This window comes from Diadema antillarum, unplaced genomic scaffold (assembly GCF_040938485.1).
Source record: "Diadema antillarum isolate AM-2024a unplaced genomic scaffold, OU_Dant_1.0 seq00000053_RagTag, whole genome shotgun sequence".
NCBI classification, from domain to species: Eukaryota; Metazoa; Echinodermata; class Echinoidea; order Diadematoida; family Diadematidae; genus Diadema; species Diadema antillarum.
The window spans coordinates 830,408-966,211 of NW_027271161.1; the positions used below are offsets into that span (position 1 = coordinate 830,408).

The 135,804-nt window shown below is 38.6% G+C and overlaps 3 protein-coding genes across 3 annotated transcripts; all 3 read left to right on the forward strand.

The window, feature by feature from the left end:
• Positions 1 to 16,460: 16,460 nt before the first annotated feature.
• Positions 16,461 to 40,007, forward strand: LOC139725623 (organic cation transporter protein-like). The gene is made up of 11 exons (XM_071636713.1): positions 16,461 to 16,610; positions 28,833 to 29,087; positions 29,998 to 30,101; positions 31,017 to 31,171; positions 31,542 to 31,710; positions 32,926 to 33,064; positions 35,000 to 35,091; positions 36,134 to 36,342; positions 37,592 to 37,700; positions 38,160 to 38,369; positions 39,556 to 40,007. Exons 1-11 carry the CDS (start codon positions 16,461 to 16,463, stop codon positions 39,677 to 39,679), a joined length of 1,716 nt encoding a protein of 571 aa, XP_071492814.1. The 3' UTR covers positions 39,680 to 40,007.
• An 18,909-nt stretch (positions 40,008 to 58,916) lies between these two features.
• LOC139725624 (organic cation transporter protein-like) lies at positions 58,917 to 95,520 on the forward strand. The gene is made up of 11 exons (XM_071636714.1): positions 58,917 to 59,334; positions 68,534 to 68,833; positions 77,762 to 77,865; positions 78,593 to 78,747; positions 79,226 to 79,394; positions 79,893 to 80,031; positions 85,256 to 85,347; positions 90,919 to 91,127; positions 93,374 to 93,482; positions 94,488 to 94,694; positions 95,294 to 95,520. The coding sequence occupies exons 1-11, from the start codon at positions 59,185 to 59,187 to the stop codon at positions 95,412 to 95,414; spliced, it is 1,755 nt and encodes a 584-aa protein (XP_071492815.1). The 5' UTR covers positions 58,917 to 59,184; the 3' UTR covers positions 95,415 to 95,520.
• Positions 95,521 to 105,327: 9,807 nt separating this feature from the next.
• LOC139725660 (organic cation transporter protein-like) lies at positions 105,328 to 125,893 on the forward strand. Its single transcript, XM_071636750.1, has 11 exons — positions 105,328 to 105,477; positions 109,822 to 110,124; positions 110,973 to 111,076; positions 111,647 to 111,801; positions 112,311 to 112,479; positions 113,014 to 113,152; positions 115,814 to 115,905; positions 117,301 to 117,509; positions 120,732 to 120,840; positions 122,611 to 122,840; positions 125,856 to 125,893. Exons 1-11 carry the CDS (start codon positions 105,328 to 105,330, stop codon positions 125,891 to 125,893), a joined length of 1,698 nt encoding a protein of 565 aa, XP_071492851.1.
• Positions 125,894 to 135,804: the final 9,911 nt, after the last annotated feature.

Genomic DNA, 135,804 nt, shown 5'->3' on the forward strand with positions numbered 1-135,804 from the left:
CATATTTACAATAATTTGCGGCAAAGAAAAAATAACAAAAGAAAAAGGAAAATCGCTTTGTTTCAAAGTTTTTTTTTTCTTTCAAATCTAACACACTGATTTCCCATCACTACACCGGTATTCTTCATTCTTTTTTCTATTACGACGTCGTACTATATAGAATCCATTTTTAGATCTTCAAACAAACAAACAAAGGTAAAAAAGTCTCCACAATCAAGTGAGCTGTTTTATTTACGAGTGGAATAAAAATGTGAGCTTCTGGAACCAACCTATGTGAAAAAAAGAAAAATAAAACAGAAAGATCTTGTGCGTAAAAATTGCGCTTGATCATATTCTAAAACTTTGCAACTTTGACAACAACTGAAAAATACGTATTATCTGACTTGATGCAGCTAAAGCCGTTTGTTAGATTTCCTGAGGTATTCAACAAAATGGAGACATTGAAAGAATATATCTCATTTCGTGCTGTGCGTTCATGATTTGTACCAATCCCATTTCCCATGTTTTAGTGGCATTATATACGTTTCCTTTTTTTTGTAACACTTGGTGCTACTTATAACTTATAGATAAGCATAATTTGCATATGACTGTGATGATATGTGAATCCTTAGAGTACCAAAGTGGTTCTATACCAGACCCGGTCTACGAACACTTCATTGTTGCTAACCATGCTTGCACCTGGTTCCATAAGCTATAACAAAAGACAGTGACATCCTTACTTCGGTACTCTTTTAAAGCCAATTGGCTTAACATCTGATATCAACTTTTTAAAGAAAGATATTTTATTGAGAAGTGTTTATAAAATTTCTACAATATCACTGTGTCGTCCACAGTATCTAAAGGTTCCCTGAAATACAAATGCATATTGGTTTGCTAAAAACGTAGTGGAATGTTTCTAGATATTCCTTTCACCGCAAATGTGATGTTGAGGGTATCATAACTCCACTCAAATCAACATGCATTTATACTTCAGGGAATCTTTAACGATCATAGAGCTAATTACCGGTGTGTTAAATGCATCACAAACCCCTTGCAATCTATACTCGTAATATTTAGAAACATATTTTGAGAGGGAGTAAGCGAAACCTCCCTGGTCATTATGTTAATTTCCCTTGACACTCTTTACCGTTAAGTGGAACAGTTGTGATGGCATTTATTTCACTCAACCGTGTATTCATAAGAGAGAGATTTGTATTAAATAGCTGTGATATTTTCAAAATGTCTTTTTGGCCTTAAAAAAGAATCGTTTTTCAAGTTATATTACATGAGAGAAGCTGCTTACAAGTACAAATGAACATGTATGAATACATGTAAGTATGATTGTTATGTGCTTATACATGTTCATTTGAATATAATCATACAATAGTGTATAACAGTTTATTATATTCTTCTGTGCAAACAACTCACGAATATTCACGTGATATATCTTGATATTTCATGTTCTGTATAACGAATGCATGGAATTGATGAAAAAAAAAACACACACACACACTCATACAAACATATTTTGTTGTTCAGCATTCTTTATTATATCAATAAACAATGTAACATGAAAGGCCTAGGTTGTCTCCTGGATTGAACAGGAGGCACAAGGCAAAGACAAAGGACAATACATGTAAATACATCATACATTGTAAAAATCGCACTCAGTTATTATATGCATATATATATATATATATATATATATGTACATATAATATATTAAGTACAGTATAGATATGTGTGTCACATGTATACGTCAAACAGAACGACACAATCTTTCACTATCGTTTCACATGGTTTCCTTATATATAGAAAAGACAGAACAGAATAAAAAAGTCAAATTATGTAATCATCATTGAGACCATTCTATGCTAAAGGAATTATCAACCCAGTAATAGAATGACAAAGTGAACCTATGCTTGCCTCCTGCAACCGACATGCTCAAATTACCAATTTACCTACTAAGTAACTTGGCCAACTAGATAAGATAAAGGACTCCCGTTTCTTGTCCTCGTATAGAACGTGGCGTTGTGCGATAGCCTTTTATGACATGTCAACTACACTATCTCTCACAACAAGAAACTTGGAGTAGTCAGGATTGTGCTGTGTACTCGCTTTTATCAATAGGTCGCGACGATAGTGGGGATAATGTGGATATACCAACATCTTCATGCGTAGGGTAATGATTGGAAGAGTAAGATTCGTGAGAAATTCTTTGGGATATAGGTCGATTTTGATGGGACCAATGCCTAAATGCTTGTACAACTGAAAGGTTTATGATTTAAAAAAAAAGAGTAAATGCTGCTATAACCGTGATAACGCTATAGTCTAGTCTGAATGATCATCTGCCTGCAAAAAGCGACAGCATCCACCATAACGACCAACCTGATATGCAAACTAGCATTGATAACAAATCATCGGACTTTACTCTCAGTAAATGATGATTAATACAAAGCTATTTTTAATGTTTTCCAAACTTAAAAAAATGACATAATGATACAAATGAAGGAAAGGCGACCTTCACATCACGTTAAACTATCGGATGACTTTATATGACCTTTAATTCCTCATCACCCTATTCTTCAGTTTATATTCTATAAACACATCCGATCATCCATAATTTCTTTTGTTCCAAGTAGAGGCCTGTACACATCCTTCCTTCTTTCAGTTAAGTGTTTCTGAATACCGCATTGCATTTCTTTGTTCTAAGTAATTTTCTTTCTTTCATCATTTTTTAGAAGTCTTCATCTATAACTTATAACTAGATAAACATAATTTTATCCTCCTGAAAAGATTCGCTAAACTTTTATCAATTGTTTCCTTAAAAAGATAAACTGAGCAAAGCGTTCCTCAGAGGTTCACCGTTAAAGGGAGCACGGATAAGATTGACTTTTTGTAAGATCTTCTTACAGTTTTAATCATTGACGAGCATCACGTTTCGTTGTCACGTTGTCAACACCATTAGCAGCAGAGAAAATCAACAGTTCTTACACTCAATGGTAATAAACGATTGAAAAAAAAAGTATTGTCCTTCGAACGAGGGGCGTTGACTTCTTTGGTCTTTAGTTTTGAGCAGGGTGGACAGAGTTACACTTGTTATCGGCCAAGAACAAGCTCCGATACAAAGGTCGTTAATAATTATTCTTTTCTCCAGGCTTTGCTCATTTTCTTTATGAATTTTCCTTTTTAATACGGTTTTCATCTTTATTAGTTCCCTAACAAGGGGAGCATGATATTGAACCTTTTCATTGTCATCATCCGTGAAAATGTATGCATTTGTTGTCTCCAATGAATTTATTGTCTTGAGAATCAACAGGAGAATAGATACTATTAGTATCTCATTCATTGTAGATTTGTGTTATGTCCTGTACACACGTCGCCTTGAACGCAGAATGCAGACTACGGTTATCTACCTGAAATTGTCTTAGTCCCTGTATTAATTTATTGCATGCAAGATATGACGTAAGGGGCTAGAAGCTAAGAGCCGCAAATAAGGACCACATTTGGTAGTCAACCCTTCGATTACACATATCGAAAACATTCAGAAGGATCGAACGTGTTTTATTGATAACATCTTGAATGTGACCACGGAATAATGGGATTTGACGAGATTTCGGGACAGCTTGGAGAGTTTGGGCGGTACCAACGATGGATCTATTTTACCCTCTGTGTAATTGCTATCCCCGTTTCCATGCATCAAATGGCTCAGGTGTTCCTGGCCGGGGAATCTGATCACTGGTGTCAGGTAAGACAAACAGAAATGTCACAACCAGTATGGAATCAAAATATGATAGCAGCATTCATTGTCATGACAACATACTTTCCATTGACCGGTTTTCACAGCATGCATGCTTTCACTATAGATGGATCATTATCAAAATCTTTTAAGGGAGAAATTAGTGAGGATATCAGGGGTTGCAAATGGACATAGTTCACGATATATATATATATATATATATATATATATATATATATATATATATAATTATATGTATATTGGGGTGGGCTTGGTTGGGGTGGAAGTAGATGAAAATGCGGTAATTTTTGACGGCAAATATTCTAGCGTATTTTGCTAATACATGCTATATATAGGATTTCTCTTAACTATTGCTAACCTACAATTGTAGCAAGTTTAATTGTATCATATAAAATTCAAAATGATATATTGTTGCGGAATAAAAGTAACGGCTTCATTATCAAGGCCTACACTCGGTTTTCTCATTTTTAAATTATTTTGTCTATTTTTTGTCCTTTGTTTTATATCTAAGGACAAAGTTTCCAAACATTTCTGGAATCGAAATTGAAATACAAACTGGGATTATGTTAAATGTTAATCCGAAAATGGAAAAAAAAGAAAGTACGTACTAGCAAACCTTTGAAATTACAAACCTTATTTCATTTTGAAATTGATGAAGCTTAGAATGAACAAATCTTATGCATTTTCGGATTAACGAATTTTTTGAATAACAAACCTTGTGAATCACGAACTGCAACCGAAGTACGGAGAATTACAATCGACATTGGATCGTTTTATTTTGTTTTTTTATTGGTTTCTACCTGAATGCATTATTCGCAGTCTTATGCATTTTCTGATGGTCCCACATCGTACAAGCTTTGCTTTTTAGAGGGACCCTCCATTTCCATTCCCATCCTTATTTAACTTGTACTATATGCATATGTAAATATTAAAGCAAAAATAATACAATCGTGTTTCTTTTTTGTGTTACTCATTTTCACATGTTCTTTGTTAATTCACGTGTTTTTTTTCCAATTATTACAAATATGTTCTGCTTATACATTGTATACAATTTCTCTGTTTATTAGATGAAAATGAAAATATTTCGATCTGTTTCATTATTATGAATTTGGGGTAACGTACTAATATAATCATATAATGATAATAACACAGTCTTTCCCAAGGGTATAGACTCATCAGTGTTAGTACTGTTCTCTCAGAAGGCTCTGCAATTATCATTACCTTAGGAGTGGTACAAATTTCCACACCTGGGTCGAAAGCGACATCGTAGTTAAAACATCTCGTCCTATGACTTAAGCAATCGGCAAGACTCGACATTGGGGCCTCCGTTTCAATGTCAAGAATCTTATCCAATCACTGGCGTAGCCAGGGGGGGGGGGGGGGCGGCGATGGGGGCGGTCGCCCCCCCCCCCCCCTAAGATTTGGACCGGGGATTTGGGAGGCGGAAAAAAAATGCGTGTATACTGCATGCATGCACATGAAGCGGGTCTCCTTTGCAACCTTTCATCAAATAAGATATTTTTTTGAATATTTCTCTCAAAGTGTGCACCAGATCGTTGAATTTCAATTCAAAATATGCAAAATCTCTCGTGCTTGGGAGGGGGTATCCCCCTCCCAAACCCTCCCCCTCTGTGCCTCTTTCCCTAGCTTAGTACACTTTTTAGATTTACAAAAAAATTATGAATAATTCTGAGTGCACAAGACTTATCACATACCTTCCAAAAACTCAAGGTTCCCTCATGTATAAGGGGAATTTCCCCTTTTAATCGACCCTTTCCTCCCTCAGTCCCCTCCCCCCATCAGTTTTTTTTTTTTTTTTTGATTTCCCAAATGTTGATTCCATCAAATATGCGTATACGAGATATCTCAATTTCAACCTTAAAAAGGCAAAAGCTCCATCGGAAGGGAAAGGTGGAGATAACACTCGCCGACGCCTTCTCCCTGCTCACCCGCCTCTCCTCCCCCCCCCCCCCTCCGCCATGCATATAAGTAGACTGTGGCTATACCCAGATTGCTTTATTTCAATTCTAAAAACGCAAAAGCTCCGCGAGCGGGAGGCGGAATTCCCCTTCCCCTAAGCTGTACCTCACTAGACTTTATACACTGACACACAGATGGTGCACATTCGGAATAAGAGCTAAATTCCGTGATTTAACACTTCGATGAAAAAGTATTGCACCAAAAATTTGCACCAGATCGCTGAATTTCAGGTCTGAAAACGCAAAATACCCTTCGTGTGGGAGGGGATATGCCCCTATCTACAACCTCGTGTGCATGCTTTTTCTGTTTGATTGCTGAACAGACAGCGTTCATGATATTCAGTGTAAGAATTAATACAAGAAGTGTATTTAAATATAGGCAAATTGTTCAATAATAATCTACACTAAAATATACTGCAACCTCAAACAAGTGGGACTGCTTCAACTCGTTAAAACACGCAAAAACATGCATCAAATTGCACCATTTTGCAACATCAATATGCAAAAAGTTCTCACCGTGGGAGGGGGGACACCCCCTCCCACACACTCCCCCTCCCCCTTCGCTCGCTCCGCTCGCTCGGGTTCAGTCGCTTTCATGATATTCAGTGAAAAGAATTAATACAAGAAGATTATTCAAAATGATACCATTTTATAGGCAAATTGTTCAATAATAATCTACATCAAAATATACTGCTACCTTACACTAATGTTACTGTTTCACGTCGATAAAACGCGCAAAAACATGTATCAAACTGCATCATTTGCAACATCAAAATGCAAAAAGTTCTCACCGTGGGAGGGGGGACACCCCCTCCCACACCTTTCCCTCTCCCTTCGCTCGCTCCGCTTGCTCGGGTTCAGTCGCGTTCATGGTATTCAGTGAAAAGAATTAATACAAGAAGTGTATTTAAATCATACCATATTATAGGCAAATTGTTCAATGATAATCTACATCAAAATATACTGCAATCTTAAACAAGTGGGACTGTTTCAACTCGTTAAAACACGCAAAAACATGCATCAAGTTGCACCATTTGCAACATCAAAATGCAAAAAGTTCTCACCGTGGGAGGGGGTACACCCCCTCCCACACCCTCCCCCTCCTCCTTCGCTCGCTCCGCTCGCTCGGGTTCAGTCGCGTTCATGATATTCAGTGAAAAGAATTAATACAAGAAGATTATTTTAATGATACCATTTTATAGGCAAATTGTTCAATAATGATCTACATCAAAATATACTGCTACCTTACACTAATGTTACCGTTTCACGTCGATAAAACGCGCAAAAACATACATGAAATTGCACCATTTGCAACATCAAAATGCAAAAAGTTCTCACCATGGGAGGGGGGACACCCCCTCCCACACCCTCCCCTCCCCCCTCGCTCGCTCCGCTTGCTCGGGTTCAGTCGCGTTCATGATATTCAGTGAAGAGAATTAATACAAGAAGTGTATTTAAATTATACCATTTTATAGGCAAATTGTTCAATAATAATCTACATCAAAATAAACTGCTACCTTAAACAAGTGGGACTGTTTCACGTCGATAAAACGCGCAAAAGCATGCATCAAATTGCACCATTTACAACATCAAAATGCAAAAAGTTCTTACCGTGGGAGGGGGGACACCCCCCTCCCACACCCTCCCCCCCTCGCTCGCTCCGCTCGCTCGGGCTCGGTCGCTTCGCTCCCTCGCAGACTAACCGCCTCCCCTAAGATGAAATCCTGGCTACGCCGTTGTATCCAATACACCATAGCGCTCCGTATTAACCCCTGTTGATTTGTTTTATAGGGTGCATACTGAACGTGCGTACTCAATCCATGAATATTTCATATACTGCAGTTATCAATCCATAGACATGTGAATTCATAAATTCACAGATTTATTGATTGATAAATTCATAGAAATATGAATTCCCAAATTCATAGATTTATAAATCCATAAGTTCATAAATAGGTCCTTATTCATAAAACGCAATTCTGATAATTTGAAAGTCCTTTTATAAGTATTCTTTATCAATACGTCAAAACAATTATCAATTTCTTCTTTCATTGATCCGTATTCTCTATAAAGCATTTAGAGATGAAGTATCTTTCATACATGATTTAAGAGAATCTATTACTCAACTATTTCACTTCTATAGTGAATCCTAATCGTTAATGGCGTCATATCTGCACAAATCATCGAACTTATGGGACTTACAAAGAGACTCTATGAGGTCTTTCAAAGCAACCTATGCTGACAACAAGCTATTCTATACGTTTTATCACAGTATAGGATGACATAGAACAGGCGTTGTTTTGATCAAAACACACAATAATACCTAATAACAACTAAATAGAAGAAAACAGATATTTTTCAAATCAGAAATGACAAGTCGTTCATCTGTAAGAAGAGAGCATGTTTTTTATTCATTTTTAAATGACACAGTGATGCTGTCCTATATATAATGAATCGGCAACAGCTATAATTAACCTGTAAAACATTAACCTATGACCTCCAATCGTATTTCATCACACATGGAAAAAGAGGACTATTTTTTGTAACATTCGCTTGAGTTGGGTAAATGTGAGTATTTGTTTTACCTCGTTTGGCTATAGCTGAGATAACATCATGGTATGAATATTTGACACTTACCAAGGGCCCGGCTGCCCCCTTCGATTGGAGGTACGGTCCTATTCACACGTACTATCAGACTATGACATGCCGTCACCATGGTCATTATATACCTACAGGATCTACTCCAGGGTCCAGTTTCAACACACCCACCGGGTCTGGTATGGTCGAAGCGATGAATAACTGTAGGCATACTTCTTGTTTGTTTGGGTTTTTTTCTTTCTACACCCCTAAATAGAAAGAGAAATACCCAAACAAACAAATATTCAAATTTCACACCCACAGAGGTACATCAAGTGAGCCCTGTCACATCTTTCCGGGCAAGCGCGGGGCCTATACTAGTTTTGTGCCTTACGAGTTTTGAGCATGCTCAAGGCCTTGTCACGCCGTGTCTTGGGAAGCCTTGCGGGCAAGTGACACACTGGGAAAGATTTTTACTACCCGGACCTCCCAGCAGTTGGTCCGCACTTGAAAATACGTAGCGTGTATCTTGCGAAACATTCAATAATTTTGGTCATATTGTCACTCCTTGTTTTGTTCCTCAGAACTAACAAATTTGCAATACTAAGAAAAGAAAAAAAAAATGAAAATTCGACAAATCATCCATACTCCTATTTTCTCAACTTTGATAATGATATAATGTCTATTTCTTAATTGACTGTAATTAAACATATTTTGATAACCATTGACTCCCAAAAACAAATCTGTTCATCTTACGGTACAGGAAAGTGTGCTGAATGTCTTCCCTACAAACACAAACATCCACAAACATTACTTAATAATAATGATGATAATAATAATAATAATAATAATAATAATAATAATAATAATAATTATAATAATAATAATAATAATAATAATAATAATAATAATAATAATAATAATGTTAATAATAATCTACATACTCTATATCAAAATGTACCTCGTGTATAACTCCTGAGCCCCCCTTTTTTTTACACTTATAAGTAGGGCCTATCTATTTTCAGCTCGTCGGATGATCTCGCCAGTTTAGTACTGGCCATCTTTATTTTAAGTTAATGATAATTGTTGACAACACTGTGTCGGTGACAACAGAATTATTGATTTCAGTGATAAATATAATGGGTGGTATGACATTCAAAGATGGTTGCGGTAATCAAGATCTTTCAACGAATGTATTGACAAGAAAGGACAACGACATGAAAACGACAATGACAATGAGTAAGACCTATAATGTATTTTAAACGGCTCATATTGGGCATGGAAGAGACTTAGAAAATATAATTATGATACAGGCATCGCAGAAATCAAAACAACCGAGGCTGGCCGTGATAGCTAGCAGCAGACAAGGGAAAGATAAACATATAGGTTTAGAATGAAAATAAACTAGAGTCAACCGACACCTTCGGGTATACATTCATAACAAATTGGTGTCATTTGAAGCCTGTAATTAAAATGTACTTTGTCATAGTACACTGAACTCACCATGTTACCCTTTACGTCTCCTTCAACGTCTCCAAATCTGAAAATATATCATCAAAGCAAAATCGATTTCTGTCAGCATTTACATACCCACCAACATCACGGTCTCCATTTATAACGCATTGTGTTTCTTTAGTTTCTTTAGGTGAAAGGGGATGGTGGTGGTGGGAGGGGAAAGATGGGGTACGTAGGGTACATTTTTTAAGTTCTTATTTTCTTTTCTTTTTTAATGAAAAGGTTTGCTACAGATAAATCATGACAAGCATGATGAGGCTCCTGATCTAAAATATTCAGGGAGCTTTCATTTTTTCATTTATTTATACACTCCTTTTCTAAAAGTTCTTCCTGAAGACCAAAGAGCTAGCCAGATGCGTGAATAACGCAACAAAAACAACTACCAATGACTAATGCCTGTATACAATATAATATGTATATATATATATATATATATATATATATATATATATATATATATATATATATATCGAAGTATTAAACAGCTCTGTTAAGTTCAGTACAATCCTATATGAACATGAGAAGCCCCTCATGTGTATAGAAACAATCTATTATAATAGTTTTCACTTTACATATGTATAACACTGAAGATGTACTATCCGTCATGATTATACGAAATATCACGTACGCGTGGCCAAGGCAACTTCACATACCATATACATTTCAGTGCTATGTGTTTTCTGCATTATCCTAAACAAGAATATGTTTTTCTTTCAAAGTACAAACATACAGCAGGTGCTTTGTTGAAAGAATTAAGAGTTCAAAAAAGTGAACTTGCAAGCAAGATAGGTGTTAAGGTGAAAAAAGTGTGTTGGTATCAACAAAAGTATATGACTTGTCCTTTTTTTTTAAAATAAATCGAGAAGTCTGAGTCCTTTAGAATGCGACTTAACCCAAACGTACTTCGGTACAATGAACATCAGTGATAGTGCGGTCATCTTATCTATAACTGTTATAAAACGATTATCAGGAATCACCTATTCATTACAAAAACTGTAACTTACCATGGTTGTGGGAGGTATGTGTGTCACCAATCACCCGTTTGTTTGTTTGTTGGCATGCTTGTCGTTTCACTTTTGCTTTTTTAATCAAGATTATTATACGATTTCAGATAAATGCCACTCTATTTCATTGTTCATGAGAAGATTTTATGGTGAATTTGGCTTCAAAACGCAAGGGAGCAATGAATCACCAGCCTGTATCCTGTCGATTGCTTTGTTTTGAGATTCAAAGTTTATGGAAACAGGTCAAGACTCGGAACAAAGCTGTGATAAATTGAACGGATACCGTGATTGTATTGGTGAACACCGGAAGTGTTTAGTAGTGACCACTAGACAAGGGCAGCTTGATAGCCCAAAGTAATATCTATGATTCTGGTCAAGGTGGTCATCTCTTGAGAGACATTCATCCACACACGCTCGCGCACACAACACAAACAAATGTGCACACACAGTTGTATGTATACCAATGGACATGATTATTAGGCCCTGCACCTTCGGATGTTTAATATGGCATTTCTCTCAGTGGCCAGAAATACCGTAAAGACACGGGTCCTTTGGATAATATAGATAATTTATGTTCGAAGCATTTATATCGAAATCGTTATTTTGCCATCAATAAAATCCAAAAGTGGCATAGAATCTTGTTATGTTGGGCCTGCATTAAAGAAGAATGGTACTAGTAATGTTGCTCCGCTGACTTTTTTTTTGGTTTTGTTTTTGTTTTCAGGTATCATTAATTAGTACGCCGTAGGCCGATACTGCTCCACTGAAAGCCCTCGCATCAAAGACCGAACGAAAGGCCTATAAAGGTCTCTCAGAAATCAGAGGAAGTTTTGAGCGTGTACGCACACACGCACACTTACACTCCCCCTTTTTTCAATGGTACACTGCAAAAAGTCCGGTGTTAAATAGTGAACACCGAGCTGGTGTTAAATTTTCAGTGCTCATTTATGGTGTTAAATTAACACCTCCTGGTGTCATTTCCAAATTTTAAACTGTTTTTTGAAGAGTTTCTTAGTAACTGCACTTCTTGCTGATTTTTGATTTAAACAAGACGATCAAGAATTTTACATTAAAATACTAGATTTTTGAAAAAATGTGAAAATAAATTTACACCACAGTAACACCAGCTGGTGTGGTCTCTTATTGAAGCTGGACGGGTGTTAAACCATTGATATCAACACCAACAAATATCAAATCAACACCATGTGGTGTCATTTTTTGATTAACACCAGTACAGTGTCAAAATAACACCAGGTACAGTGTCAAATTAACACCACGAAGTGTCAGGTGAACACTTTTCAACACCATCACAGTGCATTTTCAACACCTGTGGGTGTGGTCCTTTATTGAAGTTTGACCGGTGTTAGATTTAACACCCGTGGTGTTAAATCTAACACCGATGTTTTTACAGTGTATGATTCATTTTCATTTAAACGGGGCAAAGAAGATATCATAAACTGGTATTGCCGTATAAAGTAATGTGATATTCACAAAATACATTGAATTCGTTCTGCATATTTAAAACTTGATAATATTAAAGGAACCCTAACATCTCATTTGTCAGATTGATAACAATGTAAATGTGAAAATACATTGGTGAAAAATGAAACAGAGAGGAATCATGTACATTGATGTAGGTAATGTAGGCCCTTATACCAAACAAGCCACCCTACACACACATTATGTGCGTGAGTGTTTACAGTGGTATTTAAAACGGATGCAAGCACAGTAACGATATACACACCCTCAATCGGTAACAATGTAAATGTGAAAATACATTGGTGAAAAATGAAACAGAGAGGAATCATGTACATTGATGTAGGTAATGTAGGCCCTTATACCAAACAAGCCACCCTACACACACATTATGTGCGTGAGTGTTTACAGTGGTATTTAAAACGGATGCAAGACACAGTAACGATATACACACCCTCAATGTGTCAATGGCTTCATAATTTATAATGTACGCATGTGAAGACACACAGTATTTTAGATGTATAAACGTCTTATCATACATTCGCTGCTCACCAGTCTTTAACGTTAGCAGCAAGCTATCCTTCCTGAAAATAATTATGTGGAAGTGTGTGAGTGCGTGTGTGTGTGTTGTTTGCGTGCGTGCGCGTTTTTTTTTCAACAACGGTGGGATGACTTCACGTATGATTTCATCGGCCAAGATACTATTTCCTTATCTCAGTCGATAGTTTGTCATATTTCTATAATAAATAAATAATGTGTATTTTTCGTTGACTATTGTAATTAAGCGATTTCCCCCAGGGGCGAACATCGTTCAAGTATCGGTCATTAACCACTGTTTTCCCCTTACAGTTCGTCTTATTTACAGAATAAAGACAAACGCCATGGCGTGCATGATTTGCTGACTTTTGCATGCAAGTTCACGACTGTCCTGGACTGCAGGCAGTCTGGCAGGAGAAGTGGGAAATGGGTTTCAGTGCCTGGTTGTAGAAGGACCAGCTGTACTCTTGACCTGTCTGTTAGATGTATGAGTGTCGTGACAAACGGATGAGTAGACCCACACCTGTTAACGTTTAAATGGTACGATCCCACAGGATATCAATGTGTAAAAACATTATGTATTCAACCATGAGAACCAGAGTCCGTCGCTCAGAACAGTGGGTGAGGTGAATAATCGCTGGAGCCAGCTTGAAACCAGCTAGCTGCGAATGTGGCAAGCACTTAAATGGGATGGCTAGTAACTGATCAGTGGGAATCTGAAGCAAATAATTTTCACACAACAATAGATATGTAATGTACTCTTAAATGAATCCCACAAGGATTGGAACAATCATCCTCCGGCATTCCCACTGAATCCCACAGATCAGATACTAGCCATCCCCTTTAAATACTAATACGCGTGAGTGACTGCACCATCAAAAGCAAATGCAGGCACAATGTATTACCGTTTACGCTTCTCTACTATACACCTTAGTATCTCAAGTATCGTTTATGATTCATTTAGGCCTCTTGTGCATCACTGTATAGAAAGGTCATTTCTTCAAACTATGTTTCACCATCTTCACTCTCTACCTGTCATACATTGTATCGAGTGTTTCCTCATGATACAAGATTAGCTTAACCCTTTTAACAACTGAAGATTCCGTACAAAATGACACATTGTTCCCTGGAAGGTGCAGCAACGTTTCTCTCATATCGACAATGTGGAAATAGATCACTGCATGTTTATTTTTGTCTGCTATCAATTATGTAACATTTGAAAGCCTATTAAGACTTTACCGAGAAACTTGTGTGTCACAGAAATAATTCTGATATCGTTTTGTTGACCTTTGACCTCTTCCAAATTACATAATTATATATTCTATATAAAATATTTGAAATAGTAAAGCATAAAATTATAAAAAAGCGGACGGGCACGTTCTCGAGCTGTTCAGCTACTAATGGATTAAGTCTGTTTATCTTTCGTTTTGTTGTTGTTTTTTGTCATTGTTTGTCATTTCTGGATTTCATTACATTTTTCTCCTTCTGCTGTTGATGAATGTTACGCAAATATTTTGTTGGAAAAAATATCAATCATCCCTTACCGGAAAGTGCTGATATTATAAAGTTCTTCCTGAAATAAGAGAGTAAACGATCAGCTACCACCGTCATCCATACTACCACTTGAGTACGATTATATCATTTCCCGTGTAAATGAAAGGTTTGCTTCACCATCCGATCCTGATTTCACAATTCAAGACGCGATCCACGGTGGCTTTCTATGTGCACCCACCCCCACCTCCTGGCAGGACTTATGGTCCTCTATCTAAATGACTTCTCTGCGTTATGTAATTTCCAGCGGATATCGTCGCCGTTTTGAAAGACCTTACTTTCCCATAGAGGGTCAAGAAAAACTTCAAGAGACGATTGCGCTGCGGTATCCCTTAATTGCAACGGTTCCCTACAAATTTACCAAGTGCATGATCATTCTTCATCATTAGGGGCTGATGCGTTTTCCTTCGTCAGACATTTGCACATAATTTTGAGAAATTGGCATTACTGTAATGTGTCACTAGCTATTCACGATTTCTTCCTTACATTGAGTTCTCTTAGAAAGAGCTCTGGTGATTTTTCTTTTTTTATATTTCCCTCTTTACCCAGTATCATCCATTAATCAAGTTCTAGATCATCAACTCATGATGTCATTGTTATCTTATACACAGTAAATTTCCAGTGGTACAGACAGGGTAAGGGGATTAAAAAAAAAAAAAAAAAAATTTACACAAGATTACTGTCGACCTCTCATTCTGGTATACTTGTATACCGTGTTTTCTCAAGTTCTTCTTTACACCCCGGTCATGCCGTGTGATGCCTACTTTGTTCTACAAAATGATTTCATAAAGGTCTCACAATTAATTTATCAATGCTAAAGGACCGGGAGCCCTGTGAATGTTTTTATGATTTGGGGGCCAGCAGTTCCAGAAAAGCGCACCTGTCTGAATACAAACAACAAAATACAAACACAAAACAGAGCCCCCTAACCCCCCCCCCCCCAAAAAAAAAAAAAAAAAAAAAAAAAACAACCCCCTGTGAATGTTTTTATGATTTAGTTCCCCACCCCCCAAAATACAAACAAAAAAAACAACAAAAAAAAAACAACACCCCAAAAACACACACACAAACCCCCCCACACACAAACACACCATTCCCCCCCCCCCAAAAAAAGGAACGATTTCATGGAACTGAATTTTAAAACACATCACACGTCCCAAACTGATATTCTAAACGTTTTGTTAACTCGTAGAGTGCGTGCCAAGGCCAGTGTCATATAGGCGCCACAATGCCAAGGGACGCATCCTGATTCTACGCCGACTCTATGTTGTGATTATAAAGCCACTAAGTATGACACTGTTATTATTCAGATATACTAGTATTGTCTGCATTTTACCTTATATCCGCTGGCTGATTTTCGCAACCTAATTCCTGACATTGCACAAATTATGAACAGGAAAAAGACAATTGAAAACCGTCCCAGTTTTGAAGCAAACTTTGATTGAATAATGTAATTAACCCTCCCATACCCAAATACCTTAACCAACTAACGGTATTGTGCATTAAGAGACTAAAAGAGTAAAAGCGTGTATAAATTTGGTTGAAATCAGTAATAAGTTAGATTCGCTTTTACAAACTGTGTCAATGACATGTTTAAAACCACAATGGTGTGCAAGGGGGGGGGGGGGGGGGGGGGGGGAGTTGAACACTCACCAGACAGAACCGGAGAAACAAAAACGAAAGAAAAAACAACAACCCACATCCAAGAACCAAAAAAACAAAAACAAAAACAGACAAACCTAAAAAACATTCTCGGTGTTGGACAATGGCACCACGTAACTGCGCACCAACAATCCGCGCAAGGCTCCTTTACATTACTGGGTACTTTCTGCTATTTCCCCGCGAACACTAGCAGACTTCATATCACATCATGTTCCTGCCAGTTCTTGTGTAATTGATACATGTAGACAAGGTATTGCAACAAGTGGATCTATCCGGTGCCTTCTCTTTTGGATACCAGAGTGTTACCAATGGTTTCTGTTAATCGGCACAGACCAGGCTCGAAACTGAAGAGGTAATCATATCCTACCACAGCATCTTCGTGTGAATTAGACTTGGAGGGAAAGACAGAAATAGATCAAGATGAGATTCGACGATATTTTGATCCACATCAGCGAGTTTGGTCGATACCAGAAAATCATCTACTTTCTGGTGTGCGTTAATGGGATGATGTGTGCTATGCAGATGTTGGCCCAGGTTTTCATGGCAGGCAGATCTGACCATTGGTGTAATGTGAGTTTGCCCAACTGTTTTTTTTTTCGCTTTTATAACATTAACCCCTCCAATTTGTCCTTATACGTTTATCCTTGTAAAGGAAGCATATGGCTGTTCAAACAAATTGTGTCATTGTCAATGTCAGAACGACAGAAATCAGAATTGATCTCCGTTTAATAGCGATCTCGACGAAAGTTCTCCCTCAAATGGTGTCATAACTGTGTAAACGTCATAACGTCATAAACGATGTTGCAGTCCAGACTAACAGAGAGTAGAGAGTGCTCTAGGAGCTCAACACCACGGATTCCCATCTCCTTGTTCAGAATATGCCACTTTACCAGGATGTAAGAATGGGTTAATGCTGAGGTAACACCAGAATTATTAGGATCCTCTTGGAGACCACTCATATCATTCATATAGGAGGCCTTATCAGGTAAAATCTATTAATAGCGATTACAATGATAAAAATAAGACATCTACTGTTTACAATGGCGAGTATCATCAAAGCCTCTAACTGCCAAATAGGTTTTTGTTGTGACTGAAGAAAGGAGAAGGAATCAAAGATATTTTTGTGACACTGAGAGGAATTATCACATTGCTGTGCATCATACTTCAAGAGGGAAAAGCCCAAAATAAACAAATAATCAAACATATTATTCCGTAAAGGGTACCATGCGTTGCACACCTTTTGATAAATTATTATCATTGTCGTTTAAGTTTTGTTTTATCAATCAAATCAAACAGCCATTCTGAAGGAGCAATTTGACATGAATGGGAATACTGGGCATGGACATGAACAACTTACGGTGTAGAATTGGTGAATTTTACTTGGTTTAATGTGTGTGTGTGTGTGTGTGTGTGTGTGTGTGTGTGTGTATCGGGAAGAAGGGATACAAAAGGCTTAATGACTATTAATTAGAGGAGATTGCATCATTGGGTATGGCAAATCCTTAAAGGGAAACGTAGCCAGGATTAAAGATGGCGCTGTTCCATGAACCCATCTGCAATGTTCAGAAGGTCCGAGTAAATCCGATTCATGTATACGGTGTGTCGAAAATGGTCGCAGTAATGTTAATCTCAGTTCGTGTCTTGATTCGGTCGTTATAGTTCGTGGCTGCTTCCGCTGACTACATGCAGATTCTTCATGAGTTTGTTAGCTGGCTTGCCTTGCCTGTAAGTATTTGAACAGGCATGTAGTAGTCAATGTTATACAACACCTCAGAATGATGTCGAATTGTGATTGGCCAAGAACATGTCACATGACATTCAATAGAAAATACCTATCAAACTCATTGAGAGTGACAGCCATACAATAGGCCCCTGGCATGGGCCTATTGCACGGCTCGAAGGTACTATAGCACGGCTTCGCGGGGGGCTACTAATGCATGGCCGCTCACAGCTAGAGTTCTGTGGCTCACACCCGTAGCAAAGCGCCACCAAACTACATTGTACGTGCTGGCCGGCTGCGCTGCGCTGCCGGTAAGTCTCACAGACCAGGCGTGGCGGAGTACTGCAACGTTAACGTGTACGTGTGTACGCGCAGCTACTTTACCTAGCTAGTTGCATGTATCGCGCGGCCTTTTATACCTACTGCTAAGCTGTGTTTTTACTTTTGACTCTGATCTGCTACGTGGACCACAGTGATCCCAAAATCAAGACTTCATTTCAAGTTGAGAAACCGTAATTTGATTATTTTTCTGTGTTTTTATACAAAATCATTTTCGGAAATAGACAAAGTCTAGACCTACTATAGATCTACCGACATCTCAGATCGGCCTAACAGTCAGGCCTAACTCGATCTAACGTTAGCGTAGAATGGGTATAGACCCTGCGGAGTTTGTGATTCCTGTGACTGTGTGGTCGAATCATGACGAGTGTTTGAAAGCAGTACACAGGGTGGTTTACAATTCTCTGCCTAATTGTTACATTTATTTTTGGGCCTTCCTGAGTTGGCGGTCACTAATTTAGTATTGTGATTGTGGACAAGGTGTTGTATAAAACGAATAATTTATGATTTTGTTCGTGCATTGGGGCACGTAATACCGCACTCGGCGTGAGATTTGCCACTGGTCTATTCAACGCGGCGCTACGCGCCTTGTTGAATAGACCAGTGGCTTATCTCGCGCCTCGTGCGATATTCGTGCCCTATGCACTCACAACTCATAAATTATTCGTATAATAGTTTATGATTGCACTGTGAAAAGTGTAAAACTAGAAATTCGATCTACATAAGATTGATATGGTCGGTACATGCCCTCCCTCGCATTCTCTCTCTCTCTCTTCTTGTGTACACTTTTCCAAAGGACTTTTTTTTTTGTCAGAAATCGTAATATTCCTTAAGCAAGGAAGATTCTCACTTCTCCCTTCCTATACCACAATAACGAAAGAGTAAAGAGTAAAGAAATACCCAAATACTTTAAACAAAAGGAAATTCAAGGATCTTTGTTTATGGTCACTTGGGCTGAGGAAATCAGCATTTCCACGAGTTGCGCAGTGGATCCCTGTGGACATGTACAACTGTATTATGTAAGGTTGGGGTTGGTGTTAAGGATATAACTCTCTTCCAGGTTCCATCAGGGACGTGAGTCACCTCCCTGATTCCATCTAGGTGTCCCGTGATAAATATCAGAAGAGTTATTTATTTCCTTTGCAGGAAATGGTCTGGCACGAGAACCTGTCCCCCAAAATGTGCTGAGTTTACAGTTTCTTTTTATTCCGGACCAGTTTCGGGACTACAGACCTCTAGGTAATCAGCAAAGTTGGATCAAAGAACAAAAGATCAATAAAGGGAATGGATTGTTAAGGTAAAAAAAAAAACACTTAAAGATCAGGATCTTAGAAGACCAAGGTCGACGATCGATAAAAGTCTTTGGAAAATCAAGACCTGGAAATATCAAGATCTGAGGAAAGGACTATATGGGAAAAAATCTAATCATAAACAGTGCGTATCAAAAAAAAAAAAGGAAGGCCTAATCCAACTTTGGAGGGCTATCATTTCATATTTGTCCTCTACAGAGAGCAAAATGTTAATTGTGAGGATAGAAGAACTCTTCCTCTTTGCATTCTTGCCTAATTATGTTGACAAATGTCATGCATGACTGAGCACATGAACTTTAAAGACAACAATGGAAAATTGCGCTTTTTCCAAGATTGAGTGTCAAATGAAGGAACAGTAAATGTCTCACTGAATGGATGAGATCTGTCAATGAAAATGACCAAATGAACATCTAGGCCAGCCTATACGAATGCAGGTTTCTGTTTACGCTTTCTCCTAACATTTTATCGTCCATAACCTTTACCATGGCCACCTATCCGATAACGTGGTCACTCGACAACAAGTGCCATGTTGAAGGTTATGGACCATAAAAGGTTAGAAGAAAGTGGGAGTTCCAAGGTCTGGCGAGGTTATGGTCTTAGAAAAAACAAAACAAAACAAGATCCAGTGAGCTAAGATCCGGAAAGATCAAGGTGTCTTAGAAAGATTAGATTACCTGCACCTATCATCCGCTTCTACACAACTAATTGATCACTGAATGTCTGATATTCAGGGCTTAATATATTTTGTAGTTTCGAATCCTGCTTTGATTGTAAAGTTGACTGGCACGATATCAGTATTTATCAAGCGACATCATGAACAGACTTTGCGAAATAAATCCCGACAATAACATAAAAGAGTTGGCCAATCTCAAGGAATTAATTCCCAGAGCATTCGTCTCTAATGGAGTGCCTCCAGAGGAAAGACACGTCTTCAACGTTAACTATGAAACATTGATTACTATTAAGTCTATCACATGACGGACAGGTATATCGTATACTCTGTCTTTCTGGTCCTATGTTATGAAGACAACAATGACGTGACCAAACCCAATTAGAAAGAACACATTTTTACACAGTGTATTCACAATGTGCTCACATAGTTGACTTTGTGAAAATGCTCAAATTTAACAGTGTGAAGATGATTCACATTGTGGTGTGGTTTTCACAGACTGTTCACATTGTAATGCTTTGTTTCTCATTGTAGATGGATGACTCACCTTGTGTTCACACTGTTAAAACTCTCGAATTTAACAGTGTGAAGAGATTTCACACTTTGTTCACACTGTGTTCAGACTGTTTTCACATTGTGGTTTCTCACACTGTGGGACACTGTGTGACACTGTGTTCTCTCCAGAAGGAAATTTTTCCTGAGATAGACGTCCAGGAGAAGTTGTTTGCGACGAACCTAAGGGTGTGTAATACCAGGGAGGTTTTATACGTGGAGTTCCAACTGGCTGTAATTATTCAGACAGTTGTCAGAATTCTATTGATGGACAAAAGAATTCCAGAGGTGCACTTGTGCCTTTTATGATCGATGTTCGACGCCGCCGTCTTGCTGAGCAATCTGAAGATTCATTTTGAACGTTATTATAATGTTGGCCATATTTCGCTTATCTGTTTATTAAATGAAATGAAATATCACTTAATGATAAAGCATATAAAACAAAAGTCAATCCCGTCCAGAAATTTGTACAAAAGTGTGAATCAGAGCTGTATCATGTGAAAATGTTTAAAACTGTACCATCCTTGAAAGGCGGTTGTATCACTTTTCCGCTTAATTTCCACAAATGAAAATGATATGGAATAATCTTCAAGTATAATTCTTTATTTATAGATATATCAGATTAGTGCCCCGGGTATGCCTAGTCGAGTAATTTTCATTTTTATTTCAGCATTTTTTTTTTTGGCTCAGTTTCTATTCGCGCATCCTCGTGTCTATGCCATCTACCTTTTATGAGGAGGGATAGCGAAAAGTGATTACCATCACAAAGACATATCTCCTTTGAAAGTGCCTGGTGATTATGCAATGAGACACGAGTCAATTGTCTTCGTATCTGCGCGGCAGATCCCGTCCGACATATGCTTCAAAAATTCTTGGGCGGCAGCTTCGAACATCTAGCAAAGGAAATAAGACGGTTGTGACTCCATTCTCTAGAACCTCCTTGTTAATACATTACAGTACAACATCAAACTGCCTGGACATGCTGGATCGGAGCTGCAAAGCGTTGTGATAACTCCGTACACAATGTTATTGTTTAAAAATGCAAACAGTCCCAGCGTTTGTGATAATGGTTCACTGTCGGTCATACATTATGTTCGTTATCTGTGTTTTCATGTCTGACGGATATACCTTGTATTATAAACGACCTACTTTAGTACTATGGACGGTTATTCGGTGCAGATAAAAACATTAAAGTTCAGCTGTAACATCACTGTTTGCCTACATGGCACCTAATTATAGATTGTAGATTCGATACGTGGTCTAGTTTGTCTTGACCTGTCTTAAAGTTGTTATCTTTCCCACGATTTTTGCCTTTGTCTTTCGTTTCCTTTCCCAGCATGCATTATACATGACTGAGCAATATCAAAATAAAGTCTTATTTTCCAACATACATTCTGAACATATGCATACAAAATATGCAATGCGTTTCATGACCTGCAGACCTGAGGTATCTTTTCACTTGCGTACACGTGTCAGAATGTGAATTCAGTACAAATCATAAACATCGTACAAGTCATACGTATGAATAGTAAACCTTATATTCCTGCTTCCAGTGTACTTTTTCTAATCCAAATTTCTAGTACACATGAAACAGGCAGCTGAATTTCATTTCATTTTCATTGCATTTCATTTCATTTTATTTCATTTCATTTCATTTCCGACGAAAGTATACAATATGACGATTGCATATTTTACCTTTACATAATTATCCAAATGAGATTTAAATGCACGTCATTTGTTTACAATGAAACTTGTCAAATTGCCACCAGGATCAGGTTATATACTTTAGGATACACGAGATAAGAGTGCCTCCATCACTCATACATTACTTGGGGTTTGAAAGGCTCATAGGACTTAACCCCAGACTGAGTGTATAGATGTCGGAGTGAAGTTTATAAATTCTGTTGAATCTACCCCCTAGAAATTTAAGTGCAAGAAAAAATTATGCTGCGAAACATTCAATGCTGTCATAATGGTCACGTAAAACAAAATCTATTCTGTACAATTCTATTCAACAATGATGCTCAAACTCTGGTTGATACTTTCAGAACAACAACGCTTGTTCAACGCTTGTTCAATCAATCAACCCTCTCAACCTTCAGAACACACGATTCACCTTCAGATAGATCTTAGTATAAGTCTACGGTGTGTAGATCTGCAATTAGAAACGTTTCAATCGAAATTCCTTTTTTTGAAGTTTTACATCAACAATTGTGTTAGTTTTTTATCTAAATCAATGAAAGATCTTTTTGACAACCTTAAAGATTAAAACTACTATCTTCGCTTTTATGGCTCATGAAATAACATTACCAGATATATTTGTCTACCCTATTCCCAGTGATGGTTATCTTAACTTCATAACTCTGTCTTTTTAAAATTGTTTTCTGTGTTAATTGTAGATAATTTCCTCTGATGGTTCAAAAACATGTGAAAAACATCCTTGCAGGCCTGAGCTTACTGTCACAAAGAAAAAACATCAAAAATGCAAATTTCATTCTTCTTCTTCTTTTTTTTTGAGGGGGAAGGGTTCGTCTTATCCGTAGATCTTTAGATCGGTTTCTCCGCGCAGGTCATGCAATGCGCATAGGATTCTGACGAGAGTATAGAGTTAAACAGAAACTTCCAGGCATATCCCTTCAAGTCTTCTATGGACACTAAAACTCAACAAAACAATAAATAAATATTTGCAGTCTGCTTTATTTTTATAACTATCACGTAGGCCTAAAAAGTCCGGTGTTAGATATGAAACACCGATCTGGTGTTAAATTTCCGGTGCTCATTCATGGTGTTAGAGTAACACCTCCGGGTGTCTTTTCAAAATTTAAAATTGTTTTTTGAATCGTTTCTTAGTTACTGCACTTCTTGTTAATTTTGAACTTCAACAAGACAATAAAGAATTTTCCGATAAAGTACTTGATTTTTGAAAAAAATGTGTAAACACATTTACACCACAGTAACACCAGTTGGTGTGGTCCCCTATTGAAGCTGGACGGGTGTTATATCATTGAAATTAACACCACCAATATCAAATCAACTCCATGCGGTGTCATTATTGAATTAACTCTAGCGCAGTGTCAAAAATATCACCAGCCACAGTGTCAAATTAACACCACGAAGTGCCAGGCGAACACTTTTTAACACCGTCACAGTACATTTTCAACACCTGTGGATGTGGTCCTCTATTGAAGTTTGATCGGTGTTAGATTTAACACCCATGGTGATCAATCTAACACCGATGTTTTTACAGTGTACTCTCTTCTCAGTATAAAATCTGCTGATCTCTACACAAATATCATGAATGACCCTTCTGTATAGATATTCATTTTTTTTCGTACCTCAAATATATAATGTGCTGAAGTCAAAATCGCGCAGTGTGAGAGGGTTTAAGATGTCACTTGGGCGTATTGCTACCTTGGAGGCGTAGAGATTTGTGGAACATGTTATAAACAGTGTAATGTAAGTCTCCCCAGAGTAAACGAATGCCACAGTCTATTTCGTAAATTCGCTCTCCAAAAGCTGCAAGTGCGTAACCCTGCCATGATCCATTACATTAGAAGTGAAACAGAATTCTATCATTCACTCGAATTCTCCATTCGTTCGAACCCCGGCCTTTCAAGCTTTTCGGAATATTTGATGCCTATTTTTCATTGTGAGCGTCTAGTGATAGCAATCATGGCAATTGCCATTGTTTAACTCCTCTGGGTACCCGTCATGGTGAGATGTAGAATCAGAAAAGAAGTCTTGAGTTTCTTTATCCGAGGCCACATCAAAGACTGGTTAACGAATCTTCATGTTTTCAAGCTAACTCAACGCGACTGGTTTGATTCCCTCAACTTAAAATTGTGTCTTGTAAAGATTATACGGGAAGCCCGTAATTCATGCAATTCATGAAAACACCAGCGACGTAGTTGTTATTTATGAAGAAACTGATTTGTAGTTTGCACTAGCGACACTGGTGTCAGCGAAGTCAAGCGCAATTCCTCCCTCTCCATCTTACAGAACTACAATTATGATAACGAAATAATGGCAAGAAGGGTGTCTATTATTTTGATGATGAAGATGACGACAATGAAAATCACAAAGACAGTAGTATCAATATTACTTTTGTGACAATATGCATATGAAATATAATACATTTTATATGGTTTTGACTGATTGAAAGTGCTTTTAAACAACTACACCAACGACAAAGTATAAATCAATTTCTTTTGAGTATTCCACGTTCTACAAGGTTAGCCTTTTATGGTACGTTCCCACTGCCGATCAGATCAACTCGATCAATCCCGATCAAGCTTTTTTGGCCTGTTCGGGCTCGCTCGGCATTGGTATTCGGGGTCGATCTACCTTGATCGGCATCGCTCTTGCTTCCTTCACGATAATTTTGGACATGTCCAAAATATTCGAGTAGGAAGCCCGAACACCAACAGCTCGGGTAGTGATCGAGAAGAGATCGAGCTTATCGGGAATCGGTCGTATAGAAATCTAGTGTGGTCGGGACGGATTTTTCCCCGAGCTCAGTTCCCGATCATCTCGAGTTATACTCGAATGCGACACGATTGATTTCAGATCATTTCGATCCAGGATTCATCAGTTTCATAAATAACTCGACCGCTGCACGACCGCTACAGGACTGCTGTCGACTGATACTCGACTAAACTCGATCATGCTTCGACCGGCACTCGATCAAATACCGAGCACTTTTTAATAGTGGTTGCAGCAGGTGCAGACGTACTTTCTTAGCACTCATTTATTGTTCATGAAAATATATGCAGTCCTTGATCACGTTAAAAAGTTAAATGTCGTCAGTATCTTCAGCCACTCCTGGCCCACTGAAGAAAAGAAAAGGGCCACGAAGAGAGAAAGGACAACAAATCCTAAACAGCAGACATGGTAGAATTAGACTTTCCAGACAAACATTTCAGAAGAAAGAAAGGAAACACGACTGAAACTGAGAAAAATTCGGTATTCTGGCAATATGACTGTAACGTGAAAGGAAATTTTCTAGATTATTTACTTTAGTTATAAACTGAGAAATGTTTCTTCAATTCTATTGCTAGCTTGTCTGTTTCAAAGTTGAAGTTGATTACGTTGATATAAAATCTATTTCTTACGCTTACGTGTTAGTTGTAACTTAGATTCATAAATGCTCATTGACTTACTTTACTTTTATTTACGTAGATGTTACACTTTTGCTTCGCTTGATAAGGTTTTGGTTATTGAGAGTTGTATGTACATTGCTTGAAGTCCACCTTGATATCGATTGGCTGGGATGAGTTGACAAAAAAATAAACAACCAAGATTTTCATCATTTTTGCTAATGTAAAATGTAATATTGTTTTAATTTTCATAATAATGTACTCTGTTCCACATATCAGCACACTTCATGAATTTAGAAATTAATGTAATACATGTATTTCCTTTTACACACTCTTGGGCTTATACTTTATCAATGAATACATACATATTTTGCATTCACTTTTTCATTCTTAAATAATGAGAACAATAATGACAAAGATAACACGACTCAATAGGGTTGTAGGACAGTCATTTTTTAAAAACTCTACATGATGGTGCATTTATGGGCATATAGGCCTATGTTTCATTTTAGACCAAGTTAATTTCAGCCCACCTATATGTAATGCACTTACGAAGCGTGGCGGTGTAATTTTTTTTTTTTCACGAGAGATCAAACTTTGATTTGCTATTCTTCACATCCAATGCAAATATTGAATGCATATGAACGAACCTATTATATTATACATGGTGTCCCGGCAGACAGAAGGCTACAAAACTGTCTCTTATTTAAAAAGATATGAGCGACTGAATGAAATCGTGACATTGTTCAATAGGAAAAAACACCTCAAATTCTATTTAACACAATGATAATCAATCTTTATGCAGGCGCTTTGATCTCCATGAAAATTTGTGATTTACAAAATCTGTAACTTTGGGCAATGATATCCTACTTGACTGAGCGATAGTGCAGCCGTTAAAAACTGATCACAAATGCGTCAAAAAAGTAACTACTAAAAACGGATAAAATGAATGAATACAAGTGAATGCATTTTTTTTTTTTTTGGGGGGGGGGGGTACCTTTTTGATTGGCTCACAAACAGAGTGATCAGTCTTTATCATCGTTTTTTTTTTTTTCAGGAAAAATGACTATATAATCGAAACGCCTGCGCGAGAATTGATAATTGTGGTTTCAAAATAGGAAGTGTTCTTCTATCAACTATAGGTTTTCCCGGCCAATTTCGCTCTTTTGTCAGTCCAATTCCTAATAGCTGCATTCAATTTAGCACAAAGCATAGATGACATGTTCGGAAGTTCAGTTTTATGATCTCTTCATTCAAATTCATTTTGGAGCATTCAAATTACCTTTAGCCTCATTCTAATTAACACTTTTTCAATTGAAACTCGTAAAACAAGCACCATTTCGTTATTCGTTCATTCAGTTTAGAGTTATATACTCACGTGATCACGGACATGCTGCTCTCGTTCATTTAAATTCATTTTGGCAATCAATTTAACATCTTTTGCAGTCAATTTAGCACGCATGTTTATGGTTTGGTTCTTTCTTTTTTATAACTTAGTTACTGTTCTCCAAGCGTCATTACGTTTCATATTTTCGTACTCATTTTAGACATTTTGGCAACATTTTTTTTTCTTTAATGTGCTTAGTGACTCTTCAAGTCTGAAGATAATGCAACATGTGCATGGCCACAACTTATCTCGCCGTTGAGCGCTTTATTCCGTGTGTCGGCCAGTTCTAGGAAGTCAAGGTTATGATCATCAAATATTCCTATAATTCTTTTTCTGTCCCCTTGAGAAAATTGTAATACGTCTATATCTAACTTGTGCCGTCATGACTGGAAGAAGATGAAGTTAAACTATATAATAGTATTGGTACATGTAGGCCTAAAATGGCATGTATGAAAGAAAAGGGGCGTTACAGAACAGCAGACTCGAGTAATGGTCAAAAATACGATACTTTTACTGCTTAACAGTGCGTGGATGAAACAATAAGTCACATAGAAATACGCGTCTAAATGTTATCAACTTTTCAAAAAAGAAATAACATGGCATTAATTTCAATGAACATGTTAGGAATTTGACTGCCCATACGCGAAATTGATGACTGAAGTACCCCTTTCGCCAGTGCTGGCGAATTTGAATGACTGAAGAGCACGTGCCAATTTGAATGCCCCTTTTACGAATTCGAAAGGCACAATCGTCATGTGCAAATCTCATGGATCGGAATGCTAATTGAACGAACAACTTGCAATTTTGAATGAAAGAATGTGCAGTGACGAGGATTTCGCTAAATTGAATGAACCTTTCATCAAATAGACTGACAAAAGTGCGAAATTGGCCGGGAAAACATATACCAAAGATAATCATTTCTTTCGTTCATTCATGCTTTTGAAATTGATAGTCAGTTCTATAGCACTCTTTTGGCCCATGCCGTATTCAAGTATAAATACTGAATTGTCTCATGTAACCAAACGAATAACTGTAACCAATTCTTCTTTCACTCGATCACTCTACGAACCTGCCGACCCGTTCGATGCAAGATCTTACACAGATCGTGTCATGTCGAGCTGGTCTAAGAAGTCTAGTAGAAATCGAGTATTGACCGTGTAGCGATCGTGTATTGATTGTGTGTAGATCGGGATGTTCGAGTAGAGATCTATGTGGTTGTCGAGGAGAGATTCTGGAGATGTCGAGAATGGTCGGGTGTGGATCGTATAAGATCGAATAGCGGTCGGGAAGGGATCGTGTTGAAGGACGATCGAGCATTTGGTCGGGATTGCTCTGGTAAAAATAGGTGATCGGCATTGATCTCGCTTGATCGAGTTGATCTGATCGGCAGTGGGAACGGGGTATTAGTGGAACACTATTTCCCATCGTTATGATAACTTCTTTTTTGTTACTCTGGCAAAGTGTGCATTATTCCCTTTTTCACTTCAATACCATTCGCGTATACTGATATATTTTATATTGTGTTCAATGATCTGTTCATCCAAACTGGATGAAAGTCGAATTGACATATGTACCGCTTTGTATCATGTGTTATTTTCTTGATAGAAATAAATAAACGATTGAATTGAATTGAAAATCTAAATACAACTGAGAAGAATTACTACAGTGCTCAGACCAAAATGACAATGCAACTGATGAAGGCTTCTATATTGATGCAGGTTGCTGGCTGGGAGGACGTGGAATGTACCCAGTGGGACCTGACGGAGGAGCAATGCGCCGAGGCGAAGAGGAACGCCAGCATGCCGGTGAACGGCACGGAGGACGAGCTCCAGTGTTCCAAGTACGTCATCGTAGACGACCTCCAGTTCAGCCCCGACCTCGACCCCGCCAATTACAACAACACCGACGTGACGTCTTGCAACGATGGTTGGGTGTACGACCGCAGCCAGTATCACTCATCTGTGGTCCAGGAGGTAAAATCTTAAACGACAATTAACATTCTTTTAAATTGCATGTGTCAGTATGTGATAGCCTATTTCTTTATGGCGGTGGAGTTCTTTCGATTATATTTTAAACAAACGATGAATTTTGATAGTCATTGTACAGTCAAACTCTAGTAAACAAGTGATGTTCTTCGATAAACCTTGAAACATACTCAAATGAGCCATCGTACATTGTCGCCAATATCATACTTTATTTGATGCCTCACTTTAACTCATTTCCATAATTATTTTGTTGCATTTGCAATTGTATTCATGTATGTATGTATGTATGCACGTATCAATATGTATGTATGCACGTATCAATTGATTCTATCAGTTATATATATATATATATATATATATACATATATATATATATATATACATATATATACATATATATATATACACATATATATATATACATATATATACACATATATATACATATATATACACATATATATACATATATATATATACACATGCATATATATATATATACATATATATATATATATATATATATATATGTATATACTGTATGTGTACTCTTTATAATTATTATGTTATATAATATATTGCAATAGGAAGCACCTTACCCGACCCTTTCAGGTAACCAGTTCGCTTCTTATAGACGTAACCCAATAAAGAAATCTGTGTAATGTTTTACCTTTTTAAGCAATATAATTGTGAATTGTATTGAATTGAATTGAATTGAATTGAATTGAATTGAATTGAATTGAATTGAATTGAATTGAATTGAATTGAATTGAATTGAAATGCCATGACAGCAGTGTCTGTTGTCGTACTGTCAGTGACTGTCCTAGATCATAAGCAAGGTTTTGTAGATGTCATCTCCCTTCGGTCAGTAATTATCATAAAATTTCTTCTCTTAAAGTTCGACTTGGTGTGCAGCCAGGCCACCCTGACCAACTTAGCCCAGTCTCTCTTCTTTGTTGGAGTTCTCCTCGGATCGGTCATTTTTGGCGCCATTTCAGACATGTGAGTAAAAAACAGTGGTTTGCAGCAGAACTCGATATGTACAGAACAGATTTGATAGGCTACGCCGCTATACCGCAGTTGTTAGATTTCATAGTGCATGCAAAAAGGAACAGCAGTCTTCAAGCAAAACATATATGTCAGGAAATGACATGATTTCCCTAGTATAGAAAAAAAATGCCCATAGTCATGTCGCTTTTCCATATAATTCGGCTACCAGGCTAGTTTCATACAGCTGATCTAATTTACGAACATACAATGTATTTCAATCCTAAACAAGAATGAAAATAAGAAATGAATATGTGTTATAATGTCAGAAATGTTGGGCAAAACAATGTTGATTTGCTTGCTTCAACAAATCCGATTAGGAGCCAGATTACAATATAAATATAATTCCTAATGATACCAGAACTTCAAGAACTACAAGGAGAAAGCGTGATGACGAGAAGCACGTATATAACTGCTCATATCAATTTTCTCGCAGGTTCCTCTGTTAATCTCTCTTTAAAGGGAAAAATCCAGTCCAAATATAAGCTGGTCTGATAAAAATTTTCTTTCATTATAATTATCGGAATTTCGTTATATCCAAACAAATAAAGTGCATAAAGATATCTAACTGTAGGTGATAAGTTTTAGCCCTGAATTTTACTTCGGTGTATCCGTATTTTGCTTTAACCGTGTTCGTTGTAACGGGAGTGCACTGTAAAAGATACCTAGAAGTTCTTCTTGGTGATTTATTACATAATGATGTATCATGATGTTTCGCTATAGTTGTACACTGGTCCTTTCACAGTGTATACCGTTAACATCATGCATTTGTCATTTGTCAACAAAAATGTATAATTTATGACTTGTTGAAAAATTGAAATAAATTTGTTTTTGACTGTTGAATTTGAATTTGACTTACTTCTCCTGAAGCATTGGTCGGCGAATCGCGCTGTACATCGCCCTGGCCTTGCAGGGAATTCTGGGAGCAGCAATCGCCTTTTCCCCAAACTACGTCACCTTTACAACTCTGAGGGTCATCTTGGCTGCGGCTAACATGGGCGTCTTCCTTATGGCTTTTGTGATTGGTAAGACAATGACATCGCGTGCAAATAGATTGATGATGGTATACACTGAGACAGCTATACACGTATTGGCCTATAGAAAACTCGAATATAATATGTTCAAAGGAAGTCTTCAAAGAATGAGAATGAGATGCAGTTGTGGGACAAACATCAGGATTGGACATGTGCGTCCAACTCTACAACATTAACCACAACGAAACGCAAGGTGTAAGGAATTGTTTTCCTTGTAGTGTTGCTTTATTTTTATTGTGGTATTTGCTTTTTAAAAAATCGTTTAATTTGTATCATTTAGTCTAAACGTATCATCTGTATTCCTGTTGTTATCATCCGTTTAATTTGCATCCTACTTTCGTTATGTTGTTTTGGATGAAAGGTACGGAGCTGGTAGGGCCAAGCAAACGTACGGTGGCAGGCATCGTCATTGAGCTCTTCTTCTCCTTCGGCTACATGCTCCTGGCTCTGCTGGCCTACTTCATCCGTGATTGGTGGATTCTTCAACTCGTGATTAGCGCGCCCTCTTTCATCATGCTTCTCACATTTCCGTGAGTGTCGTCATATCGCCGCTGCTTTTGCCCCACGCCTGTATCATTTTCTTTAAAGGGGAAATCGAGTCAAAATATAAGTTAGTCTGATAAAAAGAGTAAAATATTACGAGTTCAATGGTATAATTTTGCTAGAAATCGGATGAAAAATAAGAAAGTTATGACATTTTGAAGTTTCGTTATTTTTTTCTTCGGGAAACAGTTCTTGAACAGTCAATAAAATATGAAAATGACAAAGTGGGCATGTCATTCCCTCACAATTTTCCATATAATTTGTACATAAAATTTTGACATTTCTAGTTTTCATTCAAATGCAACTCTGCCAGAGGCTCAAATCCTCGTATATCTAACTGATCACTATTCTGAAGTTATTCAACCAGGAATAACGTCATGTTTCAGACTTCAATGATCGAAAGATTGAATTTTCATCATTTTTTGTACACCATCACTGGAAATTGTGAGGCTACGACACGGTTAGCTCACTCATTTGCATATTCATATTCACTGTACAAGAACTGTTGTGCAGAAATTATTAAAACTTCAAAATGTCACAACTTCCTTATTTTTCATCCGATTTCAGTTAGATATTTACCGGTGAACTCTTAACATTTTACTCTTTTTTATCAGACTAACTTATATTTGGACTGGATTTCCTCTTCATGTTCCACATGAAATTTAAACAGCTTACAATATGGTTGTTCTTATTCGTTGTTCGTATTTGCTATTTATGTGCTTGTAAATAGCTGTAAACAAACTGTATTATAAAGTAGATAACACTCGAATGGACTTGAGTTTCGGTGAACACACACACAGTCTGCAAGAATCTTCAGCTGATTGAAGGAGGCAGACTTAACCAGAAGAAGAAGAAGAAGAAGAAGAAGAAGAAGAAGAAGAAGAAGAAGAAGAAGTAGTAGTAGTAGTAGTAGTAGTAGAGGAGAAGAAGAAGAAGTTATATATGCCAAATACGCTATTTTGTACCGCTTTCAAATAATTGTTCAGGACCCACTAATCATAGGTATTATTTAGGACTGGTTTTATTTTGTAATTCTTATGCTTTAATGTTGTTTCTACCCCGGAATTTAGTCTCCTTTTGTGCATGATCGCTTATCGTATTCTTGACCCTTTACTTTAAATTTTTTGCTAACTGCCATGCATTGATTAATTAAAATTCAGCATGCATTTAAACTTTTAAAACATCTGTTGTCGACTCCACAGGTTCGTTCCAGAGTCTGCACGATGGTTGATTACTAGAGGGCGCACGGAGCAGGCTACCAAGATCATTGTCAAAGCGGGGAAAGTCAACAAGGTCGATTTGCCAACACCGCTCTTTTCCGAGGAAGAACTGAAGGAACAAGTACGGAGTATCACATGTTTGGGTTTTTACCTCCGTCATGGAGGTTATATGTTTTGGCTTTTTGTTTTGTTTTGTTTTGTTTTGTTTTTTGTTTTAACCGGCGTTGGGTTCTCTGTCGGTTCGTAAAACAATTAAAAAACATGAGAAAAGATTTGGATGAAGTTTTCAAGGAAAGTTGATGATGACACAAGAAAGAGATGATTCAATTTTGATAGTTATCTGGATCACTGTCTGGATCCATGACTTTTTCTCAATATTTTGAAGGATTCTGTTATTGGTGATGTTTATAATGAACGCTAGATGGCGCGCTTGCTTTTGCAACTCTCAGGGCCACTAATTGCATGCGCTGTTGGCCAGAAAGTGCGGCGGAGGCATGAATGCAGCGACGCGACGGCTGGTCGGCAAAAAGGGTATGTTTTGATGGGCAAGGAATCTCATGTAGATGATAAATGTAAGACTATCATATCGAGTGGAAATCACACTTTGGTTGGAAGTGAGCTGCTTGGCGGAGGTCTGCTCTCTCCGAGTGTTTTTCTAGTTTGTTTGTATAATCGTTTTTTTTTTTTTTTGAATGGCTAACAACCCTGCATCTCAATGAAAATTAATTCACACGCATTTCCCCCACTCCTGTGTAAACTCGTCTAGGCCTACTGGTTTACCTTTCCGCATCAACTCTATTACAAAAGTAGTAAGTGCCTTCATAATCCATTGCCATATCGAGTAACCTTTTTGCAACCTTCGCGGTTGTAAGAAATAACCTCTCCTGTTACATCGCCCTGGTTAAGGTATTCATTGTAGATTGATGTATCAGAAAACCGATCTATTTTCCTCGTTACTCAATGGATTCTCACATTGTATAAAAGAAGAAAGACGAAAAAATGACGATTTAGTTAAAAGCTTAAGCTTGACGTTTATTGATACTGTACCAATGATTAAAAAATATTTCTTTCATCTCGACGACATGATTGGTTTGTTGGCGTCACATGACACTTTACTCTCATGACGTCAGCATACCATACGCCGCACGGCTCATATAATCTTGAAGAATTGAAGAGACAAAGAAAAAAGTTTCCTGTAGCAATTTACACATTTGTTGGGCTTGCTCTACCATCTTTCATACACGCAGTGTGAATAAATCTCAAAAGTCAATTCAATTCAATTCAATTCATTTCAAATTTTATTTCATTTTTCGACAAAAACATATAGACATCACTTTTTTTGGGTAACAGAAAATAAGTTCTTGCTCATCGATTCTTGCCAATCTCAGCTCCATTTTTCATACTATTAAGATTGCTATCATCCACTAAAAGGACTCAGTTCTTTTGACGAATGATTGTTTCCCATATGACACTCTCACATTCTAATACAAACAGCTGTCCAGCATTAAAACAAAAATCACTTGTAATAACATTAACGATTTGGGAATCTCCTAAAATCTGCAACCTTCTTTTCACGGTTTGAAAGAAGTAGAAAGCAATTTCAATCAGACATTCATCTTAATTCTCCGAATTGCTTGATTTGTAGTTTGAATGATTTCAGATGTCTTTCATTCTCATTTTTTTAAATATAGGAAGTACTAGTAAGTTATGTTGTATACCAAGCAACCTGCTAGGATGAAATGAATTGATAAAGCATGTAGTGACTGACAAAATGAAGGATTGAGTGAATGAGTGAATGAATGAACGGGTGAATTCGTGCACGGAAGATCGAATGAGTAAATGAATGAGTGAGTGAACGAATGGATTGGTGATTGAACAAATGAGTGAATGGATGAATGAAAGAGGGAATGAATGAATGAATGAATGAATGAATGAATGAATGAATGAATGAATGAATGAATGAACAAATAAAAAACAACAAGCCATATTACAGTCTATTCGTTTCCCGGCAAGTTCTTTTTATGTAAACACTCTGACTCTGTTCTGTTTGTTGTAGGAGGCAGCTGCAAATACGAGACCCCCATCAATGATCGAACTTTTCAGGACACCAAATCTGCGAGTCAGAACACTGAACTGCATGTTTAACTGGTAAGAGCTCCAAATTGCATTCTCGATATTAAAGGAAATGCGATGACACCATCATAGTAGAGACAGCGCGTGGATAAAGATATTTTCAGACATGGCTGTTGGCAATATCCAATTTTGATGAACAAACCGAAGTTACGTATAGCAAGAAGAAGTGATGAAGAAGAAGAGGAAGAAGAAGAATGTAGAAGAAGAGGGAGTAGCTCTGAGACCTGCTGTCATTTCTTATATCACCGTTTTTGCTTCATCGGAGGCAATTCACTGAAACTAGAGTTATTTTTAGGCCTACACGTTCGATCCAGCAAGTTTTAGAGACAAGGGGACCGTTTAAATTTGGTTTGGAGTTCATAAAATGCAAGCAAAAAATTACGCACATCTTCGACTTGTTTTATTGGCTGAATTTTACTTTCTATACTTGAGACGTCATGAAATGTAAATAAAGCAAACAAATACACAATAAATAAAAGAAAAACCCAGCATATTTCTCTCCTCTCTCTCTGAATTCTGTCTTTCTACATTATATTCACATAATACGTAATTCTTCAAAGATATAGGGCGTACATAATGTGGTGTCTGGCCACCTAATTTATCTTTTTGTGGCCCTGTCGGGCAACTAATATTCAAAATGGATTGTAACTTTTTTTTTTGTAATTACGGGCCACTACATATCTTTTTCGGGCCACCAAAATTTCAGTTTTAAAGATTTTAGTGGCCCGAACGGCCACCAAAAAAAAAAAAAAAGATAGTTTCGAGCCCTTTCTGTACAATCTATCATACATACAAATAACGAGTGTGTAAATGTGTATATACTGATTTAAAAAAAATACTTTTGACTGCATTTAGTCTCATCATAAAGTGTTTAACATGTCAGAGCACCAAATCAAAATCTGAAGAATTGGAACAATTTCCCAATGGGCAATAAGTGAATAGGAGAGAGTTTATACATTACAGACAAAATATTGTTTCATCGTATGATTGATAAGGGCTGTGGAATATCTTGCCGCCATACTTCATACTTTCACCTCCCCACACCCCTCCCATCCAGGTTTGTCAACACTCTGGTGTACTACGGCCTCTCTCTGAGCACCTCTGACCTCGGTGTCAACGACTACATTGCCTTTTTCATCTCGGGCGCCGTCGAGGTGCCAGCCTACATCAGCAGCATCTTCGCTATCGACTACTTCGGGCGGAAATGGAGCATGTTCGGTTACATGATGGGCGGCGGTATCGCTTGTTTGTGCACCATCTTCACTCGTACGTATTCCGCTAGCAGCCCGGTCCCCAAGAGAGTTAGAAATTCCCACACTTTATATTGTGATAGAGACCCCACTCTGTTCATTATTGTCCCCTGTTAACCCTATTCTAACTGGGCTATTTGAGACCAAGTTTTTACTGGGGGGGGGGGGGGGGTCAATTTGACCCCCCCCCTTCAGATCTCACCCGCCGATTGCGCGATCGCCGCGAAATTTTGCCTGAAGATAGAGCTGGATGTCAACTCCAAGATTACATGGTCATACAATAGAAAAATATTACCTTTCTATTTTTAATAAATTAATTACGCAAATTTGTGCATGAAATCATATTTTCACCTATAACTCCATTAACAAGACTGGAGGATTGCTAAATTTTTGTGTCAGAATTCCTCAAGACACATCAAACAATTTTCGTGTAAAAAAATAACGCAATCGAAATCAATTTCTTTTGTTTTTTTATTGTTTTGTTAATTTCTTATGTATTTTATTGTTTTTTCGACCTTTTGTTTTCTATTGTTTTTTGCCAAAATATGTTGCAGGCACTCTTTCAGGCTTATCTACGCTAGAATTGATTAATTTCAATGGTTAAAAGTTGAAATAATCTAATTTGTATCAATTTAACCAAAAAACACAATTTGCATTGGATTTGCACACGATATCGTGAATTTGAGCTGTTTTTTGGTTGACATGCATGTGCAAAACACTACGTAACTTCAAAACGGTGTCCCCGGACGTCGCAAATTTGGTCTCAAAATATGCGGGAGACTTCAATGAAAAAAGTCATGAAACGACGTGGCAAAATCTTTGCGCGTTGCGAAATCGTGGCGCGAAACGTCAAGGGGGGGGGGGGGGGGGTCAATTTGATCAATTTGACCCCCCCCCCCCCCCAGTTAGAATAGGGTTAAAGTAAGCAGTTGCGTTGATTAGTGTACTGGTTGGCTTCATTAAACACAATGGGTTTAGATAGTCATGTAATGAAGTTGCAACTCAAGCTAGAATCTGCAGCTATTATTATCATGTATATTAGGCTGCATTTCATTATGGAGAGCCACTCGCAACACATCATATAAGTGATAACCCCAAGAGAAGTTTGGCTATGTTGCATGATGGTTAGCACTCAGAAATTTGGATACATACATGACTAATCATAGGTGACAAAATGTGATCTGTAAAGAAATATAAAGGACTCTTGGAAGCTATTCTCCAACGGTTTTATCCTCCCTGTTCTCCTCCTGCTTATTACACCGTAGCTCTGGGACCATGGCGCACTACCGTGGCGATGATTGGCAAGTTTGGAATCTCGGCCTCCTTCGCCATCATCTACGTCTACTCGGCCGAACTTTTCCCGACACCGGTCAGGTTAGTTGTCGCTCACAAACAGAAGGGGTGGCTATGTTTATAGTTATCAGTATCAGAACGTTTGAAAAAAAAAAGAACAGTTATGTGTTTAGTCGCAGTCACCTTATTATAGTACAGGCAATATCTTAGTGAATTATCTATCAATGCTATTTAGGATTGCTATCAGTCACCAAACAAACGAAGTAATTTGAGAATCATGTAAACTTCATGTTAATTAAAAGTACCTATCCCCTGCCTATTAGAATTTTCTCTGTATGACATTTCCCTGCAGTCCTTCCTGCTCTGTCATGACTGCGAAATATATCTAGAAAATACGAAAAGCCGCCGAAACTGAAACATTATGTCCCTATTTTCCTTACCCCGCCACGCCCTCCCTACGCAAACGTCCCCTTGACACTTGACATCATCTTTGCTACGGTTTGTCATCTTCCCTGTACCCGTACCACTTCTCCCCATCAGGAGTGTCGGTGTCGGGCTATGCTCCATGAGCGCTCGTATAGCCGGAATCCTAGCCCCAATCATCCTTCTCCTCAACGAGACGTGGGAGCCACTGCCTGTCCTTATCTTTGGCGTCGCCTCGATCGCCGCCGGTCTGCTCATCCTCCTCTTACCCGAAACTCTAGGCGAGAAGCTGCCGGAGACCATCGAGGAGGGAGAGCTGTTTGGAACGTACGTTGGTAGAGTATAGTGCCCACTGGGCGATCGCGAAACAGTTAATGTACCAATTATCAAGGGTGGACCAATTCAGAAAATGAGAATAGCAGTGGTAGAAATGAAGCATGCTGATGACAGCATTTTGATAACAACATCACTTGATTGACAAATAAAACATATCATTAATCGTAAAAATGAATTCCAACGCTTAGCATGTTAGGTCATTAATACTGTCGCTGCTCTTCCTGTTAAGTTCTGTACGTGCAAATAATGAAAGTGGAGCAAGTGAGGCCAGAACTCCTAGTTTTCCAGCTTTACACATTTGTAAAAAGGAGGGGGTATTTAAGGTATAACACACCATCACAATTAAACAAAACACTGCGTCTAAGGGTGCAATTAACCTCCAGGCAGGAATCCATCTCGAAAAATAATCTCTGACGGAAACTTGATAGATTTGAAATTCTTCTAGGTTACATGCCGTTTATTATCCGAGACACGATGTTTTATTAAATTTCATGCAAAAGTACCGAAATATTTCTGTCACAATGATTTTCTTTAGTAAAGCGGTTCGATCTTTATGAGTGTCTTTGATACGGGTTTTATTTGGTGTTCTGACTGTCGAAATTCTAGGCAGTGCAGAGAACAGATTTGTCAGTAACATTATTAGGCTTGAATGGATGATGAACAACCGTCAGAAGGGGACCTTGTTATCTTTTTAAGAGTGGGAACTTCTCTTGCAGTCTTGTCTGTGATAGTTTTTACATTGCACAGCAAATGTTTGTGCTTGTTTGTTTGTGTGCGAGTATGAGTATGAGTGTGTGTATGTGCGCACGCACGCTGGTCCAGGTGCGCTTGCGTGCGTACAGTGTTCTCTGTGTGTTAGTGATTGTATCTGACTTTTTTTCTGGGGACCTACCCCAGCAAGCATCTGCTTTTCTGTAGGATCACCACACATAATCTTAATCAACTAATATGAATGTAACATACTCTATCGTACCTTTTGTATTACTGAAATATAATTTAAAGCCGGTATACATGTACCCTGAATTTTCAGATATCTTATTTTTTGTTACTATTCATTGATTTATGGATATATGCTCCAATGGTAATTTGTGACGAAACTTATAGATTTAATGATATGAAATGAAAATCAAATGATCATGACGAAATTACGAACATTATACCCCTTTATCGATCGCAGGAAGAAGATGGCAAGTGACGTCACAGAGACATATGTGGAGAAGAAGGACGGCATGCCGGAAAAGAGCACAAACGGAAAAGTCAACGAAGGGTACGACCACGACATCGAGTTGGAGGATAAATGAGCGACGTTCCGGCCGACGCAGTCATCGCCTTCCTCTGCCACATGAGAGCATATCTATCAGTGACTCGAATTACAGATGCTCGATATTCAGCCTAGGTTTTTTCGTACACTATACTTCAAAAATAAGACGATACGACTTGAAAATAAAGTACTTATCAATTCGCCATGGTCATTATTCAAAGGGTTTTTTGTTACTCTCAACTTGCACTGTCGAAGAATTTCCATCTCTCTCATAGTCGCGCAAAGAAGACATTACAGATTACTAACTTAGTGGAAATAATAAGCTCATGATATAATCTTTGGTAGCGTAATGACATGACTGAAATACATAAAAAAGGAACCCCTTCAAGAGAAAACCATCCTCAGTATTATACATTTTGCAATGTATACTTATATTCGTCAGCTGTTCGTTGCTGCAGTTTAAAGAATTCATGATCTGAAACGGGTTTTTGCTCTGATATCACTCTTTTTCTTATTCTTTTTCAACAAGGCTGATTTAACAAACTCCGTTGAAGAAGAAGGGAATAGTGCTTGATGAATGTTCACTGCTTCTGAGCCAATAATTTCCCAGCACGTCTCTTGTAATGTGTATATTTTTTAGATAACCAATGTGAATTTGTGTACTCGCCTGAGTCTGTACAGAGTTACACAACGCACACACTGTTGGATGTTTTATTGTTGTTGATGCACAAAGTGGATAGGGATAATATGAATGTAAACAAACACGTGGGCAGGTGTAGAATGGTCAATGTATGACTAGCATTATTCATTAGCCCTACTGGATTGACACAATGCACGAGTAGCAATAGTCATTGATTGAACTGATTGACGTGCAATTAGAAATGTACTGCCATGTCTTGTGAATTTAGTAGATGTATGGGTGTGTGTGTGATAGATAGAGAGAGAGAGAGAGAGAGAGAGAGAGAGTTAGAAACAGAAAGATGAGTATAAAATGGATAGAAAAAGAAAGTGGTGGTAGAATTTCAAATTTGACATCAATCTCATATTCAAGCTTTTGGGCAAATAACGGTAAATACAAATAATGTAAATACAAATAATATAAAAAATAGGCAGCAGTATTAGAGCTATGTTACGTAATACAACTGACCAAGAGAGGAGGATGGAGAAATGTGGCAGGTATACTGAAGAGAAAAAAAAAGAAAAACATTCAGACTTATTATTCTAGTATTAAGAATAAGCTCTAAAGTCACGCATAATTATTTTTTTTTTCCGCGAGAGTTATCAAGTTTATGATTAAATACATTTAATCTGACTAGATTAGAGCTTTAATAATCATCCGGAACTGAGGGACGGTGAAGATGAAGTTTTTTACTGTAAAAAAAAAGGAAAAAAAAAGGATGCAGCTTGATGCATTACATAACATGGGTGAATTGTGTAACTAATGTATTTTTTTAAATACTTAGATATGCGTACACTTGTAGTAAATCACGGAGGCTAAGTACGACTGAAAGGGGCGACAACTTTCGAAATTCTTTGTTGTAGACAGTTTTCCTCTTTATTATTGTACATATATGTTGTTCTATAATTTGTCTCGTATATTACATGAATCTTTTGCAAGCGTTTGAACAATATCATTTAATGACATGTATACATTGTACTATGTTTTTGATTTTCGTTGATTGGAAATAAACTATGATTGAATTGAATTGAATTGAATTGAATATCATCCTGGAAATCTCTAACAAAGGAATGAGAGATATAGGGAGGGAAAAACGCACAACAAACTTAAACCGGTTCTGAGGCTGATTTTCAAACTTTTACCTCGGAACAACCATGAATTGGTTTTCCTGTGTATAGAGTTTTAGAATTTATGGTGATTGGGATAAGGAATAAGAATGTTTTCAAAATTTATAACAGATTGCAATGAACAAAGATGATGACATAGCAGCTTCACCATGAGAATGCATGAGCTGGGTCTCAAGGAAGCATATCAAAAGAAGAAAGTGCATAACTTCTACACAGGTCATACCTTGTTAAGCAAGCGGTATTGTAAAGTATTGCATCGCTACATTTCTCAAATTGGTGAGCCTCCTACTCGTTCATTGCAGAGCCTTCTATTACAGAGTTTGGCCAACCCTGTTATGAGTTTTTCGATCTATGGACGCCATTGTGTGCCCACCAAAGAGGTTCTATCATACATGTATTATGTAATAGAGTAAAACGCTCACCATTCAGAACGTACAAATGAAAACGGGGCCAATATTGAACAGTGGCGCGCGCGCACAAAAGAGGTCGACTACCAGAAACGTGTGGTACCTTCCCGAATGCTCGACTTCTCGACCTCTTTGCCAATGGCGGCGGGTCGTTCAATTGGCCCCGCTTCTATATGCGAGCACGCACTCTTTAACATATAGAACCTCTCTGGCTTGCTCTTTGGTGGGCACAAAATGGCGCCGTGTTTAAGTTGGCCAAACTCTGTAATAGAAGGCTCTGGTTCATTGTTATATGGTGAGCCCTCTCTCATGCATTTTTATGTTGAAACCGATATCTTATTGAGCGTAACTTGTTTTGGGTTTTGAGAGTATTGGTCTCTCTGCTCAAGGACCACAAGCAAGTCCATAAATACAAACGGGGAGGTGTTGATCTACGTTATGATGTGAAATTATAAAAATCGCCCAGACTTACCCTTTAAAAGACGTCGAAACCTCTCACCAGGGGTAAAAGATTCTTGCTAGAGTATTGTAAAGCATTGAATAGATGTCTTAGCACCGTAATGTGGTTTTTGAAGAATATCACGAGCCTTGTGGTAATTCTGTTCTCAAAATGTGTGAGACGTACATGTATTATTACGTAGGATCGTGACATGTAAGGAATGAAAGACCCGTAGGAAATATTGTTTGTCTACTGTAAAGTAATTTACAAGAGTTTTTTTAAAGTTTAATCAAAGGTTGTCATAATTTGAGCAGCTTCCGGCCTTATATTGTATACCTGGTAGCGTACATCTTATTTCATTTACTTTCTTTAAAACCAGGCTCAATTATAACGACTTTTGTGTGTGTGTGTGTGTGTGTGTGTGTGTGTTGGAGAGAGAAATTAATGGAAAAAGCAAAGAACTAGCAGTTTCTATTAGTTTGGTAACATGACATTATGATCGTTCCAAGAATGAAATTATGAATTAAGTGCGAATCCAATAGTAAAGAGGACATATCTATACCATTTCACACTTGTTCCCGAGTGATTCATGTATGCAGTATACACTATATGTATACTTATATACTTATACATGCGTATGATATTAAAATTCAAACTCTTTAGCAATCAAATACGTAAAAAGGTCAATTAGATTTGCATGTCGTGTCTCCATGAGACATATATATCATAGTGACAACAAGTAAATTAGAAAAAGAGAAAACAAGTTAGAAAAATGGAAGACCCCCTGTATTTGACTGTATATTGTACAAACGCTTGATCTGTAGGTTATGTATGAAGGTTACATTCATTCATTTTATTTAATTACGGTACTAACATCAGCCACGGCTATTTTTCAGTTAGTCAGTGGAATAAAAACAAGTATACATAACATAATACAGCATCGATACAATACAAATAAAACTACTTAAATAAACAAACTAATTTACAAATCCTAGGCCAGACCCCAAAATAAACAAGACTATATATAAAGTCACATAAATGGAATCACATTTCCATTCAAACTTACGAGTATAAAAATGTCAAAAATATCTAATTGATGGGAAACAATTTAAAAAACACAACTTACTCAAATAATGTCCAACACACACTGTAATTAGCAAACAACTAAGTAAGATTAAAGATTGATGTAAAAGAAACACTGCACATCCCCTCTAACTACCCTATGATACACACACACACACACACACACACACACACACACACACAAATATCCCCACAATCCACCCATCTTTTAAACAAACTCTAATGAAACATACATTTACAATTGCTATCTGAATAATAAAGATTCTTTTGCTCTAACTAAAATACTTTCATCATCATTTACTCGTCTTGAAAAGTCATTCAAACTTGTTACTTTAATTTCATTTTTCAAATTATTCCACAGTATCAGCGGTAATAAAATATTCGGTATTTTATCGGTCGTCTTAAACTGCAATCATAACTCTTCAAAACAAAATAAATCATTGAAGCGCTAAATCGTGAACTACTTCATCCATAGGATAAAAAACACGTTTATTTTTTTCGGTCTTGTAATCTATCTAAGTTAAGCATGATATACTGTATCAAAAGAAGCAATGCTTTATTTTGTACAATCTGCGGTTTTCTTCATGACTTTTTCCCACATTTCCCAACACAATATTACATTAATCAAATTTAGGTTGAATAACAAATTTATCATGACTATTTCCCACATTTCTCAACACAATATTACATTAATCAAGATTAATTTAGGTTGAATGACAAATTTATAAAACACAAGCGCATTTTTTTTTTGCCAATTACTGGTATATGAAATGATTAATTCGCTACAATAAATTATATATTTTACAACATTTTTGCGAAGTGTTTCCACTTGAGCTGGCCAATCCAGGTGTTAAGCAATAACTCCCGAGTATCAGTGAGTGTGTTTTCTCCGCCCGTGACGTTAGGGACAACGTCATCTCTAATTATTTTTCTTAATCCTATCAGCATAAAGTTACATTTCTTTGTAATAAAAGCCAATTTATCTTGGACCATCCGTTGATTTATTGATTTTGATTCTTCATTTAAAGTGTCAGTGATGGTGGAAGGGTTTCTTTGTGAATAAATATATGTGTCATCAGCGTAGAGGGAGACTTTACACTGGTCTTTTCTTTATGCACTTTGCTAGGTCATTGATGTATTCATAGTGTGAACAATAGGTGTCTGTTAGATTGCTTCCCTGTGGAATACAACAATGTACTTTCTGCAATGATGACGTAATCATTGACAACCGTGCGCTGATACATATCTTGTAAATAAACCTGAAACCATTCAAAAGCTCTTTTACTTGTCCCGTTCCTTTAGATTTAAGCAACAGAATGCCATGATGAACAGTGTCAAAGTGTTTTTTTTCTTCAAATCTATAGGGCTACTATTTCCACCAATTTACCTTCGCCTAAAGAATTTGGCAAATTTTTAGTCACATTTAACAGAGCTGTTTCGGTGTAAAGCTAAGTTGACTTTACCTCAACATGGATTCTTTAATCAAACGGATAACTGTTTTACTGCCTACAATCTAGTTTCTCCATGATTACATGGTTACATCAAAATGTCTGCTGTGTCCACACCATACAGCGTATGGATGCACATATTGTTTTTAGATGAAGGAATGATATAGAAATTGTTCTTCCTGAATAACGGATTTCATTGCTCGGAACAGGTTTATCAGCCATGACGTCTTATAGTTGATCGCAGAAATTTAAAATTCCACCTCATATTAACGAAATTATGTTCCCGTTAACACCTGTGATCGATCATCAACATAGTTTCTTGCTGTTTGTGTAAATCTAAAATGACCTATAAAGAAACGATGTGCAAGGCACCATTGTACGAATTTCATTGATATGCACAACTCTTCCACTTTCTTTAAACCACACCCCTAATGCAATGCGTCCTTGTCAGAGTTTATGATAAACCATTGCCCTTTCTTTTATCACCAGAACAACTTCATGACCTTTCTTCGACATTCGGTCTTAACCAATCAAAGTTGAATGACATTATGTTCGAATAAAAAAGATATCCCCATGCGAAGAATTTCAGACTCAGAACTTTTACATTGAAAGAGGAGAGAATTATCACACCACGAGAGGGAGTGATCGTTTCCCTCGACTTTTTTCTTTCGATGTATGGATTGATGTTTGAAGTTACTTTGCGCAGAAGCTGTAGTTCTTGGTGTGGTGACACTTTCTTCAATCGAGTGAATGGAGTGTAAGTCTTACATGGATGGCCCTATAACCCGAAAATATACTACAGCAAAGAAGCTAGCTAAGGCAGATTTTAAGACTACCACAACAGGACCTCTTACTGTCAATATTATTTTCATGCTCTCATATTTTTAGGGAAATTATTCATGTAGTCGTGCATCAATTTTTCATCCAGTTTTAAATACAAAATATGAATTCAAGTTTTCAACTGGGAGTTAATTTTCCTCTTACTTCTAAACCTCACCCGACCCCATAAGATAAGTCGCGATATGCTATCTGGGGAGGAGTCGGCCATTGCTTATACTAGCTGTTGCAAAACGTGAAAGCTATATCAATATACATGTATTTATGTTTTCTGACATCCGATGAACGAGTAACAAGCTAATCAATGCATTTCATTGCTCTTCAATACACGTGTAATTGCCACTCAGCTTACTCGCAGGAATTGCGTCCATGATAAAACAATAAATCTTTAATTTCTGTAATTCATTGCAATTTAAGGAGGTTCCTTTTGACACTTAACAGCCCAGTAACAAAGCATTTCAGTCATCTGTTTCCTCCCATTTAGTTCCACAGGTAGGAATTCACTGAAGTTGTTGTGAGGTACATGTATAGTCTCCAGCAAGCGTGGTGGTTGTTTAAAGGAATTGTACAGTCTTGGTTGAGACTTAATGTCAGGTTTCTCACATTTTTTTGGTGAGATAATGAGAAATCTCTTATGAAATATGAAAGAGTATGTAATTCTATGAGGAGTTCAACGTTTATTTGATGAAAATTGGTTTTGAAATGGCTAAGATATCCAAAAAAGAGCGATTCTGATAAAGTGTGGGACCCACACTTTATTACGATCGCTTTGTTTTACTTTGTTTTTGGATGTTTCAGTCATTCCAAACCCGACTTTCATCAAATAAACTTTGAATTCCTCTTAAAATGGTATGCTCTGTACAATATCATAAGTGTTTTCTTGGTATCTCACAAAAATTTAAAAGCCCAATTCCCATCTCCACCAATACTGTATCATCCCTTTAAGCAACTTTTGTGAACAAATCATGAATAAAATCTGAATACGTTACAGAACCGGTGTGTTACATAAGATGTTCGAGATGCAAAACAGCAGCCTTAATCTTAACTACTGTTTGACATCTGAAGCATGTGCCCAACTTGATCTGCTTCACAGATAAGAAAACAATTGATTCATGTCTCATGTCATCATGGCCAACCGCTCTAAATAAAGGTAAAGACAGTGACTTCACAAAGATCGATGAAATCAGAATGAAATATTCGATTGGACATATCCGGACACAAATCTGACAAGTACAGGAGTCATAGATGATATAAAAGATCCATGACGTCCTAAATCCACCTTGCCCTACATGAGGGAAACAAGGGGTGAAATGATTACCAGGCAGCTGGATGTTGGCTGGGCTATCTGTGTTAATTCAATTCAATTCATTTATTTTCATTCTAATTTTTCCAACAAACATAACACAGAGATAATCAGGAATTATATATAATTATATATCATAAATGTATACATTCGACTTTGCATCGCCAGTCCAAGCCTGTAGCGACTGAAGCCACTGTATAAAATTATGCTTTTAAGTTCCCGAAATTGACACAAGATGCCCATACCAATGTGAAAGTTTCAATTTCGCCCGAAGTTGGCCCAGACAAATTGCCAGAATTACTTGGTAAAATGCCTATCATGAGCTGAAGCAAATTATGATTTCTACAGAAGGTCTCAAGATGACATTCGAACCAAACAAGAAGGCTAAACGAATACAGGTGAATCTTCCCAAGATCTGCGGGCAATTTTTTGGCTTGCCAAAGATTTTGCCGCCACTCACGAAGTTGCCGTTGGAACCTGAGAAACTCTATTAGAGCTGAAGTTGCTCTCACGAATGAGAATAATTTATACAGGTTTTCCCATTCATTTTCAAACCTTTTTTTCATTCAATTTCACAAATATTTACTTCAATTTCATCGCGGGATGTCAGGAATAGGCCAATCTTACATTCAAATTCGTCTTTCGTCGTTCATTTTCAAATAAAGTCCATTCAATTTAGTCATTTGGCATACATTTTCGTCATTTACAGTTCAAATTCGTCAGTCTCACTCGCAGCACTCAAAACAGCAGGATCGATTTCGTCTTTTGTCAATCATTTTCGTTAAATTTTCATTCATATTCGTCTCATATCTCTATCCGGTGTGATTTCCCGGTCATTCGTGTTTTTTTTTTTCTGAAACCGTTCACATTTTACATTGAGGAGTTAACATACACACAAGCGTCCCCCCACACAGAACCACAGATACAGACACACACACAAGCAATCCGAGTGCACACTGATACAAACAGACGTACTGTCTCGCATACGAAAACACTGACAAACAATTTCTAGGCAAACAGCTATGATTAAAGACAAAATCTCAAGTGTAGAATTGTAGCCTGTTTAATGTCAAAGAATGGATAACATAATTATTTTTGCTGCTGTGCAGAGTACAAAATTTAAAGTTTGCATCATGCATTATGATGCGAAAACCTGGAAATCACGAGTTAAAGTTCAAACGGTGACACTGACATACTGTCCTGGGTTATGACTTTTGACTGTCGTGTACCCTTCAATCTCCTGTTGTGCAAGGCATCTTGCCAAGTACGTTTTTCATGTGTATTGTCTAAGCAAATGGTTGGGGAATAACGTGTAACGATACAATTTACGAGAGAAAGTAAAAACATGCCGGCTAAAAGTTGGTTCACCCTCAAAATAAAGAATCGACAACATCTGGCTAATTTGAATAAAATTCATGAAATTGTGTGAACAAAAACGAATTTGATCTTCACATTCTGCGGTCCGTCAGAGGGAGGGATGAATAAGCCAGTTTGGGGTTCTAGTTTGAGCATGAGCAGAAAAAGGTCATTTGTACCGAGAGACAGGTTGGTTTTTAATTTCACTGAGATAAGCATCTATTCTGTAAATGATTATTCATGACATCCTTATAAATGGTGCCTGCCAGTACATCCACCTGACAACAAGCCTGGTATTTGACAATGTTAGCAGAAAAGTTTGTTAATGTATTCAAAACAGCACAATGAAATAGATGCTTCCCAAAGTGTTGATTGACGAACCATTTTGTGACAGCTTAGCGCCCTTGTCGTTCTCAACGGGCGATATCAAAGGGTCATTGTTTTACTCATTTGTATAGTATTTGTTTATGCAGGAATAATGTACATTCTTTATGATTTACAGTCTGTAACTTCCCTTTGGATTGAAAAACACATGCCTTAATGTCTGTGTTATATTGGGTCAGTTCTTTATAATGCCAGTCTGAAATTTCTTCTTGAATTGTATCACCCATGACTGCGTTTTACTGTACACAAAGCTGTTTACGCTTCTATAGTAACACCAAAGTGTAATTCACAGGTGATGACTATAAATATCATACATACCAGTGTATTTCTTTAACTCAGTATGAAATTTCACAGACGCTCATGGTAAATTGGACATTGTCTGTCCTTATCACTAGAGGTAAGCGGGAGTCAAAATTTCGTAACATGACGTTTTATAACAGGATAGTAGGATGATTTAAAACATACGTGTTTATACGGTGTACACAGAGCTGCATATTATGGTACTTGTGACACCTAGGTGTAATACATAGGTAATGATTGTGTTCTATTGTTTCATTAATGCAGTCCGAAGCATGGCGCCTCCCTGTCACGTGGTTGTTAGTTGGCGCCTTTATTGAGGTACTGCTTGGGGGTCTCCTGCCTCATCGGCGGGGCGTGGCAGAGGGCACCATGCTGGTGGTTACTGACCTACGTTTCCCTATACAATTAACTCACTTTTTCTCATTCCTTCATCTGCGCGTTTATACTGTGTACACAAAGCTGAATATGCTATATTTGCAAGCCCCTGGGAGGTGGGGGTGCTGGGGGTGCTGCAGTACCCCTGACTTTTTGAGCAGGGGGGCATAGCACCCCTGTGAAAAACAAAAGTTGGGGGTGCTTCTGCACCTCCAACTTATATCTTTTTACAGCGAAAATTGCTTGTTTTTTGCATAGAAAATTGTCCAAATATCCCACCCAAAGTGTGCATCAGATTGCTGAATTTCACTTCTGAAAATGCGAAATCTCCATAGCGTGGGAGGGGTATCCCCCTCACACGCAGAACAAGCTTTAGTGCAGACAGCACTATTAAAGCATTTTCATTGTCCCTGGATATTTTGCTTTTCCTATATTGATTTTTTTCATATGCTACCTGAAGGGCTCACTTGATTGCTGAATTTCAAATCTGAAAATGCAAAAGTTTCCTCATTTAGGGGGAGGGTACCCCCTTCAGGAGAGCGTCGATGGAGGGGGCAGCATATCATTCTGGCCCCCCCCCCCCCAGTAATTTCCAAGATGTGGATCTTTTTTTTATTCGACACTGTCCCAATCTTCACACAAAATGTGCACCAGTCAATTCTGAAATGCGAAATCTCCCTCGTATTGAAGGGAAATACCCCCTCTCACGATATTTTCCTTTCTATTCTAGAGTAATGCAAAAGCTTCCTTGTATGCAGGGGTGTGGGGCAGTTGCCATGATATTACCTCCCTCCCTATGATTTTCGGGATGTCGGAGATTTTCTTGCTTTTTGTGATGGAAAACCGTCCAAATATTTTACAAACTTGTGCAAGGCATTGTTGCAGTTCAATTCTGAAAATATAATGGGTTTATACCCCCTTCCACATCCTCCCCCTTTGGTCCTTTCCCATAAGATTGACATATCTCCGAATGATTCTTTCATCAATAGATCTGTCATTTCTGTTCAAAAAATGCAAAAGTTTCCTCGTGTGGGAATATAATATCCTCCTTTCATTTAGGCCCTAACCATTTCCCCGCTTAGTTCCCCTCCATACGTTCCATAGACGCAATAGTAGTACACTTTGTGGATTGATAATTTCCCTAATTCCACCAAAATATTTTTGCGAGATAATGTCAATTGGATTCTAAAAGTGCCACAGTTTCCTCGTATTAAATAGCCTCAATCCTGGAATAAAAATATCGGGTGGCAGCTATGCGAACACATCACTTTGCCCCCACCCTCCCCACCCCCCCCCCAAAAAAAAATCCCACGATGCGGAAAACTTTCTTGCTTTTTTTAATAGAAACTGTCCAGATATTTCACCAAAAGTGCATAAGATCGTTTAATTTCAATTCTGAAAATGGAAAATGCCCCTAGTGTGGGAGGGATACCCCCTCCCACACCCTCCCCCGTTAGGCCAACTTCTATCCACTTAGTAGACTTTGGAGATTGACACTTTCTGAATATTTCATCAAAAAGTGCGCACCAGATCTGTCACTTTCATTTTAACTAATCCAAAAGTGCCAAAATGTGGGAAGGGGATAATCTCTTTCAGTTTACCTTTATTCCCCTACTACATTTAGCATGCTTATGCTTCTTTGTTTGACAGTTTTTCAAATGCTCCATCAATGACTATAGTTGTGCATAACCAATATATTTTCATTTCAATCCTTAAAATACAAAGGCTCTCTCGATTGGGAGGGGTTAGAGGACATCCCCTTCTAAAACCCTCCCCCTTGCTGTATTAGCCTCCACCCCTTGCATTGATTATGGCTACATTACATAACATATTAAATCAAAAGTGTGCGCCAGAAATTCCACATCTTTGAATCACAATCATAAAGATGCGAAAGCTCTCTCAAGTAGGAAGGGGATACATCCTCCCACATCCTTCCCCCACTTGGTCTCCCTCCATAGATGACTCACTACACTTGTCTGATACAAATTCCAGGATATTCCACCTAGATTTTGCGTCAGATTATTGTACATTGTATTTCAATTCTAAAAATGCAAAAGCTCCGTCGTGTGAGAGGGGGCTACCCCTCCCAACCCCGCCTCCTCAACTTCCATACATTTATTACTCAGTGATGATGCACACGCAGAACAAGAGCTGATTATAACCCGATTTAATGGTCATTCACATCTCTGTGAATATTCATTTTTCATACTTTTTTAAAAATTTCACCAAAAGTATGCACCAGATCGCTGAATTTCAGGTCTGAAATCTCAAAATCTCCTTCGTGTGGGAGGGGGATACCCCTCCCCCTTTATGTCCCCTTCCATGAACTTATACAAAATGAAGATCCACACACACGAACGCTGATACAACTTAAGAAATATTCCACCAAGAGTGTGCATCAGATCATTGTATTTCAATTCTAAAAATGCAAAAGTTCAATCGTGTGGAAGGGGCCTGGCTACCCCTCCCATCCTTGCCTCATCAACTTCCATACAGTTATTACACAGTGATGACGCACACGCAGAACAAGAGCTGATCATACCCTGATTTAATGGACATTTACATTTCTGTGAATATCTATCTTTCATAAACTTTTTTTATTTTACCAAAAGTGTGCACCAGATCGCGGAATTTCAGGTCTGAAAATCCAAAATCTCCCTTATGTGGGAGGGGATATGCCCTCCCACACCCTTCCCCCCTTAGGTCCCCTTCCATGGACTTATACAAAGTAAAGACCAACAAACGATTCTCTGAGACAAATATGGGGATAGTCCACTAAGATTGTGCATCATATCGCTGTAATTAAAGGACAAGTTCACCTTCATAAACATAAGGATTGAGAGAATGTAGCAATATTAGTAGAACACATCATTGAAAGTTTGAGGAAAATCAGACAATCCGTTCAAAAGTTATGAATTGTTGAAGTTTTTTTGCAGTACCCGCTGGATGAGAAGACTACTGCAGTGTATGAATAACTTAGATGTCACATGCGTACAACAATATAAGGAAAATATACTGTAAAGAGAATTTCACAAAATTCCATCTTTTGAAAAAAGTACACATTCCCCTACCTCGTTACCGATAAATGTTATGGGTAATATTCTTCCCCCTGCCTTTAGAAAGAGGCAAGTCAATTGCTCTTTTATTATGCGAAAAAAGTGAAAATATGTTGAATTTTCTTTTATATTTTCTTTATACTGTTGTACGCATATGACTCACAAGCTGTAGTAGTCTCCTCATCCAGCGGTTCCAACACAAAAATTTAAAAAATTCATAACTTTTGCATCGATTGTCCAATTTTCCTCAAACTTTCACTGATGTGTTCTACTAATATTGTTGCATTTTCTCAATCCTTGGTGAACTTGTCCTTTAAATTCTACAAATGCAAAAGCTTCGTCGCATAGTAGCCACCTCCCATCCCCGCCTCATCAACTTCCATACAGTTATTTCACAGTGATGACGCACACACGGAACAAGAGTCGATTGTAACCCAATTTATTGGTCATTCACATTTCTGTGAATATTCATTTTCATACTTTTTGAAAAAATTCACCAAAAGTGTGTGCCAGATCGCTGAATTCCAGGAATGAAAATTCAAAATTTCTCCAGGGTGGGAGGGGATACCTCCTCACAGAGATGACGCTCACACGGAACAAGAGTTGATTGTAAGCCGATTTAATGGTCATTCACATTTCTGTAAATATTTATTATTTTTTACTTTTTAAGAAATTTCACCAAAAGTGTGCACCAGATCGCTGAATTTCAGGTGTGAAAATTCAAAATCTCTCCAGTGTGGGAGGAGGATACCCCTCCCACACCCTCTTCCCTAGGTCCCCTTCCATGCACTTATACAAAGTGAAGACACACACACACGAATCAAGAGATAACAGATACCTCATTCAACAATTCATTCATGAACATAGTCCACGAGTATTCATTTTTTTTTTGATTGAAGAATTTCAAAATTTACCATATAAAGTGAGTTGAATTTCACTAAAGGTGGAAAAGTTTTATTGTGTGGTGGAGGGCTTTCCCACCTCGTTTCGATGTCCCCATCCCCTCCCTTCATCTCCCCCTGCCCCCCCCCCCCCATTTACTGAAACGCTGCTAATATGATCCGGCAACCGAACTGGTGGGTCAGGGGTTCAGCACCCCTGTGAAAAAAGTTGCTCCCAGGGGCCTGTATATTTGTGACACCCAAGTGTAATACACAGGTGATGATTGCGTTCTATTGTTTCATTGTATATTGCAGTCCGAAGCATGGCGCCTCCCCGTCACGTGGTTGTTTGTTGGCGCCTTCATTGAGGTACTGCTTGGCGATCCCTTGCCTCACCGGCGGGGCGTGGCAGGGGGCGCCATGCTGGTGGTTATTGACCGTTCGCGCTGTGACCATACAATGGTGGGCATTCACCCATTCGCATTCAACCAGTGTTGTATCTATGTCATCCCATGTACATAAATTTGTGAATGTAAATCATTCAATTCAAGATGTCTGCATCTGGTATAGGAGAGGTGTTTTATTTTTTTTCCTCTTTTTTTTTTCTATCACTCTCTGAAAATGGTTAATGTAATACTCATAAATGTCAAGGGACATTTTACCTAGTTTATTTTTTTCTTTTTCCTTCTGTAACCTGATTTCTTAACTGGTGTATTCTAATTCCTATTATATAGTAGAGCAAGGCTGAAGACGCTCTTAGATAATTGTTAATACGTTATTCTGTAATATATGTGGTACCTCGTGTATGGGATTAATGTTACATTGACTCTGTTTCCAACTAAGATGTAGCATTTTCTTTCTTTTTAGACTCGTACATCACAGACATTCTAGATGTCTAAATCCCCTGTGCTGCACTCGACAGGTGCCCTCGTGGACACAAGCAATGGCAATCACGCTCACCCTGTACTACACAATCCAATAGACACTGCATTCAATTCAATTACTGATGATGATTTTTTCGATACGGTAGGACCTTCTTTGGCAGAAAGAGAAGTAAATATTGATCAAAATAATATGTTTTTCGATAATTGTGTTTCAGATAGTTTTAATACATTGTCGAAAGAATTTCATTATGACTTTGATATAGAAAACCAATTGCAAAGCCCATCTTCGGAATATCTTACTCTCAACCAGTTTAATAATGTTGTCAAGGAATATGATCACACCATTTTTTCACTCATACATCTTAATATTAGGAGTATTAATAAACATTTTGAAGAACTGAGGTTACTTTTAGATGATCCCATCAGGAAAAAAATTTCGATAATAGGTTTAACCGAAACCTGGCTTTCCAATGATTTAAGTCTTCCTTTCGCCCTTGACGGATATGATTTTGTAGTTAATAACAGGCAAATTAGGGCGGGTGGGGGCGTTGCTTTATATGTTTCACAAAAGTATGATTATATAGTTCGTGAAGAGCTCAACTGTATGACTGAAGTTATTGAATCTCTTTTCATTGAAATTACAGTCCCTGGCAGTAGAAATATAATCATAGGTGTAATGTATAGACCACCCAGTGCGAATATGAAATCATTTTTGGAATATTTTGCGAATCTAATGAAGGATCCAGTTTTTATTCATAAAAAATGTTTCATAGTGGGAGATTTTAATATAGATTTATTGAAACAAAATACAATCTCACAAGATTTTATGGAAATATTTCTATCTGCTTCTTTCTTACCTTTGATATCTAAGCCCACGCGTATAGTTAATGAATCCGCCTCCCTTATTGATAATATTTTTTCTAATATTCTGCCGTCTCCTGATTCTCTTATATTACTTTCAGATATTACAGATCACTTCTCCATTTCGACTAGTTTCTTTTGAAATGATATCATTGATAATAAATCTAGTTCTTTATTTAGACGAAGAATTACACATGAAAATGTAGCCAGTCTGGGTGCTAGTTTAGACAGGACAGACTGGTCGTCTATTTTTGACTCAAATGATGTGAATTTGTCATTTGAATATTTTATGCATATTTTTACTCAACTCTTGGACATTCATATTCCAAAACGAAGAGAAAAGTCACCCAACTATAAAAAGGTACCTAGCTTACCTTGGATTTCTAAGTCACTTTTGCGTTCAATAAATAGAAAGAATAATTTATATTACAAATTTAAAATGAAACCTACTGAGCAATCAAAACTGAAATATACTAGTTATAAAAATACTTTGACGAAAATTATACGTATTGAAAAGAAAAAATATTATACTAAGCAGTTACAATTTTATAAGCATGATATGCAAAATACATGGAAAGTTTTAAAGCAAGCAATGAATATATCAAATAACAAGTCGAATATTACTAAAATTAGATCTGATGATAAAATTCATGAAGATCCTCATTATATTTGTAATATTCTCAATAATCACTTTTCTTCCATTGGGGAAAATCTTGCAAGCAAAATTCCATCTTCAAATAAACATTTTTCTGAATTTTTAGGTCCACCAAATTTAAACTCAATGTTTTTTAGTCCAACATATAGTCAGGAGATAATCAATATTGTTTCAGATTTTCGTTCCAAAAAAAGTGCTGGACACGATGACATCAGTAATTTTCTGCTGAAGGGGGTAATATCTTCAATTGCGGATCCTTTATCTCATATATTCAATTTATCTCTTTTTTATGGTATTGTTCCTGAAAGTATGAAAATAGCAAAAGTCATCCCTTTGTTTAAAAAAGGTGACAAATTAGATGTTAATAATTATAGACCAATTTCTTTGTTATGTACATTGTCCAAAATTCTTGAAAAAATTGTTTACAAAAGAACTCTTACTTTTTTGAAATTCAATAATATACTCTCAAATACTCAGTTTGGTTTTAGAGAAAAACATAGCACCTCACATGCATTATTGAGTTTTGTTGAAAAAGTAGCACATGCTATCGACAAATCTTCACATCTCATAGGTTTGTTCCTGTACTTCTCCAAGGCCTTTGACACCATTAATCATGATATTTTACTTAATAAACTGCAACATTACGGAGTCCGTGGGAAGGCCTTGGAGTGGTTCAGGAGCTACCTCTTGAACAGGAAGCAATATGTCTCTTTAAATGGTTGCAATTCACAAATGTTAAATGTTAAATGTGGGGTCCCACAGGGAAGTTTATTAGGTCCGCTTCTGTTTCTTATTTATATGAATGATTTCTGTAAATCATCAGATATTCTTTCTTTCATTCTCTTTGCGGATGATTCAAATTTGTTTTTTTTCGCATAATAATCCTTTTACCCTAGTAAAGACATTAAATTTTGAATTAGAAAAAGTTGCTCAATGGATAAAAGCTAATAAATTATCTCTCAATCTTCAAAAAACAAAATATATGCTTTTCAGCAACTCCATTGAGGCACTACCTGCTGATATTATTTTTGATGGCACACCACTGGAAAATGTTTCTTATATCAAATTTCTGGGAATAACAGTTGATAATAAGCTTTCATGGAAATTTCATATTGATAGTATATGTAAGATTATTTCTCGAAACATCGGTATAATCAACAAGATTAAATTTTGTCTTCCTTTGTCGTCCCTGCTTACATTATATTCATCCCTCATATTGCCTTATTTAAATTACGGTATTCTTGTATGGGGAAATACATATCAAACTCTTTTGGATAAATTACTTCTGCTACAAAAGAAGTCACTGCGTATTATATGTCACACTGCATATTTGTCTCATACTGATCCGTTATTTTTTGAAAATAAAATATTTAAAATTAAAGATTTGTATTTGTTTAATTTAGGACAATTTATGTATAATTACAATAAAAACAATCTTCCATATATATTTGAATCAATGTTTTCAAAAAATCAATCTGTTCATAATTATCCTACAAGGCAATCCAACGAATTTCATTTACCATTTTTTAGGACTTTGCTGGCTCAGCAAACCTTCATCTACGAGGGGCCTAAGTATTGGAACTCACTTCCCAACGACATAATAACAGCACAAACTTTGAATTCTTTTAAGAACAAATTAAAATTCTTTCTGTTGAAATCTTATGATATACAACCAAATTAGTTTCGGTTTCATTCTCTCAATCAAGTCGTTTGTTTGTTTGTTTGTTTTTACAAGTATTAAGATATCACACAGAAATCATCTTTTAAGGAAAACAATCTGTCTAACATAAGTTTACCTCAGATATTTATTTTATTGTACCAGTAACAGTGAGTCTATTCTCTTTCTCTTTTTTTTCTTATATCCGTTCCTATGCATTCATACCGGCATATGCACCCAATCAATCGCAATTTCAAACCAGGGAGCGTTGTATTGTTTTGTTATTGCATTTTAATCATGAAGTACAGTATGCTTGTGTCCACGATGGCGCGTGTTGTACCATAGTCTCATTTCCCCCTTTTTTGTTCTTTTTATTTTCTTCTTCTTTTTTTCCCCTTCCTAAGTTAATTTCATGTCAGTTGACATTGGTTTCTTTGACTTTGTGTACGTATTTTTTGAGGGTCCCATACCCTACAAGCTTTGCTTTTTTAAGTGGGACCCTCCATTTCCATTCTAATCTTTGTATTAGGTATATACCTTAGAAACGAAATTCTGTTGTTACTCGTGACCACTTGTACGTTTTCTTTGAAATTGTTATAAATTTGTTCTGTAAATGTATTGTATATATTTTTTTCTGTTTATTCAATGGAAATGGAAATAAAAAATTGAAAAATTGAAAGGTTCATTAGTTGTTAGAATTCGAGTTCCATAAATTGCTATGTTGGGCAAGCTGCTGCATTGTGTCGCTTTGAACTGAGTGAAGTGCCTAACAAACAGAAAAATGAAAGGTCATTTGTACCCATGTGCACATGAGCTATCTCCGAACTGGCTTATTACAATGACAATTGACGAAATTGAAGTTAGGATTTGCATTCCACGTGCTTCTCGGGACGAAATTGAATTGTAAATCTTTGAAATTGAATGACAAAAGTGCGAAAATGGATGGGAAAACCTATACTATCACATCAGAGACGAATAGAAATTTCCCTTATTGTGTCCCCATCCTTGCTCCATTTCGGAACAGGGACCCCCTGCATTAAGGTATCAAAAGAGAAAGAAAGAAAGAAAAGAAAGAAAGACTGAAGAAAGAAAGGAAGGAAGAAAGAAAGAAAGAAACAATCGCTAGTTTTCTTTTCCCAAAGCGCTAGTTGTGTTTTATGAAAAGGCAAATTCTTCTAAGGCTGAGCGCAGCCTACAAAAGTTCTCAAGTGTCATGCTGCATTTTTATGTCACATTCCTTCGCAGCAAAATATTTTATATATTTATCAGGCTCAACGCAGCATCACGAGTGTAAGGTTGCACATTGCTTTGTAAATATGTAAAATGCACTCAACAAACGATGGCACTTGATTGGCCAAATCTCGTACATGTTGACATGGTTGATAACATCCGCCAAATCGTTTGTAAATATCATATTTTCAACACGGGACCATGTAGGCAGTGCAGGTGCGAAAAGGCGTTGCTACAGGTGGTGCTATAGTGCGCTATTCTATTTGTTTCTACATCACAGTCATACTCAGTCTGAGCCGTGCAGTGAAAGGCTCATTCCTGCAGACAAGCCACCAGCGGCAGGCAAGACAGAGAGAGGCTTGTTTCACTCGTCTTCTGCACAATTTGCTTGCTTTTCGGGGCCAACAGAAGCAGAAGAATAAAAGAATGTTTTGAAGTAGACTTACGGCCTATAAAGTGATTTGTAAAAAGTCAATTGAAGACAGTTAAATCTCTGGACGACACAGAATAACCAATAACTTTTCGCCATACTTCGTTCTCTGTTCTTCCTGCCAAAAGTGTTTTATCTTTCTTGGAAGGGGAAATGAGGTTCGACGATATATTAGCTGCTACAGGGGAATTTGGCCGTTACCAAATTCGACTATTCTGGGTAATATTCGTGTTGGCGATCCCATGTGGATTCCACGCCTTCAGCATCATTTTCCTCGCAGGAAGAGCCGACCATTGGTGTTCAGTGAGTATACTATGATTAAATTAATGTTATGCATCATGCGCAAACCTTTCTGCAACTATGCAGACTTTCTGACGTAAAAGTTAGTGTTTTTTGTTGTTGTTGTAACCAAACAACAAAATAGGCACACGCTTTTGTTTTGGACAGCCACAAAAATGAAAAAACAAAAGAAAAGAAAAGAAAAGAAAAGAAAAGAAAACTCAACTGTCTTTTAGTATATTTTAGCTAATACATTTTTTTTTAAAGTTTACGCAGGTTTTGGGTGGCTGTCAATCCCCCAAAAAGGAGCTCTTTCCACAAGCCAGTGCAAAGAATACAGTGTGTATTTTGTACTGTTTGATTTCACGTCGAAGAGTAATCTTGTGCGGGTTGGTCTGACCTAGAGCTCCATGGTCTGACCAAGGTCCAAGGAGGTTCAAGCAAGAGATGGAGTCGCGGCTATCTTTAATCCTTTGGATCCCATGTTCGATGCAGCCACTCCAAACATTTGAAGTATGGGCCAAACTGGGATCTGCCTCACAGATAGGAATACGATATAGATCGGTTCTGTAATGTATTCAGAATTTATGCATTGAAATTTATGCTTCATTCATAAAAGTTGAACCATAAAGTTTGCCGTGACCTTGCCCTACCTAGCAACAACTAAGTGAATTCCCGCCTATGGAACTTGGGGGAGCAGGTGAATGAAATGCTTTGTTACTAATTATGCTGTAAGGCTGCGTTCACATAGAAGTATACTATTCGGGTATCCGGTGCTCGTTTTCGAGGGCACGCGAATAGCTTGAATCGAACGCTAGGATTTCCTAACACCGGTTCACATAAGAGGGCACTATTGGAAAATACCGAATAGCTGCGAATAGTATAGCATAGTGGGAATCGAGCTTGTTCGATTTTCGAGCAGCATATACCACCTAGCACCTTTCGTTTATTAAATGATGGAACATTTTGGTTTGGATTTGCCTTTTAGCCGAAATAAGCATGTAGACTGACATTCTGATGCAGTTTAAAAATTGTTATTGCCGGGATGATTTTGTAGGCGGAAGAAGTAGGGAGTTGATGGTGCGGGTGATGGTGTGGGTCGACTTTTGATGGCGCATGGCGCATAGCGAATAGCGAATAGCGAATAGCGAATACTTCTATGTGAACGCAGCCTAAGAGAAACATCCATAGATTGTGAAACATTACATACAAAAATGCCAATTGATTTTGTTTCATTGAACAATGACTTTCCACTCAGTAATGAAGAGAGTGTATTTTTCTTTATAATGATGGTAATTACTCCCTACTTACAGATGAGCGATGGTATATCTAAAATAAAGGTATAAAGTACAGTATAGTAGTCACAGGAATGCGCGAAAAGACATTGCGCAAAGATCGATGAAATCAAAATAAAAATGACTCGACTGGGCATGTTCGGGTACTAATCTTACATATCGTTATTGATTTTATAAAGATGTATAATTTACTCGAAGATCATACCGTATCAGTTTTATTTGTAGGAAGTAATCTGAAAAGTGATAAACGCGTCTTTCCAGGAAAGTTTCAAACCCTTCCATAATACAGTTCTGATTTACACTTTATATACACATTGACTTTCGCCTTATGAGGGAACATGTAAATTCATTTAGATCTAAATTGATAGGTGTAGAACCTCATTGGTCTAGCCAAGACATAACTGCGTGACTACATGTGTACCTACAAGCAGAAAATGAATATGAAAAAGTGGTGAGGAGTCTCATAAAAGTCTTCTGATTCTCCCTACAAGCCCTATGGCAGTTGTATGGCAGATAGCTCTCGCGTTTGGCGCTCTAATTTTTTTAACCTTTAATTCTTGGGATATAAACTTCGGGTTCTGAACGCGTGATGTGTCATGCAACAATATTAATGTTGTTACGTACAAAATGATTTACCGTAAATGCTGTGCATGTATACGAATTCATCGCTTATACGATTTTGATTTTAAGGGGGGGGGAACAAAAGGAACTCTTACCGTTTTCTTTGTGATTTACTACGATATTTCCCCCCCCCCAAAAAAAAAAAAAAAAAACCAAAAAAAAAACTAAACCTGGAAATTTAGTGAAGATTTGCAGGTCAATGGGAGAGATCGGTGAAGCCAGGCCATTATCACTTTATCTGATATGGGTATGTATTAATTCAAGGGCTTGGCATATCTCCACCGAGGTAAATTTACAAGACAAGCTTGTCCATTTGAGGGACCTCTTTGGTATCTCCCCAGCTACATCCCGCCCTGCCCGATCAGCGCGTCCTACCACCACTAAAATCAGGGAGGTGGCACCTCTCTGCTAAATCTGGGCCCTGTTGCATAAAACCCTTACCGCTGGACTTACCGCTCCTTTCTAGCGGTAAGTCTTCAAATTAGCGGTAAATTTTATAATCCTTGATGCTGATTGGCTGTGACGCCTAATTTTGACGGTAGTTACCATTGAAATTCAACGATAAGTTTTATGCAACGGGCCCCTGATGTATACTTCTACTTCTTGCTTGGAAATCAGACTCACCCGAATACAATAATGCATACGTGCATTGACGGTTCTATCATTTGATTACGCATAATTACTTTATGATTTCAACTTGCCCTTTGTTTCACTGGGTTTCCCATACATGCCGTGGCACGACCGTAGACGTATACACCATGCATGACACCATGTAGGCTACAAGGGAGGTATCACTATCCTCCTCGTGTGTTTTATGTACATCACAATGTCATGTGTCAATTTTATTAATCACGAGAAATGTACCCAACGTCGAGGCCACATTAGGCGTTTTCACATCAGCCCGATGTTTCGAAATAGCGCGCTATTTTCTGACTTGAGAAATCATCCCGATAGCGAAATAGCGCGCTATTTGATAATGTGAACACAAATTAGCGCGCTAATTGTATCGCTCTGATCGAGAACATTTCTCGAGTCCAACTCGGGAAATGTCTGAAATAGCGGGATAGTAGCGCGCTATTTGATAATAGGCGTTTTCACATCAGCCCGATAAAAATCAAAGCTCGAGATATTTTCCAATTTCCCAAGTCAGAAAATAGCGCGCTATTTCGAAACATCGGGCTGATGTGAAAACGCATTATGTGAAAACGACTCGAGAAATTAGCGCGATGCATCCCATCATGCCTAGCGTGTGTGACCCGATCGATCGAGGCAAACTGCACACAAATCATGAGGAATTTTTGAGAGGGCACACACATTACTGATGCTGTTTACACATACTCAGCTGTCGAATTAGCTCGAAAAAAATTCTCTTTTTCACATCAGCCCGATGTTTTGACATAGTGCGCTATTTTGCTGACTATTTTCTGCATCAGCCCGATAAAAATCCAAGCTCGAGATATTTTCCAATAAGCCAGTTCGTAATTAGCTCATGTACACCTTGGTACAAATGACCTTTCTTTTTTCTCAGTTGGTTAGGCACTTAACTCGTTTTCAAAGCGGTATAATGCATAAGCTTGCCCGACATAACAATTCATGGAATTCGTGTTCAAACAAAGTATGAACTTGAGTTTAGACCAGGTGACCAGAATAGTCCGTCAGTTGACACTTTAGCAGGCGTCTAATTCATTGTTTCGTATCGAATGCAATAACAACCTTTTCTTTTGATATTGCCAAATATCAGGCTTGCTGTCAGGTGGATGTGCTGGCAAGCACTATTTAGATAAGGATCACATGAATAGTCATCACATCACACATGCTTATCTGAGTAAATTAATAAACCAAAATGTCTGTTGGTACAAATGAACTTTTCCTGCTCATGCGCAAAGTGGAATTACGAACTGGCTTATTTCCCGAGTCAGAAAATAGCGCGCTATTTCGAAACATCGGGCTGATGTGAAAACGCCTATTGTTTCAAGACGCGATGAATAGATATCCAGGCCAACAGAATGTGATATTTCTATATATAGGCGTGTAATATATGCGGGTCCTCTAGTAAGTTCATGTTCCCTCATTTGCAAGGACGCATGTTGTAATGCTAGATGCACAAATAGTCATTCCGATATCATAAGGCGTTTTCACATCAGCCCGATGTTTCAAAATAGCGCGCTATTTTCTGACTTGGGAAATTAAAAAATATCTCGAGCTTGGATTTTTATCGGGCTGATGTGAAAACGCCTATTGTCTTTCCTGTGTCATTCCCAAAATGAACGGCTACCTTCATATAGAGTGTCCTTGTCGTTTGAACTCTTGCTCGATTTAGATGATACAAGAGAGAGAAAGGGGGAATACGTGCAGCCAATACAGTTTAGAGCTATGTGACGAATTAACAAAACTATTTTTTCTTTCTTTCTATAGCCATTTAGTGCTACACATCTACCCCAATCATTTGTTATTAGTGCCTTACAATTTTTATTTCTTTTCACGATCACCAGATATTCATGTTTAAATCAGATACAGTGCAAAGGTTCCTCTATCAGGACTTATAGTCCATGGAGTCATTATACAGAGCAAGGTAACATCACGATTATGTATTTCGTATTAAAGTATCGTGTGAAATCGATGGTGAATAATCAGCACCGCTTGTAATCCAAAGTATTTGTTGGAAAGAAGGAAAAAAAAAACAAGCATAATGGAGGGAGGAACGCGGTCGACTTGTGTGTCAATGCATAGGATGTGCGTGTTTCGCCGAGTTATCTCTTTAAGGGGATATCTCACTGAGCGGCGAACGTTTGCGAACGTAGTGAATTCGGGATTTCGTCAGGGTTCGTAAAGAGTTGCAAAAGGTTCGTTAACAGTTGCAAGAAAGTTCGCAAACGATTTTTATTGTCGCAAACAGTTTTTCTTGTTTGTTTGTTGTTTGTTTTTATTTCCGAAACAATAAAATCATAGCCACAAGATAAACAGTGTTGAACATGACATAACTGAAACATGAATCAAGATTGAAGTATCAAAATACAATGAAAACAAGTTGACATGTGACAATGATGATAACATGTAACGGTGGATAGCCCATTTCAGATCTATCAACATGATAGATCTGTTCTTCCATGGGGTCCAAGATTTATAAACATATAATAACTAACATGTCTTTAATCCACACCAAACATGATATCTAAAATCATATTACAAAACAATCCCTCAAACACCCCCTCCCCCCCCCCCCGACTCATCTTAGATCTCTGGTGACATAGGGTAATATGCATATAAATACATACAACATATTCATCAATTCATTTCAATAATTCTATTATTTTACGGTTCAAAATCTACATATACAATTTTTGATTTCTCTATTGAAATCAGTAAGGCTGCTGAGACAAATAGACAAAGGTAGATCATTGTACAATGTACTACCACGATATAAAAATGTACGTTTACAATTTTGAGAATTAGGTTTCGGTAAAATCAATTTCTCACATTGTCTTAAAGAGTAACCGATTTCTTTGGAAATAAATTTATCACGTAAATAAGTAGGTGCCATTTCATGAAGAATTTTGTACATCATCAAATAAACATGCCTTGTGCTGCGACTTTGTAAAGTTTCCCACTTCAGATTATCATGAATTTCACTTATTGATTTATGTTCAGACGACTTTACTTTAAATATTATCCTGCCTGCTCTGTTTTGTAGTTTCTGTAACGTTTCTACATGGGATTTGGCTGCTGAGTGCCAGATCATATCACCATAATCAAAATGTGGTAAAATCACGGAATTATACAGTAATTTCATAGTTGATTCGTTGACGAATCCTCTCACTCTGCCCACAAAACTTATCTTACTAATCTTTTTACACAATTGCCCAATAAGTCCCATTTTAACTGCGAATCAATGATACTGCCTAGATACTTGAAACTTTCAACTTGAGATATAAATTTGTTATTTATTCTTAGGTTGAGTGCACTATGTTTATGAAGCATATGTTTTGTGCCGATTAACATAGAGACAGTTTTTGAACAGTTTACTTTCAACTTATTATGATTCATCCACACACTTAATTCCTGTAATTCTTCATTAAGTACATGTTCTATTATTTTCGGATCTCTATTTGAATAGTAGATGACAGTGTCGTCTGCATAAAAATGTTTCGAAGATTTATCGAAGCAGTTTGGCAAATCGTTTATGAATAACAAAAACAATATCGGACCAAGTATAGATCCTTGTGGTACCCCATGAGTCATCGGTAATTCTGATGATAACGTACCATTAACTGCAGTTCTTATATGTCTGCCTTTTAGATAGTATGAAACCCGTCTGAGGATTTACCCCTAAGTCCTAAGGTAGAAGCAAACTTCTCCAGTAGAATGTCAATGTCAACCAGATCAAAAGCCTTTTGGAGGTCAACAAAAACAGCTCCAGTGTACAGGCCATGGTCAAGTGACATAAGCCAATCATCTGTTACCTTAATCACAGCAGTGCTTGTCGAGTGCAATTTTCGAGATCCAGACTGATGAGTGATAATGTCAATAGGCGTTTTCACATCAGCCAGATAAAAATCCAAGCTCGAGAAATTTTTCGCGATTGCGATTTACCGCGCTATTTCATTTCTTATTCACATCAGCCCGAAGAGAATCAGCCCGAATTTTTGTCGAGCTAATTCCACAGCTGAGAGTAGGCGTTTTCACATCAGCCAGATAAAAATCCAAGCTCGAGATATTTTCCAATTTCCCAAGTCAGAAAATAGCGCGCTATTTCGAAACATCGGGCTGATGTGAAAACGCCTTATGTGCAAACAGCATAAGTAATGTGTGTGCCCTCTCAAAAATTCCTCGTGATTTGTGTGCAGTTTGCCTCTATCGATCGGGTCACACACGCTAGGCATAATGGGATGCATCGCGCTAATATCTCGAGTCGTTTTCACATTATCAAATAGCGCGCTACTATCCCGCTATTTCAGAAATTTCCCGAGTTGGACTCGAGAAGTTTTCTCCATCAGAGCGATACAATTAGCGCGTTAATTTATATTCACATTATCTAATAGCGCGCTATTTCGCTATCGGGAAAATTTCCCAAGTCAGAAAATAGCGCGCAATTTCGAAACCCCGGGCTGACGTGAAAACGCCTATTGTCTAACACAAATCGGATCAGTTGACGTTGGACGATTTTTTCTAAGAGTTTCGAGAGTTTTTTCTAAGAGTTTCTTGTCGCAAAGAAATTTTGAACATGTTCAAAATTTCTTTGCGAACCTTTGCGAATTTGTATTTTCGCTAACAGTTGCAAACATTCGCAAAATACTCGTAAGAATTCGCAAACGGTCGTTATACTGTGTCGCTAACATTTTTATTTGATTCGCCACTGCTAGCGAACAAGTAACCAAGTGGTTCCCATGAGCTCCTGAAACAGGCAAGGTTCCACTCTAAGGAAGTTCTTGAAGCTCTTGATATCTCCATCATGTAATTGCTGCAAAAGCTTTTCATATTTACCAAAGTCTGTCCTCTGCAATAACCAATCTTTGACCCAAACCGTCTTTTCTTTTCTTCTTCCTTTCTTGTTTTTCTTTATCTTCTTTCTCTTATGCCGCACGATAGCTGTAGCAGCAGCCTGGCAAAGCAGCTCTTCAAGGATAGCTGCACGTTGAGCCTCTTCTTGGCAGAAATTTATTTCCATATATGAGTCCATGGGCCAAGACCCGAAAAATGGGTTGTTGGTACCACCCGAGGTGGCAAAACCTTTTTGGTGTCATTTTGTTTGTCGGACATAGATACGCTTATCAAGCTATGATAGCATTTCCAAATGAGTAGCTTAGTCATAATAAATGAATTTTTAACCAATTTGGTCTCGTTTTTATATCCCTATACTTCTGAATCGAAACTAACCGCTATACAAATACGAGCACTGCCTTCTGTATGTCCACAGGTGTTCTGTTGTAAACGCGGTGCGCTTAGTCTTTATTCAAGGCAGCGAAGGGAATATCCAAAGGGTTATGATGTCCACAGCTGTCACGCGGTGCGCTTAGTCTTTATCTAGAACAATGTACCGTTATCATATCTAAAGTTCCTAATAAAATGGATTATCAATACTGTTTTTATACCACCCTCTCAACAAATACATCAGTTTTAAACAAAAATCACTCTGTTCATTTACAACATTATTAATTATAATGTATTGTAGTGTACCGGTACATTGTTTTTGCATAATATTTCATTATTGGATGGAAATAAAGTGACATTGGCGTGGTATCAGCGTTTTCACCGTAGCGTTTTCACCGAAAAATTATTAATAATTGAAAAATACGCTAAAATTCACGAGAAATTGCTTTTTTGTTATTGTCGTTTTTAGATAAAGGGATATACACTGTATTATAAGCTTTGAATATTCCCTTCGCCGTCTTGAATATTAGACTAAGCGCTGTGGACATCACAACCCCTGGATATTCCCTTCGCTGCCTTGAATAAAGACTAAGCGCACCGCGTTTACAACAGAACACCTGTGAACATACCACTGATCTCCGAGGGGAGATCAGTGGAACATACAGAAGACAGTGCTCTTCTTTGTATAGCGGTTGGTCTCGATTCAGAAGTACAGGGATATAACAACGAGACCACATTGGTTTAAAATTCATTTATTATGACTAAGCTACTCATTTGGAAATGCTATCATAGCTTGATAATCATATCTATGCCCGACAAACAAAATGACACCAAAGAGGTATTGCCACCTCAGATGGTACCAATATCTGGCCTGGCCCATGGACTATATTGGAAATCCATTTTGAACGGTTGTCACAAGAGATCTGAATTCAGTGGAAGGTTGTACGTTCGTTTTATGGGTCGTTTTATCGCTCTTAATCACGTTGTCATCAGCCTGTGACATTTAATCAAGAAGCTGCGGACAGTATTTCCTGGTGCAAAAAAAAAAAGGGCAAATATTACACGCAAATAATGCCAAATACAGTGACAGAACACTCATTGGCGTTTCGCCTGTTTATTAGAGTACTAAAAATATTTTGTGTAATGGTTGCAAACAAGTTAGGAAATAATCCTATAGCAGAGAGGGGTAAAAGTCAATAGTCTTGTTCCCATGGTGAAGAGCGATTAGCTTCTTCAAAATGTAAATGAAGGGTCATGTTCTATGACAGAAAGTGATTGCTAAGAAGCCTTGGCATTCCCATTGACTGTGCCCACAGCCAATTAGCTCAGGATTTTCACATACGCCGCAGTGCTCATTGCAGATGGGACATCCATCACGTAGACGTGTTGAAACGAGTTATATACACTTCATCGTCTGTCATCATAATGGTCTTCCCCAGGTGCCTCAGTGGGATGCCGAGAACTGCACTTCTTTTCAACTTGACCCGACGGCGTGCGCGCAGGCAAAGCGGCACGCCAGCATCCCGCCAGCAGACCCGAACAACACGGAACACGGTCACAGCCAATGCAAAATGTACAACGTTTCCGGTTTGACGCTCTCTTCGCTGGTTGACCTCGATCAGGAAAATTGGACCACGACCGCGCCCTTTAGCAGTGACCCAGTGAAGTCCGACGTCATTCCGTGTTCATCTGGTTGGATATTCGACACCAGTCGATATAAATCCACCATTAATATGGAGGTAAAAAGCCAAGACTTTATCATTATGATTTTTTTTCAGTTAATCGTTCTGTGCGATTTAATTCTATATCACAATAATGTAAGGAATATGAACGGTCTAAAATAAATTTTACGGGGATATTTCCAATATAAATGAGCAAGATTATGGGTTCTTAATAGAAGTAAGTATATACAATGACAATGTACACAATTTTCTAATGAGGAGCAGCGTTCTTCCTCTCGGCATCGTATGAAGTTGGCAAGGTATGTATTTTATTGTCGATATTTAAATGTGCATTCTTGATAAATGTACATACGTCAGCAGCCACACACTATGTCGTTATCTTGATGGTCCAATTCACATGATATCGGCGTAAAATAACGCTGTTTCAAGTTGACAGTATCTATTTTATAACAACAACAAATTTTTTCAAATTTTCTAATCTTTCTGCGCTGTGCTTCGTCACATCTTCCAAAGGACTTCGACAATCATACTGTCACAATATTTTAGATGATTTATTTTTTGTCCCACTGACAATTCTAAAGTTACGTGCTCTCCATCATTCTCCGCTAATTCGGGTTAGTCGTGTACATGTGATTTCTTCTTTTGCTTCGAATTCAGTAGAAGCACGACTTAAAAAAAGGGAAAAGACAGAAAGAATGGAATGAGCCTGGAAAGATATAGGCGTCCATTTTCCCCAAATTAATGCTCGATGGGGTGGAATTGTTACTGTAGATGCATGCTTTATAGCTGGGGGCTTCAAAATGGGTTGTTTGGTTCAGATTCTTCCAAAAGCACCAAATTTGGCTCATAGGTCCCTTATACCATACTCTTTCGATTTTTAGCTCACCTGAGCCAAAGGCTCAAGTGAGCTATTGCGATCGCCCTTCGTCCGGCGTCCGTCGTGCGTCGTCCGTCGTCCGTCGTCCGTCGTCCGTCGTGCGTCGTGCGTAAACTTTTTACATTTTCATCTTCTTCTGGAAAACCCCAAGACTGATTTTCATCAAACTTGGCAGGTAGCATCCCTAGGGGGTTAGGAACTCAATTTGTTAAAATGGGCACCATGCCCCACCCAGGGGGCCCCCAGGGGGGCCCAAACCCCCCAAAATTAAGGAATCTGTCAAAATCTTCTTCTCTAGAACCAGAAGTGATAGAGCTAAGTTAGTACTATGGGTTAGTACATTGATGACTGTAGTTTCAAGTTTGTTCATGGCAGAATCAGGGGTGCCTCCCTTGGGACCCAGGGGAGGGGGTGAGGTGGGGTCCTAAAGGGGCCTAAATTGTACATTTTCATCTTCTTCTTGAGAATCCCATGACTCATTTTCACCAAACTTGGCAGGTAGCATCCCTAGGGGATTAGGAACTCAATTTGTTAAAATGGGCACCATGCCCCACCCAGGGGGCCCCCAGGGGGCCCAAACGCCCCAAAATTAAGGAATCTGTCAAAATTTTCTTCTCTAGAACCAGAAGTGATAGAGCTAAGTTAATACTATGAGTTTGTACATTGATGACTGCAGTTTCAAGTTTGTTCATGGCAGAATCAGGGGTGCCTCCCTTGGGAACCAGGGGAGGGGGTGAGGTGGGGTCCTAATAGGACCTAAATTGTACATTTTTATCTTCTTCTTGAGAACCCCATGACCCATTTTCACCAAACTTGGCAGGTAGCATCCTTAGGGGGTTAGGATCTCAATTTGTTCAAATGGGCACCATGCCCCACCCAGGGGGCCCCAAGGGGGGCCCAAACCTTCAAAATGAAGGAATCTTTAAAAATCTTCTCTAGAATCAGAAGTTATAGAGCTAAGATAATACTATGAGTGAGTACATTAATGACTGTAGTTTCAAGTTTGTTCATAGGAGATCCAGGGGTGCCCCTCTTGGGGGCAGGGGGGGGGGGGGTGGTGGTTGGGAAGGTCCAAATGGGGGCCTGAATTGTACATTTTCATCTTCTTCCTGAAAACCTCATGATGTATTTTCGTCAGACTTGGCAGGTAGCATCCCTAGGGGCTCAGGATCTCAATTTATGAAAATGGGCACAATGCCCCACCCAGAGGGCCCCAGGGGGCCCCAATCTCCCCAAATTAAGGAATCTTAAAAAACTTGGGCCCTTATTGTACATTTTCATCTTCTACTTGAGAATGCCTAGTCAAATTTTGGTAGAGCTGTGAATGATTCAGATTAGTGACTGCGTGAAAGGTGAACTTGCGATACTCAGGTGAGCGCTAGACCCGCGGGTCTCTTGTTGATGGGCGCCAAGACTAAAAACCCTTGGGGCTGCCATATTTGTAAAATCCAATATGGCCGCCATCCGGGTTGAAGGTCAACTGCAGTTACAAATTGAAAAGGTTGATTAAAGTTATTAATCCCATGTGGAAGATTTTACGGGGTTAGAAAATGTGATTCTAGATATCATTTTTGAAAATCAAGGTCACTTTAAAGGTCAAATAAGGGTCAAATCAGGCATTTTGAGCATTTTTTGAAATGGCGTCTGTGAACATTCAACTGCAATTCACTGGTACCCCTATTTTGTCCCATTTGTCATATCTTCCATACTCCTTCAATGGTCAATGAGGGCCCAGAGCGGTTCCACCCCCTACATATTACCAATAATGATTATGACAAATAAATGAAAAATTATATTCAATATATTATATATCATATATATATATATATATATATACATATATATATATATACATATATGATACAGTGAAAATTTTGAGCACAGAAAACGGGTTTCCATTGGTTTCGTGTTCTTTTCTCATTTTCTTTGCTGAAAGTTTTCACTATTTATCATTAATTTTGTTTCTGGTCAGTTTTCCCTCTCTTTGTTTCAATATGATATATATATGTATATGCTTAAAGACGGCCGACATCGTATTCCAAGCTGCTGAATCAGGGTGCAATGGCAAAGAGGGTAATAAACACACCTAATCTTATTATGTCTTCATTTTTCCTTCTGAGGAGATAGCTGGATAGCCCGTATGCAACTAGCTGGTCTGTTTGTATAGCTGGCCAGTTGTATGTACATGGGGTGGACCACTTTACCGGGTTATGCACCTTGAGTTTTCCGATAACGGAACGCCGATTTGGGATCTTTTCATGTGATTCTTTCACACACGGGACTTCCACTTTTTGTCTCTCCCACCGGAGGTGAAGGCGAGACTAAGGGATCCAAATGGCGTCCGTCCGTCGTCCGTCACAAATGTTAAAGTTTACCTGCAAGACTCTCTTATGATGCATAACTTGGCAACTGTTACAGCAATGGCAGCCACACTTAATTGATAGAAGCACTAGGGGTATCTTCATGTTATGGTGTTGTTGGAGTTCATGTGATGAGGTCAAAGGTCATTTGAGGTAATATATTAAAGAGTATGTGCAAGACTCTTTTCTATGTTAAAGTTTACCTGCAAGACTCTCTTTTGACAAATAACTCCACATAAGTTGCTTGGATTACAACCTAACTTGGGTCATAGATGCACTTGGGGTACCTTCATGCTATGGTGCCGTTGGAGGTCACTGGATAAGGTCAAAGGTCATTTGAGGTCATACGTTAAAGTTTACTTGCAAGACTCTCTTATCACACGTAACTCAGCACATGTTGCTACAATGCCAATCAAACTTGGGTGATGGATGCACTTAGAATAGATTCATGTTATGATGCCGTTGGAGCTCACATGGTAAGGTCAAAGGTTATTTCAGGTCAATGTTAAAGTTTACCTGCAAGACTCCCCTATGATAGATAACTTTGCAACCATCGCTCCCTTTTCAACCAAACTTGGGTTGTAGATGCACTTTGGGGACCTGCATATCATGTTGCCATCAGGGATGACATGGTAAGGTCAAAGGTCATTTGAGGTCATATATTAAAGCTTAAAGGTCACAGACAGGGGTCAACGAACTTTTAGGGCCCAATGTTAAGTTTTTATGGCGCGTTTTGTTTATAGCTCATAACTTTTGATCCCTTGGTCCGTTTGTGACCAAACTTGGACGGTAGATGTCCCTTGGGGAATTAAAGGTCATCACAAGGTCAAAGATCGCAGATAGGGGTCAACAAATTTTTAGGGCCCATTGCTAAGTTTTTATGGCGCGTTTCGATTATGGCTCTTAACTTTTGATCCCTTTGTCCGTTTGTGACCAAACTTGGATGGTAAATGTCCCTTGGAGAGTTGAAGGTCACCACAAGGTCAAAGGTCAAAGGTCAAAGATTAATGAACTTCTGGGAGTTAGAAAAATATTACTTTCTTGTACGCGAATGGGCGAGACACAATTTGGCACTTGCCTTGTTTATATCCTAGTGATGATCGAGGTGCAAAGTGTTGTACCTCTACTAGAGGGGACGGTATGACAACTCACACCATTGCTCAGCTAGACTTGAGATAAGTGGGATTCGAACCCGCGCCGGAACACGAGTCTTTAGACCGCAAGTCATACGCTACCGAGTGAGCCACCTCGTCACCTTTCATGGTTAATTATGCAACTTTCCAGCTGGCAAGCGATGTGATTCTCCTCCTGCTGAAATTGGTGTATGCCTTCTCTCCCTTGACAAGACAGCGTCTGCTTCTTCAGTGAAGGAAGCAATGACCGAAGCTTAGATTCCAGGGAATTGAACCCCTCAATCCAGGTCAGACCAGTATTCTAGGGGCAGTTAACTAAATTCGATTATTAGAGTCCTTTAATGCCAGTAACTTATCAGAGTAGGTGAAGACAATTCAGCTGAAGGTTTTTTCTTATCTTTTTTTCATTCTCTCTTTATCAAATGAAACCATTTCTTTACTGAGGGAGCAAATGACTAGGGAAACTGAACACCTATTGATGTTGTGTGGGAAGCTGATCCTAAAGAAAATCATCTTAACATTTTTGCGCAGCAACAATGTGCAGTCCTCTGACAAGAGATGGTGATGGCACCACTCAAATCTCAAATTATGATTGGAACAGCACCTGAAAATTAAGACTGAAAAATAAAGAACTGCCCTCATTTATCAGCGCACAGATCTCCAAGAATAAATGGAATAGAAAACTCATCCTGAGCACCTGATTCGAGACGGTAACATCCTACAGGAATTGTGATCTCACAACCCTTCAGCTTCCCAACAACTTAGATGCGATCTACGCAAAGATATTCTTACATCGGATGACAAAATGTTTTCTGAAAGCATTTTCTGAAAACAGTATACAATTGCACGGATGAGCATAACATCACATTTTTGGCAGTCTGCTTTTTTTAAATTCCTTTGATCTGAGAGAGTTACGGGTGGGTCGTGGTATTGGAAAGATAAAGACCTTTTCAGCTCTTTCCTGTACAGCATACCTTTCTTCCAGAGCCCAACATCAGGTACTGACAGGGTGCGACATTACTTCATAACTTGCTTTGATGTGGCATGCAAAATACCTAAGTAGTATGGGTCATCAAACAGAACTCACTGACGCATTAACTACTTTAACAATCGTGCTCATGTGCAGCAAGGAATGATAAGTAACAAGATTTATGGGGCAGCCAGCGTCAACGAGGGTAGGCATCATCTCGTCATAACGTGGGAGCAGATCATCAGAAACCACCCTATCTGCTCAAGCGGCGCTGTATCAACATTTCGAAGATGAGTGCTGCTAGAAATGAGTTTCTACTGCAATCATGACATCATAGGTCATGATGGTTGTTACCCCTGACTTCAGGGAGTGGAGTGGAGTAAAGGTGGCACACGTACATGGCAATTACTGGTACACTAGTACAGCTGTTTGAAGGCATGCATTGGGAGGTAGAAAACATGGAAGTTGAAAAAATGAATGAAATGGATGAATGATGAAGGTGAAAATGCACAATGTAGAGCAGGTGTCAGACGAGCCATGGTCAGTAGTATGATATTGCTGCAAACGTAAAGTGGGGGGTGGGAGGGGAATTGAGGGCCTATCTAACGGGAGGACACATTGTCGCAATGCCAGCTTCTTGAAGAAAATTATTTTTGCTGTCACAACTAACGCGATTTCCAGGGCGACGTCCGAGACGTCTTCAAACAAAAGGACAACTTATTTGCTTGGAAGTCACGGGGATGTTGGCACGGCTTTTACAGTCGCAGGGACTTATCAGAAACGTCATTTTTCAATGAATTCTCCATTTCGTTGCCATTATGTTACTACGGTCTCCACAAGATGCCGCGATATCTCGGAGATGTTGCAGACCAATTTAGTCCCGACGAACTGACCACAGTGATGGAGACATCGCAGAGACGTCTCCGAGACGGAAATAGTCTCTGCAAAAAAAATCGAAAATGTTCGATTCTCGTGCGAATCCTGGAGATTGGGATCGTCTCCAGGAGACGTGCGTCGTAGAGATGTTGCGGGGAGTAGAGTTGCAACCTATAGTCTTCAGACCATCGAGATACCAATGTATAAAGTCTTGTGATATCATACCCACTCGCGGCCAAGCACTTTGGATAAAATCTTAATAGACCCAAGACGGTGTCATGAAAATTGTGCTTTAGCATATCTAATCTGTACCCCGTTAATGGTGTCACTGTGACACCTGTGAAATATGCTTGTTCCCTCCATGGCGTCACCAAGACCGTCATATTCTCTAAATGGCATTATAGGTGTGGTGGTATGTAAAATTCTTATAAGGACTTTAGAATCAAACTTTCTTACACGGGTTCGAAAATAGCAAATCGATGCCAACCTGATGTATCAAAACACGACAGAATTATTTCTTTTTTCATTCCGATTAGGAGTGATCTTCATAATCATTATTCCACTGAATTTAAATCTGAGTTATGAAAATCTATTGTGATTGAGGATCCCTGAACTAGAACAGAAATGAGAGAAGAAAAAGAAGAGAATGCAGAAAAGAAATTACCGTCAGTAATCATTAAAAATGAAATTGAAGGGTTATCGAGTCTTCAAATTTGATTGTGAAATAAGGATCTGAGTAAGATCCCTTCAACCTTATTACTCTCAGAAAGGGGTTCTTAAATTACCGATTGTGAATATAATGTTTTCACCCCAAATGACCTTTAGGGAGACCTTATAAGGAAAGTTGACATCAGACCATAAAAACAACTTCAGAATCGAATTCCTTGACCCAGAAAACCTCTAGAGCTGACTTTTCAAATTATTGTAACACTTTAAAGGTTTTTAATTGTTATACTGGCCTTTAAACGTAGGTGGCAGCCATATTGGATTTTGCAAATATGCCGCCCCGGAGGGCGCCCTTCACAAGAAATATGCCTTTTTTTTTCCAGCCGTCGATAACTGCAATTCTATTACTAAGGCTGGCATTCCTGGAATATTGACCATGGGCAAGCCATTTTTAGATAACTTGTTATGAATACAATGGCTTGACTCCTAAATGACCTTTAGGTGACCTTATAAGGATAAGTTGACTTCAGACCATATAAACAACTTCGTTGGGAAACATATGTTGGGAAAGGAAAGGAACTTGAGGTTAAATGATATGTTTGGAAAGTTGAGATGAAATTAGTATTGATGCACTGTAATATTATGGGTGAATGGGTAATTGAAAAAAAAAGTAGAAATGTTTGTTTATAGTTTTTGGTTTTAGGTTGAAAAAGATTGATAGTTGTAAATAAGATGGGTTCTGATAATTATAATATGTGGTAGGGGTATGGGGCACAGAGCCAAATAAAGATTAACGTTGATGAAGATTTGATGAGATGATGATGACAATTAGGTTTATGTGGGTTTTTTTGTATATATGTATGTGTGTGTATATGTATGTATATGCATATATATAGGCCTATATGTGTATTTGTATAATTTATTATATTATATTTTAATGCGGATTATTGTATTAATACTGCGGATGATAACTACATCACTGCTGTTATCGTAACACAGAAATAGTATTATGTATTTATTGTTTTTATTGATTGATCACCGGTAATATCTGATATTCTATGTGTGATATGGGTTGCAATAATGTAAACTCTAATATTGTTGTTTTGTATCCCCATGTACGTGTCTAAACCTGCCATTCGTTTTGAATGAAACGGTGGACCTGGTTCTTTTGTATATTTGTTATTCTCACACTTACTTGAACTTGAATAAAGTCATGATTAAACTTCTATAAAATCATGATATCCCATGTTTAGATAGACGTTTTGATATCTACAAGTACAAACGCAACCTGGACAGCAAAATCAAATATAAAAAAAAAAAAAAAAAAAGATTCGAATTCCTTGACCCAGAGCACCTCTTAACCTGACTTTTTAAATGATTGTAACCCTTTTATTTTTCAATTGCAGGTGACCTTTAAAGGGGCATTCCAGACGATTTTTATAATTTCACATCATGTAGTACATAAATCGACAGCTCCATGTATAGATTTGTGGAATTTATTGTGGTCCTTGAGCAGAGAAACAATACTCTGAAAGAGCTTAAACAAATTACACTGAACAGAGTTGATGACATAGGGGCCTCACATATTTCAGAAATGTAGCAGTGTAATTCCATTACAATACTACTTGCTTAACAAGTTCACCTGTGTAGAATGTATGCATGCCATCTTCTTTTGTTCTGCTTCCTTTAGCCCCAACTTATGCATTCTTATGGTGAGGCTGCCATGTCATCATCCTTGTTCATTGCAATTTGTTGTAAATTTTGAAAATACTTTTATTCCTCAACCCAATCACTATATATTCTGAAACTCTGTACTCGGTATAAGTGATTTATAGTTGTGTAACTGTAAAAGTCTCAAAATCGTCCGGAGGTCTCCTTTAAACCTTCATGGCGGCCATATTGGATGTTGCCAATATAGCCACCCCAGAGGGCGCCCTTTTTGGCGCCCATCAAAAATCGAAATAGTATGGGTTTGGGCTACATGTGTGCCAAATTTTGGTGTTTTTGGAAGAATTTGAACCAAAAATCCCTTACGCCCCCCACTATTATCAGTTATACTCAGCAGTTTTTAAATGCTCTCTAATGAGTTTTCTCTCTGCTTAGTTTGAGTTGGTGTGTGACCGTAAGGACCTGTCGGACATCTCGTCATCGATGTGGTTCGTAGGGATGCTGGTCGGCAGTTTTGTCTTTGGGTCGCTGGCGGATAGGTAGGTGTGTTTCGAGCGTAGGGTTATTGTTGAATGCATATTTGGACATGACGCACCTTGGCGCATCTATCATAAATATTCGATTTTCGACTGTCCAAAGTAAGGAATCTTGTATTCAAACCTTTATTCTCCAGATAACCCTACAGTCTTCATTATCCCAGCATGGACATATAGCCGTTCAAATATTTCAAAGTTAGAGGGTACCCCAAGAAGAAAACAACAAACAGCCTAAAAACACAACAACAGCAACAAACAATGAGCAGGATTCAAACCTAGTATCACCTGCCTCATTTCAGAGTCTTGTCTATTTCTAGTATTTACAGCACTTTTGCTCCTCCTCACTGCTATAGATATTTACATGAATAGCAATTTTGTGATTATAACTGATAATGCATGCGCTAATAATGTGCATTCCATGATTATGGTAGAAATGAGAAAAGAAGTTTTCAGCAGAGCCAATACGCCATTGACGAGCTCGTCGTCCAGCATTGTTTGTAAAAATATATTAAACAACATTATAAAAACGAAAGTATACAAAATCATTTCAGAGAGTTGGAGAACGTACAATCATTGGTCACAATCATAGCAAACTAAAAACAAGACAGTTTAAAGAAGCGAAGTGTAGATCTTTGGCCAATCTTCGTTTGGTGGTCATAGTTAATCAGTACTTCACAGTATGAACAATAAAGGAAGTTTTACTTGTTTGCATTCCATATCCATACTCTAGGATTGGTCGATGTCGGACCCTGTGGATCTGTCTCGCCATTCAGCTCGTGTTCGGCGTCTCCGTGGCCTTCGCACCGACCTTCTGGTCTTTCGCCGTCTTCCGAATGGTCATTGGCAGTGCGAACTTCGGTGTCTACATGATGTGTTTTATCATCGGTGTGTCTTTTAAAGTCCAAGTCGGCAATACATTTGTCTTCGAGTATGATTTGTGATAGTTTCGTCACTTTCTTTTTATTCATCGATTAATTTTTGATTACACAAAGCTTATTTGATACAAATTTCAAAATGAGGCGATGTGGAGGTTAAAAGAAAAAGGAAACAGGAAACGGACAAGAAGGATGGCACAAGGAGAGAATAATAATATTGTGATGTATGAAATGAGGAGGAGAAAAATGAGTTGCAGAGAGACCAGATGATGATGGAAGACCACGTCATTTTTAATTGATCGGAATCCACAAAGGACCAAGATGATAAGTAGTATTTTTTTAAAAGAGAAAGCTTATGTTCTTTCATGTAAAAATTTGATAAGACGTTAAACATCTGTCGTCAACACCATTCATCCTTCGTATTGTATGCATCACTTATTAAAGATCATGCACTTGTTCAATTACAATTGCGTTATGCCATGTTTTAGGGACGGAGTTCGTGGGCCCGTCGAAACGTGTTCTTGCTGGCCAGGGTATCAGCGTTGCTTTCTCAGTCGGATACATGGGGCTGTCCGTCCTGGCTTACCTTCTACGAGACTATCATCACCTGCAGCTAGCAATCTCTGTACCCATCGCATCGCTCTTCCTCTTCATACCGTACGTTAACATGGATTATTCTTTCCCTAAATCTCTCCCTTCCCATTGAAGTTAAATTACAGAAAAAAAGAGACAAGGATGACTCTGCTAATGATAAGATGATATATTTCTATAAATCTTTCTTACAGTGTTAGATTTTCCTTCTGTGCTTTTGAGGTAAATCACATCCAAAACAATATCATCCTAGATCGTTGTTTTGCTTCCCTTTAGTCGGTTCAGTGATGAGCAAAAGAGGGGAAAAAGAAGATTGTCTGAATTGCTGATATTGTTCACGAAAGTTTTAAAAATGAAAGGATACTTCACTGTACGATCTACTTGTAATTTAGGGAAGTCGGTGACGTAATACAAGAAGAGTCATTATATTTCCGATGTGAAGTTGGAGTATAATCAAGACAGTAATTACATCGTAGAGGCTTCATTCGGACAATACATTACTAAAAAGAAAGTTTTAAAATTTAATCTCAGTTCTTCATGTTAATCATTTCTGTCGAACTTCAGGATCGTCCCCGAATCGGCACGCTGGCTGCTTAGTCAAGGGGAGATCGAGAGAGCGAGCGAGATCATCCGAAGTATCGTAAGGGGCAACCGAGCGACCCTTGCCGAACCCATCTTCACTGAAAGCGACAGACTGGAAATGGTATGATTACAAAACTGAAGATGGTAGCAATTGACACGATAATTACAATCACAACCACAAGCTTCATAGGCAACTCAGACCCAACTTCCAACCCTGAACCCAAACTTCTTACCCTAATCCCTATCATGACCTTCACCCACCTACATATCCATTCATCCATCAATCCATCCATCCATCCATCCATCCACCTACCCACTCATGCACCCACCTATCCGTCAACAAACCCCTATGTCCCAAACACTCTTTCATCTGCCAATCTACCATCCACCTTGGGGTCTACTTTGAGCAGTCTCTGAGGATGGATAGGCATGTTTCGCAGGTATGCCAGACTGCTTACTTCTAGCTCCGTAACATCGCAGCTATTAGACATCTGCTTACAGGGACGGCAGCAAAAAGCATACTCCACTCGGCCCTAACATCAAGACTGGATTTTGTAACAGTATTCTAGCTGGCCTTCCACCTGTAACCTTGAATTGACTTCAAGCAGTACAGAATGCAGCAGCACGCTTGCTCACCTTGATCACCACGCTGAGGAAGTATGATCACATCACTCTTGTCCAGACTGAGCTGCATTGGCTTCCTTTCAATCAAGAACAGAATTGACTACAAGGTCTTACTGGTCACTTCTAAGGCCATTCATGGTCTGGTCCCAGGATTCTTGTTTTCCCTAATCGAGCGACGGTAGCCTCGCCCTGGCCTTCGTTCATCTGGCCTTACTCTCCAGGTGACCACCACACATCTCAAGGGATACGGAGACCGGGCATTTTCCTCTATTGCTCCTCCAGGAACTCCCTCCCATCTTTTCTCCGTGAAATCGACAAGCTGGATCACTTCAAAGCCTCACTCGAAACTCACATTTTTCACCAGGCATTCAATTGCTACATGTCTGCGCCTTTGAATGTTTTATAACAGATATATGGTGCCATACAGATGCCGTGGATCATAATTATCATCTATATCCATACACCCTATAAATACACCCATTTATACCAAGCCACCCTTTGCATCGACACCACCGTCCACCTATCTGTCATCTATCCACCCATTCACTCTTTCATCCAATACTCAACCCATCTTCAAAATCTACCCATACTCTCTTCTATCCATCACTCCATCCATCCGCTCAACCTCCTTCCCATCTATCCATCCACGCATAAACCCGCCCATCCAGCCATAAACCGGTTCACCCATCAACCCAACCGCCAACCTGATCATCATCATAATAGTTGATATAGAAATACAGATTAGGGGCGGATCCAGGAATTCTGCAAGGGGGGGGGGGGGGCAACTAATATTCTGGTGCCATTTCCGGGTTTCATTTCATTTTTATTTCTTTTGTTTTAACGAAAAATAAAGGGGGTGGGGGAGTGCGCCGGTTGCTCCCCCTCTGGATCCGCCACTGCAGATCACCCTCTTTCCAATACACTTGAACAACCAGTTTGCTTATTTAAGTTCTTTATTGCTAATTGGGAACATTCCAGCGAAGTTGTTATACTGACTTGACATTAAAGGTATAACATACATTTTGAACAGATCATTTATGACCTAACTTTCACGACTCTGAATTTCATTATATTTGATATCGGACAAAAATGAGTTAGTATGACCTGCATTGAAACGAATAAATAAAACTATTGAGTGTATGGGCTGAAAAACATTCAGGGCGAGTTGGTAAAAGACACCAATGGCTTGAGCTCTTGATTTTCACCATCAAAATTCACTGTCATAATATTGTAAGTAAGGTGCAAAGAGAGTAGTTCAAATGAAGTGTGGCTTCAGTTTTTGATTTATAGCCAATAAACGTTTTATGAATATAACAAGCATAAAAAATGCCTTTCATATAGACACAGGGACCGTGATCAGTTAGTGCTATCAACGCCACGTGTGTATTTGTGTGTGTATTATTGATCAATGAATCAAAGATTAATGATAAGTTGCACTTTTAAACTCTGCGTTCGAATGATGTTCTACTTATGAATGTGGGTTGTTAGGTCACACTGTATCTGTTTATGTTCCACGCGATGAATCATAAATTCACAATACGCTTATAAATCGTTTCCATTTGGGACATCACGTACCATCAGAAAATCGCTTACGATGCCATTTTGTTTAAAATCGTCAACTGCTTTCGCAAGTTCTTTGAACGGAAGGGCAGTTGCGAAAATACCTTGAACTCTGTTGAGCTCTGTTGTATAGATAACTTTCAATTATACCTCCTCTTTGATTAGCTCACCTGAGCTAAAGGCTCAAGTGAGCTATTATGATCGTTCTTCGTCCGGCGTGCCTCGTGCGTAAACTTTTTACATTTTCATCTTCTTCTTGAAACATCAATATCGATTTTCACCAAACTTGGCAGGTAGCATCCCTAGGGGGTTAGGATCTCAGTTTGTTAAAATGGGCACCATGCCCAACCCGGGGGGTTCCAGGGGGCCCAACCCCCCAAATTAAGGAATCTTTAAAAATCTTCTTCCCTAGAACTAGAAGTGATAGAGCTAAGTTGATACTATGAGTTATTACATTGATGACTGTAGTTTAAAGTTTGTTCATGGCGGAATCAGGGGTGCCCCCCTTGGTACCCAGTCGAGGGGTGGGGAGGGGTCCTAATGGGGCCTAAATTGTACATTTTCATATCTTCTTGAGAACCCCGTGACCGATTTTCATCGAACTTTTCAGGTAGTATCCCTGGGAGGTTAGGATCTCAATTTGTTAAAATGGGCACCATGCCCCACCCAGGAGGCCCCACAAAGGCCCAAATTTCCCCAAATTAAGGAATCTTTAAAAATCATCTTCTCTAGAACCAGAAGTGATAGAGCTAAGATAATACTGTGAGTTATTACATTGATTACTGTAGTTTCAAGTTTGTCCATAGAGGAATCAGGGGTGCCCCTTTGGGACCCAGGGGAGGGGGTGGGATGATGGTCCTAATTGGGCCTAAATTGTACATTTTCATCTTGTTCTTGAGAACCCCATGACTGATTTTCACCAAACGCGGCAGGTAGTATCCCAAGGGGCATAGGATCTCAATTTGTGCAAACGGGCACCGAGTCCCACCTGGAGGGCCCCAAGAGCCCAAACCTCCCAAAATTAAGGAATCTTCTCTTGAATCAGAAATGATAGGGCTAAATTATTGCTATGACTTTACTGTAGTTTCAAGTTTGTTCATAGCAGATCCTGGGGTGCCCCTCTTGGGGGTAGGGGGGAGGGGTGGGAAGGTCCAAATGGGGGCCTAAATTGTACATTTCATCTTCATCTTGAAAACCTCATGATGGATTTTCACCAAACCTGGCAGGTAGCATCCCTAGGGGGTAAGGATCTCAATTTAGTAACATGAGCACCATACCCCACTCCAGGGGCCTCAGGGGGCCCTCAATCCCCCCAAATTTAGAAATCTTAAAAAATGTGGGCCCCTATTGTACATTTTCATCTTCTACATGAGAATGCCTGGTCGCGAATTTTGGTAGAGCTGTGAATAATTAATATTAGTGACTGCCGTGAAAGATGAACTTGCGATACTCAGTGACCGCTAGACCAGCGGGTCTCTTGTTCTTGATGTATTTTTATAGATTGTGTCTGAAAATATAAGCTATCATTATTGTGAGTGGCGTTCGATTGGAGTCACACTTAAACAAAATGACGATAGTTATTATGCATACAAATGGATTTCAAGGACTGATATACATCTGAATGCTTTTATGACCCTGATACGTACGATTGAATTGGAAGAATAAACTCAACATATATATAACTTTCGCGTCCTTCAACTTTTTATTCTTGACACAGTAGACTATCCAAGTATAGATATGCTCATGATATACTAATCATAAAGAAACAAATTTTAAAAGTAAATCTTTATTTTGAACAACGCAGCAGAGCGATATAGTGTTAAATGAAAGAAGAGACAAGAGAGAAAAAGAGAGATATACTGACACATCGTGAACGAAAATAGGGCATCGACGTAAATAGTCTGTAGGAATGAATTTATAATCTCCTGTTTTTTTTATTTCTATTTATTTATTTACTCTTATATTATATATATATATAAGAGAGACTAAGGTTATATCCAACTAGAACTGGAGATGATTTAACCCTCACTTTAGATGCGCATAATTGCACTCCTTGTCAGGACATTTTCATTTCATTTTTATGTATAAACAAAAAAAAATGCTTCTCGACCATGAAGCCTGTGTCATCACGTATAAGTATCACAAATCTTACCAACTACAGGGCTATTATTTATCAAGGGTGAAAAGAATGTAACAATAGAGAGGTGACGGGTAAGGGGATATAAAAGAAATGAGAAGAGAGAGAAGAAAGAATATTGAACATGAGAAGGTGGAATGTAAGAAATAATACATGAGAATAGGAAGAAAAGTCAGAGATGAAAGGGGGAGAGAAATCATTCAGTTTCAAAGTGCACACACACAAAAAAAACTTTCGGAAGAAGGCACACAAGATAGGAAAACCAAGTGTGATGATAAATGTAATGTGCCTACAAGTCATAAGTCACTCATACGCACTTACTGAAAAAGACTAACTGTTAATAGTAGAAACATCTCGGAACTGCTGTCTTCTGTATTTATTGTTATTCCTTTTTTTTGATAGGATCAACACATATTATGTGAATAACTATAAATTTCCTCTTGTTCATCATGTTCTTCGGCAAGAACGTCATGTGGAGTTGTGCTGTGGGTTCTCAGTTTGATTTAATACAATGCAGTTATAGTTCTATATTTCTTCTCATTTTATAGGGTGTCAGGGTACAATTACTAATGAAATATAAAACTTTTGATTCAGATTCATTTCAGTCATAATTTTCCAGTAAAGTGGAGGGGGTTGTAGATGTTGGTTGTGTTTACTTTTCCTCTCTGATTAAAATTATTGCTCCCTGTATCAGTATTTCGACAGATTAATAGCGTAATAAATCAATGACATATCAAGTTCACGTAAAGTCTGCGTAAACAGTGAACCTCCCGAGATAAGCCGAACGCTCATCACTTGTCAGTGTGAATGTCCTACTTTTATTCGCCCACAACGAAGTAGTGATGGTGATATGTAGTTCGTCAGTCGTGCGTGCACTGTTTGCATACTCTGTTAGGCGACCACAAAGTTGAATTGACTTTACCAAAGTTGGTACAACCTGAACCTCATGATTATACACAGATGTGGAAAAGCTATCCCTCCCACTAATTGCTGCTGTATTTTTGTTTATGTTCTGTTCACTCAGGAAAAGCAGGACGATGGTAAAAAATCGAACATCCTTGACCTTTTTCGGACACCGAACCTCAGAATGGAATCGATAAATCTCGCTTTCAACTGGTACGTTTTCCCGAAGATATACACCTTATATATGCGATCTGAATGTGTACTCATTCCGTGGTGAGGTTTATAGAGTATATAAACTAATACATATGAAGAATATATCTATATCTATATCTATATACATGTGACCGTGCACCACAAAACGAACATAAAGTCGCACACACTGATTTTGCGCGAGGACTGAAAGTAAGTGAAATGGGTCAACCAAGCCGATCTTGACTTTTTCATAATAAAGAGCAGGTCTTCGTTTACATTATGGTAATATCTAGTTTCATAAAACGGGCGGGAAAGTGTGTTTTTTAGCAGTTTATATCGAGCATTTTAGGTAGAATAGTGTGATTAGGTGTGTCTTTAGAGTCCCTTTTTCATATCTGAAAAGCCTTGTACACACTCTTCACTTTCAACTCTAATAACTTTTGAAGAGATAGTGCTACTGCATTGAAAGTTAGCATTAATTATGGACAGAATGTGTTAATTAGGCATGCTTAATTTCAGTTTAATTTGATAATCTCTTCATTGTTGTTACTCGGGTGGTTTACTTCCTGTTTTTGTCCCATTCATCGCACAACCAGCACGGTTTGGTAAAGATTAAAGGGGATGGCTAGTAACCGATCATTGGAAATCAGTGGGAATGCTGAGGGATGATTGTTCCAATCCTTGTGGGATTCATTTAAGAGTACATTATATATCTACTGTTGTGTGAAAATTATTTGCTTCAGAACGGTCTCATATTCAAGTAATGTGCAGATTAATGCCCCGTCACTGACCAGGGACGCTAACCTGGAAACATTAAACTGCACATTACTTGAATATGAGACCATTCTGGAGCAAATAATTTTCACACAACAATAGATATATAATGTACTCTTAAATGAATCCCACAAGGATTGGAACAATCATTCTCCGGCATTCCCACTGATTCCCACTGATCAGTTACTAGCCATCCCCTTTAAGCGCTTGAATAGACACTGTACCTCGGAGCCTCTTTTCTCAGTTCACACTTTTCCTGAGTTGTACATCATTTTAAAGCTTAAAGTCTGCTCTTTCAGAATATGGTCTTAACTAAAAATTCATGTCTGGCAACATTTTGTTTGTTTTGCGGTGCAGGGTCACACACACACACACACACACACACACACACACATATATATATATATGCAAAGGGGTCGGTGCAATATAGTGCTAACCCATACTTTTGTCAAAATTGAGTTACATGCATTTTCACAATCCTTATCCTTTACTCTAACCTCCATGAAAGTATCGAATTCAACCAACAAGAAGGTAAAAAATGCATGCATTCATGTTTTATGAATGTATGATGTATGGACTTTCCAAACATTCAACAGCGATTATCTCAAAATGACTATCGTGTGGGTTAGCACTATACTGCACCGACCCCTTCAATATATATATATATATATATATATATATATATTGAAGGGGTATATGCATTTTTATTGATATACGACCAGGAGCAGACGTATACCCTTGTGTGTATGTTCTGCTTCAGAAACGGATTTTTAATCTAACATCACATCGCATCCTGGTCGCTGATGAAGAATGCGATGACTAACCTGTTTGGTGTCATGTTTCTAAAACATGCGCTTTCCTCGCCAGGATAAAGCGTTTTAATGCCATTTTAGGTTTTAATCTCATTTCACTTCTGTTCGTTATTGATCAGTGACTACCAGGAAAGGCTGGTTGACTATCAGGTAAAGTCTGATTGACTATCAGGAAAAGTCTGATTGACTACGGGAAAGACCGTTGACTATCAGGAAAGTCTGATACAGTATTCCATCACGGACAAGGCACAACTACTGGCTGGGATGTCTCTGTGGGGGCCGGAGGTGTGAGTTTGCGTCAGTGCAAGACAAGATGAGGTGGGTCTCTGAACCGTTTATCTTCGTGATAGTAAATCGGAGCATGACGTTGGCAATGTAAGTCCATTGAAAAGCTATCAGGGATTCATGTTTGTCATGTTTTTTAACACTGATTTCATCCTTTCATCTTTGGCTCTTCGTGGAGGGAACCATGTACCAGTCCATGGATGCGTCGTTGCTACGCCAAACGCGCACAGACACACTGCGCGGTTACCATGCACTGTGGCAGCAACTATCAGTCTAGACGCATTCCATCACAAGCAGGTTAGTTTTGAAATCCGTCCGACCAGGAGCAGACGTATACCCTTGTGTGTATGTTCTGCTTCAGAAACGGATTTTTAATCTAACATCACATCGCATCCTGGTCGCTGATGAAGAATGCGATGACTAACCTGTTTGGTGTCATGTTTCTAAAACATGCGCTTTCCTCGCCAGGATAAAGCGTTTTAATGCCATTTTAGGTTTTAATCTCATTTCACTTCTGTTCGTTATTGATCAGTGACTACCAGGAAAGGCTGGTTGACTATCAGGTAAAGTCTGATTGACTATCAGGAAAAGTCTGATTGACTACGGGAAAGACCGTTGACTATCAGGAAAGTCTGATACAGTATTCCATCACGGACAAGGCACAACTACTGGCTGGGATGTCTCTGTGGGGGCCGGAGGTGTGAGTTTGCGTCAGTGCAAGACAAGATGAGGTGGGTCTCTGAACCGTTTATCTTCGTGATAGTAAATCGGAGCATGACGTTGGCAATGTAAGTCCATTGAAAAGCTATCAGGGATTCATGTTTGTCATGTTTTTTAACACTGATTTCATCCTTTCATCTTTGGCTCTTCGTGGAGGGAACCATGTACCAGTCCATGGATGCGTCGTTGCTACGCCAAACGCGCACAGACACACTGCGCGGTTACCATGCACTGTGGCAGCAACTATCAGTCTAGACGCATTCCATCACAAGCAGGTTAGTTTTGAAATCCGTCCGACCAGGAGCAGACGTATACCCTTGTGTGTATGTTCTGCTTCAGAAACGGATTTTTAATCTAACATCACATCGCATCCTGGTCGCTGATGAAGAATGCGATGACTAACCTGTTTGGTGTCATGTTTCTAAAACATGCGCTTTCCTCGCCAGGATAAAGCGTTTTAATGCCATTTTAGGTTTTAATCTCATTTCACTTCTGTTCGTTATTGATCAGTGACTACCAGGAAAGGCTGGTTGACTATCAGGTAAAGTCTGATTGACTATCAGGAAAAGTCTGATTGACTACGGGAAAGACCGTTGACTATCAGGAAAGTCTGATACAGTATTCCATCACGGACAAGGCACAACTACTGGCTGGGATGTCTCTGTGGGGGCCGGAGGTGTGAGTTTGCGTCAGTGCAAGACAAGATGAGGTGGGTCTCTGAACCGTTTATCTTCGTGATAGTAAATCGGAGCATGACGTTGGCAATGTAAGTCCATTGAAAAGCTATCAGGGATTCATGTTTGTCATGTTTTTTAACACTGATTTCATCCTTTCATCTTTGGCTCTTCGTGGAGGGAACCATGTACCAGTCCATGGATGCGTCGTTGCTACGCCAAACGCGCACAGACACACTGCGCGGTTACCATGCACTGTGGCAGCAACTATCAGTCTAGACGCATTCCATCACAAGCAGGTTAGTTTTGAAATCCGTCCGACCAGGAGCAGACGTATACCCTTGTGTGTATGTTCTGCTTCAGAAACGGATTTTTAATCTAACATCACATCGCATCCTGGTCGCTGATGAAGAATGCGATGACTAACCTGTTTGGTGTCATGTTTCTAAAACATGCGCTTTCCTCGCCAGGATAAAGCGTTTTAATGCCATTTTAGGTTTTAATCTCATTTCACTTCTGTTCGTTATTGATCAGTGACTACCAGGAAAGGCTGGTTGACTATCAGGTAAAGTCTGATTGACTATCAGGAAAAGTCTGATTGACTACGGGAAAGACCGTTGACTATCAGGAAAGTCTGATACAGTATTCCATCACGGACAAGGCACAACTACTGGCTGGGATGTCTCTGTGGGGGCCGGAGGTGTGAGTTTGCGTCAGTGCAAGACAAGATGAGGTGGGTCTCTGAACCGTTTATCTTCGTGATAGTAAATCGGAGCATGACGTTGGCAATGTAAGTCCATTGAAAAGCTATCAGGGATTCATGTTTGTCATGTTTTTTAACACTGATTTCATCCTTTCATCTTTGGCTCTTCGTGGAGGGAACCATGTACCAGTCCATGGATGCGTCGTTGCTACGCCAAACGCGCACAGACACACTGCGCGGTTACCATGCACTGTGGCAGCAACTATCAGTCTAGACGCATTCCATCACAAGCAGGTTAGTTTTGAAATCCGTCCGACCAGGAGCAGACGTATACCCTTGTGTGTATGTTCTGCTTCAGAAACGGATTTTTAATCTAACATCACATCGCATCCTGGTCGCTGATGAAGAATGCGATGACTAACCTGTTTGGTGTCATGTTTCTAAAACATGCGCTTTCCTCGCCAGGATAAAGCGTTTTAATGCCATTTTAGGTTTTAATCTCATTTCACTTCTGTTCGTTATTGATCAGTGACTACCAGGAAAGGCTGGTTGACTATCAGGTAAAGTCTGATTGACTATCAGGAAAAGTCTGATTGACTACGGGAAAGACCGTTGACTATCAGGAAAGTCTGATACAGTATTCCATCACGGACAAGGCACAACTACTGGCTGGGATGTCTCTGTGGGGGCCGGAGGTGTGAGTTTGCGTCAGTGCAAGACAAGATGAGGTGGGTCTCTGAACCGTTTATCTTCGTGATAGTAAATCGGAGCATGACGTTGGCAATGTAAGTCCATTGAAAAGCTATCAGGGATTCATGTTTGTCATGTTTTTTAACACTGATTTCATCCTTTCATCTTTGGCTCTTCGTGGAGGGAACCATGTACCAGTCCATGGATGCGTCGTTGCTACGCCAAACGCGCACAGACACACTGCGCGGTTACCATGCACTGTGGCAGCAACTATCAGTCTAGACGCATTCCATCACAAGCAGGTTAGTTTTGAAATCCGTCCGACCAGGAGCAGACGTATACCCTTGTGTGTATGTTCTGCTTCAGAAACGGATTTTTAATCTAACATCACATCGCATCCTGGTCGCTGATGAAGAATGCGATGACTAACCTGTTTGGTGTCATGTTTCTAAAACATGCGCTTTCCTCGCCAGGATAAAGCGTTTTAATGCCATTTTAGGTTTTAATCTCATATATATATATATATATGTATATGTATATATATATATATATATATATATATATATATATGTGTGTGTGTGTGTGTGTGTGTGCGCGCGCGTCTGCCCGCTGTCTTTCTGTCTGCCTGCCTGTGTGTGCTTGTGTGCTGGCTTGTGAATCTTTGTTGTCGGGTTTGAATGAAATTATATTAAGCATCGTGCATGCACTTCCATAGTGAGATTATTTCATTGTTGGGCGACCAGTCCCTTCGAAGGAATGCTGACTACAGGACTTTATAGATGGAGTGCGTAAATGACATTTTTGGCTCGTCATTGTTTATTTTGAGTATGATTATCATCGTCACGGTGTCGATTACCTGTATTAGAGCCTTACAGATATCAAAGTTAACGAATCGTGAGCCAATTTATCTGATATGTAACATTGATCTGACCAGGTTGGTTGAAAACCTCGTCTACTTTGGGCTGTCTCTGAGTGCTGGGGACCTTGGTGTCAACGTGTACATTGCGGCCTTCGTGTCCGGAGCTGTGGAGCTCCCCGCCTACGCCTCCACACTCTTCACCCTAGAGTACTTCGGACGCCGCATTTCTACGTGTCTCTATCTCCTCATCGCTGGGGGCGCCTGTCTTTTGACAATAGTCATCCGTAAGCTCAACCCGATTCAGTGGTTTCAGGGCGTGTGTTGAAAGGGGAAGAAGTCATCTTTATAAGCACCAGGGCCCGTATTCAATCGTAGACCAAGGTTTTAACCTAATTTAGACCCACTTCAGACTAATCATTGGTTTAAACACGGATTAAGTTTTAGCACAATACGGGCCCAGAAGTTTTACATTGATGTGTTTATTTTGTTGTTTTATGTATTGTAAATATTTGTCTCTAGAGTTTGTCTCCAGAGTCTGGAAGGCAAAAAATTTTCCTCCATATCACACCTTTCTCATGACTACCAGCTTAAAGTAATGACATTATATTGGTTGAGATGAGGATTCAGATTTTAACTTATTTCGAGATATCAAGAAACAACTATATGGTAATGCTGAAGTGCATACAATTAAAAAGAGAATTTCAAAGTTTGTTTAATGAATATTGGTTTTCAAATGGCTGAGATATCCAAAAACAAAGTAAAAAAAAAAGCGATCCTAACAAAAGTCGGGTCCCACCTTTTATTATGTTTGCTTTGTTTTGGATATCTCAGCCATTTCAAAACCAATTTTCATCAAATAAACTTTGAAGTCCTTTTCTGATTATGTTTGCTTTGTTTTGGATATCTCGGCCATTTCAAAACCAATTTCCATCAAATAAATTGTGATGTCCTCTTCGAATTATGTGCTCTGTTATATTCTATAAGAGGTTTCTCTTTATCTCAAAAAATTATCATTAAAAAAAAATGTTGGAAATCTAAAGCTCCAGCTCAACCGAAACTATACAAGCACTTTAAAGTTTTATGAGGACAAACAAGTTGTATTTCTGCGTAAAGTACATACTGGGAGTACAAAATTTATTGCAAACACTCGGAGATATGTGTGTGGTTCATAATACAGCATATACAATATAGTAAATGATTTGCAAATTATAAGGGCCAAAAGTTTACGTAATCAATCCTACGACTTTATGTCGCGGTTCCGGTCTTGGGGCAGGTGGGATGTACTTTTGACTCCCTGTTTATCTGGAAATATGTACTTATCTGAAGCATACGTATGCCTCTTGTGTTTTAACCCTTTCTGTACTAGGGACTATGGACAGTGTTTACAACACTGGGGGATTTTCTGTGTTGATCAGCACTCAAAACATATGAAGGGTTAATAGATTATATATCATGTACATCAAGCTATGAGAAAATTTTCCGTCGTCATGAAAAAGTATGCTGACAGGAAGGATAGAAGCTGTAAAAATTCTTTTTGAATTTGTTTTCCTTTCAGATGTATGTAAACATTAGGCTGTGTAACATCTTTCGTATACCTGAAGGTTTTGATGTCGCGAAAGCTTATAAAGTGTACAAATAAAGTAGGTTGCACATCCCATGACGTAGCTTTTCACCTCACTTTAATTGCCAAATTTTCGGCCACTGAAAGGTCCAGGAAAGTCATTTTCTCGGTGCGAATAATATTTTTTTTGTGTGATTAATGTGTGTAGAATTTGTGTGTGTGTGTGTGTGTGTGTGTGTGTGTGTGTGTGTGTGTGTGTGTTGGTTGGTTGGTTGGTTGAGAGATGAGTCTCATCTTGATATGACGGACTGTCTTCTCCGAACGGAAGAAGTACGATTTTTTCAAGTCTTATTAGATTCAACTTCTCTATGTCCCTCTAAGATCATACAGTCACAATACACCTATCTTGTATACGAATAAACGCGCCTCCTCCACATGTACTGTTAGACCAATGCGCTTCTCGATTCCATTCAAAATGAGCTCCACCGCTCAGTGGACAAGACACCGTCCATCGTAGGGCCTTCGATTCGACTCCCCCTGAGTGCAGCCGTCATCCTCATGGCTTATAGTCCTTTTGACATGTAAGAGAAGACTTAAAGCTAATATATATATATTTTTTAAATAACAAGCATGCATTTAAAAAAAAAATAACAAGCATGCATTGCTTGACTCTCTGTGTGCTACAATAATTTCCTGTCCGCAGTCATGTGTGTGTGTAATTTGTGTATATTAAAGTTGACTTATTGGAACAGAAGGGTTAATGGGTATAATATTGCTCGAAGAGCCTGGAATGTAATTATATACATATAATGTATGCATTTTTTATTTATCTATTTATTTATTTATTTATTTATTATTATTTTTTTTTTTTTTGGGGGGGGGTTATTTCGAATAACGACAATAATCTACGCAAAAACGATTTTATTGTATGCATTAAATCATACTATTTTTCTTTCTGTTTTTATGCAGCAAGTGGACCATGGAAAGCCGCAGTGGCTACGATAGGTAAATTTGGGGTCACCGCGTCCTTTGGTATAATATTCATCTACACTGCCGAGCTGTATCCGACACCTGTAAGGTAACTCTTCCGTGTTAAGCAGTATCATCAAAATTTTGATCTCGAAGACATTGGGCATTGAGGTTAAAATCAGCTTTATGCCTTACAGCACCAACCAAAACCAACCCCCCCCCCAAAAAAAAAAGGAAAGAAAAAAAAACCTCTCACAATATGTGTAAAATAAGCAGAATGAAGACAGTTTCGTTTTCATTATTTCTTTCTGAATACTGTGCTGTGTAGTTTTTGTTGAAATATTCGGCTGTTGGGATGTGTTTCTTACTTGAATGACTGGTACCTCCTCTTCTTCTTTTTTTTTCGCAGATTCATGTCAAACGCCACTATTTCTTATCTGCTTATGCTAATGTGCTCATTTCAGTGCATCTGTGACACTCTCCTTTGACATCCAGTTGTTGATTTTTATTTGTATTTTTCTTTAGCTTTTAAGACGTCATCAACATTTAAAGTCAGCTGCAGTAAGCTTACCGTCACAAAAAGTAAACATACAAACAAAAAGACAAATAAACAGAGAAAAAAAGCTGGCTATGTAAAAACGTATCTCGTATAAAAGACTTACATCTCTGATGATAATCTGATAGTCATTGCTATGTACAAAATGTATCAGAATGGCAGCATGGGGTGAAATCTTTGGAATTGTATCGTATGAAAAAAAGAAACCCCGCGTTACCTCTGGTGCAACTGCGTTTGGGAAAGTGCATACATGCATCAGATAATGTAATGCCGATTTAAGTTGACTTTACTCTTGATGTCTTCACGACCGGCGAAAAAATAAAAAATACAAATAAAAGAGAAGCTAAGCGGATGCAGAAGAAATTATCATGTGAAATGATTAAAAACATTCGAACATATTTTGAAAAAAAAAAATTCATCATACAGTCCATAAATTTATGATAAATAAAGGACGTACTCACACCAGCAAGAGTCACCGTAGACACAGGAAAGGAATTGAGGACCATGGGGCCTTAAAAAAAGAGAGTAACACCCTTTTCCCTTCTTTCCCTGTCCTAGGAGTGTTGGTCTAGGCATGTGCTCCATGTCATCACGAGTCGGAGCCATTATAGCGCCTCTCATTCGTATCCTGGGAAGAACATGGGTCCCGCTACCATCACTGGTTTACGGCTTGTTTAGCATAGCTGCCGGCCTTCTTGCCCTCCTCCTGCCCGAGACCCGGGGCAGGAAGCTACCGGAGACAATGGAAGAGGGGGAGAATTTGAGGTATGGAAAAAGTGATGCACTACATCTTGAAATCATTAAAAACGCCTCTCCAATTATTTATTACATTGCTTTTTGTTTGTTTTTTGTTGTAGGCATTAAAAGTCATGGTTAACATCTGACTGTAGCCTTGATGATAATAATGCGTTGAATTCGTTGAATCCGCAATCCTTGAAGTACGTATACATAATAATGATTCAAGAGCATTGCAATATCAAGATTTTATGTATCAATATATATGGGTTTTCTTGTGTTGAGATAGATATTGCTATCGGTAAGGGTTGACAATAGGAAAATGCAGAAATCTGACACATGTGAGTCATAAGTATGCGGCTTACTATATGTACAGGAAAAAAAAAGATATTGGCAAAAGTATCTGCATCATTTCCTATGGAATGTACTAAGGAAGGATAGTCATACAGTACAACGAGATGTCACATCAAAAGAGTTAATGTACCATATCGAGAAAAGGTGGGGGATCTGGAGAAGACGATGGAGGAAGAAGATATTGTAATAAGTGACGAGTTGATCATTGCATGAAACGTGTTGGTAATACACTACTACAACGTACAATAATATCGTCATCCTTTATACGATTCCAGGAATGCAGGAGTGCACTACGCTGAAGTTCCGGCTGTAGACGCTGAAGAGAAGCCGGCAAACCCGATGTCGATACCCATGGACGACGTGACGACTCACGGAGACGAATCGGATAAAGTTTGACTTCACACGAATGGTTCACATTCTTGAGGATGGATGAAATCCATATAAATGTGCGAACAAAATCTCTCTTTGTCATTTATTGTTTATGTTCACGCTGTGGATAGTGAATAAGGACCCGAGTGTGAATCCCGACCAGTGCTTACATCCTTGGACGAGATTACTTTTACCCACCATGCAGCTCTCGACCCAGGTGTATAAATGGGACCTGGAAAGGCTAGGGTAATAAAAATAACAGCGGCCCTCTGGTAGAGCAGTGGCAACACTGAAGAGGCTACCCTGGGTATAAAGAAGAACTTATTATTAGGTGATCCGAGTATCCTTCGGATCACCTTCTGTATCTGTACGGATTCTTTGTTCTTCGTCTTTTCTTTCTGGACAAAAGTTGTGTTTCGATTAGCTCAGAAAGTGCTCTTCCTATCAATGTCAAACTTATACCATATATGTATCGTGTCCCAAAGACGACAGATCAAGTAAAATCATCGTGATCAGTCGACCGTGACGTCACTATGACGTCATTATATGAAAATTCATTTTCATTCATATCTCATTAACGGAATGGAATTTTTCAATGAAATTTACGTCACATAAAGTTCAAGTCAAGTTGATTCTACACAAGTTCTCAAAATTCATCTATGCCCTTAAAACGTGCGCGTACGCGCGCGTTGAAATATTTGTATGCTCCAATCGAGCTCAAATTTTTTTTTGCACACGTTTCAGACCATTTACAGCATTTTTGAAAAATTGAAAAATTTGGACGGACGCGTACGCGCGCGCGCATATACGCACGCACAGCTCGTATGCAATAGAAATTTCCCGTTTTTCCACTTTGATCGGATGTCTAAAATGTCAAGGAATATTTCTACCAACTTTCAAGTCTATCCGACTCAAAATGACGTCATACGGGCCCGTCAAAGTTGAAATTCCGCGCGCGCGTCAATGGCGATATACAGTGCAACTATGCCAAAAAAACGCCAATTTTCAATCCGATTTTACTCGCCAGGATGGACGATGACTCCCCATTTTCTTTACATATTCTGAGAGCTTATGAGTTGTACATGTCATTTCATGGGTTGGTGATGCTGGAAAAATGATGGAAAGATATCAAATTTCTTAAGAAAATAAAAAAAGTAAATTTTCAAAATGACGTCATCAAATTTCAAGTTTACTCGAGCGTATCTCACTTATTCTTGGCCAATTTTCACCCAGATTTCAGTATGCTGTAGCTTATTTAATGCTCCATCAGTTTTAATCGAATCAAATATTTCGGTGGATGAAGTCTTCACCTCGTAAAAATAGATTGAAGGTAACCTTGTCAAATTTGATCCATTTGCGAGTTATCTCTATAGGAGTGCAGTTTCTCTTGAAATGAAAATTAACATGACTGTCTTTATCGAGCACTATCTCACTTATCCTACGTTGAATTTCTCCCAGATTTTAATACGTTGTAGCTGAGACTTTGCGCTATCGTTAATGTGCCCTTTGTTTTTTCATACAACGTCAAAATCACGTCGAAAAACTTCGCTTAAATTAAAGCTTAGCTTCGATATATTTTCATATTTCTTTCTTTTTGCAAATTTCTTTGCAATAACACATGAAAGACATTCCCTAGTACCCCCATATTTTGCACATGTTTAGTTCATGTCACGTACATTATTTTATAAGGTAACAACTACTTGATTGAACACCATTTTGGGTAGGTAAATTAGTGTCAAATGTCATAAGTGTATCATCCTGTATCTTGGTGAATACATGTCCTATCTTTTCAATATTTTGCACACCCAAAGACCACGTTACCAGGATCATTTCACAAAATAACCACTTTTTTCTCAGATGCCATCTTTGCTGTGCAAAGTGGGATCAATGGTCAAATGTGACCGTGCACCTCAAAACGAACATAAAGTCGCACACACTGATTTCGCGTGAGGACTGAAAAATAAGCGAAATGGGTCAACCTAGCCGAACTTGACTTTTTCATATTTTCTGAAAGAGCGGGACACGGCCAATGTCTCTAAACACAGATGAAACCTATATCGTCATGCCTGTATTGCGATCAGGACTCGAATCATTGATTAAAAAAAAATCGGATCACCTAATTTGTCAGTGTTGACAAATTCCAAGTCTAGTTATCATTATTGTTGTTATTATCCTCATCATTATCACCTCGTCACCTCTTAAAGTGCAAAATTCCAATCATAACCATGGCTGGTGCGAACTCCCCTCGTTTTTGTTGTTGTTGTATTTTAAAGGAAAACGTCATAAAAAACAACAAATAACAAACAAGACAAACAAGTCAATTCGAATGACCATTTTAGTGTTGCCTTCCACTCATTTCTCATGGTAGCAATCAAGGTACTCGGGAAAGCATTTCAATCTATTATCATTACCGTATAATGAGCAGTATAGTGTATGTATTTTTTGGCAATTTTTTCATCGAGAAGTAATGTGTGTAGTACCCCAGTTTAAAGCATTGTGGTGTTTTGCCGTGGTTCTCTCTCGTGTGCTAAACGAAACATTTAAATAGTTTTTTCCATAAGTGTTTTGATCTGATGCAAAAATTCATATGATACCTTTAACCCTAACTAGGCAGGGGGGGGGGGGGAGAGGGTTCTGAGGCCCCCCTCGACGTTCCGCGCGATGTACGAGTATCGCTATCGCGAAAAGCTATCATCGCGACGTTTCATGACTTTTCTCTTTCGAGTCTCCCGCATCTTTTAACACCAAATTTGCGATGCCCAGGTGCGCGGTTCCGAAATTGCGCATTATTATGTACGTGCCTGTCAGACCAAAAATTGCTCAAAAATGTGAATTCGTCTACAATTTCAATGCAAACTGTGCTTACAGCAATTACTTAAAAGCATGATTATTTGGGGGTTTTATTGATTAAAATCAATTGATAACACATTTTCTCGTCCGGAACAATGTCGCGGACAAATTTCATCGAAAAAACAATGAAAAACATAAAGTCGAAAAAAAAACAAAGAAATAGATAAGAAAAAACAAACAAACAATAAAATACTTGAGAATTTTTTCTGATAGCAGAATTTTTTTCTCTTACATTTGCTAAGGACACTAAAAAGAATATCTACACAAAAAATTTGCCTGTTTTGAGCTTTATTTAGTGATTTATACCTAATTGTCTGATTTCATGCATCATTATACATAAATTAGCATAATTTAGCATAAATGATAATGTAACAAAAAATTAGCTTCATGGTACTTTAGATTACGTCATAGGCAATGTGTGTGCTAATTTTCGTCGCGATCGCGCGGTCGACGGCCGAGATCTGTAGGACCCCCCCCCCCCCCCCCCCCACCCCGGCTCTATCATCTACCTATAAATAGCCCGGCCTAGTTGCGGTTAAATCATTTACTGTCCATGAATGAGGCACGCTGACGTGCAAAATGAAATAACTCATTAGCTATGTACTGTCATGCCACACCATGTTATGATAGTGGAATATTTTGTGTTGTTTGCCGTTGTAGACAAAACGTTGTTATGTTCTACCACATCAGTACATGTTCGTGCTTTAGTAAACAAGTGACAAACTACACCAGGTGAAAGAACGATCTATGACGTTCTTGGCTTAAGCTGAAGACTAAAGTTTCGCAGTTTATTTAATGCTTTGGAAAAGGAACTTAACAAACGACTGATAAATTTGGCAATGTATAGCTGGACGTGTAATTTCAAGGAAAACAAGAATCTCTTCCTCGCGCTCCGCAGAGACCTTTTAACAAGTTATGAAGGTTACTGGTATATGTTTTGCTGGAAAGCTTGCATGATAGTGAAGTAAATGAGGGAGAAAGCTAACACCATGTGTACGTAAAGTCCAAGCAAGGACCTATGCTTTGCAGAAGAGTCCTCTCCTCCATTGTACAGCCTCAACTTTCAGTTCACTGCGGCCCCCACTCCCTATTTGTCTTTCGTACACTCTCCCTCCTCAACTTTCCTCTTTCTAGGATCTTGTTCTGCCAAGCAACGGTCCTCGCAAGATCTACGCACACACGGTGATATTACCGCAAACTTTTCTCCCTCGAAGAAGCTGTTTAGTTTCACAGCACTTGAGTAACTCACAGGATATACCAAGTGAAACAGACTTTTTTTTCTGTCGGGAATTTACAATATTTCCATGTCTAAAGATCCCAGATGCTATTTTGAAGAGGTTGTACTACCTAAATAGCATTCAGCCCTTTAAATGGAACATCCTGAATGTATATGTTTCCTCATCGCCTAGGAGGTGAGGAATATAACATCTGTTTGACTTTATGTAAACAGTTTATAAACCTGTCATAAGACATTATGAAAAGTCAGGGACAGTCTCTCTCTACAGTAATATGGTTGGTTTTTCTTCTTGTTTCCTCTGTAACCATTGCAAAGCCCCCAAGAAAACCCACGCAGAGTGACTGTTCAGTAAACCCGTTGAGGACGGACTGATTTTACTATTATACAACACGCAATTCCTATAGACCCCTGCCCGAGTATACTCGGGACTCGTCCTCAACGCACAAATCAAGCATACATTCACACACTGGCACTAACGCCCCTTTCTTTGGTACTATAGGCCATGTATTTTCATTGATGCATATTATTGGCACGTACAGCTGTAAGTTGGTAAATATTCACGGCACACGGGCAGAAATACAAGGAAAACTCAACGTTTGATATACACTTGAATTACAAGCACAGGTTAATGATTTTGTGTAAGAAACGCTCTAACCGAAATTGCATTTTGTGTAAAACATTTTACAATGTATCAGGCAATCGTAAGTTTATTCGCTCACCAGTTGAGCTCGAGATTGCCCCCCTCCCCCCCCCCCCCCCCCCCAAAAAAAAAAAGAAAGAAAGAAAGAAGAAAAAAAAGGCTTGGGAACCATACAATTTCTTTTTCAAATTTTGTACATCCCTGGTACTCCTACAAATTTTGCACGAATGACTCTCTAAAAAACAAATACCAAGCGGTAGTGAAGCTGTATATAGTCCGTTTGCTATTATATTCTGTAATCAAGTTAGCATGAGTCAATGAACAAAAAACCATTTGATTCCTACCGCCAAAAAGCTTGCTGATTGCCTAGATGACATATCAACTATTATCCCAGTGTTGAAATGTGCATGTGTAATGGAATAGCGTGTTACTAGATTTATGAAAGGAAAAAATAGTCAATACATTTGAAGATACGTGTACTTGTAAACTGGCCTACCCTGTACTGATGTCGTTCATTGCATATTTCCCCATACGTATGTGTTTATATAGACATTCTCCAAGTTCCATCTATGTGTGTGTACATGTTAGTTGCTTGCAGGTACAGACTCTGTATATTTCTGTCACAAATGCTTGAAATTAAACAGCATTTATCAAGAGCACATCCTAACAAACGGGCAAATGTACTCGTATCAATTACCTTCAGACAGGGAAGAATGTTTAATACCTTTCCATAAAATCCCATAGAAATTGTATACACATTTAAAACTTACATTGACTCCTCACCTTTTTAAAAATCTATATAGGTAGACCAGTTTATCAAGACGCTAAGTAGATTTGGGATACAACCACTTATAATGATGTCTGTTCCTTTTTATTTTAAAGCGTTGATCAAAGCTTATGTGACGTAAAGAACCAACAAACCAAATATCAGTAGCACTGCACATTGATTAGTAAAATGTAAGTGTATATGTATATATGTATATATTTTTCCGAATAAAGAATAGATCCTTGTCATCTCTTCTAACACAGAAGATTTACCAATACCTGTAAGATTGCATGTGTAATTATGCTAGCACCCAGGTAACATTTACCTTCATTCCACGTATTGAAAGCAACAAAGGTTACATTTCAAAACTGTATGTACTTTGACATTGTGAATCATTTTACCGTGAAGGTAAGGCATGATTTACTTTGACATCTAAAAATAAAGAAAGCAAATACGTTTAATTTTCTCCTTGTTTTCCATAAAGATGGATGACTATAATGAAAAAAGTATGACATCAAAGATCCTCAAATCAGAGCAAGGTTAGGTTTTGCAGGATTCCCCCACACAAGGTTGTATATTACTTTTGATATCATTATTAATGCACATGTTCCCATAAGCAACAAGATATCAGTTGAGAGGCTTCAATAAACCACCTTAATGTTGTGAATTAAATCATGGGTTATGTAGGGAGATTACTATGTTGAAGATTGTTGAGAAAGGAGGGGAATCGGATATGGTGTTTGTGTCGATATGTGTGTGCATATCTTTTTTTCTTGGTGTGTGTGTGTAGTGTGTGTGTGTGTGTGTGTGTGTGTGTATGTGTGTGTTTGGCATGGGATCGAGTAGTTGGTACATAGAACCCATTAGATTACTTTGATGCCCATCTCATCCGCTTCTATACCACCATCTAAACCCTAATTCTCACGTTTATTCTAAACGTCAACATCATGTAATTCTTCAGTGGAGACTTTGACACAAGGAGAACCTCTGAATGCTACTCATTTTACAGACAGACAGACAGACACACGCACACACACGCACACATTATGAGGTGACACTGTACATCGCTTTATATGTGGCAAGATCATTACTAGTTATGTAAATCTAATAAGTACAACTTATATCTCTTCTTGAACTGATTTAGTGAAGAGATAGTTCTTATTTCGCATGGTAATTTTTTTTTTTTTTGGTATTTTGGCAGGTAGAGGCAATGAACTTGGGAGTTCAGGCTGCGCGTATTTGAGGCTTGCATGCGCGCACCAAAGTACGTGCTCTAGTTTCTGCGGTTTCGAGGTTTTGTAAGATTATAATGTCCTTTTTTAATTAGTTACTGCACTTTATTATTTCGCCTGATTTAGTTTATTTTATATACCCTTTGCGTGATTATTTGCATCAGGCAGTGCCTGACGCAGACGAACGACTTGAACGCCATCGATGCATCGCGTGTTAATCGTCATCACATGTGTTACATTCGATAGGCATCCATCAAAGACAAAGTTCATGAGAAGTGAGAAATGAAAGTACAGTAATCTGGTGTGTTTGTAAGTCATCTAGGTTTTTTATTATTATTTGTAATGTCACGCTGTCGCACATACATGTGTACATTACAAAATCAACGGCGATTTCGTGGTTTAGGTCCCCACTCGCTGTTTTTTTTTAAAATTATTATTTGTAAAGTCACGCTGTCGCACATACAGTACAAAATCAACGGCGATTTCGTGGTTTAGGTCCACTCGCTGGTTTTTTGTTATTTGTAAAGTCACGCTGTCGCACATACAGTACAAAATCAACGGCGATTTCGTGGTTTAGGTCCCCACTCGCTGAAAGTGAGAGCGCACGCAGTCGTTTACAAGCAGTCAATGGAGGTGGCTTGAAGTCCCCATTGCGTACACTGAATAAAGCGATAGTGTTAGTGTTTACGTCGTGTGCGAGGTGAATGAGGGCGACCCAAGGCCTAAACCACGATTAAGCAAAATCAACAGGTTCATAAATACCGAAGATAGACCATTTTGGAAAAAAAGAGGAGAGGAGACTATAGTCTACTCCAATATCATACAGAACATCGAACATGCAGAACATGGCAGAATATTCAAAACATTGTCATTGACAATTCAAAACCTGAGATTGAGAACTATTTTGAACTTGCCACTCGTGGTCATCATAGAACAAGAGGCCATTCCATAAAACTAATCAAAGCAAGGAGTCGCCTGGACATCAGGAAAAACTTTTATAGACAAAAGAGTATTGGCCTAGTAAATGAGTGGAACAAGCTGTTGATGCCCCCACACTTATTAACCTCAAGAAGCAACTGTCCAACTTGGGTTTTTAAATGGGCCCCATGGAACCCCCTTAACCATGCCACACCGTGCTGCATTTAGTGTTTATAGATGATATCCTATCGCCAAGAATGACTACCTGTAGGTGTAGTCTTCAATAAAATTCAAGGTAAAAATTTGTGTCACGTCTTAGCTGTAGCCGCTCTGCACCACTTGCACTGTTTACCTCCCTCGCGAAGGCTTGGACCAGGCTTGGGAAAGAGTTGCGTATACGTGTATTTTCTTCAGCATGAGGCCTACTGCAGATAGTACTTATAAATGGATTTTGGGTTCCTTCAAACTATTGTATATAAATATCTCCAGTTTAGTTAGGGGGCATAAATGGTACGAGTTCCAAATATTCTTCAGGTTAAAAAAAAAATCAGTTTAACTTCACAGGAAACAAATGTCAATTTAAAAATTGAAACACTAAATTAGGGGGCCCAAAATAAATGCCTGTTGGTAGGGAGGACAACAAAATCTTGTTATTTTGAAATATCTGTCAGTACACAAAAATGTCCTATTGAACATTTTTCTAGTTTTTGTCAAATTTGGAATGGGATATGAAGGACTTTGAAAAAACCCATATGGAACTGAAGTGCTATCACATGAAAGCTTGAAGTATGAGGATCATATTACAATCATTTTTTTTTTACCGCTAGTCTTGTTTTAGAGGGTTTGTCGCAGAATTTTTAAATGTAATTTTTAAGTTAAAAGATCGTAACTTCACCAATTTTTTTTCTTTATAGATTTAGCTGATTTTAACACCATTGTCTTTCTCTAGGCAGGACCTTTCTAGTGATACAAAACTTGTCTGGTTTTTATAAAAGATTCCAAAAAGTCATTGACCTCCCTATAGTTTACTGTTGGCTTATTGCTTTCCTGCCACCCTGTGGGCCATAGATTGCCATAAGAAAAACTTTTTAAAATGTCCAGGAATACACTATTTCTAGTCAAAAACATGATAGGTATATACGAAAATGAGTTCCTTATGCGGGAGCCTTCTCTGCTGCTCAAAAATGTTAAATGGATATTCAAAGGGTCCCTTCAAACTCATCCCTCTCGTCCACACTATATTCTAATCATCTCCACATTAGAATTTCACATTGAACTTAAGAATATTTCTGGGTGGCTCCCACAAAAGGAATTAATGCTGTTGCTGTATTATTTTTTACCAGAATCTGGTAACTCTTATAAAAATACCCTAAAGAACAATGTCTCCACATCCGCCTATAATTAATAATCTTTGATACTTTTTACGCTACACTCACTTCTATACTAAGACCTTTCTGCCGGGAACATTTTCCTAAGCTAAGGCCCTTCTGCAGGGCAACCGACGAACTGTGCACATCTCACGTAAAGTGCTCATTCAGAGCATACATGCTTTTCTTAGACAACATAAAAAAATGACAGCATCTATGATCACCAAAGACAGGAGATTTCTCATTGGCATTTGATTATATTAAACTCATTTCCACAAGAGATATAATTTTTTATTACCTTTCACTTTCTAGCAATATCAGGATGGAACTTCACTAATGCAATTCAACTGTCTGTACCTTTGGCCCAAAAATGATTCTCATGAAATTTCATAGTCATTTAAATGCCCACTCAACTCAAAATTATTGTGCCATAATGAGCAAGAACCAAGAACCAAGACGCAAACTAATGCGGTGTAGTCAAAGCACTTTGTCGGAAACTTGAAAGCATAATTTCTTATCAGTCCACCAATCTACTCTCTGCTATACCAATACCCAACCCTAGTTCCGACACCTCTGGATTACAAGTATAATGTACAAGAAATCAATAGAGACGAGTGCGAGCTTGGAATAATATGGGACTGGGAGAAATAGCGAGCTGGATCCAAGCCGAAAACTAACTATTCCCAGCGAGAGCTCTCGCATTCTCGTCAGTTGGCGTCGCTTGCGATTGTCTGCGGCAACAATAGTGAGAGTACACCTCTGTGCAGAAAGGCTGAAGAGAGGCTGGCACACAAGGTCGATTACAGCAGGCATCATTCTGTGTCACGAATAAACTGGGTCGAGCTAAGTTGTGCTCTCTTTTCTTTGTTCTCCACACGTCCAGTTCAAACGCGCGTATGCTGTCTTCCTGGAGTGACAGGAAAAACCAAAATGAGGTTCGACGATATTCTAACCGCTATAGGAGAATTTGGGCGTTATCAAATTCTGATATTTTTTGCTGTGTTCATTATGATGATTCCATGTGGATTCCACGCCATCGGCATTGTTTTTCTAGGAGGAAGTGCTGACCACTGGTGTTCGGTGAGTATACGAAGTTTTGCCTACTGGCTGTACACACGCACGCACCTTTTTATACTCATAACTAAGGAGGTACGACTCGATCGTACCTTCCTCCAAGTTCAATACACGACGTGAGGGCCGATAAGGAAACATTCCAAGCGCTGCACTTCTCAACCCTCGGAGCCGGGCGGAGGAGCACTGCTGTTTCACACATTCCGCTACCATGGGGGGTCCGCTTGAAACCGACTCACCGCTGTAAGGGCTATATGCATAGGCTTTCTGTACGTTGGCTCCACACCCTTTGTAAATAATTATATTAGAATTAATGTGTCCTCTGTTAATAGGTCAAGCATGTCAGCAGTCATTGCAAACATGCCAGATGCAGATGCCGGGCTAGAAAAGCGAAATTGCTCTTACCGTATGTAGACACGTGAGAGTACTGTGTGTGGTATCGTAAAGAGGTTTATAGTACTTGCTTATATTCCCCGCGGAGGAGTCACAATGAAGTAAATGGTCTTTATGAGGAATTAGCCGAGATCAAGAAGACGGAAAGAACCCTCATGATATCAAATTGTGCCATAGCTGTCCCTCTGAGCTGCAAAAAATGTGCCTCACTTTCAATATCAAAGAATTCAGACTTGCATGGATTGACTACCTGTCTTAATTGACATTATGTATCTTTTCCGCATTTTCGTTATCCATATGTTTGGTGCTGGTTTATTTATCCATGCTGCTGCTTTTTGTCCCCGCCGAACGAGTTCGAGCAGGGGACTATGAAACGGGCTCCGTACGTGTGTGTGTCCGTGTGTCCGTGTGTGCGTCCGTGTGTATGTGTGTGCGTCCGTGTGTGATCAAAATGTTCAATTTGCTACTTCTCTGTCATGTATGAGCCAATTTTGATCCTGTTTGCTTTACATGATAGCACTACATGGAAGCTTTGAAACTTCTACACAAAATTTCAGTTGTTACCTTTGACCTTGACCTTTGACCTATATTGTACATTTGGCTACAAAATGCTACTCCTGATCGCCATTATTTCTAACCCGATTTCGATTCCGTTTGCTTTATGTGATGGCACTGGATGAGAGCTTCAAAACTCCTACACAGAATTTTGACCTCTGACTTCTTTGACCTTTGACCTTGATTTTTTGACCTATATTGTATATTTTGCTACAAAATGCTACTCCTTCGCCATTTGTAACGCGATTTCGATTCCGTTTGCTTTATGTGATGGCACTAGGTGAGGGCTTCAAAACCTACAGAATTTTGACCTTTGACCTTGATTTTTGACCTACATTTTCAGAGATGCCAAGTAAAAAAAACTTTTATGAGTGAGATTTTTATGACTCAGCGTCTCGGCGCTCGCGCGCATGCGCACGCGAACGAGGAGGGTGTCCCCCTCCCATGGTAGGGAGCTTTTTTAAATTATTAGCTCTTAATGATGCGATCTGGTGCATACTTAAGTGACTATTTTTACTAATTTTGAAAGGCAAAGGGGAAATATACCTTCAATTGCAACTATCACTCTAATCCTTGGAGCTATGCTTCTTATTTCTGGCCCAAATTGCAGACTTCACCAGATACGTGAGAAAAATGAGTGCCATGCGTGCGAGCGTGAGACAGACCCTAAATGCTTGAGTCTCACGCAGAATGCGTGACACTTGGTAGCTCTGCATTTTATTGTATATTTTGCTACAAAATGCTACTCCTTCGCCATTTCTAACCCGATTTCGATTCCGTTTGCTTTATGTGATGGCACTAGGTGAGGGCTTCAAAACTTCTACACAGAATTTTGACCTTTGACTTCTTTGACCTTGATTTTTGACCTGTTTTGTACATTTTACTACAAAATGCTACTCCTCCGCCATTTCTAACCCGATTTCGATTCCATTTGCTTTATGTGATGGCACTAGGTGAGGGCTTCAAAACTTCTACACAGAATTTTGACCTTTGACTTCTTTGACCTTTGACCTTGATTTTTGACCTATATTGTACATTTTGCTACAAAATGCTGCTTCCGACGGGGACATATATTACGCACCGCGTAATTTCTACTTTTCCTTGTTGGATTCTTCTGTGCATTAACGCACAACGGCGTGATCACTGAATTTCTGTGGATGATTAGCTGAACGCACGCTCTTTTTTTTTCATCCATCGAATACAAATGAAAATGAGATAGTTAAAATGGTCATGTGGGCGCCCTAAATTTTGTGCACGTGGGTGGCTCCAATATACAAAAGAAGTGTAAATACACCACCAGGGAGAAGTTGTGTACGCCAACATACGCACATCTAGTCACGTATATCGTCTATCTCAGGGCAGCGAGTAAGAATGAATCGAACATGATCCACATCTTCCTGTTGTGTGTATTATATGTTATGCTCTTTAAACCGTGGTTTTCCTCATTCTTTTTGCTCTCTATCCCCCGGAATGCACCAGTGTGGGACAGCTGGTATCATAGCACTGACAGGAAAACATTCGTACTCGAATTACGAACAACAGTACAATGCTGTACATGTATACAGGGAGGCCGGTGTACGTCTTGTGCATTTCACTTCTCTTGAAAACAAACAAACAAAATAAAACAGACATGATGAAGACTATACGAATTTTGCTCTGCCGTTGGCGGTAAGTGAGCTATGTTTGTTCGGTGTGTATAGGCCTAGATTTCCACGGAGGTATACATGTACGCACTTGTAGACAGTATAGGCCTATAGTATATACCTCTTCGGGATATCAGAACTATTAAAGGGATGGATGGATGCCCAGATGAATGAATGGGAAAAGGAAAGAGAAGAAAGGGATAGACAACACATTCTCTAGCTTCATTCATGAGACGATTTTGATGCAAGACATAAACAGGGGCCCTGAAAGGGGGTGGGGGACAGCAAACGTCACCCTAAAAACCCTGATAAATTAAGCGTATTGCCTATTAAACGGAGCTAGACGTTGGCGTTGCAGGTCATCTTGATGTTTAAGTTTTCTTTTTTACTGTTTCAAGACGCGATGATTAGATATGCATGCCTACATAATATAATGTGACCTTTTTATATACTAGTATAGGCGTGTAATATGCGGGTCCCCTAGTAAGTTCCTGTTCTCTTATTTGCAAGGACGCATGTTGTAATGCTAGACGCACAATAGTCATTCCGATATGTCTTACCTGTGTCATACCCAAAATGAACGGCCTACCTGCATAGACTCTCCTTGTCGTTTGAACTCTTGCTCGATTTAAATAGATTACAGGAAGAGAGAAAGGGAGAATACGTGCAGCCAATACAGTTTAGAGCTAAGTGACGAATTAACAAAAATAGAGGGTTTTTTCTTTCTATATCCATTCAGTACTACTACCCCAATCATTTGTTATCATTGCCTTACAATCTTTATTTCTTTTCACAAATCTCACCAGCTATTCATGTATGAATTAGATACAGTGCAAAGATTCCTCTTATCAGGACTTATAGTCCATAGAGTCATCAAATATACGGAGCAATGTAACCTCACGTATTGTATTTCGTATTAAATTAAAAGTAATATGGAGGGAGGAACGCGGTCGTCTTGTGTATCAATGCATAGGATGTGCGTGTTTTCGCCGAGTTATCTCTTTATGTGTGTGTGTGTGTGTGTGTGTGTGTGTGTGTGTGTGTGTGTGTGTGTGTTTAAGAAAGGAGGAGGAGAGGAAGGCAGCGGAGCATCTCAATGTATTAATGATAATATGTTTTTTATATTATTTACAATGTAGGCCCTACTTTGATGCATTTTCTGATGATTCGGATTTGTTGTGTTCATGTTCAAACGCTCTTAACCTGTTCTTGAAAAAGGGTAATCCATGCTTTCGTTGCTTCCGCTGCTACCCTTGATTTTGATCGATCGTTTACGCTCTTAATCACATTGTCATCAGTCTGTGACGTTTAATCAAGAAGCTGCGGACAATATTCCCTGGTGCCAAAAAGGGTAAATAATACACTCAAATAATGCCAAATACTTAGACAGAACACTCATTTGCGTTTGACATGTGTATGAGAGCACTAAAAATATTTTGTGTAATAGTAATGGTTGCAAACAAGTTAGGAAATAATCCTTTAGCAGAGAGGGGTAAAGGTCAATAGTCTTGTTCCATGGAGAAGAGCAATAAGCTTCTTCAAAATGTAAATGAAATGTCATGTTCTATGACAGATAAAGTGATTACTAAGAAGCCTTGGCATTCACATTGACTGTGCACACAACCAGTTAGCTCAAGCACTTGTCAAGAGTTTCACATACGCCGCAGTGTTCATTGCAGATGGGACATCGCTTAAGCATCTCGTAGACGTGTTGAAACGAGTTTGAATTACTTCATCGTCCGTCATCGTAATGTTTTCCCAGGTGCCTCAGTGGGAAGCCAAGAACTGCACTTCTTTTCAACTTGACCCAACGGCGTGCGCGCAGGCAAAGCGGCACGCAAGCATCCCGCCGGCAGACCCGAACAATACGGAAGTCAAAGGTTACAGCCAATGCAAAATGTACAACGTTTCCGGGTTGACGTTCTCTTCGCTGGTTGACCTCGATCAGGAAAATTGGACCACGACTGCGCCCTTTAGCAATGACCCGGTGAAGTCTGACGTCATTCCGTGTTCATCTGGTTGGATATTCGACACCAGTCGATATAAATCCACCATTAATATGGAGGTAAAAAGCGAAGACATTATTATTATGATTTTTTTTTTAGTTCATCAGTATGTGCGCTTCAATTCTATTTCACAATATTGTCTTAGGTGGAACCTTATGAACAATCTGAACGGAATTTTACTTGAATGTTACCAATATAATCAAGCAAGGTTATGAATTATATAAGCAATGGGTATACTCCATTTTCTAATGAGAAGCAGCGTTTCATCCTCATTGTATGTATACCAGTTGGGATCGTAGGCCTATGTATTTTAACGTAAATTAGTAAATTACACATTCTGGATAAAATCGTATAGTGTAGGGTCCTGCATACGTCAGTAGTCACACACTTCACTTTGTTTTGTAAAGTGTAAGTCCTCATTTACATCATATTGGGGTAAAACAATGCTGTTTTAAGTTGACTTTATCTTATAGTTACAACAAATAAAATGATGTTGCACTGCCGGTTAACGCAAAATTTTTAATATAATATTCTTACCTTTCTATGCTGTGCTTCGTCACGACTTTTTCCAAAGATCTTATCGACAATCATACTGTCACCATCATGACACTATTTTAGATGATTCATTTTTTTTTTTACATTTAACCAATGGCTGTTTATAAAGAAACACGCTCTCTATCATTCTTGACTGTTTCGTCTTATTTGTGTAAATGTGATATTTTCTTTGGTTTCGAAGTCAGTAGAACACGACCTAAAAATGGGAAAAGAAAAAAAAATGGACGGAGCCTCGAAGGATGTATTTCAGTTTTCACAAGTGTGCGATATAAGGATGAAATTGTTACTTTTGTTCGCTATTTATGTACACTCATCAGTTATATGCATTTTAATAACTCCTCCGTCTTCCTAGTTTGATTTGGTGTGTGACCGGAAGGATCTGTCGGACATCTCGGCGTCGATGTGGTTCGTAGGGATACTGATCGGCAGTTTCGTCTTTGGGTCGCTGGCGGATAGGTAGGAGTGTTGAGCTTGGGGTAATCGGCAAATGCATACTGATTGGACATGACACACCAAGGCGCATCTGTCATAAATATTCGATTTTCGACTGTCCACAGTAAGGACTCTTGTGTTCATACCTTTATTCCCCAGATAATCTTGTGGTCTTCTTTTTCCAGAATTGACACATAGACGCTCATTCATGTCAGAGGGTACTCCCCAGAAAAAACAAACAAACAACCTAATGAAAAAGAGAAAAACAACTGGCAGGATTCGAACCTCGTATCGCCTGCTTCATTTTAAGTCTTGTTTATTACTAGTACACAGCAGTTTCGCTCCTCTTGACTTATTTTGTCTGTAAAAGTATATTAAACAACGTTATAAAGACGAAAGTAAACAAAATCATTTCACAAAAAGTTTGAGACCGTAAAATCATTTTTCCCAATAATATCAGCAAACTAAGAAAAAGACAGTTCAAAGAAGCGAAGTGTAGATCTTTTTGCAATCTTCGTGTGGTGGTCATAGTTAAACAGTACCACATAATACAAAGGAAGATTTGCTTATTTGCATTCCATATCCATACTCTAGGATTGGTCGATGTCGAACCCTGTGGATCTGTCTCGCCATTCAGCTCCTGTTCGGCATCTCCGTGGCCTTCGCGCCGACTTTCTGGTCTTTCGTCGTCCTCCGAATGATCGTCGGCAGTGCGAACATGGGTGTCTACATGATGTGTTTCATCATTGGTACGTCTTTTTTTTTAAGTCCAAGTAATCTATACGTTTGTCTTTGAATATGAATTACGATAGTCTCGTCATTTTATTTTTGTACCAATTCATCGATAACTTTTTAATTGCACAAAGATTATTTGAAACTTTTTTTTTAATGAGGTCGTGCGGAGGTTAAAAAGAAAGGAAACAGGAAACGGACAAGAAGGATGACACAAGGAAAGATTATAACGTACAGTGTATGAGATGAGGAGGAGAAAAAGGGGTTGCAAAAATGAGATGATGAGAGTGAAGCACCATGTCATTTCTAATGGACCGGAATCCACAAGGGACCAGATATTCTTCATTATTTTTTTCTTTTCAAAGAAAAAGCTTCTGTTCTTTCATCCTAAGCTGAATTAAACAAAATTTAATAAGACGTTAAACATCTGTGGTGAAACTATCCATCTGTCGTGTTATGAGGCATCAAAAAAAAAAAAATGCATTCGTAATGTTCTAAATTACGATTACGCTATGTCATGTTTTAGGGACCGAGTTCGTGGGCCCGTCGAAGCGTGTTCTTGCTGGCCAGGGCATTAACTTTGCCTTCTCAGTGGGATACATGGGGCTGTCTGTCCTGGCTTACCTTCTACGAGACTGGCACCACCTGCAGCTAGCAATCTCTGTACCAATCGCAGCGTTCTTCCTCTTCGTCCCGTACGTTAACATGGATTATTCTCTCCCTAGATCTCTCCCCTCCCCCCCCCCCTACCCCATAAAAATTAAATTACAGACAAAAAGAGACCAGGATGACGCTGCTTCTGATAAGATGATTATTTCTATCAATCTTTCTTACAATGTTAGATTTTCCTTCTGTGCTTTTGAGGTAAATCACATCCAAAACAACATTATCCTAGCTCGTTGATTGTCTTACTGCCATTTAGTCCGAGCAGGAGAAGAGGGGAAAAAGAAGATTGTCTGAATTGCTGATATTGTTCACGAAAGTTTTAAAAACGAAGGAATATTTCACTGTAAAATCTAGGGAAGCCGGTAACGTAATAAGAATAATGATATTTCCAATGTTTAGGCTGCAATCTACAACATGTTCAATTTGGAGTACAACCAAGGTAGCAATTGCATCGTAGAGGTTTCATCCAGATCGCACATAAAATAATGTGTAATTAAAAGAAAGCTATACAATTTCACTTCAGTTTTATTTTTCATGTTTAAAACATTTCTGTCGAAGTTCAGGATCGTCCCTGAATCAGCACGCTGGCTGCTCAGTCAAGGGGAGATAGAGAGAGCGAGCGAGATCATTCGAAGTATCGCAAGGGGCAACCGAGCGACCCTTGCCGAACCTATCTTCACTGAAAGCGACAGACTGGAAATGGTATAATTACAAAACTTCCATCCACCCACAAACCCATCCAGCCATACGCCCACTCACCCATCAATCCCATCACCAACCTCATCATAAGGATAAACATGAAAGAGATATACAGATCACCCCCTTTCCAATATTCTTGAATCAGAATCGCCTACCACAACATTGCTTATTTCAGTGCTTTATTGCAACTTAGGAACATTCCAGCAAAGACGTTATACTCACTTGACCTAAAAAGTAACAATACATTTTTGAAAAAAAAATTATGACCCACCTTTCAGGATTCTGCCACTCAATGACTTAATATTTAATACACGTACTGCACAAAACATAGTTAGTATGACTTGCATGGATACGAATAAACTACTGAGTGTATGGGCTGGGTACCATTCACGGAGAGTACTGTACGTAAAAGATACCATTGGCTGGACCTCTTGATTTTTATTATCAAAATTCCCTGTCATAATATTGTAAGTAAGGTGCAAAGAGAGTACTTCAAACAAAGCGTGGCTGCACTTTTTGATTTATAGCCAATAAACGTTATGTAAATGATTATTATAACAGACATAAAATATACCATTCATATAGACACAAGGACCGTGATCAGTTAATGGCAGCAAGGCCACGTGTGTGTTTGTATGTGGATTGATAATGAATCAAAGATTAATGATAAGTTGCACTATTAAACTGTGCTTTTGAATGATGTTCTATACTTATGAATGTTGGTAAGGTCACACTGTGTAATATATGTGTGTGTTCCACGCGAGAAATCAAACTCACAATGCGTTTATAAATAGTCTGTATTTGGGGCATCACGTACCATCAGAAAATTGCTTACGATGCCCTTTTGTTTAAAATCGTTAACCACTGCTTCCGCAAGTTCTTTGAACGGAAGGGCAGTTGCGAAAATGCCTTGAACTGATAGCTCTGTGTTATAGAGAACCCTCATTTATACATCCTCTTTTATTCCTGATATATTTCTACATTTGTCTAAAAATAGTATAAGCTATTCATATTGTAAGTAGCGTTTAATGAGAGTCACATTTAAACAAAGGATTTCAAAGACTGATATACATCTGGATTCTTTTATGACCCGGTTAGGTACGATTGAATTCAAAGAGTAAACTCAACATATTTATTCCTTTTACGTCCTTCATTTTTTTTTTATTATTGACCGAGTAGAGTATATAAACATAGCAGCTTATAAATCATATTATAAAGAAACAAAACTTTGAAAGTAAATCTGTATTTTGAACAACGCAGCAAAGCGATATAGTGTTGGAAAAAGAAGGATATACCAGTACATGAACGGAAATAGGGCGTCCACGTGAATATATCTTCAGGAATGAATAGATATTTTTTTATGTGTTTTGTTTAATGTCTTATTTATCTATTTATTTATTCATTTATTTATTTATTTGTTCATTCATTTACTTATCTATCTATCTATCTCTCTATGTATCTATCTATCTATCTATCTTTTTGTTTTTTACAGAGAGTATATCCGACTAGAACTGGAGATGATTTAACCCTTCCTTTATATGCACATAATCGCAGACCTTGACAGTACATTTTCATTTATATGAATGCTTCTCGACAGCGAAGTCGTTGTCGTCACGTATAGATATCACGAATCGTACCAACCACAGGGCTATCATTTCTCAAGGGTAAAAAGAATGTAACAACAGAGAGGTGAAGGGTAAGGGAAATAAAAGAAATGAGAAAAGAGTGAAGGAAGAAAATGGAAAAAAAAGAGAAGATAGAATGTAAGAAAAGATACATGAGAATGGGAAAAAATCGGAGAGTTGAAAGAGGGAGAGACATTCAGTTTGAGAGTGAACAAACAAATGTAGGGAAGGACAATTTGTAAAATTGTAATTTGATATTACTCTTAACTTTCGGGAGAGGGTATACAAGATATAGGATAACAAAGTGTATACATGGTAAATGTAATGTTCCGACAATTCAAGCGCTTCCTGAAAAAGAATAACTGTGAATTATTGTAGAAACATCACGGGACAAAACTGCTGTCTTTTTTTTTGTACTCGGATGAATACATGTGTGAATAACCATACATTTCCTCTTAATTAAATCATACATTCCCTCTTAATTAGAATTAATTATGTCGACTATGCTGTGGGTTCTTAGTGTGACTTAACGCAATGCATTTACAATTTTAGATTTCTTCTCATTTTATAGGGCGTCAGGGTACAAATACTCGTGAAATGTAAAACCTGTTTACAAATTCATTTCAATCATGATTTTCCAGTAAAGTGGAGGGGGTTGTAAATTTTGGTCGTGTTGACTTTTCTTCTCTGATTAAAATTATTGCTCCCTGTATCAGTATTTCGACAGATTAATAGCGTAATAAATCAATGTCATATCAATTTCACGTAAAGTCTGCGTAAACAGTGAACCTCCAAGTACTTATTTAGATAACCCAAACGCTCTTCACTTGTTAGTCCAATAGTAATGGTGATATACAATTCGTCTGTCGTGCGTGCACCGTTTGCATACTCTGTGAGGCGACCAAAGAGTTGAACTGACTTTCAGTTCTACCAAAGTTGGCACAACGTGAACCTCATGATTATGCGCAAAATACCGCGTGGATAAGCTATCCCTCCCACTAATTGCCGCTGTATTTTTGTTTATGTTCTGTCCACACAGGAAAAGCAGCACGATGGTAAAAAATCGAACATCCTTGACCTTTTTCGGACACCGAACCTCAGAATGGAATCGATAAATCTCGCTTTCAACTGGTACGTTTTCCCGAAGATATATGGTATCTGAATGTGTATTCATGCATATATATTTCATGGTTATATTTTCATTGTTATTTATTTGACATTTAAACATAAAATACGAATAGAAATCACATTACATGTGGTGAGGTTATGTAAAATATAATATATAGTTAGATGCATATAGGAATGCATATATATATATATACCGGGTGTCCCAAAAAAGCGGAACGGTGGATTTTCAGTACCTTCCGGTCTGAAAGTTATATATCTTTTGGCATCATTAGAAAGAGCATCTTCCGCAGAAGACTATGATACCAAAATTATTAAATTTGGTTTAGTACTTTTTATTCTACGCCAATTTCTGAAAATGCAGTCATTGTCAAATTTCGCCGGATTTTTGCGACTTATGAGATAATAATTTGAGTGCGACACGCGATCCATACGGTGAATATTGTGTAAGCTCGGTGATCCATGTCAACAAAAGATACAGCTTTCACATTGGGCACGGGCCAGGAAAAAACAGTGTGTGTGTCTGTGTGTGTGTGCGCTCCAAATATGAAAGCGTTATCTTTTGTTGACATGGATCAACGAGCTTACACAATTCACCGTATGGAACGCGTGTTGCACCCAAATTATTATCTCATAAGTCGCAAAAAATTGAAAATGACTGCATTTACAAAAAATGGCGTAGAATAAAAAGTACTAAACAAAATTTAATGATTTTGGTATCATGGTCTTCTGCGGAAGATGCTCTTTCTAATGATGTCAAAAAATATATCACTTTTAAAACGCAAGGTACTGAAAATCCACCGTTCCGCTTTTTTTGGGACACCCGGTATATATGTATATATATACACACACACACACACATATATATATATACATTATATGCATATATATTGAAAGAAAGAAAGGGAAACTGACCAGAATAAAATAATAAATGGTGAAAACTTTGAGCAAAGAAAATGGGTTTTCATCTGGATTCAAAGTTTTCACTGCATGTGCATATATATGTACATACATATGTATGTGTGTGTGTGTGTGTGTGTGTGTGTGTGTGTGTGTGTGTGTGCCTGTCTGTCTGCCTGCCTTGGTGTGCGTGTGTGCTGGCTTGTGAATGTGTAATCTTTGTTATCGGGTTTGAATGAAATTGTCTATGATTATGTTGTACATACACTTCCATGGTGGGGTTATTTCATTGTTGGGCGACCAGTCCCTTCGAAGGAATGCTGACTATAGGACTTTATAGATGGAGTGCGTAAATGACAATTTGGCTCGTCATTGTGTATTTAATTAGTACAATTGTCATCTTGTCTATTAAAGAGTACCGCGAGAGCCTTACAGATATGATATCAAAGTAAACAAAATCTTTGTGAGCCTGTTTATCTCATGTCACATTGAACTGGCCAGGTTGGTGGAAAACCTCGTCTACTATGGGCTATCTCTGGGTGCTGGGGACCTTGGTGTCAACGTGTACCTTGCGGCCTTCGTGTCGGGAGCGGTGGAGCTGCCCGCCTACGCCTCCACGCTCTTCACCCTGGAGTACTATGGACGCCGCATTTCTACGTGCCTCTATCTCCTCATCGCTGGGGGCGCCTGTCTTCTGACGATAGTCATTCGTAAGTAATCCCAACTCGATTCCGTGGTGGTTTCAGGGCGTGTGTCAAAAGAGGGAGAAGTCAATACTTAACAACCACCAGAAGTTTCACATTGATGTGTTCATATCATTGTCTTGTATAATATTTTTAAAATTTTGTCTCCAGAGTTGGGGCAAATGTATATAAACAAGGACAACAGTTTCCCTCAATATTACACCTTCTCTCATGCCTATACCAAGCCAAGGTTTCGTGAGGACTAACATGTTGTATCTCTGCGTATAGTGGTAGTACTTTATATAGATGATGACTGGCGGGGGAGGGAACACACCGAATGTTCCACCCGAAGGGTTTGCAATGCTATTGAGGAGGTTATAAGTCCCGAGACGAAGTCGAGGGACTTATAGCCTCCCGAAATAGCATTTCAAACCCTGAGGGTAGAACGTTTGGTACATGTTCCCGACAACAAAAGTCATCATCTGTTATATTATATGGGTTAGTCAAATCTGCTTTTTCACATTGTATGGAATAGGCGAATTTATCCTATCGATTGCGTGAAAATACAATCGTTCAATCGTTTGGTATCGTTTGTCATTTGTTAGGTAAAACTGTTTTCCATGGGAGAACATTACAAAAGTGTTCTGCCCATGGGCGAGCATAACCAATGTGCCTCCATCACGTGACTATGTTTAGCCAATCCCTAGCCGGTATTTGATTAACCCATTTCATAATAAAAATCTATTGCAAGACATGTGTATGGTTCATGATACAAGGTAGTAAATGATTGCAAATAAAAGGGCCAAAAGTTTAGGTAAATAAACCCTAAGACTATATATTGCGGTTCCGGTCTTGGAGCAGGTTTGATATGTAGACTTTTGACTCCCTGATTATCAGGAAATATCTAAATATTTATCTGAAGCAAACACATTATAAATACCTTATGCCTCTTGCGTATCATACATTATGTATTATGTACATTAAGCTGTGAAAAAAAACAACAACTTTCCGTCTTCATGAAAGGAACGAAAGAAGCTGTAAATGTTTATTGAAATTTGTTTCCCTTCCAGATGTTTGTACACATTTGGCTGTATAACACCTTCCGTATGAAGTGAAGGTTTGGACGTCGCCAAAGCATAGTGCACAAATAAAGTAGATTCCACATCCAACCCCTTTTGATTGCCAAGTTTTCTGTCACAAATAGGTCCAGGAAAGGCCGAAAGCTTTGTAACTATATATATAGAGTGAGGTGGAAAAATCATGTATTTTTTTTTAATGTGAAATCTACTTTATCATAATGAATTAATAGCTACACATGATTATTTTGTGCCGTTCAGTTATCAATGCAGTTTTTGTTTTTCAAGTTTATAACAGGAAAACATTTTTTTTTCTTCGAAGGGGGGTTGTCAACGGGCGCTGACGCTACACACATCATGCAACTAGATCCAATGCCTATAGCCTTTTTAACTTGTTTTTATTTAAAGGAAATTAGTTCTGTCTGTAGAAAAGCTGAAGTCAATGTCCCTATAAGAAACTTGTAGAGAATTCGCCAATTGAAATAATTTGTATTATCATTCTATGAACTTCCCCTTAGTTAAGTAATACTTCAGCTGTTTCTATGGCTTTCTCTTGGCTTATAGAAATCCAAGTCATTTGCTCGGTGCGGATAATATTTGTGTATGATTAATGTGTGAAGAATTGTATGTGTGTGTGTGTGTGTGTGTGTGTGTGTTTGTTTGTGCGCGTACGCTGTTGGTTGGTTGAGAGATGAATCTCGTCTGGATATGACTGTTTTCTCCTAACGGAAGATGTACGATGTTTTCAAGTCTTATGAATTTCGACTTGTCCCTTTAATATCATATGACAGTATTTGACGCCACTACATACTTGTTTATCTTGTATCATTTAAACGCACCTCCTCAACATGTACTGTCGGAATAATGGGCTTCTCAAATCAATCAAAAATTGAGCTCTTTTTGCTCAGTGAACAAGACCACTGACCCTCCATCCTAGAACAGTGTCTTTGATCCGAGTCTACTGAGCGCAGCTGCGAATGTGCCCTGGAATCGGAAGGCGCCAAAACTTCATGGCTTATAATTCTTTTGACATGTTATATCGCTTTCAGTATAAACTCATGATTTTGTTGGTCCGCTCCTGGTCCGAGCTAAGTTAGCCTGCGCCAAGCAGTAAAAATTGCGTTCAGTAACTATAGCACAGCCGCGCTACTTTTACGATGACCCATTCATAAACTCGGTAAAGTAAGGTGTAACTGCGATGGTAACAGAACACCTCATGGACGGAGCGGAAGTGTATTTTCGCGCGATATTTGATGTGCGTGCCGCGCGTTTGTGAGCTGAGCAGCGTTAGCTGTGACCTTTGACCTTGAAAGGAATTTTTGCCCGCGCCTGGCGCTGCTATCGTTCATAAACTCTTCGATCAGGCCCGCGCCTGGTCCGCACCTGGTGCTAGCTGTGCAGCAGCGCCAAAATAGTCAGCATCTGGCGCGGGCCCCCACCCATTCATAAACTCAAAATTTTGGGCTTGGTCCGCTCCTGGTCAAGAGCCAAGAGGTTAACTGAAAGGGGTATTATACCGCTTTCATAAACTCATGCATTTTTGGCCCTCTCCTGGTCCGAGCTAAAGTAGCCCACGCCAAGCAGTCAAAATTGCGTTCAGTAACTATAGCGGAGCCGCACTACTTTTACGATGACCCACTATAAACTCGGTCACGTAAGGGATAACTACCATGGTAACTGAACCCGTCATGGATATAGCGGAAGTACATTTTCGCGCGATAATTGATGTGCGTGCCGCGCGCTTAAACAGCGGAAGCTGTGACCTTTGACCGTGAAAGGAATTTTGGCCTGCGCCTGGCGCTGCTACCGTTCATAAACTCTTCAATCAGCGCCAGGCCCGCGCCTGGTCCGCACCTGGTGGTAGCTGCAGCAGCGCCAAAATAGTTCGCACCTGGCGCGGGCCATTCTGGCCCCCACCCATTTATAAACTCAAAATTTTCGACTCGGTCCGCTCCTGGTCCGAGCCAAGAGGGTTACTGAAAGGGGTATTAGAGAAATAATGTTGCCTATGCTTATAGGCATGCATTTGTCCTTAAAACATAATGTATAAAGAGTCTGTAAATGCTTTTTCTTTTGGTAATTTCATGCAATAACACAATAATCTACGCAAAAGCGATTTTATTGTTTGCATTAAATCATAATCATATAATTATGGTTTCTGTTTTTAATGCAGCAAGTGGACCATGGAAAGCCGCAGTGGCTACGATAGGTAAATTTGGTGTCACCGCGTCCTTTGGTATAATATTCATCTACACTGCCGAGCTGTATCCAACACCTGTAAGGTAACTCCTCAATGTTAAACAGCATACTTGCCAACTCTACCGCTTTGGGCGGTAGACTACCGCTTTTTAGAGGTTTTGACCGGCTACCGATTTTCTCTTCTGATCTACCGATTTTGTAGCAAACCTATACCATAAAATGAAATGGAAGTCATAATATTTTCCCTTCACTGTGCGTTGATTCCCTAAAATAAGCTAGTAATTAGAATACTAATAATAATTTCAAGGAACTCGTTCCTCAAAAACGCCGTATTCAGCCTTCTAATATGCACACATGTATGCACACTGCAGTGGCGCACTAGTCTCTATCATATCTACGTGCGTGCAAGACTTACTGTACACGTGTACGTGTAGCTAGAACCACGCATAATAGTAATGTTTTGGTAGCTCACGTTGTGCAAGAGTGAATGCTACGAATGGAAACCCTCCAAAACACTGCAGAAGAGAGCAAAATCTGCCACGTACAGGAATCTCACAGCCAGGTCATCTGCTAATTAATTTAGATTTGATGAGGGCAACATTATGTCTTATTCATCAAACTAGCTCCACAATAGAAAGTAAGTACACTATAAGGGGATAAATTATTTGCCAATATGTTTGATTACTTTTTCACATATGCTCAGCCTACAAAAATTATTTACCAATGTGTCTAATTTTATTTTTATATGCATAGTCTACAAAATAGTTCATAGATTTACATGGATTATATGTTTTTTTATCAATACCAAGAACCCTTTAAAAAGGTTAAAAATCATGCACCAAATCTCATATTTTGATATTGAAAAACAAAAAAAGTCCACACCGCGGGAGGGGGGACACCACCCTCCCCCCACCCCCCTCGCGCGCAAGCACGCTCGGGCTTGGTCGCTTCGCTCCCTCGCAAAATCTACCTCTTCACGATTTCAAAATGTTGGCAAGTATGAAACAGTATTTTTAAAATTTTGATAATTTCTATATAAGACAATGTGGTTAAAATCTACTACTATGCCTTACAACACCAACCACCCCCCCCCCAAAAAAAAAGAAAGAAAGAAAGAAAGAAAATGAATAAAATAAACAGAATGAACACAGAAGAATCTGATTTTTGTCATTTCTTACAGTAACGTGTAAATACCTTTGAAATATTCGGCTGTTGCAATGTGTTTCTTACTTGAATGATGTGAGACTTTATGACAGCTGATGACTAATAGCACTTCTTCTTTTTTTCGCGGATAGATGTCAAACGTCATTATAACTTCTAATGTTAATGTGCTCATTTTCGTGAATCTCTGACACTTTAACGTACTTTGGCATCCAGTTGTATTCTGATTTAAACTTATCTTTAGCTTTCAAAATGTCATCAACATTTAAAGTCAGCTGAAGTATATTATAACCCTACCGTAACTAACAGTAAAAAACAAACAAACAAAATCAAGAAGCTGGCAATATTAAAACTGATCTCGTGTAGAAGAATTCCATCTCAAACTGATAGACTGACTGTTGATGACATTACGGCAGGGGAGAAAAAAAATGGGGAGATCATATAGCGGATGCAGAAGAAATTTCTATTATGTGAAACGATTGAAAATATTTAAACAAAATATTGAAAAAATCATCAAACAATTTGGAAATTTATGAATATTGCATAGACATGTACACCATCAGGAGTCATTATGGATTCAGAAAATGAATCGGGTATCATTTGACCTTGAAAGTCAATGTTTTAGAGTGCATTTTAACTTTTGAAAGAAAGAAGAAAACACTAACACTTTTTCCCTTCTTTCCTGCTCCCAGGAGTGTTGGTCTAGGCATGTGCTCCATGTCGTCACGAGTCGGAGCTATTATAGCGCCTCTTATTCGCATCTTGGGAAGAACATGGGCCCCGCTACCATCACTGGTTTACGGCTTGTCTAGCATAGCTGCCGGCCTCCTTGCCCTCCTCCTGCCCGAGACCCGGGGCAGGAAGCTACCGGAGACAATGGAAGAGGGGGAGAATTTGAGGTATGGAAGAAACGATGCACTACGTTCATTTATAAGTCTTGAAATGATTAAAACGCCTCGCCGACTATTGTTTTTTCGTTGGCATAAAAAGTCATGGATAACATCTGACTTTAGCCTTGATAATTGTAATGCGTTGAATTCGTTGAATTCGTAATACCACAAGTACGTATACATGATACAAAAACATTGTAATATCACGATTGCTATTATCAATATGGGTTTTCTTCTGTTACGATAGATAGTGCTATCGGCAAGGGTTGACAAAAGGAAAATGCAGAAAAGTGACACATGTAAAGTCACAACTCTATTAGTGCATGGGCCAAGACCCGAAAAATTGATTATTGGTACTACCTGAGGTGGCAAAACCTTTTTGGTGTCATTTTGTTTGTCGGGCATAGATATGCTTATCAAGCTATGATAGCATTTCCAAATGAGTAGCTTAGTCATAATAAATTATTTTTTAACCAATTTGGTCTCGTTTTTATATCCCTATACTTCTGAATCGAAACTAACCGCTATACAAAGAAGAGCACTGTCTTCCGTATGTCCACAGGTGTTCTGTTGTAAACGCGGTGTGCGTAGTTTTTATTCAAGGCAGCGAAGGGAATATCCAGTTTATAGTGACCTCGTCTACCGCCACTCTGTATATTTTCCAATTGGTCTACTGGCAAATCGTCTATTACCGATTCGACTAATATCCATTAACTTTGGTCTAAAACACTTGTTTTGTCTAGTACACATATTGTCTAATAGTCACTTTGCCCACTACCCGTACTGTCTAATACCCAACTCGTCTAAGGAGCATTTCGTCTACTGAGCAATTGATCTAATAGCCAAGTCGTCTATACTCACAGGGTCTACTTGTCATGTCGTCTAATATCCATTTCGCCTACTGCCACTTTGTCTGCTCCCACCTCGTCTACAAGTCATCTCGTCTACATTCAATTTGTCTAGTTATCATATCGTCCAATCCTTAGTTCGTCTATACCCAACATGGTCTATACCCATCTGGTCTACACCCAGCTGGTCTACACCCAGCTGGTCTACACCCAACTGGTCTATACCCAATTGGTGTACTCCCAACTGGTCTTCTCCCATCTCGTCTACTCCCAACTCGTCTACTCCCAACTCGTCTACTCCCAACTCGTCTATACCCAATATTGGTCTACTCCCAACTGGTATACTCTCAGCAATTTACCCAAACTGAACATTCTCATCTTGTCATGCTAACAATGAATATACCACTTTGTCTAGTGTCCAGTCCGTCTCACTGTCGATATAACAATAAAGGTGAATGGATGGAGTGCTGAAGATTGGACATATAAATGCTGCATGATTGCTTCTGATATGAATTACACATCCAGCACAAATGTAACATAGCAAGTTTTTCACACTGCGACATTATTTTTTTAAAATAAAAAGTAATAAAATTGTCATAATTAGAACAAAAAAAATAAACCAAATGGGGCACCAAGAGTGTTCAAGCTATTTCAATGGGAAAGGAAACTGGATGAAGTAGACTTAAGTAAGGAGTTTGGAGTAGACAAAAAAACCCCCCTATATAACAAGTAGACCAGTTGGGAGTAGACGAGTTGGGAGTAGACGAGTTGGGAGTAGACGAGATGGGAGTAGACCAGTTGGGAGTAGACGAGTTGGGTGTAGACCAGTTGGGAGTAGACCAGTTGGGAGTAGACTAACTGGTTATTAGACAAGGTGGATATAGGCCAATTGTCTATTAGACAAAATGAGCTGTAGACTATTTCATTCATAGACCTAATGATAAATAGACATAATGGGTATTAGACGAGATGTGACTTAGAGACAGAGATTAGATTAAATGGTTAGTAGACGAAATGACAATTAGACTAATTGGCATCTAGACAAAATGGTTGGTAGACGAGTTGGTAGTAGACGAAGCGAGTTTAGACGAGATGGCATTAGACTAGGTGAACAGTGGACAGTGTGGTTGTAGACGAGGTGCCAGTTTACCGAATACGAATATCCAAAGGGTTATGATGTCCACAGCTGTCACGCGGTGCGCTTAGTCTTTATCTAGACCAATGTACCGTTAACATATCTAAAGTTCCTCATAAAAGAGAATCTTTATACTGTTTTTATACTACCCTCTTAACAAATACATAAGTTTTAAACAAAAACTCACTCTGTTCATTGACAATATCATTCATTATAATGTATTGTAGTGTACTGGTACATTGTTTTTGTATTATCTTTTATTGTTGGATGGAAATAAAGCGACATTGGCGTGGTGTTAACGTTTTCACCGTAGCGTTTTCACCGGAAAATGATAAATAATTGAAAAATACGGTAAAATTCACGAGGAATTGCTTTTGTTGTTGTTGTTGTTGTTTTTAGATAAAAGGATATACACTGTATCGTAAGCTTTGGATATTCCCTTCGCCGTCCTGAATAAAGACTAAGCGCTGTGGACATCTTAAAACCTTTGGATATTCCCTTCGCTGCCTTGAATAAAGACTAAGCGCACCGCGTTTACAACCTGTGAACATACAGAAGACAGTGCTTTTCTTTGTACAGCGGTTAGCTTCGATTCAGAAGTATAGGGATATAACAACGGGACCAAATTGGTTAAAAATTCATTTATTATGACTAAGCTACTCATTTGGAAATGCTATCATAGCTTGATAAGCATATCTATGCCAGACAAACAAAATGACATCAAAAAGGTTTTGCCACCTCAGGTGGCCCATGGATTATATATACGGTTTACTAGAAGGACAGGAAAAAATGAGGATATGGGCAAAAGTATTTTGATTTGCGTCATTCCTTAAGGAATGATGAAAATAATGTTAAGCCTTTGTTATTCTGTTGTCTGGAAGAATAGTCATACACTACAATGAGATGTCACATCAAAAGAGTTAACGTATTATAGAGAGAATGTGTGGGATCTGGAGAAGACGGTGGAAGAGGAAGATATTGTAATATGTGACGAGTTGTTCATTGCGAAAACATAACGGTAATACACGACAACAAAATTATTGTCATCCTTCACACGATTCCAGGAATGCCGGAGTGCACTACGCGGAAGTTCCGGCTGTAGACGCTGAAGAGAAGCCGGCGAACCCGATGTCGATACCCATGAACGACGAAACGACTCACGGAGACGAATCAGATAAAGTTTGACTTCACACGAATAGTTCACATTCTTGAGGTTGGATGAGTTCCAGATAAATGTGCGAACAAATTCACTCTCTGTCGTTTGTTTGTTTTTTTGTTCTAAAGCGACGAAAAGATCTATCACCTCGTCAGCTCTTAAAGAGCGAAATTCCACTCATAACCTGGCTACTTTATTTTTGTATAAGATGTAATAAAAACAAAACAAACGAGTCAATAGACTGACAATTTTTAGTGTTGCCTTCCACTCATTCCTCAGGGTAGCAATCAAGATAAAACTTAGGAATGTATTTCAATTTATTTTCATTATTATGGTAATGTCTGTGCGAATGAGCAGTACAGCGTATTTTGCAATTATTTCATAGGGAAATAATGTATGTAGTACCCCATTGGATAGTAATGTGTTTTGCCGTGGTTCTGTCGTTTGCTAAACGAAACATTGAAATATTTTGTATTATTCCCATGTGTTTAGATATGATGCAAAAATTTGTAGGATACCTTAAAATCATTTACTATACATGAATGAGGCACATTGACATGCAAAATGAAATGACTCACTAGCTATCGCCATGTTATGTCTTGATGGAAAAGACCACGAAATATTAATCACAAGCCTAGGTGCCTTCGTGAACAACAACCATAACATGGTATAGTGATATCACAGTTCATTTTGCGTGTCAATGTACTTCATTTGATCTATCACGGTTGTTCTCTTACATCAGGACATGTTCGTGTTTATGTAAGAAGTGATAAACTACACCAGGTGAAAGAACGATCTATGACGTTCTTGCTTAAGCTGCAGACTAATGTTTCGCAGGTTATCTAATGCTTTGGAAAAAAGAACTCAGAAACGACTGATAAAATGAGCATAGTATATCTTCAGGTGCAGTATCAAGGAAGACAAGAGTCTCTTTTGGGCTTCGCAGAGATTTCGGAACAAGTTAAGAGAAGGGTATATGTATTACTTGAAAGTTTGCATGGGGAAGTAAATGAGGGAGAAAGGTAACACCATTATGTAGTCCTAGCAAGGACAGTTGCTTGGCAGAAGAGTCCTCTCCTCCAGTGCAACTTCAACTTTCAGCTCTCTGCTAGCCCTCACTTGTCACTATTTGTCTTCCTTACACTCTCCTTATGATGTCCCTTCACTCCTCAACTTTCCCCTTCTTCGGCTCTTGTTTTACCAAGCAACGGTCCCCACAAGGACTACGCACACACGGTGATGTTACCGCTAACTTTTCTCCCTCAACTTAATCGAAGCTGTTTTAAGTTTCACAGCACTTGACCAACTCGCAGGATATACCAAATGGAACAGACTTTTCCTGTGGGGCATTTACAATATTTCCATATCTAAAGATCTCAGATGCTATTTTCAGTGAATTTTGAAGAGGTTGTACTCCTTAACCCTAAAAAGGCCGGGGGGGGGGGGGTTGAATCAACTCCCCCCCTCGACATTTTTCGCGACTTCTCCGCCGCGCGAAATTTTTTGACCGCGCCGTTCGCTGACTTTTTACTTTCAAGTCTCGCGCATCTTTTGACACCATTTTCGCGCAAATTGTGCATACCGTTACGACGCTGCATAACGTTTTATACATGCCTGTCAGACCGAAAATGGCTCAAAAACGTGATTTTATGTATAAAGTCTATGCAAATGGAGTTTTCTCTTCTTATTCATAAAGATATGATTATTTTCACTTTCATAAGCTAAAACTAATTAATTTTAGCATAATTATGCTTGAAATAGGTTCTGTCATAATTTTGCAGAAAAAAATAAAACAAAAGGTCGAAAAAACAGAGAAATACATACAAAATTCATAAAACTATAAAATGCATAAGAAATTGATTTTGATACCAATTTTTTTTTTCAAGTACATTGTTAGGAATGCTACAAAGAATGTTTTCATCAAAAATTAGGATTCTAGGAGCTTTAATTTCTGATTTAGAGCAAAATGTATGATTTTATGCATATATTAGCATAATTAATTATTATGACGAAAATTTCCATTTCTTTTTGTATAGCTCGGTAGATTACGCCACAGGTAATGCACGTGCCAAATTTCATGGCGATTGCGCGATCGACGGCCGAGATCTCGGGGGGGGGGGGGTTGAATCAACCCCTCCCCGGCCACAGAACACCTAAAAAAGCCCGGCCTGGTTAGGGTTAAATAGCATTTAGCCCTTTAGATGGAACATCCTGAATGTATGTTTCCTCATCGCCAAGGAGGTGAGGAATATAACATCTGTTCGACTTTATGTAACAGTTCATAAGCCTGTCATAAGACATTATGAAAAGTCAGGGAGAGTCTCCCTCTACATATTATGTTTGTTTTCTTCTTGTTTCCTCTGTAACCATTAGGGGTCCTAATGGGGCCTAAATTGTACATTTTCATCTTCTTCTTGAGAACCCCATGACCCGTTTTCACCAAACTTGGCAGGTAGCATCCCTTGGGGTGTAGGATCTCAATTTGTTCAAATGGGCACCGTGTCCCACCTGGAGGGCCTCAAGGGACCCAAGCCCTTCAAAATTAAGGTATCTTTTAAAAAATCTTCTCTAGGGAGAATCCAAAGTGATAGAGCTAAGTTAATACTATGAGTTTAATAGTACATTAATGACTGTAGTTTCAAGTTTGTTTGATAGCAGATCCAGGGGTGCCCCGTGGCGGGCAGGGGGGAGGGGTAGGGAGGCCCAAATTGGGGGCCTAAATTGTACATTTTCATCTTCTTCTTGAAAACCTTATGATGGCTGTTCACCAAACTTGGCAGGTAGCATCCCTAGGGGGTTATAGGATCTCAATTTGTTAAAATGGGCACCATGCTCCTGCCCCCATTCCCCAAATTAAGGAATCTTTTAAAAAAGTGTTCCTCTCTTGAACCAGAAGTGATAGAGCAAAAATTGATACTATGACTGGAGGGGCGGGGGGAGGTGTCCGAATTTGGGCCCTAATTGTACATGTTCATCTTCTACTTGAGAATGCCAGGTCAAATTTTGGTAGAGCTGTGTGTAATTTAGATTAGTGACTGCGTGAAAGGTGAACTTGCGATGTGAGGTGAGCGCTAGACCCGCGGGTCTCTTGTTTTTTTGTACAACCCTGGTACTCATACAAAATTTGTACGAATGACTCTTAAAAACAAATGCCAAGCGGCAGTGGAGCTAAAGTTAGTAGTCCGTTTGCTATAATATTCAAGTTTCATGAATCAATGAACAAAAACCTCTTTGATTCCTGCCGCCCAAGAAAGCTTGCGCGATATTGCTGATTGCTTACATGACATACCAACATATCTGATGCACTTAAAATGTATCTCAATGTTGAAATGTGCATGTGTAATAGAATAGCGTGTTACTATAAGATTTATGAAGGGGAAAAAGTCCATACATTTGAAGATACGTACACTTGTAAACTGGCCTGTCCTGTACTGACGTCGTTCACTGCACATGTATTTCCCCACACGAATGTGTTTATATGCATTTCCCAAGTTCCATCTGCGTGTCTGTGTGTGTGTGTGTGAGTGTGTGCGCGTGATAGTTGCTTGCAGGTACAGACTCCATGTATTTTTTTATATTACAAATGCCTGAAATTAACCGGCATTTATTAAGAGCACATCTCAACAAACCTTGAATGTTCTCTTATTAATTACCTTCTGACAAAGTGAGATGTGCAATACAATTACAATCCATAGAAATTGTATACACATCTGAAACCTCAGGTGACTCTTCACTTTTTTTTTTATATTTATACAGGTAGACCAGTTTATCAAGATGCAAAGTAATATTGGGATACAACCACTTATAATGATGTCTGTTCCTTTTTATCTAAAAGTGTTGATCCAAGCTTGTGTGGCGTACCAAGAACCAACAAACCGAATATCAAGTAGCACTGCACATTGATTAGTGAAATGTGAGTGGCGTATGTGTAGTTTTTTTTTTAAGATAAAGAATAGATCCTTGTCATCTCTTCAGGCACAGAAGATAATGACATTAATTAAATACGTTCAACATGCATTGTAAGATGGTATGTGTAGCTATGCTGCCCATGTAACATTTCCCTTCATTTCACGTATTGAAAGCAACAAGGGTACATTTCAAAACTGCATGTACTTTGACATTGTGAATCATTTTACCGTGAAGGTGAGACATAATTTACTTTGACATTTCAAATAAAGAAGCAAATACGTTTAATTTTCTCAACATTTTCTAAAGATGGATGAATATGATGACAAAAAAACCCCAAAGTATGATAACATCAAAGATCCTCAAATCAAAGCAAGGTTAGGTTTTGCAGGATTTCCCCTGACAAGGTTGTATTTATTATTAATATCATTATCAATGCACATATTCCCAACATAATAACATAATACGAATGGAGAGGTTTCAATGAACCACCTTAATATTATGGGTTAGACTATGGGTTATAGGAAGATGACTATACGTGGAAGATTGATGAGAGGGAGGGGAAGCGGATATGGTGTGAACAGTGTGTGCATATAGTTATGTTTTTGTTTTTTGTGCGTGTGTGTTTTGTCATGGGGGTGGAGTAGGTGGTACATAGAACCCATTAGATTATTTTGATGCCCATCTCATCCGCTTCTATATCACCATCTACACCCTAATCCTCACGTTTAGTCTGAACGTCAACATCATGTAATACTTCGGTGGAGACTTTGACAAGAAGATCTGAATGCTACTCTCTCTTTATACACACATGCGCGCGCGCACACACACACACAAAAAAAAAACAACAAACAAACAAACAAAAACCATGCGTATCCGCACACGCAAACACACACAATTCGATATGTATATCAACTGGACCCAATGGAAGACCAGCTAGTGCAGGTGAATATGAGCTATCCAGCCATCTAATGTTAGATGGAAAATCAAAACAAACAAACCCATATCCACCTCCCTTCTCCCATCAGACCTCATCATTCATCAACGAACACGTTCTTCTGCATGTGTACCTTCTGAAGATCCTGAACAAAATACTGGTACACATAGGGTGGAATGGTCGACCAAAATCTATGGACAGCGATTGTCAAATCGTCTAAAACTTGTTTTCAGCCATCTTACTTTACAAACCTGCTTTAATATCCCATCTACCTGTTAAGGTGGCGTGATATTGCGACCGCTAAAACGGTTAGCAATCCGGTTATGATATCGGTCACAGCACAAAGACTGAACGGAAGGTTGTATGATCCACTGGCGTCGAAAACTGCACCTAGTGGGTGAAGAAAATGAAACATTAATGTCATTGTGTAATTCCTAATCACTTGCATATTATATCCATGCTTCTCCTTAATTCATGACATAGGTTTCATGAATAAGGATTATACTGATTGTCATCAAATATGCTACGTTCGTGACACATCAATCCGAATCGTACATTATACTGTAAGGATATAACTTATAACGAAAGAAAGACTACGCTGTGTTGTCTATAATTCAATTTGATTCAAATGATATTTTCATTTTTCGACAAAGCATGATAACATACACGTTACCCTATTTTGTGACAAAACGAATGATATGCACAATACACCGTGAAATAGAAAGAGTATAACAAGCAGCGAAACATTCCTATTGATTAAGGAAAATAACTATAGTAATATGAAGTCCACAAAACTGTCATCAATTTCAATTTCGGACCTTGAATCACAGCATGCATGTAATTCACTTGTATTTTTCCAGGAATTATGTTTTTCTTTTATTTCAATTTTTTAATGTCATTCGTACTTCATCACCGTGTTTAATATAACTATTACAGTATCAGTCATTGGTACGTCTATAACATGATTATCTGTAAACATAATAAATTGTCAAAATCAACAGAGAATATGCTATTTTTACCTGTCATGGCTCCGGCGCAAATTTCCCCTAAATCCACAGACGAGTAGAAAATAGCTTGAGCCTTCATCTCATATTCTCTCGACACGAAACTCTTGGCTACCACACTTCCCAGGACGATAGCCGCCCCATTTGTAAAACCATTTGCAATGGATAACATGGCCAGTCCTGCGAAAGAGTCTACCGCAATGTATAACAAAAAGGCAGAAGCCGAACACAGTTGAACCACACAATAGATCACATAATCTGGAATGATATGGACACGGGAGACAAAGCCACTGAGCAATCTTCCCGCGATATTTGCACTGCCGCCAAAAGTTGCAAGCAGCACCGCGTGTTGTAGAACAACTCCTTTCGACAGGGCATTAGGGATCACAAAAATAATCCATGAGCTGTATGAAATGGCGGAGAAAATGAAGGTGATTCCCATCACTGTAAATGCTGGAAACTCGTGGAAGAGATCAGTGTAAATGACTGATCCCACAAATTTTCGGGATGAGTCAATCTGTTATCAGTACTTTCCTCTGAATCCAATTCCTAGATTGGAAGACAAGAAGAAATAAAGAAGTGTGTATGTGACGTGCTATACAGTATTCACAAGTTTATATGAAGTAAGCAGACATCTTTGAAATGCTGTATCTGTTATAAAAATTATGCACATGTGTCAGTGTCGGTGGGGCTTAGTGGAGATACAGATCACTCCAGGTCTGGTGTAATGCACGAAGAGCAGCCGAGTGCATTCCAACACTATGTATATGGAGAGTGAGGTGCATCTCCACTTAATCGTCACGAATTCAAAGCTGTCCATTTTTTTTAATGAAATGGTTTTATGAACTAAATTCATTTTTCATTTACCTTTAGTGGTCAGTATCAGTCAGTTAAAAGTAGAATTCCTTCAAAGGCCAAAATGTCCGAAGAAAATGTTCCAAACTCACTGAACAAGATAGAAAGTGTTGACCATGTTTACAGTAAATAATAATCGTAACTGATTGTGTGCGCGCTGGTAAAGTATGCACTGTGACGTCGATGGTCATAATAAAAGGTGGATCCTGTCTCATTTTGTTTTTGGATATCTCAGCCACTACAAACCAATTTTCATCAAATAAACTTTTGATCATGTACCTTTGAATATTGTATGCTCTTTCCTATATCTCATACGCAGTATCTCATTGTCTCACACTCCCAGAAACAAAAATCTGAAGCCCAATCTCAAACCAAACCATATATACCACCCCTTTCAAGACTAACGTACAGCCGCTCCTTACATGTTCAGTTTCATTTTCGAGTGGCCTAAAGAGGGCGCAGCAAGGAAGGAGGTGTAGTTCAAAACCGCCCAGGATGAGCATGGCTCCCCTCCATCCGTACGTCGAACGGAGCTCCTCGGCCGCTAGAGGAAGAGTCATCATGCCAAGACCTCCAGCAGTCATCATGACGCTTGTTGCCACATCAAACATGTCAGGGAAATAGACGAGCAGACTGGCATGCGTCAGGAAGAGTACGAACGTCATTCCAAATCCTAATTTGTCATGTTAAAGTGAAAAATAAATAAAAAACTAGACTTAGAAATTTATCAAGACTGACAAATCATAGTGATCCAGGATCATCCCAGACATGATATTTTCAGGACTGATCATAGCCAACATTGACTGAGCTTATATGAAGACGGTATTTTATGAAATGATTCACGAAACGTGGTTTGTATTTTCAGAAAAAAAATACGGGGTGATAAGGCATGATAATGTACTAATCAAGATACAAAATGAATTACACCTGACCTTGGAACTCAATCGGCACAGCCAAAATGACGTCTGAGCAAAAGGTCGGTGTGGTAGTTGATGTGACAATAATGGCCTATACGAGGGACAGATCCTTTTTGCCGCAACTAGAGGGGTAGGCATTTGATTGCTATAGGCAGGTACTTTACCGACTTGGCCACTCTACCGTCTTCACAGTCACTACAGCTACTTCTGCAGGCGATATTATTAAGTTTTTGTGGTGTATATACACAATGCAGTGTGATACTACGGAAAGGCTTGAATTTCTTTTGAATTATCTGAGCTTTCGATGTATATTGCAACTGATAGACAGATTGTCCTGCATCGACTTATTGTGATAAATAAGCACTAAACAACTACCACTAAAACACAAATCAATTCAATGCTTATTTGCGTCGATGTAAGGGCAATTTGTCAATCAGTTGCAATGAAAACAACTCGAAAGAATTTAATGAATTTGATTAATCTTGACATTATCATGTACATATAGCTACGTTCCAGAATGAGAAAACTGCTTGAACCATGATGCCAGTAGCAGCTCACCTCCTGCAGGATGCATATCCGCAATATCAATTCGTAATTTACTCACCTGTCATGGTCATACTTAATAAAAAGTGGACGCCGTTTGTCGACATTGACGCCGTAATGTAACCAGCCACTGAAAGGGAACTATCCATCATGGTCAACTGCCTAAGCGTCATAAAGCGGAGCAACGTTGGACACACGTTATCTGAAATTATTTCAAGAGGAAACAAAGTAGGGGATTTTACAATTAATAAAGTTTTAGAAATCATGACAATACTCAAGTATTATCTCTCTCTCAATACACACACACACACACTCACATATATATATATATATATATATATATATATATATATATATATATATATTATATATATTATATGTATGTCTATGTAAATACTCACAGAGAATGGGGATTCCATGAGTGACGGCCAGCGCTAATCCCAGTATCGTAGTAGATGCCTGGAGATCTCGCGTAATATCATCAAGGAACACTCCAGATGTCTGAAACATAAGCGTGTGTAATCTGTTGAATATAAGTTGTAAGTCATCTGATGACTGTTGACTGCTGATACATGTATAGCAAAATATCTCATATAAATCAGTAAAGAACAACTTGGTCCCAAATATCTCTTTATACCGAGTTTTCCCTGTATAGCGTTTCTCGATCTCCAGGATGAGTCGATAGGGCATGATCTCATCCATCATGTTCTGAGTAGGCCTACTCTTCCTTTCCTTTGCTGAACTTATATATATATATATATATATATATATATATATATATATATGTATGATAAAAATGTACTCTAGACATGACGGAAAAGTTCGTGCAACCCCAATAATGGTCGTCTTTTAAGTTTGATTTTCACAGAAGAGTGTTCCAAAGTGATCCTCCTGCCCCATTTTATTTTTGTCACTATTCAAAGTCATTCTGAATTCTTCTGAATCTTCAATCAGTTGAAGATAAGATTGGTTACAACACGAACGGAATACGGTACACAATGTCTAGTTTACCATTCGCTAATGATTAGCACATAATCACAGGTGGTATACATACACATTAATGTGTCATGAATAAGATTGCATAATTGACTGGTAGAGCTTGAATTTGATTCTGACATTGTCCGAAGCAATAAAGGATTGTTGTTTTTCGATTTGTTGTGGATAATCATCTGTTCACTTGTAGAGTTCTTATCGTTTGTTTGTCTTTAAAGAACCCGTCAATCCATACAATGTGAAAGAAAAGGCTGAAAAGTTTTTTGGCTCATGGAAAAATACATATCCCGTATTTTCATTGGCGTAGCCAGGGGGGGGGGGGGGGCGATGGGGGCGATCGCCCCCCCCCCCCCTAAGATTTGGACCGGGGATTTGGGAAGAGGAAAAAAAATGCGTGTATACTTATATGCATGCACATGAAGCGGGTCTCCTTTGCAACCTTTCATCAAATAAGATATTTTTTTTTGAATTTTTCACTCAAAGTGTGCACCAGATCGTTGAATTTCAATTCAAAATATGCAAAATCTCTCGTGCTAGGGAGGGGGATACCCCCTCCCAAACCCTCCCCCTCTGTACCTCTTTCCCTATAGCTTAGTACACTTTTTAGATTTACAAAAATTATGAATAATTCTGAGTGCACAAGACTTATCACTTATATTCCGAAAACTCAAGGTTCCCTCATGTATAAGGGGAATTTCCCCT

Coding starts and splice junctions, on each gene's coding strand:
- LOC139725660 (XM_071636750.1), top strand. CDS start 105,328: ATGAGGTTCGACGATATTCTAACCGCTATAGGAGAATTTGGGCGTTAT. Junction 105,478..109,821: donor GTGCTGACCACTGGTGTTCG/GTGAGTATACGA, acceptor ATGTTTTCCCAG/GTGCCTCAGTGGGAAGCCAA. Junction 117,510..120,731: donor TCTTCTGACGATAGTCATTC/GTAAGTAATCCC, acceptor TTTTTAATGCAG/CAAGTGGACCATGGAAAGCC.
- LOC139725624 (XM_071636714.1), top strand. CDS start 59,185: ATGAGGTTCGACGATATATTAGCTGCTACAGGGGAATTTGGCCGTTAC. Junction 59,335..68,533: donor GAGCCGACCATTGGTGTTCA/GTGAGTATACTA, acceptor GGTCTTCCCCAG/GTGCCTCAGTGGGATGCCGA. Junction 79,395..79,892: donor TCGCTCTTCCTCTTCATACC/GTACGTTAACAT, acceptor GTCGAACTTCAG/GATCGTCCCCGAATCGGCAC.
- LOC139725623 (XM_071636713.1), top strand. CDS start 16,461: ATGAGATTCGACGATATTTTGATCCACATCAGCGAGTTTGGTCGATAC. Junction 31,172..31,541: donor CCTTATGGCTTTTGTGATTG/GTAAGACAATGA, acceptor TTTGGATGAAAG/GTACGGAGCTGGTAGGGCCA. Junction 31,711..32,925: donor ATCATGCTTCTCACATTTCC/GTGAGTGTCGTC, acceptor TCGACTCCACAG/GTTCGTTCCAGAGTCTGCAC.